Here is a 144,179-nt window from a genome sequence, read left to right as displayed (position 1 = left end):
TCTCAATATGTGCTCCTTTTGTTGCTTGACAACAGTAACAGAGAAGTTCTTTGACAGCAGCGTGTACAGTAGCATCCCTGCTTGATCACAGCTTCCACATTAAATATTGATGCTTTACATTTTATTAGCTGTCAATACAAATTTCTAATTAGTCTACAAGGGTGATAATTAGCAGAATACAATGTGGAATGGCTGGGTATGCTTATTACTGCATAAACAAGGCTCCCACTATAGAATTTCCTCAGCTCGTATTCAGAGGAAGCAAGAAGAATAAAGTGAGACCTGAATAATTATAGCTTTCAAAACCCAAGTCAGCAGTTACCTTTGAAACCAGGCTCTTGTTCTCATTCACCTCAGCAGCACTGAACACTCCCTCAGTTTGGCATACAAAGGCATCACCGGGGAAACTGGTAGAGAATCACTGAAAGGGAAATGATATAATTAAATAGAGAAATGGGAGAGATGCGTCAGTTAGGGAGCAACTACACAGATGAGAGAAAAAAAATAAAGGGAAATGGAAGGAGAGGTGGGAAAAAATGTGTGGGTTAATGACAAAACTCCGAATCTAATCTGTTTAAGAGGAGTGGTCAATCCTGTATCGAAGGACTCGGTGTGGCCTCTTGTGCATTTATCGCTTCTGGATGGGTCTTTTAAGTCACAGCCCATTTTGCTGCGATGTTCCTTTGAAAAGAGACTTTGGAAAAGCAGGTCCTGATGAGTTAAAGAAAACTGGGTCAAACATGTAGTTTCAGCTCTCTGTGGGAGAAGATGTTGTGCTCCGGCTTCGGCTTCTTTGATGTCGGCTCAGTGATTTTGGAGGCTGCCAGGATCCAGTGTTGTAATAGAAAGAATTAATAATCAAGCCTAATTCTATAGCAGGGTACATCAAAACACTCCAGTATTCACTATGCACAATTTGAATACTAAAGGCTGTCTGTTTGAATTCCGACTGCTCGTCACTCATCACCGTTCCGCACACAGAAATTGTGTTGGGACCGACTGGTCCTCGCGTAACAGTTTGGATGCCACTAATCAGCCTCTGACACGCTCTGGGGAATAGTATGCAAAAATATTCTAGATGCTGTTGATTAGACAGCAGAAGCATTTCATCTTGTTTCATCAATTTATTCCTATTCGTGCCTGAGTGTTTGTCTTATTGTCTATAGCTTACATAATGCATAACTTACTGCTGACTCTGTTTTTGCAAAGAAACAAAGCTGTGCTTGTATTTCACTGCTGCACATCAGTTTACAAGGGCAGGCACGGCTGCATACTGGTGGTGGTCAGAGGGCCTGGTGGCGCCAGTGTCCGGCAGCCTCGCCTCTGTCAGTGCGCCCCAGGGCAGCTGTGGCTACAACGTAGCTTGCCATTCCCAGTGTGTGAATGTGTGTGTGAATGGGTGAATGACTGAATGTAGTGTAAAGCGCTATACAAATGCAGGCCATTTACCGTTTACCATTTACCATTTTAAATTAACAGTTGTGATGAAATCAGGTGGTGGTCTTGGTCAAAGCTGGTTGTTTTGGTTTTTTTGTTTGTCTGTTTGGTCTATTTGTCAGGCAATACTTTGACTTCCTGTGACAGCCCTGTCAACCTTTGTTTAGTGGCTTAATTATGCCAAACTGTCATGAAACTGTTTTAACTACTACTTTTTAGATACATAATGTCTGTGAGACTCTGCAGAAAAATCTGGAGAAACCTAATGATTTGGGTTGTGAATAGTTTAGGTTTCTGCTGATCTGGTAGCAATCAGCTACTGACAGCAGAATTGCAGGCGTTATTCTGCCACGGCTTTAACGCATCTTCTAGAAACCACTGAGTTTTTCACAACAGCAACTGAGATCTCATAGAAAGTTACCACTTGACTTACTGTTCAGTTTATTGGATGTCACAGATGTAAGCGTGCACATCTTGCACCTCTCAAGGCAGCATTATTACCTTTTAAAAATGTAATAATGTTTCCATTTAGTTTTAGAGACGTTGATTCAATTTATGTGGTCAGTGTGGAAGCTGCAGCTTGTGTTGTAATACACTGAGACAAGTTTATAATGTTAGTCTACCCTTATTCATATAAACAAAGATCCAGTGCAATTCTGCATTATTTGTTTGTGTGCAGGGAATATGCACGCTGTGTAATGGCTCTTCACTGCATCTGCCTCGCAGCTGTGCGTACAGAAAATGTGTTGGCCAGTCTCCATAAAACAAACCCCACCACCAACAACCCATGGGGATTTGTTGGTATAAAGGACCAACCTTAAGGCTGACATCCGCTCCGCCTACTGGAGGAAAAATGACCTGGCAGGTTACTTTTGCATCACTTAACTGCGCTGCATTCTCATTGCATGTACGCTTGCATGTCTCGCTGCAGCATTCTTCCTGTTCACCGCCTCTCAATCAGATCTTTGACTGATATGTGGAGAGGCTGATATGTAATGGAGAGTTATGCACGCAGGTCATCTGAAGCTTTTTGAAATAACCAGAACATGAAGTAAACACTGTGGGAAAGACATGGTTTTCTTAACTTAACTGCCTCAAGCTGTGAAAAATCTCCATGAATAACAATCATTCCTCAGCAGAATTTGTAGGCACTTCAAAAACCAATATTCTCTTCGCCTCTCAATTAGAATATGACAACCCTGGGAATGAAAATAACACTATCTGTAATAGATGAGTCAGACAGAAGGATGAGTGAGATTTGTGCAAATTGTTTTACTCAAAGACACTGTCACTTCTTCACAGAACAGCAATGCTACTTGTAGTCCTTAAAAAAGAAACTGAAAATTAATTTCAAAGGGTCCTCTGCCTCTTGTCACTTCAAGTTCCTTTCAAGCCATCCAAGGTCTGAGAGGAAGGGTGATATTTTATTAATAAGATGAATCCTCGCACTCCATGGCCGCTTGCTTTTTCAAGAGCTCTATTGCACGTGAAGAAAGTGTGTGTGTGTGTGTGTGTGTGTGTGTGTGTGTGTGTGTGTGTGTGTGTGTGTGTGTGTGTGTGTGTGTGTGTGTGTGTGTGTGTTTACACAAATAGAGGGCTATTGGTGCTGCAGGAAATAATTACAGCAATGTGGAATGCATTATTCTTCCTTGTATGCTAGAAACCACCAGGCAATAAAAAGAGATTCCCTACCGAGGAGAGGATGAAATTCCAGTGAAATGTGCGAATGCATTATTAACATGAGAAGAAAAATGATTAGGGACCATTTTAATCTGTCATTTGAATCATCATGATTAAATTATCAAGGTATTCATCAATGCAGTGCACTCTTACCTACACGTTCAAACTGTAAATTGCTCATTTGAAGTTTCATTAAGTTGCTGTACTTTTAAATTGCTGAGGGAACTAATATTGTGTCCTTTATTATTTACACTTACACTAATGCTGCAGTCAATGCTGATTGTATTGTATTTATCCATCAGTTCACCAGTCCACCCTCCATCTCTGCTTTCATCCATCACAGATCCATCCATCTAGCCATCCTGTCCATCATCCCAACAGTCTATCACTCTGCATTCATATACCAACCTTCAGTCACACCTCCATGCATCCAAATACACATGTGACTCCAGGTTCAGGTTTTTTTCTTTCAGTGTTGCAGTGACTGCACGTGGCAGTCTTGATTAAGTGCTTCATTTTGGAGTAAAATGCATTTCTTATTCAACGTTATATGCACCCTCCATCATCCAGCACCCTCCATGTTGGTTCCTATGGCAACAAATTTCAGTGTGGGAACTAATGCCTTTTAGAGTTTTTCACTCAAGGGAACATTTGTTTGGATATAAAGTCACTCACGTAGACTTAGAGACACATGACGCACTTATTTACCGCAGTGAGGCCAAGCATGAAGTTTTAGCTGTCAGTAGAATGGAGAACTGGAGGTAAACAGATGAGACTGCTTTTGAAAAATCACCCAGTGAGCATTTTCTGCTCATTTTCCCTAAATCCTTTTAACCCGAGGCTTTGAAAAGCAAACAACTCAAATGTTTTACGCATGGCTCAGTCTACGTAATTCTGAAGACACTAATACTTGTGACAATAAGGTGAGGGTCCTCAGGGATCGAGGCCTCCTTTTTAAGAGTGTTGGACTGGGGTAACCTGATAGCTGAGTGGTTAGAGTACACAACCCATGCGTGCATGCCCTTCGCAGGGAGTCCCCCAGTGCAGCTGGCTCTTATGCTTGTAAGACTGCTTCCTGCATCTATTTACTACGACTGTCAAATAAAGGCTTACCCACACTGTGGGTGAATGGAAAAGATACCGGGACAACAGGGTCATATAAGGACTGTTGGCTTTGGGATTTTAAAAACCTGCAGAATGAAGTGGCGTGAAAATGTTTTTTTTCCTCTAACATCTCAGGATTTACTTGGATACAACTGTCTTTGAGAAGAATTACCCTGGAAGTTTCTTAACTTGACAGATGCCTTTTCTGGTGGCTATTGCAGTTTCCTGCGTTTTATCACACAGAAATGGAGAAAGTAAATTTTAAGAGTCACAACAAAGATCTGCCGAAATGCATTAAGGACACTCGTGGCCTCAAACGAATAACTGTCAATGCTGGCAGGGCACAAACTGCTGACAGACTCAGTGCTAGTAAAGCTGAGGTGTTACAAGACTGTGAAACAGCCAGTGGCACCTTCTCCTCTATTAGCATATTCATGCACAAGAACGGATTCTGAATGACACAACCCAACACACACGAACTGCAGCTGCAACCCCAGGCTTGGTGCTAACTTTAATGATATATGAAATCATTAAACATCCAGAAATGTTAGATCAGCTGGCCACAGTGCTGAGAGGCACCTTTTTTTAAAAGAAAAAAAAATCTCTGCTTGTTAAATAAAATGCTGAGATCACAACTGGGAAAAACTAAAAACCTTTGCAGCCAATTTAAGATATCATTTATTTATTAGTTCACATATGTATTACCACGTTGGGCAATCAAATACCAGCTGCAAGAGCCGTTGCATCACACTAAAGACTGATTTGAATCACTGAGTATTTAGGTTGCTGCACATTAATCACACCTGGTGTTAGTGTGATGCATTGCCTTAAAAAGGTGATTTTTCAATTCAGGTTAAACACAAAATCATTTGTTAATAAATGTTCAGCCCAAAACTCTGACACTGAATCCATTTAATCTTTAATCTAGAACAGTCACAAACAAACATTGATAAGTGATCTGAAATCATATACAATCTGGAGTACTGTAGATTTTGTTATGCAGTATTGTTATTGTTATAACTCTGAAGGTAAATTTCACTGTAATCCACTGTAAAAAAAAAAAAAGAGGAAAAAAACTGCAGGTACTGTAAAGTTGTGCAAAAAATTTGCAATATATAGAAATGAAACAGTCAAACATATGAAATTTTTTTTCATGCATAGTAAGTTTTTTGGTAAGTTCCTGAGCTTTAATGGCTGCTTTTAAAATCAGTCCATTCAGTCGCAGCAACATATAGAAAAGCAGTTACAGATGATATAATTTTTGCATCACAGCAGCTCAAAAGTCCATAAATAGTGGTCCAGGATTTGAACTACCAATAAACAGCTAAAGTTCGATTTCTACACTGTTCTGGTTCATCTTAACATGCTGCTTCTCTTAACAGCTTGTGAGAAATGTACAGTAGAATTGAACAAATGGAACATTTTTGGAAATCTTTACTTCATATAAAAAACGTTCACATGCATGGTTTCCCACTGATTCAGAAACGGAAATTGGATTGGACAGCATTTATATGGTCAGAAGCCATTCATGGTCTCCTTTTCCTACAGCGGTAAACTGGTTAAAGATCCATTTAGGTGACATTAAACAGATGATAATAAAAGGCTGGCATTCACCAGGACCATTATGATGTCTCACCAGAGAATAAACAAAAGAGATTAACGATGAAAGAGTCACCGCCCTGGCTCTGGGTTTCAGCTCTGAGACTCCACAAACCTCCTTCTGGCAGGTGAGCTGTTTCTACCTTAAAAAGCACTTTTCGCCATACATTGTAACTACTAGCAATACTCACTACTTCATGGAGCTACTTCATCAGCTGGATGAAGCAGACTTGGCTATATATCTTATCTCCTGCTTTCAAATCCTATTCAGGACAAGCTTACCTTTAGTAACTGCAACACATAAGTGGATTTTTATTTAACTGAACACTAAAGCTCTTAACTTAAGCACAACTGTTGAAACTTCTGAATCCCAGATGACACCATGTCACCAATTAGATGACTGACCTGAACTAACTGCTGCCATGCTTCTCCATCCCCTCACTTTGCTGACTCAGGTGTAGCTATTTCCTGACAACATGCAACGCCACACATTTCACCTAAATTCACCTGGGCAGCCACTCGCTTCCTTGTTAAACTGATCACTGCTGTCACCTGCCAATCCCACACTTCAGTACTAGTTCATCCACCTGCTGCAGGGTTTTAGTGCTACAGTCCAAGAGTCCCTCATTATCTCACACGTCTTGTGACTGTTGTGCCATCCTTTGCCACTAAGAGTTAATGAATGTCTTATATTTAAAGCTTGATTACTCGACTTTGCTCTCATTCACTGAACCTATCTGATGTTATCCTCCACCTGAGTTCGAGCTGATTGCCTTCAGTGTTGGCGTGTGAGATATAGAAACCTGTCTGATCGCCGTGAGAAATGATTTAATTGTTCAAACAGATTGTTACAATGGTTACAGTTGTTTCTGCTGCCCCGCTCATGCTGTGTATCCAAGTAACACGTTCATTTGATCAGCTCTGTGTGTGTGAGTGTGTGTGTGTGTTATAGTTAATGATCCCCCTCAGTTCATTAACTATGTACAAAACATTTGTACTGTAGAGTCTAATCGATATCACAGCCTTTTAAAGCTCCCTGCAGGGACTTATTTTTCTGGCCTTGTTCATATAATGTGTTTTTGCTCATTTCTGCTTTGAGATCATGTTACAGATGGTCACCCCTATTCCTTTGTGTTTCTCTTGGCACATAAGTATTCTGGAGTCATATTTCTGCCAAACTGAAATCATAAAGTTGATCTCTGTTTTTTAAATGCCCCATCCATCTCAAGGGAGCCACATGTACTAGCACACACCGTGGTTTACTCTGTATTGCCTTCATATATTTTGTTATTCATAAAATTCTCTGTGGCATAGTATACTGAACAGAGAGTCCTGTGAAGAGGAAGGAGATTTTCTCAGCCGGATTTATGTTGTATGGTTTACGGATAAATGAGGGCACAGATTAAAAAATACACTTACGGCTCACATACACAGATGCCGTGATGCTGGAATCCAGATAATCCCTGTGTTGTTAAGGTATCTGCTGAGATTCGTTGATCTGGTCAAGTCTACACAAGCTGCGTCAACGTTAACATCAGTCACTGATACCCAGTTAAAGAAATGCCACAGAGGAATCGTCAAAATCTCTGCTGCATTGAGTGATGTGTTTTCTGACCTAATTTGCTGTTGTTTTTTAGTTTTTAAGACGGCATTAAGTTTTTGAAGTGCCCTTTGATATCTCATACTAAATGCACATGAATAATACATCCCAAGGTCAAGGTCTACCATCAGTTCTTTAAAGGATCTACTGAGGATCTGTGTCCTTACCCAAGGGCAGGGCATCTGGAGCTCGCTTTCTGTGCATGCTGATTACTTACAGTCCATAACCTTTCACAAAATGAGACTATGAACTCAGGTTTAAGCCTGTTTGGCAAGTCATATTAGATTGGTTACTGCTTACACATCATTGCTAAATGACCTCTAATATGGTTATTATCTTTTGGATGCAAAAATGTTCTTATGTGTCTAGCTATAGTAGATAGTCCGCCAACTACTCTCTGTGAGGGTGATTGTGTACAGAATACATATTTTATTGTATTTTTTAACCATGTCTTCTTTCTTCAGTTGTTACCCTGCTTTATTTTAAACAGGATCAAACAGCTGGAGACAGCAGGACTCGTGCTGTGTTGTGATTGGTGCTTAGGGTTAGGGTAGGTTGTCTCAGAAAGCATAACTGATCCAGTTAGAGAACCAACCACCAGGGCTGAACATGAAAAAGCAGTTCGCTGCAGTTCCTTCCCAACAGAGGCTCGTATTAAAATAACAAATTACACGGCATGTTTACAGCATGGTACAAATAAAGGTTTTGGTTTCTACAGCCAAGTTACTCCTTGGTGAAATTATTAAAAGAGGTGAATTTTTATAATTCACCTTTCTAAATTATGACGCTTAAAGTTATGTCTTACTGGAGACACGGACACTTAGTGCGACACGTGGTTATTGTCTCGTCTTGTTCAGCATTCAGAGATACATGCAAAAGATGGAGAAAAGAATCTTCAATCAGATTCATGCCTGTTTATGTTTCCTGGTTGCCAAGACTCTTTGGCAACACTTCAACAACCTTTTTTCCACCTTTACTAAGTTGTCACATTACAACATTATTTGTAAGTTGCAAAGATAGCCTCATGGCAACATGTGATGTTGTAGAAGCAACAGAAGAAGCCAAAGGTGAACTGCACCTTAATAACCAAGATCGCTAACTGGTGCTAATGTTAGCTGACAACTGTGAAACAAAGTTTTTCTTTTTTCTTAAATTCGTGTTCATTGTCAATAGAAAATAGGAGGGAACGTGGCAGAAAAGAAAATGTGGATATGATCAGTCATTCAGCTGAAACGAGCTCAAACAACCTCACAGCTTCTATATACACACACTGTGTTAATGCTTTCCAAAGCTGAGAGCATTTAACCTCTGAATGTTAGCTAAAAGTGACCATCAACATCATGTACAATGTGAATTTGATTTAATGTAGAACAAGAGCAATCTCATCCAGTTAAACATATACTTTATATCAATAAAGGAGCGATTTTGGTCAGTTGTGTATTTATTTTCTGTTTGAATCAAAAGATTAATTAAATCCTCCTCAATTTAAAACTTGACTGCAACACCCAAAGGTCAAATTGTTGTAATTAAACACACCACCACAGGGCAGTCAGGAGAACACTTGATCCAAAACCAAAGTAAACAGCACTCGGCAGGTCCAGTCTTTGTTGTACCAGAGACGAGACCGGAGGGGGCACACAAATCTTTTAAAGTAGCTTAACCAACTCCACAGGGCAAAACTGCTAAATTATAGATACCTGGAGAACTAAAAGTGCCAGTTCTTGTAATGGAAAACTTTAAGCAACATGGGAGAGGGAGGGAGAGAGAGAGATGCTGTTTTTGAAAATGAAGCACAGTATCACAGTGGAGAGAGGTGGGCTCGGCATTAATATTTGATCTTTCTTATCCTCTCTTTTCTCCCACTACTTTTCTCTCCCTGTTTCTGAAGAGACCAGTTCTGCTTCAGTGTCTGTCTTTGCTGAAGCGTTTCATGGCCTTGGCCACTGCTTCAATCTCAGCCCCTTGTTCCCATCGAGACCAATCCCAGGTCACGCCTGCCAGTGTTATGACAGTCCAACACTGACAGACACTTGTATAAAAAACAGATGTACCAAGGCGGATATTTCTCTTGCCATTTAGTCAAACATTATCATTTTAATCACACAATTACATTTTTTTTTCAACCGTTGATATCTTTCCTGCTGTTCAAACAGTGCATACTTTTTTATTATGTCCAGTTTTTCTCAAGTGTCTCTTCTTAAGGCATCCACCTCACCGGCCGCTACACTTCTCCATCTGCACTGATATTAAATTCAGCACTCCTACTACCGCCACCCACAGACACGTGTTCTTGCACTCCTGCAACCCCATGTTTCATATTACACCAGCTGCTGCACAGTATGAGCATTAAGCTCATGCTGACATGAGGGTATTGTCAATTAGGGGAAAGCTGTAATGTAAAACTCTGGGGTGCTCTCAATGTGAGGCTAAGCACCATTTTAATCAGAAAACAATCAAAGATGACGTTAAATTCAAACAGGAATCTGACAGCTAATCCCCAGCATGTCATCATAGAAACGCCAATTTAATGGTGATGGGGGAATTTGCGCCCCATATCTTTGGAAGTTTTCCATTTCAATTGCCAGATTATTTTGAGTGCTATAATACTGTGCATGTGTGTTTGTGTGTTTGTGTATGTGAGTTTGTGCCTTTTCACTCCTTTTCTGTCCAACAATTGCCCATCAGGTGAAATCACTTGCTAACAGCTGTTAAGTGACAAACACTAACATTTTCACCCCTGACATGGTGGCAGGTTTAACAAGCTGTGCAACAGTCCTCAGGAAGTGTTCCATGTCTCACCTTTCAGCACTAGCATTTCTAGAAATCCCTTCACTTCCTAAAAAGAAGCACTTCTCTCACTAACCTGGAGGAACCTTGTGCTAGTAGTCTCTCTCTCCCAAGAGAGCGAAACATGGCAGAGCTGGTGGCATGTCATCACCTCATCTCGCTGCTCTTCTCACCTGCACAGGTTATGTGGTGGATGATGTGCAGAGGTCATTTAAAGATTATGTGAATAGGATAAAAATAGATAGATCCATAATTCATTTTACAAAAGCGCAGTTTTGTCATTTTGTCTCTGTTTGATTTAATTGTTAGATTTTAAATCCATTTTTAGCTGTAAGCTGTTTCGAGGTTATGATGTGTGGTCTTTCTCTTTTTTTTGGGCAGGACTACATGACTGTGAGAAAGAAAAAAACTCCCTACAGCCGAACAGACAAAGATTCTGTCCGTGCACAAGACAGAATTGGTTTTGGGTTTTTTCTTTTTTTTTCTGTGTCAATAATGGTGCAAAGATTGTGCCTTACAAAGGTTTCTGCCAATAAATATTGGAAAATCAGTTTGGTTTCATTGCTCAGTTTATTTTTTCACAGCATTCCCCAATTTTCAGAGGCGCAAATGTAATTTGACAGTTGGCTGCGGTTGACAAGCAGTTTTACAAGCAGGTAAGGCCCATACGCTTGCTGTGACAAATGGAGCAGAAATGATATATGAAGCCGATTCAAAGTGTTCAATTTAGGTTTCCTTGTAAATTTAAATATAAGGTCCAGAAAGCTGTCATTGCAAGGCTGAAGAAAAAGACAGAAAAAGAAAAATCCTATCTGAGACATCAAAAGCACAAAAAAAGCTTGAAAAATTACAGTACTAAAGTCCAATGGACTTATCTCCACGATTAAAAAAAACAAACAAACATTCAAAACATATAACCGAGTCAAGTAGCCTTTTTGAGGAGGTTGGTGTATCATTGTCAAGGTCTGTAGTTAAGAGATGCTTTCATTAATGTTTACAACAAGGTGCAAATCACTGAACAGGAAGAGCGGATTAGACTGTGCCAGAAAACATCTAAAAGAGCCTGCACAGTGAAAAAAAATCTTTGAACAAATGAAACAAATGAACTTGTGCTACAATGATTAGAAGAGAAAAGTATGGAGAAGGAGAGAGACAACTCATGATCCAAAGCATACCACATCAAACTTGGTGGAGGCAGGGAAGCAGGTCACTTGTGTTTAATGATGATGTTGCTGCTGAAAGAAGTAGCAGGATGATTTGTGAAGTGTACAGGACTCTACTCTCTGCTCTGATTCAGCCAAGTGTAAATGCTGATAGTCACTCAAGGCAAAGAAATGGAAAATTCTTCTTCAGTCAGTCAAACAGAATGTAGACAGCCAGAAAAATGCAGCAACTGACGGTGGCTATATTAAAGCCTAACAGAGCAAATCAAGGGAAGAAACACAGCATTTAGTGATGTCTATGTGTTCTAGACTTCAGGCAGTCATTGAGCATAAATGATTTGCATCCTAGTATTAAAAACAATTCTTATATTTACGGTTATGTGTTTGTTTGTCTGGTTAATTTTGAACCACTGAAAATGGGCGCCCTTGTATAAAAACCTCTGTAATTCCTAATAAGTTAATACAATGTTTTTGTCAATCACATCTTGATTGTTTGATTTAAAATTCACTGTGTTGGTGTACAGAGGGAAAACTACAAAAAGTGTGTAGTTGTCCTACAAATTATGGACCTGACATGCATTGAGAGAATGTACACGATCTCATAAATAATGAAAGCCCACTCATGCTGCTCTCAAAATAGTCAACATGGCAGCCTGATATGACGGTAGGCGGATATCGAATATTGGATTGCATCTCTCATTCCTGCAATCAATAGCTGGCAGGTCAGCCTCTCTTCAGTCTGAGAATCTGACACATCAAAAACAAAAGAGATATTCAAGGTTAACGGGCCTGGAGTGTGCCTTCAAGCTCTGGCCCACACCTTAGTGAATGTGTCAGGGTGAAATCACGTTATAATAGACAAGAAGAAGAGACATTAGTAGTAAAGCTCTGACTCACGATGCAAATGCAGCTTATATGAAAAAAATCATGAAAATTACAGGAAATTATGTATGACTACAGTCCTCCCAGACCCTTATGAAGAAAACATCGAGGGAACAGTTTACCCTGCCCGGGATAGGGTTACCGGGGCCCCTCCCTGGAGCCAGGCCCGGGGAGGGTGCCCGAGGGCGAGCGTCTGGTGGCTGGGCCTTAGTCCATGGGGCCCGGCCGGGCACAGCCCAAAAAGAGGGACATGGGCCCATCCTCCCGCAGGCCCACCACCCGCAGGAGGCGCCATAGGGGTCAGGTGCATTGTGTGCCGGGCGGCGGCCAGGAGCGGAGGCCCTGGCGGACCGATCCCCGGCTGCCAAGACTGGCAATCGGGACATGGAATGTCACCTCTCTGGTGGGGAAGGAGCCTGGGTTAGTGCGTGAGGTTGAGAGGTACCAGCTAGATATAGTCGGGCTCGCCTCTACGCATGGCTTGGGCTCTGGAACCAGTCTCCTGGACAGGGGCTGGACTCTGTCTCAGTCTGGAGTTGCCCCTGGTGAGAGGCGGCGGGCTGGGTACCGGTACGTTGGGGTTTTTTACCAGTGGATGAGAGGGTTTATTCCCTGCGCCTTAGGGTCGGGGAACCGGCCCTGACTGTCATCCGCGCTTATGCGCCGAGTGGCAGTTCAGAGTACCCAGCCTTCTTAGAGTTCCTGGGTGGGGTGCTGGAAGGTGCTCCACCTGGAGACTCTGTTGTCCTGCTGGGAGACTTCAGTGCTCACGTGGGTAATGACAGCGAGACCTGGAGGGGCGTGATTGGGAGGAACGGCCTCTCTGATCTGAACCCGAGTGGTGTTTTGTTATTGGACTACTGTGCAAATCACAGTTTGTCCATAACGAACACCTTGTTTGTACATAAGAGTGTCCATAAGTGCACGTGTAATCGTATCACCAGACCTGCGACCATATGTTCTGGACACTCGGGTAAACAGAGGGGCTGAGCTGTCAACTGAACACCACCTGGTGGTGAGTTGGATCAGGTGGTGGGGGAGGACGCTGGACAGACCTGGTGCACCTAAACGCGTAGTGAGGGTGTGCTGGGAACGTCTAGCAGAGGCCCCAGTCCGCGAGATCTTCAACGCACACCTCCGGCAGAGCTTCAACAGCGTTCCGAGGGAGACTGGGGACATTGAGTCTGAATGGACCATGTTCAGCGTCTCCATTGCCGAAGCTGCTGCATTGAGCTGTGGCCGCAAGGTGGTTGGTGCCTGCCGTGGTGGTAATCCCCGAACCAAATGGTGGACACCGGAGGTGAAGGGAGCCTGTGGGACTCCGGAGGCAGCCGACAGGTATCGACAGGCCAAGCGGAATGCGGCTCGGGCAGTGGCTGAAGCAAAAACTCGGATGTGGGAGGAGTTCGGAGAGGCCATGGAAAAAGACTTTCGGACTGCCTCGAAGAGATTCTGGCAAACCATCAGGCGTCTCAGGAGGGGAAAGCGGTGCTCTACCTGCACTGTGTATAGTGCTGGCGGAGCGCTGCTGACGTCGACTGAGAAAATTGTCAGGCGGTGGAAGGAATACTTCAAGGACCTCCTTAATCCCACTGACACGTCTTCCGAGGAGGAAGCAGAGTTCGGGGATGAGGGGAATGACCTGCCGATTTCCGGAGGCGAGGTCACTGAGGCAGTTAAACAACTCCTTAGTGGCAGAGCCCCTGGTGTTGATGAGGTCCGCCCCGAGTTCCTGAAGGCTCTGGACGTTGTAGGGCTGTCCTGGTTGACACGCCTCTGCTTAGGCTGCTGCCCCCGCGACCCGGCCACGGATAAAGCGGATGAAGATGGATGGATGGATACAGTCCTCCCTCATGAGTGCTCTTTTTGTGACATTAATTGCACAAGTCCTCTATAATGAGTCAAATGTTGGGAGGGCTGATATGGCAGTTGGGGAGCTTCGTATCGTATCCTCTTGGATCTGCGTGCTGCTCTCCCGTTCCTAATGCCTTTCAGTTAACCATTAGAGATACAATGAGGATCAATTTGACTGAAACAGGTTAAGAGGGTGAAGACCTGTGGGATTTCAGCTCTACATCTGCACACTTGACAAAAAGGTTATCAGGGCACATTTGAAAAGGTTTCCTTCAGTCTGAATGATCTCTTCCTGAAAAGCTTATGACTCGTGTTTTCACACAGCTGTCAGATTCTGTTTGTCCGCACGATAAGTGACTCAGAGAAATTTCAAACAATGCACCAACAGTCAATAACATGGAGATAAAGCTAACAGCTTTTTAAAAGTGCTGAGTTTTCACGCTGTAATTTTTTCCCCTTGGCTTTTCCCTCCCTGTTTAGTCGGCTTATCGTTTCCAGCAGATGACCGAGCACATCTCTCAGTGTACTAAAAGCTGCTGCTGATTTGTAAAGAATATCACTGGCATGAGTTGTTTCGGTGATGTAATTCATCCTGGTTACAACAGATAATAAAGACTCCCAGCTATACTGAACAGGATAATTAAAGGCTACAGCTTGGGAGGAAAATTGTTCAGGTAGTTTAGTTTTAATGGGGAAGAAATACTCTGCTGCTGCTGCCTTTAAAATTAGCTTCACAATCACACTGAATTTAAATATCCAGACGAACTGAGTGTAAATTTAGGAGCTTTTGGTTCTTCTAAAATCAATCTAATGGACAGGAGAAGTGTGTTAAAATAAGAGGAAAGTAATCCAACTTCTTGATCCTGAGCTGTTATCAGGTCCCTGCACAGATTTTGCCTTTTCCTGTCGAAGCTCTGGACATCAGGTCCCCAGAGCCCAAGCCTGAGAAGATACTAAATATATCTTGTGCCAGTGTCTGAATCCCATTTTAAATTAATTCACTTCAACAGAGTTCTTAGTCGTGCAGCACTCTGCCAAACTCACTCTGCCAACTGGGCTTCATAAAATGGTAATGAGAACGGTGCTGTCTGCTGACAATGAAATAGATGCAGCAACACAGATGCACTGGCTGTGGCTCCAGATTGGCTGTTTATTCCACAGCATTGAAAATATATTTATTATAGCCCGACTTTGTCTCACTGCATCAGTGTCTACAATACAAAAAAAACCCATTGACTCTGAAATGAGCATCTTCTTAGACTGACACCAGCACAATGGTCTGGCAAATAATAGAGCTTTATGTCTTACTTCTCCTGTGATTACTTCTGAAAATGGTTCATATTTGACAGGAGCGAAATCGCAGCTGCAAATCAATCTGTCATAACTTCTCTGGTGGGGGTAATAGTGCTTTAAAAACTCAAGAGCAAATGCTCTGTTAACTCTGAGCTCAGAGTGCACTGCCTGCTATTTCTGTAGTCTAGCTGCTCTTTGCTGAAGTCCCAAGCGAACAGCAAACATCTTTTGTTAACAGTTGGAGCCCTGTGCAAGACTTAAACTCAAAAGCAACTACTGAAGATATTAATATAGCACCATCTATACACAGGATAAAACTCAGGGGACCATAAAACTGATACAGTGTGTTTATCTAGAACATCAGCTGACAAGGCAAATGGAGAGGGCGAATGCAGATCCAAGCCTTTTCCACCTCTGTATGGAAACCTGACATTCTGTCTTTGGAGAAAGATGCTAAAAATTACATTCAGTGACAGCCAGGAGGTTAGCACTTGAGCTGAGCTTATAAAGGACACGAGCAGTATTTCGTAACAACCACATCTGACCAGATTCCAGGAAACATAAACAGCTGTAATCGCTGATTTCAAAACTCATATTCATAATCGAGCCTGTGATTTCTTGGCTTTAAATTAGTCACTTGTGATGACAAACCCACAAAGAATTATTGTTCTGCTATGAAGGCGTTGCTGTTCGCTCATGCCTCTTTTCCACCAATGGGAGTGTAGTGCAGAACCATTCTGACTTTGGTGCCTGCAGAGAACCAGACCCTGTTAGGTATGTGTCAAGATTGGTGGCTTCAGAGGCATCATCTGTGGCAGCCCCTCTGATGGTCACTGATGTCAGTGGTTGGTCCTTTGTGCTGCTCTGTTGATTCCAGCTTTTTGGCACCACTGCCAGTTTGTGTGTGTGTGTGTGTGTGTGTGTGTGTGTGTGTGTGTGTGTGTGTGTGTGTGTGTGTGTGTGTGTGTGTGTGTGTGTGTGTATCAGAACAATAAACACACCATTTCAGCTCTACAATGTTGATCAAAAATCTGCATGTGATGTGTTTATGAAAAAAACATTTAAAAGCTATTTATTAATTAATTTGACAATTTAATGACTGTTTAAAAATATGTTGAAAAGTATGTCGTCTTTTAATTGTTTGCTTTGATGATTTTGGTGACTTTATAACTTGCAGCTTTCTGTTTTCCAGTTCCTCCTTCTTTTCTACATTTTAAATTTTCTGCTTTTGTGATGTTATCTCTGTGTTTCTTTCATCTTTATAATCATCCTATTCTTACAGTTTGTGTCTTTTATGTAACTCTAGATTGAATAGGGTTGTAACCCTCACATATATGCCTTTTGTCAGTTCTAAACTCTGACGTAGTCTTGCAAAACACCGGTTTCTTATCTTGATGATTAAATGCTCTGAAGATGCAATGTGAGTGTGTGTGATTTCAGCTTCTTTTTAACCCATGCTCTCTGCTGTCATGCTATCAAACCGCTCATTGTTGCAATGCCTCTGTGGCTTTAACATTACTTTCAACCTCTGAAGTCTGTTAAAGCAGACAAGTGTTGAAGACAATGAAGACAAATGAAGACTTGCTGTTAAGCCTCATTATTGTAAACCACTCTGCTGCGTAGATTTGCAGCCGTGGGCATTCAGACTTCAGAGGGAATGTCTGCAGTTGTCTTAATCATGTTGGGAACAGCAATTTATCTCATGTTTGACTCATATTGGTAGTTTTAGTTCATGTGAATGGCAAGCTGTCTCACCAGCTCATTTGATTCACAGCCTACTGCAATCCAATGCAACAGACCTGTAATACTTTTACGGCTCATAATCAAGTTTTGCTGTCTGAAAGTAGTAAATACAGCTCCTCAGTTATTTGGATCTGTGGTGTCGTGTTGAACTGCATTTAAAGACATTTTTATTGTTTCGTCCAGCCCTGTTTATGGATGAGGAGGACAGAACAGTAGACGGGCGTTGCACACCAGCTGAGAATTAAATGCGGTGGTATGTGGCATTGGTCAGTGCCAGTAAACGTTTATTAAAATTGGAAACACTTTTCAATGCAGTGCGGTCCAAGAGACAGCACCATTAAGAAGAGCTTTAAAATGCCCATAGAGTTGAATTACCACATCTCTCCAGAGTCATAGGAGACTGAACATAAAATTTCCACTCCATACAGAGCATGTTTTTTACCAGTATACAAAATAAATTATGTAATTCTGTAGGTTGAGGTTAACAGGATGAATCCTGTTACGATTAAGTGGGTACATGGGAATCTGCAGTCTACTCTAATTTATTTTCCCTGCCCTGAATATGCCGAGGTCACACGAAGACTTCCTTGTATGATCTTTGAAACTGTTGTATCAGCTCTCTCAGTGCTCTACCGCCGTAGCACTTAGAGTGATTCACCTTACTTTGCAGTGACTATAACTGATGCTGAGTGGGCCATCCTTAAGAATTACATATTAGCATCTGGTTGGTTCATGGGCAGAAGATAAGAGAGCGTTTGTAATTTTGTCGCCTCTCTAAGGTGGAAGCATTCTAGGATGTTTACCTGGGCTTTTATTCCCCCATGTGCTCACATCTGCCTGTTTTAAAATCGCTGGCAAATAAATTCGATGTTAAAACATGTTCTCACTCCCCTTCAGTTTTTGTAGGATTTTTATATATTTGGCTCGACTTTTTTTTTTTTTATCCTGAAAATCCATACTAAGGATTTTATTATGAAAATTCACTATTAAGTGCTCGAAAAAAAATACAAACGTTTTCTGACCCTTAAAACACTTCATAGAAGTCCACAGCTGGATTGTCTAAGAGATCATGCTATGACTTTGAAAAGTGAATGCAAAGGGGCTGTTAACATCCTACTTTAGGTTTCTCAGATGTTCTTTGGCGTTTAAATATGGGCACTGCCTGGGTTACTCAAGAACGTGTCCTGTAGCCCGTCCTGTTTTTGGCACCTGGTTGACTGTTGGGCTGTAGTCTCATATTGCATGAAGTGTGAGCAGTTTTTCTTGACGAATCATCTATATTTACCCATCTCTCAGTTTTGATCTGTGTTTCTGTCTCTGGCAATGAAAAGAACTTTGATAACCTCGTGCTGTTATTATTATCAGAAGGGTTGTCTGTTTTTTGCCAGACATCATGGTAGGAGCATTGCCCCAAATAGCTTACATGTTGCTGGTCTATAAAAGGACTGATTGATGGTCATCCTTCTAGCAGGGTCCCCCATCTCTCAGGGAATCTTCTGGACTCGGTCACCTCCCAGAGTCATAATTGGTCGGCTTTTCAGTTTGGCTGCATTGCTAACCTTAGAAAGAACTGCACAAATTGAAAACTAAAACCGCACAAGAAGCACACATAGATGAGTATTTTTTCATTGCATTTATGAAGCTGTGCATGATCAAGCAATCAAAGTGATTGACTGACTGATTCTATCCACAAGCAATATCTGAATATAATCCAATGTCTTGCACACAAAAAAAAAGGTGCGCGTCACATGATTATGCATCATAAAACTGTGTCAATCTGTTTTTGTATATATTTGACGCACAAAATGCACAGCTTTCATCTTATCAAGTAAAGTTACCACCATCATGATGAAGTATAGTGTGCTACATATTGGGATGTCAGAATATCAAGTGAACTGCCATCTAAAAACATTGAGAAGAAAATTGAAGCCTGATAACAGAAACAAAGGGTTGCTGTTGAAAACACAACAAAGGCATGTGGGAGAGAAGAAAAAGGCACAAACAGAAGCATCCTGGGATAAAACCACCGGGAGATATGCCACAAAAGTTTCTTTTATGTCAGCCCAACTGGAGCCTCATAAGTAATATCAACCATTTTCTGTTGCTCTGTGCAAATCCACAATTTTCTAAATGATAACAAGAGCATAACAGAAGTGGGTTAGCAAGAAAGCCAGCTAAGGTAAACTAAAGGAAGGATTCTGTCTTTTTTCTGTTTGTGCTGAAAAATCTGCCATCGTTTTAGTTTTTCCTCATTCATTTCATATCACTGAAAAAACATCCTTTTATCCACTAAGCCAAAATAAACTGTGGCATTAATGTGGTGACAACTGATAAAACATTTACAGCTTGAGTTTGCAATTTGATTTCGATTTTCAAATCTAACGCCTCGCTGAGACACAGCACACCAAGCCCCATGTAATCCATAACTGCCTTGCTTGCTTGTTCTCTTTTTCTGTCTTCCTGTGCAAACTCCCTCGGCTGCCTAATCCACTGGGGGACAAAAGACTTAAACTGCTATCAAAATAAGTGGTTCTGATCTCATATTTGAAATTTACTGACTCTGCATTTAAGCGATTGCAGACAAAGGTCAAGCTCATCGTTTTTGTGGCAGGATGGATACGGGGCTATGAGTCTCTAGAGCCTGATAGGCCTTGTGAAAAATGAAGCTTCACATGACTTTACAGTTGATTCTTTCCCTAAAATGCATTTTTATGGATTTTATAAGCAATGAAAATGATGGTGTCCCTGCTTTTATACAGCAAATTGATATTGCAGACTCAGTGTATTGATTGTCTTCTGATTGTCTCATGAGAGTACTGCAACTATTTAATTTACTGCAAATCAATCTGTAGTTGCAAAGTGCATGGGGCTATCTACTAAACTGGTTGTTTCGTCAATTAGTGGATATAATGTGACAGGTAATGAGGAGTAGTTACTCACAGCCTTACAGACTGAAACACTGGCTCCTGGATTTTTACCAGCCTGGTGTTTTTCCTCTCTCAGTAAACTGTATACTAAGCTCCTGTCACAGGGATACTCACATCAACTTAACACACTTGACTGAGCTTCAGGCCCACTGTGATTGTGTGTGTGTGTGTGTGTGTGTGTGTGTGTGTGTGTGTGTGTGTGTGTGTGTGTGTGTGTGTGTGTGTGTGTGTGTGTGTGTGTGTGTGTGTGTGTGTGCGCGCGCGCGCTCTGGTGCCTCATTACCAGCAGGGTAAAGTATTGTTCTGACGTTTGCATGCTTTACCAGCCTGACTGTAGTAATAGGTATAAACAAGGTTAACCCCATTTTCTGCAGCTGCTCAGTGCCAGTTCCTCTGAAGTTTCTCTAAGCAAATAACCAACAAAACACCCCAGTTCTGCAGGCACAAACACAACAATCACAACAGAGTACTTCTGTCTATTCCCATTGGACAGAATTACTGCAAACATTGCTCAGTGCTGGATGAGAAGTAAATTCAGCCCTTTCTGTGCTATACTGTGCCATACATGCATTATGCACATGGGAAGCACTTTGCTAAATCACGAGCAAACGCACCATTTGTCTTGATTGATTGATTGATTGATTGATTCACTAAAGTATATGGCAGCCCTGTGATTGAAGTTTCTTTGGGGCCTTTTTGATCAATTATTTATCATGTCTTTTATTATGGTTTGGTGTGCAGGGCACCACTGGCAAAGCTGAGACATCTGTGAAGAGTAAAAGTAAAGTTACATTCATGTCCATTAAACTAATTCAGAATGATGGTCTCTGAACTCACCTTTCTCTGAAGCTGCTCACTTTAATCCGGTTTCTTGTGCTTGTGTACGATTGTTTTTTTCCCTTGCGAGTAAATTATGCTTTTACTGCAAATTAGCTTCACACCCATCATTTGATGCATAAGCCATTTCAGTAAATTACCTACAATAATAGTTCTCCAAAAAAAAGAGCTTCCAAAAAGAAAATCCCTTTTTTTCTTGATATCCACAGGACAATTTAACCTAAACAGGAAATCTATGAAATCTTGTCCCAATTTACATGAGAAGCATAATAGTAGAGAGTCAACGGCGCTGACTTGGAAGCAATTGAAAATCTGTCATCTCAGCAGCAAGCCAGCCATGCGGAACATGTTGCATGCTATGTATATAAATCAGATTCCTGAATGATCACACTCGTCTTCATCCTATGGAGAAAAATTATGTGTCTGTTGGCAGTGTATTTTTGAGGAGCTGACAGTCAGTTGTCAGTGTTAGTCTTCCTGTGGGACAACAAGAGGATCTCTCTGTCAAACAAACCTGTCTGCTTCTGCAGAAATTGTGCCAAATCTTTAAACTCTCATTTTATCATTAAATCTTTTGCTTATTGCTCAGTGCATGAACACTTGATGTGCTGATAGTAAGGAGAAATAGCCTATTACACGCAACATTACACAAATTCAGTACAGCACAAAGAAGGAACTGCAGCGTCAGTGTAGTAAACAATGCTTGACTCATCTCACCACCATCTTAAACCGCTCTCAAGTATTTAGTCGGGTGCATGTGGGGGCTGTGCACAATAAAATGTGTCTAAAAGCACGTTGGCGTTACAGCATGTTTCTTGTGCATTTTTCAAACCGCTCGTATTCTTATTCTTTCTTTAGCCCCCGTATCTGTTTGTTCCCTTTTCAGGGGAAAAAAATGCTGTTTTGATTAAATGCTAGTATGGCTGACATATTGACCATGTCCCAGCTTCTCCTGATAGACAATTAATGAGGGTTTTCAGCCCTGCAGCTTGCATGTTACCTATATTAATCCTCACTGCTGAGGATTTTTTCATATCCCTGCATCATATAAAAAGAAATTTTAAAACACTTGGAGCTCTCTGGGATGAAAATTAGAGTCATTTTTCTCTCTGTATGCAGCATTGCAATGACAGTAAGCTACAAATCATGGCTGTGCATTATGTGACCCTAAAACTGCACCCTTAGCTGGTCCGTGGGTGATTTCCACCATGCTGACTACATGCCACACCTCTCAGCTCACTCCTGTCCAATAAACTGAACTTATCAATTCACATGAGGGGAGAAACAATAGTGCTTTTGTGGTGCAGCTTCTCCACCTCTATAGGTGTTATACAGCAGTGTGGATAAGAAGGTAGTGCTCAACACACAGGGTAAAGAGGACTAGACAGCAATCATGCTACTGTACTGTGGTATCATGACACTGTTTTTATGTCACACAATGAGAGCATAAAAGGTGTGACCCTTGAAACCCCATTGAGGATGATGGAATGGCAGAGGCTGAAGCAGAGAAAATGAAACAAAGAGCGCAGAGACTGGAGGAGGGAGAAGGTGAGAGATAAACAGAGAAAGACAGATGGAATAAGTGAGAGAGGCTGCCAAAATGAGGATATGTGTCCTCACCAGCTTCTTCTAGCCTGCAACTTGTTCTTAGCCCCCGAGGGACATTTTTAGCTCATCACACATGTCTGTAAATATCTCTGCAGCAGGGAGAGTGTGTGTGCAGCACCACTGCATCATCCCAGAAGGGAAAGAGACATAAGCCGCCATCGCCACTGAGTCTGACTGTACAAATTTGTTGACTCAGATGAATGGGGGTAATAAAAACAGATCACACTGGTCTTTATTCCCGTGGGGATGGTTATATATTTAGGAAAAAAAACTAGATAATTAAGAGAAAAACTTTTATGGGACCACCGAATCTCATTTAATCATCGTTGTCATTGCCAAAAAACATCAAGTTGGTTTACATCTTTTTATCTGTATTAACTTAAGTAACATTTTGTAGTAGCATTTGCTAGAGAGGAATAAAGGATATGGGGACATTTGCACACTGAAATTAGCACAAGAGAATGTGTTAGATATAAAGCATTCCTTTTAAAAACAGCAGTGGCAGATCACAGACTGTGCAGCCATCTGCTTATGAAGCATCACTGGTACTGTCTGACAGCACTTTTGTTTTTTTTTTTGTTTGCTTGTTTTTTTCTTCTTCTTGCAGAACACCATGACAGGAAAGACAGCTCCTGCTGACCTCAGCAACCTTTGGCTTGATACATGTAAACAGCTGCTGATTTTAATCTTCTCCCTGCACTGACATTCCTATAATATTTGAAGAATCACAACAAGGCACGGTGGTTTTGTGCATGGTTCTAGCGTTATTTAAGGGATTTAATTATGTTCGTTGCTGATTGAGAAAGAATATACTAAATAATAATGAAGTGCGTTACTGTTTATTTATGCACAGTTGCATAATTATACTTAGAATATCTATGAGAAATATTTGCCCTGTTATCAATATTTTACTTGTCTCTAGACACTGTTTTAACACTGCAGCTGGAGGTGTGAACGTAGAGCAGCATTACCCCCAAAATAAACACATCTATTGCACATCAGGGACAAAATCTTTATTAGTTACAGTTTCCCGCTGTGGAACCATCACAAAGATGTGAAGTGAATAGTAACAGGGGTTCCACTGAATCCTTGCAGATTGGGCGCATGCGTGCGCCGGTATGCATTTGGGGGTGATATAATTAACTGTAAAGCAGCGTGTGATTAATGCGCTCCTGTATGGAAAGAGAACTCATGCCGCGTGATAAGAGAGGAATGCGCAGCAGTCCCAGGTATTATCCTGAAAAGTGAACAGCGTGCAAAGGGAAAGGGTGGAGAGGTGCGGGGGGTGGGGCGCTACAGTGAATTCCTATCATCACCATAGCAATGACCCCATTTAGCAGTACCCCCTTCTCAATGTATATAACAAATAATGCATATTGGGATGATGATTTTTATGAGTGTTACATATATATAGTCATATATTAGATACAGTAAGTAAGTCTCGAAGGTTTCAGAGGGGAATCAATCCATCATCCAAACACCAAAGTCTTCAGTATATCTCTCTCTCTTTTTTTTCTTTTTTTTCGCTAGAATTGTTTAAAGCTTTCATATATTTAAGAAATAATCAAGCGCTCTTCTCTATCAATTTATAATCTCGTAAAATATGAGAAACACAATAAATGCCCTGCAAAGTTGCCATGAAGCGACTGTTTCCGCTCTATTGGCGCCATCTTGTGGATACTACAACAGTTTACTTACTTTGTGTATTTCTGGTAGCCTCCTGTATTGAATATATATTTTTAGAGATTTACAAATACAGTTTTAAAAATGGATATTGTTGAAATTCATTTGCTACATCCTTGGTTTCTTCCTATAAAAAGGAATTTCATTATTTTTCCTTTCCACTGTCGCCAAGTGCTGCTCTGAGGGACCATTCGATGAGGTTTTCTCTTTAACATTGTACGTTTTTAGTGTTTGCCTTACATCATAAAGCATATTGAGGTGACTGCTATTGCTGGGGGGGGGTTTCTAGTTTTTTTATATGGATCCAGCCGAGTGCCGCCTTTTGGTGGCAGTATTGTAGATAAGCAGCATGACCGCTACAATAAAGAAAACAAAGAAGAAGAAGGAAAAGGAGGCGTTGAGCGTTAAATTGAAAACAGAAATGGCGGGGCTTAACAGCTGCTGTTAGCGCCACAACTGTGAAAATGTAACGACCGGCCAGCTGTTTAAGGTGCTCAAGGTTGGGCTGAAGATTTTCTGAACCTAAAATCAGAGGTCAATACGAAAAAAAAAAGTATGTAGCCTTTAGTAACGAGTGTTAAATTTGTATTTAGCGATTCCGTTAGCCAGAAGCCAGTGAAGGGTTTTGTTTTTTTGTTTATGTCAACACGCTGTTGTGTTTCTGCTGACATTTTAATACGCAGTTTGCTCTGTGACAACCTTAACTGCCCGTCAAACTCCCAACTATTACTTTAATTAGTCTCTAACAGCTGGCCACAGGCGAAAACCCCGTGACATCTATCGACTGACCACACAGCTGGATGACCTCAAGCGGTGGCAATAACAATGCCCGCAAACGGGAAAGTCATTCCCCACACGCCGCTGGCCGTGGACTTCTGGCATGTGCGGAAGTGTCCGGGTACCCGGCTGTTTTTCCTGTCCCACATGCACAGCGACCACACGACAGGTTTGACGTCCACGTGGAGCAATCGCCCCATCTACTGCTCACCTACAACCGCCACTTTGTTGAAACTCAAGCTGCAGGTAAGGGAGGGTGTAGTCATTAAAAATAAAGAAACAAATGCATGTTTGAGTGTAGAAGCAGTGCTGCACGGGATCTAAAACCTTTAATTATTGAATTAGAGCTCGTTAGAGCTATTGGCTACACCTGGGCTCGGCCAAACACACCGGAGGCACAGCACAGGTATAATTAATGATTATCCAGCTACGGTACATGATTTTCCATGGCCAAGAAGCTGGAGTTTTGGAACAGAAGGAACAGTAACAAATGTGTTTGGCTACTGTAGAGCCCGACACAGAAACAGAAGCAGCAGGTAAAATGGCAGATGTTCTGTACCAAGGACACTTTGACAGATGAAGTGTCAAACCCTCAACCCTGCAGTGGACAGCTATAGTATGCACGCTTATTGAAAACATTAAGTGAGCGGCAGTTCTCTGGGCAAAAATGCCTTGCTGATGTCAGAGGAGACTGGCCAGGCTGTTTCACACTCATAGGAGGCAACAGTAACTCGCATAAACATTCAATACTGCCAGGTTATAAACACAAGCATCTGTGATCTGAGTGCACAACATGTCAACCCTATACAAAATATACAATAACAGTGGTGTTATTTCTATAGTTTCCAAACTTTGATCTTTTATCAACCTTAAACGTGTTTCAGACTAAACCTGACCGTGATCTGGAGTAGTAGATATTCTGTTGCACCAAAGTCTTTTGTAAGGTTTTGATGTTTTTTGGTTTTCCTCTGAATGTTTCCATGTCTGCTTAGGTGAAAGAACAGTGGATCCATCCTTTAGAAGTGGGTGAGCCATACCTACTCCCACTGGATGATATTGGCAAGGAGAGGCTCACGGTCACACTGATAGATGCCAACCACTGTCCAGGGGCTGTCATGTTTCTATTCGAAGGCTACTTTGGCTCCATTCTATACACTGGTCTGTTTCTCTGAAGCTTCTCAGACATAGAAAAATGCAATTTCTCAAGTTGTGTCCTGTTGGATTTAATTTCTCAAGTTTTTGGTATCACGTAAATTAACATTCCGCGCCGATTTATTTCAGGCGACTTTAGATACACTCCTTCAATGCTGCGTGAGCCATGCTTACGGACCTACGCCACCATAGATGTGCTGTACCTGGACAACACTAACTGTGACCCCAACCGTACCCTGCCATCAAGACAGCGAGCCACTCAACAGATTAAGGAGATTATTCGCAGCCACCCCAGCCACAATGTTATCATAGGTCAGTTTAAACAGCTTGCTGCAGCCCTGTCAGTTACTGTATTGTGACCGTGCATAAATGGCTTTTTTTGTATTTTTTTTATTGGGTGTATATGCTGCCAAAGATTAATAGGAGTTAGTGCTGTCAGCGTTAATCTTGTTAATACGACGTTAACACCACAACCGCATTAACGCGGCAAATCCCCGTTAGAGAGTTAACGAGGGCTGCACGTGTGTTGATGCCGTGCAGCCCTCGCTTGGCCGATCCATGTTAACTCTCTAACGGGGATTTGCCGCGTTAATGCGGTTGTGGTGTTAACGTCGTATTAACGCTGACAGCACTAATAGGAACCTTAGCCTCACCACCACCATTAGGGGACAAAAGCTGATGTTACATACACAGGAGTCGCATTGCACTCTTTGCCAAAGGGTGTGTCTGACAACAGTACATGTAAAATTAACAAAAACAGCAATATCAGTATCAATGTTGGGATTGAAAAGAAGGATTTTTTTTTCATTTATTTTTTTTGTAGCTGTGCGATATTTTGAACACAAAGCTCTTCCTCAGATTTCTGATAAACACATTGTCTCACTTTCAAAGCTATTAATTCACATCCTCAGCTTAGAAGGTGATGATTTGTCATTCTTGTGTTCACAGCTTGTTCCTGCTGATTCTCAGTAGCTAAAAAAAGGTCAGTTATTGCAGGTCTAAAGTTTTCTTGTTGCTTTATCCCATCTTGCAGGCCTTTATTCCTTGGGTAAAGAGTCCCTGCTATTGGAGCTGGCGATGGAATTTAAAACCTGGATTGAGGTGAGCTTTGAGAGAATGGAGACCCTTAAAGCTCTGGAGCTGCCTGATGTCTTCACTACTGAGCCAGGGGGCGGCCGTATCAGAGCTGTGGACCAGTCAGAGATTTGTGCCTCTGCTTTGCACCAGTGGAACAAAGAACAACCAACTTTGGCCATCTTGCCCACCAGCAGGCCGCTGATCTCTTTCCACCCTTATGTCCATGTAGTACCCTATTCAGATCACTCCTCCTACCAAGAGCTGGAGGATTTTGTCTCAGCACTTAAACCTACCTGCCTTATACCCATTGTAGGAAAATGTGTACCTGGAAGTCTTTCTGCCTTACTCCCTCACAAAAAACGCCATGAAATCCTGGTACCAGAGTCAGTCCGACACTACATGTCGAGAGAGCCAGAGAGGCAACTCTGCTCATCAGCATACACTAGCCTTCGCCGCAAACACTTCCATCCTCTTGTTCCTAAAGGAGTGGTATTTGAGTCTCCTGTAAGGGGATCTGGGAAGTCATGTGAAGAAGCCTGGGAGGCAGAGTGTGTGGAGCAGGATGGATCTGGGGAAGAGACAGAAACAGAAAGTAGTGAAAAGGACTCTGACTGTATTCTCCTGGACCTGAGCAAAGAGCTCACCCCCAGCAGACATGGAAGAGGGGCTGGAGATGTGTGGAACCTCAACATCGTCCAGACAGTCACAGAAGAAAGAGCGAGGGAAGGGTCAACGCCACTGAGCGAAATCGCACCGAGCCGCTTCTCTCCAGTGGAGATTCTGGCAAACACCAATGCCTGCTTGAAGCCCAGTGTGACCACAACGTTGTCTTTAGAAACAAGTGCCAAAATAATCAATAACCAGCACAGTGAGTGTGAGAACAGCCACACATTGCCAATTGAGAATACCATGAGTCAGCACTGCGGGATTGATCAGAACGACAGCGTGACATTATTTCAGAACAGCCCTGATAATGATTCCTGTGCTTCATCCAGCCCACTGGCTTTGCTGAACTATGCGTATATAGAGGAGCTTGAAAACAGACTTTTAAAGAACCTCCCCTTCTCAGAGGAGGACTTTAAGAGCTGCGGCCTCCTGCAGAAAGGTTTTGTGCAGCAGTTTACCCCTTCACCTTTACAGTATTCAAAAGACAATGACCTCTCAGACTGATTTTTGTTTGTGGTGATTTTGAGGTTGAAGTTTTTGCCTTCTTTTAGAGGCCTTTTTGTGTTTTTGTGTCGTCATAAGCACTTTAAAGCAGTTATCCTACTTGTTCCTGCGCTTTAATTCCTTGTGCTATTTCTATTTTTTCTTTTTTTGTTGTTGTTGGTGTGGCCTGGACGTTATTGGTTATTGAGCAGGAACAGTTAAGTGATGGTTTTTGTTTTTTGTTTCTTTAAGCTTTTCCCTCACGTTTGCATTTTTTCTGTGTAAGATCGACAGAAAATAATTATTTCTCATTTGGAAGACGTTTTATCCGTTTGTTGGTCGGGGAAAACTAATCAGTGACTTTTTGTATGGACAAAGCTGAGGCACATTCTCAGTATTATGTGTTGGTCGTTTTCACACTTTGGGTGTACGTGCTTCAGCTATACCAAACTATGGGGATACGTGTTAAGAAACCGCACTGCACCATGGGCCATTTTTGAGAATAGTGATGATTCTCAGTTTCCCTGTAAACACCACTGTTTATAGTTTAGTTTCACTCCTGTGTCCTTGTTTGTATATTAAGATATCAGCCACATGTTATTGCTTACTGAGCACTTTTTGTTCCTTTTTAGTTTAAACAATAATTAAACTAAACAATTTAGTTTACCGTAATTATTGCTCGTGGATACCACTGATGCTGCGTGATGCAACTTAACATCCATGTGAATAAACATTTTTTCTAAATGTGAACATGTGTTAGTTACTGTTTTGTTTTTTAATGTTTTTGGTAGCACAACCAAATCTTTATTCAATCTGTACAGTTTGTGGATTTTGCTGGGAAAATTAGTTTTAAGTCTCAGGATTAGAATTACATGTGAGAGAATTTGGTACCAGATTCGTTTTTTTTATTTAAGCTTCTGTTTTATGTTTAATTTAATGTCCTATCAGGTGACATAAGGAGTCCATTTTCACCCCAACACTTTAGAAAATGATCAACTCAATTAACAAAGCAAGTTAGCAGCACTATTTGCAACAATAAACAAGCTGTGTACGTTACAGTCACCTCCTGTGACCGTTTAACAGCCCACTCTGACAGAGAAGCAACCTTTAAGAGAACAGAAATGATGAATCTCTTGAGCTTAAATAGTAAATATAATATGGTTTGTGTTTTAGGCAGAAACTTTGAACCATAAAGGCTTAAAAGGCTTTCTCTGGTTCAAAATTTGGCTGTACCGTGCACCATGTGTTTTCTGAACATAAGTTGCAATGTTAAAGGTCAAATCTGATTCTGATCAATCAGCCTGCCTGAGTGATAAGCGAACAGTAACATTTTAGCAATACAAAAGCTGTGAAAAAGCAACACAAGGTTCAATAAAATGTCATCTTTGTGGACCAAAATGTCCTGCCAGAATAATCAGTTCAATAAATTCTAAATCCCTGGATCTCTCCAGCTGATCCAGGAGGGAAGGACAACCGCTGCCTAAGCAAAAACCCTTAGTGATCCCTCATGTGACAGGAGTATCGGGACAGTTGAGGCGCATTTTTTCTAAACACAGCGTCTCCATAGTTTTTAAACCCTAAAACACTCTGCGCCAAAAACTGGTCCACCCCAAAGATCTGGTCCGACGCAAACAGAGTAATGTAGCGTACGCTGGTGCTGAAAATGTCCCACTGAAAACACTACATCCACATGAACAGAATCAACCTTTGGGGCTCATGCAAAAAAAAAAAAACGTATTAAAACCACATGTTTGATAAAGGAAAGCATTTATCTTTAGAGAGATTGTTTTCTTGTGAAACAAAGTCAAAGGAACTCCAGTTATGGATGTAACTACATCGGGAGAAAAACAAATTTATTTGATTTTTTTGTGAATGTCATAATTTCCTCCTCACTTAATTTTTGCTAATAAAGCCATAAATAATAAAAATAAAATATTTACACAAGATTCCATTTCTGTTGATTCAACATAATTTTTGTCATCTGTTGTCTAACATAAATCTATTTGTTAATATCAAAATTATTTAAAGTTGTTATTCACTGAGCACGTGTTAATTTGCACTTTTTAAGATAACTCACTACACAAACTGTAGCACAAAGATTTTCAGCATTATGTGTAAATGTAGGCTAAATATTCCCCAGCTGTTTCTTGCTGCAGTGCTCTTATTCTTCCCTAAGATGGCAGTAGTTTGTTAAAAAAAAAAAAAAACAGCTGTTTTTACTTTATGTCTTGCCTGTCATTTAAATGTGGTATGAAGGTTTTTTTAATTTATATATTAAAATGAATAGAATTGTGTTTTTGAACAAAATCCCAATTTTCACTCTCTGTTTTATATTAATGAGCATTAAGTTTGATAGTCACAAAAAATATTTGACTGCAGTTGGCATTCAGACCATTTCTCTAAAAAATACCAGATTCCTGCAGCGCTCTTATTGTGAAAGCCAAATCTTGACTAGTTTCAGTCCTTTCCATGTTCATACAGAAAAGCTTGCACACTGCACTGACTGCAGAGAAGGACTAGATGTCCTTCCTTTTAAGTACCAAACACAATGGTGTCTTGGAGGCCTATCTGTTTTTTTGTTGTTGTTGTTTTTTTTCTCTATAACACAGGGAGGGCATCGACTAAAGAAACTTCAGCTGAACCAAAATCCACTCTCCAAGAGGCTGGTTTGTGTTAAACTGAAACCACAGTAATATTTACATGACTGCATATAAAACTGCCAAAGAACACAGAAAAGGAGCGAAAACTCAAAATAAAAAGTGGGATGCAGTGTTCTTGAAACTCTGCAGCACAGCACAATGAGCAGTGCAATAGCTCCAAAAAAAAGTGCATCCTATCCAGCTATATCAACATTTCTTTTTTCTTGTTGTTGGCTGTGACACTAACACGTCCCATTAGGCTGGACTTTGAAAAAAAAGTGCCTTATGAAATGTCGTCTCTGTGTGAAGTTCAGAAATCTCTGAGGTGTCACACTGCGACATCGTAAAGTCACCATCAGCGGGTTGTCAGGCTGACATGAGCAGCCAACAGGAGTCTCCTCATGTGCTCAAAAAGGATGAATGACCAGCTCCTGCATGGTGTTTAGCAGCATGTGTGGAGGAGGGAGGGCCGCTCCGGCCTTACTGTGTGCAGATAGATGTTTATTACGACCACTAGCTGATTGTGCACATCCTGTATTTAAGTAAAAGTATTAATACAGCAGTATAAAAATTCTTTCCAATTGGATTACTATCATATTTAAAGGTCCTGTACTCTGTGACTTTAAAGGGACAGTTCACCCCATAAAGCTAAATTTGCATGTCTTTCCTCTAAATGTTTACATAGTTTTGCAGTAAGTTTCCCTGTTTTGGCGACATCAGCTGCAGAAATGTTTGTAACCTAGTCACAGGGGTCACACAGCAGTGCACTCCCAGTGCCCTTTCTTATTCAAGATAAATGAGGAAGGCTATTTCAGGAGGGGCATCTGGCATAAAAACTGATGATCTACTGTGATGATCTACCCTTAAAAGGAGGAGCCAAAAGCAGAATGCGTGCCCTCTCTTCAATGCAATGAACTAGATGCCATTTGCTCAAAGAACCAAAAAGTTACAATTTTTAACAATAATTTAAAAGAAAAAAAGTCATCTTGTGAATCTTTTCAGGTATGAAAATGCATCACATGCAGTTAACTAACATTACAGCTCAGCCAAGTGGGATGCCATTGACATTTGCCTCCTGTCAATCTGTCAAAGTTTTGTTTCCTCCTAAAGTGATAAGGGCGGACAGCGTACTTTCCTGCATGAAGCTGCTCACAACCATGTTGGTGGATGTATTTGTTTTAATAACCAAATGGATTTTTGGAAACTCACATCAAAATAATCTAGATGGGAAAACAGCACTGCGGGGCAGAGGAAAACATATAAATTTAACTTGGTGTTGCGCTGCCAATTTAATACTATTTTTTAAAGCCCAGACTCTACATATTTCCCACAGAATTTTGCATTTAATCATTTTCTTTGACAAAAAATATTTCTCCAGTTACTACCGCACCTCTAACCAGTGGCTTGCTGTGTTAAAAGGCACCGTGTGTTCCTCCTATACTGGTGTAAAATCTGTTTATGTAAAACCTGACATTTTTCACTTTAGTGTAGTGTCTTTTGTTTGGTTTCAAATTCAGTGTGGCAACGTGTTAAGAAATAAGAACAAAGATTGCAGCTATTCAAATGCTAACACTCTGGGCTGTTCTGCATCATTAGGTTATCATAATTGTTTTCAACACGGCAACTAATCTGGTTATTTTTTTTACATACGATAATCTCCTGGTTGATTTCAAAATAAACTGATTTGTTAGTTTAAAAAATCAGAATTATATGTCAAAATCAAAATAATCATTTAAATTTTTAATGTCTTCATGTCACAGTACTCACATCAGTTTAATTTAATAAAGTGGTATAATAATTATTTTCTGTCAAGGTATATGATCAACCTTAAATTCATAGTGTGGGACAGTAGTTAAGTAAATGTACACAGAGGTTACAGCTCACCATCAGTGCTGGCTACACCGCTGACAGAGGAGGAACACAGCACCAGTGAATGAGTTGCTCCATTTTCTGTGGATAACCAGGATGCAACCTGCCCCGTGGGGACTCCCAGAAATTCAGAGAGAAACACATTGTTTTGTCGAGCTCTTATAGTGCCTTGGCTTGTAGCCATTTCCAGTCTTTCATGGCAGTAAGGGGGGCAGAGTTGTGTCCTCCTAAGATTGGTTGAAATGCAATCAGGACAAGACAACACAAGATGCTCAATTTGCATTAAGATTTCTGCATATTTAACATGAACCTGTTTTTCTCTCACTTGCAGCACCAATGCTATTTTAAGACTGTGCGCTGGTATTATCAAAATAGAAAAAAAAAAACATGTTCGTGACTAAAATCCTGACAATAATTTGGGCCAGGGAGAAGAAGGGAGCAGGGTTTTTTGTCTTTATTTTTAACTTTTTTTTACACTGTGAATCTGAACCTCTGGCAGTGAGGCCAGGAAATGAAAGGAAATGGAGTGTCACGTACCCCCACAAACATCGCAGCAGGGCATTAGAGCTAAAGTAATGGATTCCTCACACACACCATTACTTCAAAGTGGAAAGCATGAAGACACTGCCACCTGCAAGGCCAAGCTCTCTTACCACAAGTAAAATAGAATGACATGGCCTCTACAATTCACTCAGCCCCTTCAAATCAATGATTTTACTAAGAGTAATAATCTGATTAGCACCGTCTCTGGGTAGTTCATAGTCTCTATAGTCTCTTTTACATACAGAAATAATTGCTGATCCAGGTCATTCACCCAGAATCACAATGTGGCTTTGAGTATTTAACATTTCTCCGTGTGCTGAAAAGAAGAATGATCCAGCTGTGTAATTTATAGCTCAGCTCAAGCAAGCGCTCTTTGTACATTCTTCAACTCTTACCAGGCACTAAAATCCACTTACCCTCAGGACCCACAAATAAAAAAAGTTAATGTACATGACGGCTAGTACACCCAACTTTGGTTTTTAAGTATCAAAGCACTAAATCACAGGAATCACAGACTGCTGCCTGCAGACTCTCTGCTGCAGTTGTAGAGGGAAATCTTTGAACAAGGCAGGAGTGTTAACATTGTTTTGTTGTGTGTGTGTGTGTGTGTGTGTGTGTGTGTGTGTGTGTGTGTGTGTGTGTGTGTGTGTGTGTGTGTGTGTGTGTGTGTGTGTGGGCTTCCAGGTTCACCAAAGTTTCTGAGCTTTACTGGGATCTTTGCCAACAGGTAATCCAGCTGTTTTTAATGCTTCTGAAGTGGTGCAGGAGAGATCCAGTTTTGACTGCCGGCCCTAGATTGCAGCTGTCGTTTCAAAGATTTGCCTGATGTTCTCCTTTAGACCTCTCAGTTGACATCCAGCACCTCTTCTTCCACCTGTTGTGGATCTTATTTATTGCTTGTTATTAAATATGTGTGGATCTTGTGAAATTTTCCATTTAGCCTAACTAGCTGAACTGCATATTCAATCATTTCTCAATTTTAGGCAGGTTATTCATTACTTTCAGCTGATTTTTGTTGTTGTTTTGTTTTTTATGTCTGCTCACTAAATAGTACTCACACACTGTGGATATATTTTTGGCATCTGCAGAAATAACTCTGGTTGCAAATCACAGTCTTAGACAACCTCATTATGTATGTGGCTGCTTTTCAGCACCACGGACAGCACCCAGTGGAATCCAGCCCTCTCAGTCTTCCCCGAATAGAAAATGAACCTTAAATTTTTATAATCGGAGGCAGTTTTTTTCCTTATCTTGTTTTTATGGAAGTAGAAAATATTGCTAACATGAAAATGAATGCGTTTTCCACAAAACTGGGTTTTGGTGGGTTTAAAGAAGCGTTCATCCATGATGCAGAGAGAGCCCTCTTCCCCACTCAAGCATTACAACTTGACTGCTCATGTCTGAAGCAGAGGAGAGAAAAGTAAAACCAAACCTATCAGCTTGACAGACCGCTTGACTTGACACAGGACTTTCCTCCAGGCAAAACCACTGAGCAACAGGATGGCCTTTTAACTGACTCCTCAGGAAAAAAAATTTAGCCCTTATTTCATTTCCACTTTAATGTCTCAAATGCTGAATCTGTCAGTTTTCCGGAGCTCTTCAAAGACTCGGAGCTCAGCATAGGTGACATCAGAAGAGTACTGCAAGTCTTTCAGCAGAGCAAGACAGTAAATAAGAAAGCCACTGGTTTCTGCACTTTATAGTGATTTCTCTCAGTCCCTTTTCCCCTGACTGTCGCAGAGAGTTGGAATGATGAAGCAGAGCTGTGTCACACCCACACAGCAGCAGAGGCTGTTATCTTTTCGCTCACAGTCTACTGCTATTTCTGTTGCCCGTGCCAGTGTTTCTGCATGCAGTGGTATGGTATGGCAGTGCATGTGTCTGAGCGTGTTCGGAGGGGGTGAACACACAAGGATGAGCGGGAGTAAGAGGGATGAGATTGAGCCCTGTGGTTGCAAAACATCTTTGTTGACTGGAGAGAATGGCAGAAAAGAAGGATTTGGGGAGGAGAGGTAAAAAGCTTCCAAACTCAAACAGAAATAAAGGCAATTATTTTGAGAACTGTAGTCTTACGATTCTCTTTTCCAGTCAAATGTTCATTAAAATTATGAGTTTTTCAACATTTTAAAAAGACGCCATGCTGTGTCACTTGTGCAAAACAAAATCATTAAATATTGTTCAGGGTTATCAGCATGCGAGCTTCTGAGCGTCATCAAAAACCGCTGCACTGCAGTGCATGGACTGATTCGCTCATTGCAATATTTCACTTTAAAAGAGCCTCAATGAGACAGCCTTGGCTTTACTAAGAGAGACTTTATTCTCTTTATTTCTTTTTTTTTCTTCCAGAGAGAAGTCAGTGATCAATCTCTCTTTGTTAAAATCCCCCAGACCATAGTAGGGAGTCTCAGGCTTGCACAGGCTCTGATCCAGCTATTTGTGAATGACTCATAGGATAGTGCTTCCCTGTGGCGGGCTCTGTCTTCCTCTCCTCACTCCTACTGTACTCCCATGCTCTCTCCTGCTGTTCTGTTCTCCCTCCCCTGTGCTGTCTCTAATCTCCTTTGCTCAATATTGCAGCCCCCCCACCCTCCCTCTGTCCTTTCTTCACCTGACAGCTTTTCTATCCTTCCAGTGCTCCTCTTTAAACTCACCGCTCACCTTCCTCCCCTTGATCATCTCCTCCCCTCTATATTTTCTCTCTTCTCAGTCCCAGAGATTAGACCAGCCCCAGATCACTGTAGAGGTAACCTAAGGTGTATAGTAAATACATTTAGAGTGCACTGCAGAGAAAGCAGCAGACAAAGCAGCTGTCAGTGTGGGAATGATTATCCAAGCACTACGTGAAAACTACCACCTACTTTGATTTATTTGAAATCTCCAAAGCCTTTTACTGCATGACAGGCTGGTCAAGTCGACAACTGTGGACTTTTCAGTTCGATGCTAAACGGCACACGCAAACCAGACACTGATTCTCACCACTGAAATAATTTATGGCTGCTGAAAGCACTCAGAAATGCAGCAGCCTTTTTATTTGGATCAGAGTGTCTTTAAATCAGCCTTCTCTTGTGAGATTTATTGTATACATCAAGAGATCAGAATAGTTACACCAAAATGGGTGTCACATGTGCCATGATATGGCTGAAAGAGAGAGTTATAAATATGAGCAGTTTTAGAGATGCATTTTTCAACCCTGGTCAATTTGCCCACAGGGCCATAAATATAATGTTGTTTGTCCGCGTCCTCGAGAACAACATATAAAACTGTGGCTGGAAATTACTTTGTCTGAGCCTCGCTTATAGATTTATAAATGAATAATATATAAATGAATCAGATTTATTTATATATTATTCATAAGACTGTTAAGGTTTATTGTTATTATTGTGCTACAGGTTTAGTTATTAATGGCTCATCACAGTTGCTGCTGGCTGATTTATCAATTAATGAGCCAGTTTAGCCTCTAATTATGGTGTGAAGTGCAGTAATGTGCAAAAGTCTTGAGTCACTCCTCATTTCTTTATATTTTGCTGGGAAACATGCACATATATGGATGGAAATACAGTATAAAAGTATTATAATGAGCTTGAAAGTCAGTGTTTGATATGACCACCTGTATTCTTCAACACAGCCAAAGTTTTCTTTTAATTTCTTTAAGCAGTCTTCAAGTTCTCCAGGCTTCTTTAAGGACAATCAGAGCTCTTCTTTGGATTTTGGCTGCCTTTTGTTCCATCAAGATGATGTTTTTCTATGTTTGTATTGCATTGACAGTGCATTTTGGATCTTTGTCATGCTGACAAATACAGCCATTGCCAAACCAGATTCTTTCCAGATGGTTTCTGCGTTCCTAATTCCCCCAGTTCCATCAATTCTGACAACATCCCCAACGTCACTGGGTAAAACGCAGCCTCAAACAGACCCAAATATCCATACATATATAATGATTTCAATTTTAAAAATTTACATTTTGTATTCTTCTCTCCATCAAACCTGTTGCTGTTGATTTTCACTCTAGTTCTTGTGTAATTTGGCTCACACCAGGCTTTTCTCACTTCCTTAAAAAGGTCTGCTTGAACCCTTTTAAGGCTTCTTATTTTAAAATGTTTTTTGTGAACAGCACGTAAGTGAACAGTAGATGCATCAATTAAGGAACGGGATAAGGCTGCTTATCTGTTATGTGTATGTGTGTTTTTTTAATGAATAGTAGGTGAATGTTAAGTGGAATATTAAACATTCATATGAAAATGGTCAGGTTCAAGAAATGCAATGAAAATGAGTAAAATGACTGAGAGCGCAGTCCTACGACAAAATGACATTATTATGTCAAACTCCTTGGAAATAAAATATAAAGGAATGTCGGGTTGCCCGAGCCTTTTTCTCTAGGTTAGGCAGTTGTCACTTTAGTGTCCAGGCAGTTAAACTGCACAGGCGCTAGTTTTATTAGTTGTAGACTGGGTTATTTATCTTCTCAGTCTTTGTATTTTGTGCTGCCATATAGAATCAAATAAAATCAGCAAAATACCCCTGACAGTTTCAATTTCGAGTTGTTTTTGTCTGTAATGGAAATGCATTTTTATGAGGAACAGGCTGTTCCAGCATGAAGCAAACAGTAAATAAGGCTCCCTCTGCAAGGGTATAATGATATTCAGTACACCGGACTCCCCCCTGAGAAGGCAGTACTATCATTCTGTGGGCACTCAGCTCATCTCCATTTTGTATTTGTTGATGTTTTTAATGCTCATGGTGTTTTTTCACATTTTCACAATGCCTCAAGGTTAAATCGCCACTGTGTTCGTTAGTTTAACTCTAAAACAAACAGGTAATGCAAATATGAATTTGTTCTCTTTCTTTACAGTAAATTTGATGCAATAATTAAGATTATCAATCACATTTATTTTGTGAGTCGACGGCTATCTCAGCTGACAAGTCTCCAATACATTATCTCATATAGGTGGTAATGGGAAACCACCCACTGCTCCACTCTCGCTTCATTACAGTGCTCTGAAAATGCACTTTCTTTTATAATATCATTCCTTATCGGAAGCCTAATGATGATTTATAGCCGATAGGAGAACGTCTAGAGAATTGTGGCGGTGAGTGGGTTTGTGCTGTTGAGCGAGACCTGAGTTGTCGCCCCGAGGTGAGAGGAGTTCGTTTTGAATAGCAGAGCAGAAAGCTTACAAAGAGGTGTGCAGTTAGTGGGAGAAATGATTCGGAGTCCGAATCTGAAAAGAAATGTGTTTGCAGCTGACCTGAGCTCTACGCATTGATGAATGTCGTTCCACCCACCACTGCCAGACATGAAGGCAGCTCACCTTGCTACCAGAGAGAGGCTGTTTTAATTGGGAAAAGCTGGCAGTTCTGTGATGACATAGTATGAAGACATCTGGTTCTGGTTGGTTTCCAGGTCAATGCTGAAGCTACAGTCCACCCTGATCTCTTATTAGAGTGGGTAAAGCATCTGCACACCTCTCTCCTCACCCTGATGAGCAAATTAAAAACAGTCTGAGCAGTATTACCTCTTGACCACACTGAGCTCTGACCTCATTATGCACCCAGAGTTAATTTGTTTATGTCGGAAATGAAAAGCTGTCATTTCTTAATATAAAAGGGGAAACTTTTAGTATTTATTTTGGCTCAGTTTTATATTTTCAGCAGTGAATATGTTGACTTTTTTTTTTACTGTGCCAACTTCATCATTTGACAATGTACTACAGATCTGTCCAAGACTGATGAACACATATTAACAAACTAAAGAGCCAACAAACTAAATAGATGTTACCAATATTTAATTTAGCCGTGTTAAAGAAATAGTTCCACTCCGTATCAAGTACAGCTGGCAGTAACAGTAGGAAGGGTCTCTCATTCCCAGTTCATAATATATGGATCCTTGTCAACGACCCCTTGACCTTACATGCCAACACATTGGCATCTAAGCCAAACGATCTCTTTCTAAACCTAAGCATTGGCTTTCACTGGCACTAAAAGAAAACCAGTAATCACAGGAGCATTTGTGGGGGGCAGCACTAGTTCTGAGGACAAGTGTACAGAAGATCCATAGTTTCTTAGCTTGTTCTGAATTTCTTCACTTTTTTTTTTCCCTATTTCACTTCTGTCACCCCTGATTGTCCTGATCACGTTCACTTGATCACTTCTCATTTAAGGACAGAAAGCCTTTTGACCACATAGTTTTAGATTGTTGTCCTCCACTTATTCATATAGATTATATGTTTATACAGCTATGGCTGGAATTTAGAGAAAATTCACTGTTCATTGTTCTTTCCCCACATTTTGACTGGATGTCTGTTATGATGGTCAATCTTTGGTTCTGAATATAAATTTAATTTTGAATGAACAAAATGAGTTAATACGTGTTTGCATTAGAGTAAATATGTGCTGATCTTGTTGTGGTCAAGCAAATGGTTTTGAGCAAACTGTCTGCTGGTAGAAAAGTAAAGAAGTAAAGTGTTCCTCTAAGTGTATTTAGTTGATGTTTAAATATCTTTTTTTCTTTGTGTGTGTGTGGGGGGGGGAGGGGGGGGGGGGTTTATCTGCCAGAAATCCCGAATAGCTAATTGGCGTAAAATCTTCTGAGCAGAGCTCTCATATGAGTGCTTTTTTTCATATTATACATGTAAAATGTTACATGCACTGTGAGTACGGTGTAATTCTATGTCATTAGCTGTTGATTTCCCTCTTTGCTGCTGCTGCTTGGTGGTTATTGTTCAAGCAGTAAGTGGGTGGGCAAGGGAGGTGTTGCCTCTATCTTAGGCTGGTAATTTATGACTCCAGCTGCTGTCTCCCTCTCCCCAGGTGGACAGCTTGATTCCTCAGCAGTGCATCTAATTAGGAAGAGAAAAACACATTTCTGAGGGAGGCACAGTCTATGAAAGGATGGCACTCATCCCTGATTGGACAACAGTTTCTCAAAGGAATAGATGCGTAGATACAAATTAGGGAGCCTGATAAAAATAAATAAATAAATAAGTAAATAAAATGGAGGAAAAAAAACATAAATGTGAGGAAAGTGTTTTTTTTGTTTCTAATCTATGATACACACTGAAATTTCTATTTGTCTTAAAATAGCAGCAACTCGGTGCATTTAAGTACGGTCAAGACAGCCTTGTGAAATTCAAACCAAGCATCAGAATGAGGAAGAAAGGTGATCTAAGTGACTTTGAAAGTGGCATGGTTGTTGATGCCTGATGGAGTAGTCTGTGTTCAAAAAACTGTGGTTTTCTGACATAAACATCTCTAGGGTCTACAGAGAACGATCTGAAAACAAAAAATATCCAGTGAGCAGCAGCTCTGTGGACGAAAAGGCTACAGCAGCAGAAGACCACACCAGGTGCCGCTCCTGTGACTACGAACAGGAAACTGCAGCTACAATTCGCATGAGATCAAATTACACAACAGAAGATTGGAAAAACATCAGCTGGTTTGATGAGGATTGATTTCTATTATAACATTTGGATGGCAGGGTCAGAATTTGGCTTTATTAACATGAGAGCATGGACCCATCCTGCCTGCTATTAATGATTCAGGCTGCTGGTGGTGTAACGGTGTGGGGGATGAGTATTGTTGCTGACCAGGTCCCTCTTTTCATGATCATAGTGTCTCAATACAGTAGAGCACCTCAGGATGTCGTGAAACCTGAGATCGCCCCAATTAAAGTGGCTCTGAAAGCAAAAATTGGGTCCAAACCAGTACCCGTGCATTGTAGTGACCAGTGAGTGTATTTTGAAAATAAATGAGTCTTTTATAGTTGTGGATGGAGTTTATATGTAATCTGCTAAGTTGTTTCTGATGTAAGAGCTATAAGTTAAAACAGGTATAATTGCATAATATATATTTAAAAAGGGGCCTAATGTGAACCAACAGAGAAATATAGCCAGAATCTGCAGCTCCTATTGCCTTTTTGCAGCTTTATTGTGAGTTTCATCTCATTTTCAGTAGCCAAGGCCACAATATTTTGGTTCGCTGTCCCTGCTCTCATTGCTTTGTTTTCTCCCACAGCAGGCAGCTGTTTTCAGCAGAGCTCTAAAAAGCCACTATAATCCAGAAGCATAGCCAGATATCACATTAAGAGTGGATATAACAACATCAGATGGGCCTGACTGCAAGGCCCTAAGGCACAGTACTCTTGGCATGTAAAGTAACTTGTTCAATCACTAGGCACCCAAGTGAACAAACAGAAAATAAAGTAATTCCTGATGGAAATATTAGCCTGGCCAGATAGCCGCACACCTGCAGAGGCACTGCACTTCCAGGGTTCATATGCAAACATGAAAATAACTTACCCAGAATGACTAAAGTGAAACTATTTCAGGTCAGTTTGAACAGCAGAAAATATTAAGAAATTTCACTTTGTGGGCCAATCTAAGTGAAATTAACATTTTTGCCTAAATATTCTCTAATAAATACCAATAGACTAATTACATTTTAATCTGTACTGCAATGCATTATAAAAATGCAGCAAATCAGGACCAAACATAAGAACATGTATTTTAAGTTTATACATATACAGTTTACAGTGGTTAACTGTTCATGGCAGGGCACTGTCACCCTCAGACCACCAGGAAATGTCCCAGCGCTCCCGGCAGGGTGCCCGCATGTATCAGTGTAACTCTTTTCCTGTCATGTCCATGTCACAGCAGTTTCTCTTCTCCTCCGTGTATGTGTGTGTAAACCCATCTCCTCACACTCATAGTGGAGCCTAGGGCAATCTTTTAGCTGAAATATGAGAACTCCTCTTCCAAACACTTTCTTGTGTATTCGCAGGAACACACCTGCCAAGTGTGAAGCAGCACAAATAAACGATTGCTTAGAAAAGCAAAGAACACTGAGACAGGCAGACACTGAGAGATAATAATAACTTATTAGTTTGATGCTTATTATTATGAAATTCAGTATAATAAGCTCTGGGCTGCATGACAAATACACACTTGGTTTTAGTTTTTGCATAGATCTCTTAGCCTTGTCAAATCACCCCTTCCTATTATATATTAGTATAAAGTCATACTGAAATTTACTAACATCATCTACTCATTATTTTTACATGATGTTATTTAATAAAGTTGCCACAAGCAAAATACACTTGAAATATATTCATTATCTATTATGAATATTTTTTCACTAAAGATGCAGCTAGTATTAGTAACCTAATGTTTAACCTACCTAAACTAGTGCCTTCCAACTCAGTGTCTGTGTTTATGTCTGTTCATAATTTCCTATAAAAACAAAATGCTCATGGGATCACAGCACAGTTTTGAATGATAAGTGAGTCTAAACTTCACTTTTCTGTTTCTCACATCATTAGTGTGAGAGAACATGAGGCAACATGCGCTGTTTTACCAATTTTCAGGCCTGAACCCCCCCCCCCCTTCTCTGCTGTGAGCTGAGCAGTATACTGGAAATAGACCATTCCTGAGAGACTGTAATATTTTGCTGATGCTATTTGGGATTATAGCACTTTTAACTTCTTTAACTTTAAGTCAGTGAAAATGTTACAATCGCACGTGATCCATTTTCATGAAACCGTGGTGACTAGCTAGTTATAGTACCTACCTGCTCAGCAGAAAGAGCAGATATTTCCCCATTAGAGATGGTGCCAACAAGAACTTTTTCTTTCTTAGCAGCTGCATGCATCACATCTGCCAGCCAGCCAAGTTCAAGCTGACATCCACGTCTGTGCAGACTTGAACTTTGGATATGAAATGTCATAACATCTACATATTAGTCTCTCAAACCCACAACTCCAGTTGCTACTTGGAGCTCTTTAGCTCATCTATAGTGGCTTCCCTTTGCAAAAAGCTACATTAATATAAAATAATTAATAATAGAAACTTAACCTTAATTGTTAAATCTATACACATAAATGGTTAGTCATGAGTCCCCTTAGCTATGGATTCAAAATCCCTTAAAAACAAGCCATGGAGAAAATTGAAGAATTTAACTGTGCATAGACAGATGTGTTTTCTGCACATTAGCCAAAATAAAACCTTTATTTCTTTTCATTACCCTTGTTATATTTGAAGCTTTTTATTTGTTTGATTTCTAAGAATGCATGTAGGACTCAAAGTAGCTATAAAGCTGCATGCCACTTCACGATTGCTCAATTTTGTTTAGTAATAAGAAGAAGAAAACCGTTTTAACTATCGACACTCTCTGATTCTATATATTTAGCAACAGCATGGTGTTAATGGCATTGTAATAAAACTGCAAAGCTGAAGTGCTAAATAATCATTAATACTCCACTGTAGAGTAATGTTACATCTATTAGCAAAGTTGATAGGCTCAGTTATACTTAATATACCTTGTAACCGTAATTAAAATGAAAGAGGATCAAATATACTTTCTCTCAAAGTTGGTAAATTCTTTTGTTACATTTTTTTGACAAAACAAACATTTCACCAACAGCTTAAATAAAAAGTCATACATGTCTCTACTGATAGTAAAGTTTACTAATCCCTGTGTTAGACATTAGTGTTAAAATATCTGTATATTTAACATTTATTTAAGAGTTGCTACCAAAAGCATATTTGTGAGATCACAGTGACCTTCTACTGCTTTCCTTATCAAATTCTAATCAGTTCATCCTTGAGTCCAAATAAGCGTGTGCACCAGATGGGATCAAATTCTCTCCATAGACTGTCTTCAAATAAATGTTACTTTCACAGCCAAAATCTAATCAGTTCATCCTTGAGGCCAAGTGAATGTTTGTATCAAATTTGAAGAACTTTTGTCACAGTTACATGCTGACATCCAGGAAAACATTAGGCCTCCAGGCATGTCTGCCAATGGTTTTGAGGTATACGAAAACATAACTTTGAAAGATTGAATACTGGACTTAGCTGTCATGAACAAACTGTTTATAAAGTCCACACTCAAAACATTAGACTGCATATCAATTTATGTTCACAACTTACTGGGAATAGTTATTGCACTGTGCAAGTTATTCGAGTGAGGCATGAGAACTGTGCTGTCTTCCTTCCAAATCGGTGTTACGATCAGGGGCGGAGCGTGGGGGTGGCTTACTGGGCTTAAGCCCGGGTTGTTTTGTCAGAAGCCCGGGGTCTTTTGGAGTGTAATTTTTTCATAATTAGATGCCTGGCTGACAACTGTATAAAACAAAAAGTAAACACAATATTCGAAGCACATAGTGCACACTGTGGGAATTTACGACTGTGCGTGAATCCCCCCTGATATTGGTATGATCCGAGCTCAGGCACTAAGCGACTGAGCGAGGGGGCGGGGCAGCTGCTGCCTGTGAGTGCGCTGTTGGAGAGACGGAGCCAGCCATACTAAGGAGAGCTTAAGTTTGACCAGGTACCAAAGCAAATCATTCGTACCGTACAAATAATGTAAATATGACGGTGAATCACGAAAGATTGATATCAAACTGATCACTTGACCAATATTACGTTACTTGCTCTTCAAGTGAATCAACAAATGGCGAAATGAAAAGCCGAACAAATGCTATTTTTTTAGAGAGTCTTAGCTTACGTGTGTTTATTTCATATTTTCAGTTCTTACCCTCCCCGACTAAATCGGTTTCAGTTATGTACTGAAATATAAGAATGGACATTAGAGGCTTCTTTCAAAGAAAAAACTCAGGTAAATGTTATTTTATATATTATGCTTTGTATGTTGTTCAGTATATTTCTATGCAAAACAAGAGGGATTTCAGTACACAGCAGGATATTCACATTTGTAACCAGATATTTACACTTTAGGGAGAAAACATAAAACATTTTTACTGCACAACATCAATTTAGAGTAAACTTTTGTTTTAGATAAATATTGAAATATCTTTTGAATTAGTTAAATGTCAGAATAAAGAGAGACAGAGCTGTCTATTTTTTATCACTTTGATCAAATTTAGGAGTACATGTACACTAAGTTTGTTAATTAATAAGAAAACTCCAGACGATTCCATTCTGAGCTGAAGAAGCTTCTGATAGGTTAGTAGAGTCCATGTGAGTAAATTGGTGGCACAGCTGTGGATGCATATAAGGCAAAACACAGAGCCTGATTCTTTGACATGGGAAAATCAAGAGATGTCAACCAAAACACCAGGAAAAGAATTGTGGAGCTCCATAAGTGTGGCTCAATTTTGAATAAAATTTGGTGCCATTTGCAATTAAGAAATGCAGATAGAAATACAGATAGTTTCTCTCTTTACTCTTTTCCCTATATGAAGTCATTCTTTTTTGAACAAAACTCAAAACAGAGCCTATTAATCTTTCAGTCATTTCTAACCCCCCCCCAAAAAAAATAAATAAATAAATAAATAAATCCCACATGCATACTACCCTTTAGGGCTAAGCCCCGGGTGTTTCAAATGTCTGGCTCCGCCTCTGGTTACGATACCTACAGAAATACTCTGACGTCTCTGTAGCGGTTGGCTGTATTAGTGATGAGCGGGGTCAGAAGCATAAAGCACTGGTGGATGATTTTGTGGGTTGTGGTCTAGGAGAAATCATCTGCTTCTGAATGTGAATAAGACCGGAGGGATTGTAATTGACTTCAGAAGAAAGAAGACAGCTGTGTGACTTGTGTCTGTCTTTGAAATGGTTGATCTGGGCATCAACACTGACAACAGGCCGAACCAGAAGACTAACACAGAGGCTGTAAAGAAAAAGGAGATGAACAGGCGCTACTTTTTCTGTGTGCAGCAAAATAATGGAGATTTTCTATCACTCATTTGTGGCAAGCACAGTGAACTTTGATGGGGGAGCAGCATCGGCGCTGGAGACACCAACAGAATGAATAAACTGATCAGGAAGGCTGGGTCTGTGACTGGCTGCAAACTGCACACTTTTGAAGTTGTGGTAGAGAGGAGGTCACTGAACAAACTGTTATCAATCATGTATAATCCTGACCACCTCTCTGCACCGCTTAGACAGGCAGCAGAGCAGTTACTCAAATAATCTCTCATTTGAAATCTCTTATTTGGATCCACTGCCACAAGGAGAGATACAAGGCATCTTTCACACCGCATGCGCATCACCATCTTTAATCTGTCTGGAAGAAAGTCATCTGCCAGATGTTATTATTGTTATTATTTCATCTAGAAAAAAAATCACAAATATAAATTAAATAATAAAGAATTTCTCATTCATTCATTAAAAATCCAACTGGTATTCTGCCAAAGTTGTCAATATTTTATTAATCTTAAGGCAATCCATTACAAAGCATTTCACAAACCACAGTATGACGACAATATCATGTCCAACACCTGGTTTGGAAATATTCAGCATGCAAGTCAAAGACCAAGAGAGGTATGTAAACAACCTGGGATAAAACAGGAGTAGTGGCAAGAAGAACCCATACAGTATGTGTCTCATAGGAACAGAATGAAAGAAACAATAGATGCAACATGCTGGATGGGGCTGTTTATCTCCAAATACATCCTAAGTAACGATAATGACGCACTGGCAGATGCACTAATCAGGTGAAATGATGGCAAACTACCAAACTTCCTGCCACTTTGGCACAAACATGCACATTTTCTAAAGAGGCCAAGTTCAACTACTGAACACACGTTGGCACTGAATGTTCTTTACGCGGGGCCTATGTACATAATTAGAGTTCAGCCTCAAACAGAATTTGAAAGGAAGTGGAAAAAAGAAACAAAGCCATTTCCACCAAGAGAAACGGAATAATTCTGTTGCTGCAACAGACATCATTTATACTGAGCAACAAAATTCAGAGGTGTCAGAGGTGTTATTGATTATTTATTTAGCTTTTTTTCCTATATTACTAAGGATTGAAGTTTTCTGATTTCACTGGGGGAATTTGTTATTATCATCTCAGAAAAACAGCAGTGCTACTTTTTTTAAATTATTATTTAAAACTCCAGAGACAAAGTTTGGAAATTTGCATGCGTTTCAGGTTCAACGAGCACAGTATATGTATGTATTATGTTTGCATGTATCCTATTCCCTCCTTAATGAGTGGGACAATCTGAAAGAAACTTTGGAAGAACATCGTCATACATAAAACATTTCTAATGTTTTTAAAGATTTATTACAAATCCCAATTCTTTGGATTTTCACATTATGCTTTTTTCATTGTCCCCCTGCAAATGCGATGGTTGTTCTCGTTTAGCGTTTGTTTTGTGTGTCACGTACAATGTTTTTGAGTCATCATTAAATACTGAATGAAGCATTTCAAAAAGCAGTGCAGGCCTGCATATATTTATATTACTTATATTTATAAGTTATTGAGTTCATACTTCATCTTATGATAAATGTGTTCAGTACAAATTGTTTCCCTTAGATTGACTGAAAAATACAGTACAGTATGTAGCATTTTAAAACAAAGAATATCCGTATTCATTTTGGGGGGTTGTTTTCCCATATTTTCAACCATACACTGAATTTTATCATTTGACATTTATAGAAATGCCCATAAACTTCTGTAAAAGAAAAAAAAAAAAAAGACTTATCAGGACATTTTCTGTTTTTTATAAAAAAAAAAAATATCATCGTGTTAAATAGCTTTCTGTAGAGGCATACTGGTATTTTTGACCATTATGTAACTCAGCCTAATTTGAAATGTGATGAACCAAGAAATCGGTCAGCAGATTAAACCCTGCTTTGTCTTCTGAGAGGGAAATGTCGTCACTAATGAAAAAATTTAAAGGAAAGAAACCCAAATATGGGGCTGGACTCATGACAGAAGGAGTTCAGCACCTCAGGACTGACTTTCTGCAGTATCATCAGACTCTTTCTGCTCTCTGAGAGCAACACAGCCATGGGAGTCAAAGAACAACAAACAAAAACTCTAAAGCAACATGAATTATGCAAACACATTTAACTCCAAACACAAAAGAAAACACAACCGAGATTCACATTCACAGAGAACAACACAAAAAAAAAATCTTTGTAAACGTTAGTTCTCCAGTTTCATTGAGTGAAATCATTTTGAAACACTGAATAATGCGCTAACAAAACAGAAAGGAATTTCTTAATAAAACCCATGAATGTTTACTTTTTCCTTGAGGCCATGTAAATGCCACAGCTGAATTGTAAACAAGTCTTGACTTTGAATATTGTACAACAAGGCTCGATGACACTGGTAGCATTTATTACTTCAAAGATTCTTAGTGAAGAGCTGTAAGTATAAAAAAGTGCAGAGCAGTGGCGGAGACAGTGTGTACCAGCTCCTTTGGCTGAAATAGTCCTAATCTCACAAGTGTTTTATCATCTCCAACATTTTATGTGTGTACATCTTAAAACATGCTGGCAGAATCACACCTGGGTAACTAAATTTGGATATGTTTCCATATAAATAGGCACATCTGGATCAAGATATTGAGTGACTATGTGAAAATGGCCATTATATATGGATAACTAGATGTACACAACTGGGCCACAACTGTCTTTTTTTTTTTTTTTTTACACAATTTATACACAGTCGCCATAAAGATCGCCATATATATATCTATATCTATAGATATAGATATGTATAGATATATTAACAAGCTTAAACTAAATCTTAAAACAGAATTGTGCAATTGTGTTTTTAAGCATTTAAATAGCATCCCGATGAGTTATAAAAATGGGCCATTGTGCATTAGTATAAAACAAAATGATCTGAGAACAGTCGAGAGACAGAAGACAGCAGACAGGATGGAATAAAAAAAAAAAAAAGGTCTGTTTTTGTTTTGTGCAGTCAATTAAAAAAAAACACTCAGTGCCTAAATATATTTTTTACTCTGTTGCAAGATTTATGATTGTTCAATCTTCATTCTGGGGAAAATCAAACAAATCAAATTTAATGAGGAGAAAAATGGCTGTTAGTTGACATCAGTCTTTCAAAAGTATATCGTATTTGAAGTCTCCTTTAAAAATACTGAACTAAATCTCAGATATTAAACTGTCACCACAACAAACATAATGGAAAGAAGCAGCAAGATGGAAAATGATGGCAGCATGAGAATAGTTTTATCTACGTTTCCTTGCATACTACATGGAAAAGTGAGTATGTGCTTGTTTTTATGATAGATACAAGTTAATTTAAATATCAGTATAATAGTAGTGATAATCCTTTTTAAAATAAAAAAGACAGTGTCAAAAACATAATTCAGGGCCCTTTCCATTATTGTCATTGTGGCTAGTCCTTTCAAAATAAGAGTTTTTTTTTTAGCTTATCACCACTATTGCCTTTGTGCTTTTTATTTGGACAATATTTAGTGCATTCTGTAAATATAAATATAAGAAAGATGTATAAGACATGGTGCTAAAATATCTATATAGCAACAGCTCGCAGGAGGTGCTCTACTTTATAGCTTGCAATTAAAGATTATTCATAGGTGAACATGATTAATAAACTGCTGAATGGGTTTTGTCACATGCTCTTATATTACAGTCCTTATCAAAGTAGAAATGGGGGTCGTTTTTATTATACTGGTCACAAAATATAAGGTGGAAAACTTCTGGGGAAATATGACTTTAATACCCCACCCTTTAAAACCCCCTAAAATGAACAGATCATTCCTGCAATAAATAAATAAATTATTATACACATGATTTCCTAGTTTACACACATTGATTCCAAAAGGTATCACAAGCATGATACACACTGGCACATCCTAATATATTTATGCCTTCAAACAGGCCCTCTTTATGGGCTCACTTGCTATCCATTACATCACCATTTTGTCAGGTTAGACAGTGAACAACTGAAAGCTCCTTTCATACCGGTCTCTCAGCGCTCCGGTCCTCAAGCACTCAGAGAGTAAGCTCCCTCATCATAGCAGGTTCCCCTCTGCAGTCTCACTGCTCCAAGCCACAATGGAGTCTCATCATCTTTGTGTTACGCTGGATTAATATTTACGGAAGGGCCTCAAAAGCATTTTTGCTTCAAAGAAGTGTTGGTGGAGACGGGTTCCCATCAATCTCAACCTTGCTCTGCCCGACGCAGAGCTTTGTGTGTGTGGGCGGGGAGGGGCTCACACGGGGTTGGTCGGCGGCTCATCACTGGGCGAATACACTGGCACAGGGTTGGGTTTAATGGCTCTGCTCTTCATGTAGGAGATCAGCTGGTCAGGGATCTCAGCCAGTACGTCTTTAGCCAGTCGAGCCATGCTCAGCACATGGTTACCTGTGCGGTCCATGTAGTCTCTGAATGGTACAAACTGTTGTGACATGAGAAAGAAACACATTACTTTTAAAAATCCCCGAATCAAACTGGCAATGTTTTCCTGGTTTCCTGGCTGGTTCACTGAAATGATGAATCAAAGGAACACCAAGGTTTAAAAATTCTTTGTAATGTCCAGAAGGGGGCGACTCCTCTGATTACAGAGAGAATTTTATAAGCCATGTAAGTCTATAAGAAAATTAATTTAGTTTTCGGTTAATTTATAAATTCTGCAAACAATTTTGTGCTAAGTTTATGGTCCTGTTATTGCAAGACTCCACAGTGGTAGATTGATGTGCATACAGTCATGTGGGAAAAAATCAAGTTTTCTCACAACTATAAGATGTGCTGTGAAAGACACCCTTACTGCTTCCATGGGAGTTAAGACTAAGCTTAAGGAGCACCGAGGTGCTGCTAATCAAATGCACCTAAAATGATCCTCAGCCAGTGTGAGCACCTCTATTAAAGAAGACGTTTTGGCAAGTTGCTGGTTTAAAGCATTCACATGTGTTTTAACACATTTCCAGCAAATTCACCTCAAGCTCAGACTGTGCAATACTCGGACAAATTGCAAACCCCCCCCAAGAACTATGATTCAGACTCTACAGACTTCAGTTAGCATATTAAACATTAATGTTCATGACAGTACAATATGAAAAGACTGAATAAGTATGGCTTGTTTGGAAGGGTTTCCAGGAGAAAGTGTTGCATCTGAAAAAATCACAAAAGTGCTGTAACAATGAGAGATGAGACCATAATGCACAACACGACATCTGGACAAAATCAATCACAGCATTTCAGCACAAAACCTCATACCAGCTGTCGAGCACTGTGGTGATTTAGGCTTGTTTTGCAGCCACAGGACCTGGGCACCTTTTGGTCAATGAGTGAACCGTGAACTCCTACCAAAATATTCAAATGTAGGGTATCTGTCCAAAGTATGAAACCTGGCTAAAACTAGGTGATGCAACAGGACAACGATCCCAATCACAGTAGCAAATATAAGCAGAATAGCTAAAAAAGAAAAGAATCCAGATGTAGCAATGACCCAGTCAAAGTCCAGAACTCATCCTGACTGGAATGCTGCAGCAGTACCTGCATCTGTGCATAAACAAATGTTGACTGTATGTATGAATAAAGCAGCTGGAAGATAAAGAGATCACCGATATGATTGAAATTGAAAAATGTATGCCATACTTTAAGAGATATTTTGCACTGGAATAAAAAACAAAAAACAAAAAATAAGGTCGCCGTTGCCTAATGTTTTTATGCCTATAGAAAATGAGCTGTTCCTTCCCGTGACGAGCCGAGACGTCTCACCTGTACAATGTCTCTCTCTGCCACCTTCCCCCGTGAGGAGATTCTGACATCATCACCATCCAGCTCAACCATTGCTACAGAGAACAAAAATGGATTTTTAAACAAATCTCTAGTATACCTCAGCATCAAAATTATGTATACACTCTTTTTTAGTTCATCATGAAACTTTCCAGAGCAAATATGTCTTCATACTGTGAAGTCATTTACAATATTTATTATTCTTTGCAGAAAGTCTGAGCTGGTTTAATAAAACAAACCATCCCTAATCCGAAGAGGCAACAAAGTGCTTTCCACATATTCTGTGTGTAGTTAGTATTCTCACCATCAAACTCAGCCTGGCCAACTCCAACAATGATGATAGACATGGGGAGTTTGGCTGCCTGTCATAAACAAGAAGAAGAGACAGTCAGTTGTCAGTCACATGCCAGGAATACAATATTTTCTTTCAAAAAAACAAAAAAGAACCAAAGCCATCAAAGTTTTTCGCAGAGCATGAAAGGGTTACATTTCCAATTACGTTTATTTATCCACCAACACACATCTCATTAAAACAGTCAGTATGAACAGACATGCACAATTCCCCAGAGAAGACATAAATGATAATGGGTAAGATAAAATAAGACAAATATAAATTAGAAATAGCATAAGAACGTTGTCTTGACTATGTTACACATCACATTGTGTTGTATAGTTTTGTTCCCAAAGGAGCCAAGGGAAAACGCAAAATGCATTATTCAAACCAGGGCCTTCAAGGTGGATACAACTGTCAGCACGCACAGAATTTGTTAGCTAACCAATATACACACATTCACAATCTCATAGTAGTTAAAGAACATAAGGTTATGCAATGCTCTTGCAGTTTGCAGAAATCCTGCAAACACCACTCAGTATAAAACCCTTTATTCAAGTTTGCTTATAGAAATGCTTCAAATGCTTTTAACATCAGAACAGAAAAGGGTCGCATGTTGTGTCTATTTAAACGACAGTCAAAACAAATCATAAATCTACAAGATAAAAGGGGGCATCTTCTCAACGGTTTGTGGCGTAGAGGTTACTGCACTGCATAAATTCAGACCATGGCATTGGTGTGCAGAACGTGAAAGCCCTGGCACGAATGAATGAATGATATACGCTTGTGGTAGAAATGCATTCACAGGGGCAAAAGTAGGTCAGCTTTCCTGGAAAAACCTCTCAAGGGGAGAGGCCTGTCACAGATAGGAGTAAATAGACTGAGGAGGACCTCCCCTTTCATGGTCTCTATCGTTTTTCTCCCTCAGTCTCTATTCCCGATTTATTTCTTTTCTCCACTAGTGTTATTCCTCATGACCTCTTGCTCTCGCACAAAATAGCCTATATATTCTATTTTCCCAGTTTCCAGCAGACCAAAACCCTCAGGTATATTACTTGCCAGAGCTGATACTGTTGCTTGAGCTGCATTATTCAGTTTACACCATTTGTTACTTTGCGTGTACTGTAAAGTGTCACTCCTCCAGTTTTTCTGATGCTTCACTTTCACTGCAGAGAACCACAATAAATCTAAAGGGACTCAGCAGATATTCGCTCTGATATCAGCAGTTTCATTTAATATTAAAGGACTACAGAAATATTTTGGGACAGGAAGAATGACACCACCATGTTTCAATCATGCCCATGAATTTAATTCTTCACAAAACTTTTACCACAAAATCTAAATATGTACAATGCCTCTGCAGTAGCTTTCATTTGATTCTGTACCAACACTGTTACGTATTCTGTATCAGGTTGCTCCATCTCACCGAAGCTCGAAGATGAAGACCCAAATTAAGCTGCCTAACAGGAAAATATCCACAGTTTTATGAGGTTCCTGAGTCAGTCCCACCCAAACAGCAAAGTGACAACTGCAGATATAATCTAAATTTCGCATACAAATTAATTTATGTCTGTTCCTCTCGGGCTAAAAGCAGGCTCTGCTTTACAATTTTATTAAAATGAAATTTTAAGTTTCAAGGAAAAACATCAAAGGAAAAGATTTGCAGACTGTATTTACCTCTGAGGCTGTTCTGTCAGATAAGTGGATATCAATCCCTGAAGGCTAAGCTGTTTAAAATACAGTACCATACAGTGTGGCCATTAGCAGTAAAATTACCAGTCAATATTTGCTCTGTACAGTATTTTAAATTAGCTCTCATGACACAGCACAGCCTGGAAGAAAGAAAAAAAAAATGCAGAGATGAGTGTTGGACACAGCTACTTGTTTATGATTCATCGTTCCAGGGCAAAGGCTGAATACCTAATGAAGCTCTTCCATCCAAAGAGAGTGAAGTCAGGTCCAGTGGCTGCAGGATGTGGCAGGTTTAGGTTGAGCAGAGCGCAGAGCAGCAGACAAGATCTTAAAAGGAAGGTGTGGCTGTTCGAATGGATTGATTAACAGTCGCAAATTCCCTTTAAACCCAGTCTGCTGGGGGTCTGAACACTGTGTTCCTGTAAGGCTCTACCCGCTCGACGATGACTGATCGTCAGCTTTACCTCTGCGGGCAGATTCCAGCCAAAGGTGAGCTGCAGTGTTGTCAAGACACATGAAATATGCAGCAGGCAGTATGGGACAAAACAAACACCATGAAACTTTTAAAAAAATTGGCAACACTGTTGCCTCAGATCTCAGATCAGACAATGCATCTGTAGCACAGAGGTTGAATCTCAGCTGAGCCTCTAAGCCTCTTGAGGGTCTCAGAAAGAAATAAAAATATTGGACAAACTGAGCCTCTAAGAAGTGGGGTAGAAAACATCCCATAAATCCTCAAATCCAGTGCTACTGGCTTATAAACCCTCAAAGTAACAGAAAGCCTGAGAACAGTGCCACAGTAAGCTTAAAGCACCTGCAAAACCAATGTCCCGCAGAGTGGAGGAGAATGGAGAGAGAGAGGTTAATATCCTCAGGCTAGTGTTAAATCAGCACTTACATTCACTATGGCCTCCTTGGTCTGAGCCATGTCCGAAATCACTCCATCAGTGATGATGAGCAGGACAAAGTACTGAGATCCGTCCTGCACTGCTGCTGCATACCTGGGTGCAAGAAATGGTAAGTGGTAAATGGCCTGTATTTGTATAGCGCTTTAGTAGCCCCTAAGGACCCCAAAGCGCTTTACACAACCAGTCATCCACCCATTCACACACTGGTGATGACAAGTGTGTGAATGTGTTGTAGCCACAGCCACCCTGGGGCACCAGTAGGCAACGGGTGAAGTGTCTTGTCCCAAGGACACAACGACCGAGACTGTCCAAGCCGGGGCTCGAACCGGCAACCTTCCGATCACAAGGCGAACTCCCAACTCTTGAGCCACGATCGTGAAACTGACTGTGACAGAATGATTTAAGCACAACAGCTCATGTTAGAAAAAAAAAAAAAAAGTTATGAAAAGCGCGCATGCAGGAGCAACCAGAGAGAAACTCTTAGAGGAGCAGAAAACAACTGTGTGAGAGATAAAAAATACATTAAAAAATATATTCCTCAGAAACAAACTCTCTCCGCACAGTGTGTGACACAAGAGCTTAATATAGACACGTAAAGAAGAAAAATATGTTGTATAGCTCTTCACGTCTCAGAGGTCTATCTAGACACTATTACGAAACCCATCAGAGACACCACAGTGAGTGTGGCCTAGATTCAATCGCCCATCGCTGGCTGCTCTATGAATAATTTATTAAACTGTTTATGCAAGTGCAGCAGTCTTTTTCTTCTGGAACATTATTGATTGCCTTGCATTCATCTTACTAGACTTGATGAGCAAAAAAAGAGGGAGAAATTTGGCAGATCATTGCAAGAGCCAAGGACAGGTCAGAGGTGAAGCTTCACTCTTTGCATCCTGCTTGGTCAAATTGACTGTGAGGCACCGACAGTTTAATCAAAGAGCGTGCCCTGTCTGTGACAACAGCAAAAGCGATGGCTGCTGTTTAGGGGATTAAAGTGGCATTTGTCTTCCTTAGCTGACTTACAACAATGTAGACCACACTCACTGGAGACTGTTGAGCGTATTAGCAGAGTACTAACAGCAGAGTCAAACTCAATTTGTAGATTCCTACACAGATGAGATCCTTAAACTGGCTAAAACATTAACAACTCAACATCGTACATTTACTATACATTATGCATCATGCATGAACATCTTTCCCCCTTTTATCAACATTTCCTGACTTCAATAATTTATCAGCTTTCTGCTTGTGGTGGATGGAAAAGTTGAACATGCACATTAAACACAACTACTCAAATGAACTGCATTGTTAAGATCATTTCCTGGTTATGCAAATAGTTATCTTTTCATCAGTTTTAAATTGGACATCCTTCTGAGACTTTTATTTATTCTTTTTTTTATTCATTGACATTATGCATAAAGGTCTGCAGGGGAATGTTTTCTTTGGTGCGTTTTAAATTAAATCAATTTAAGCTGCAGTTTGTGCTTTCAGTTATCTCAACACCCTAATCTTTAGCTTCTGCCAGTTGTTAGTGAGGCATATAACAGGATTTTAAGCTCTAAGACTGGATGATTCCAGGCTTGAAATAGCTCCTCCCACTCTACAACATCACTGGGGAAAAGGATTCTTCACAGTTTATAACTGTTATTATACAAATCAGTAAGAGATAGAGAAAAGCAAATATTATCTACATGAAACCTGCAAAACTAATACTGAAACAAAAAGTGACATAAAAGCCCTTCAGATGAAAACAAGTTACACATTTTCACTACTCAGACTACATTTCTCTGTTAATATATTGATCACATTTGTATTTTGATTTATCTTTTTGATTAAATACAGATGATCTACTTACTAGCAGATAGGAAAAAGCTCTATTTTAGCACTATAATAGTTTGTAATTACGTAAGGATGGATATGACGTCCTTTAACCTTCTGTCAGCTGTAGGGGGTGGGCAGGGCATATATATCTATATATATCTATATATATAGATATATATGTTACATTTTGTTAGTTTAAATTTTGCGCGTCGTTTTATTGAATAAATCTTTTTGCATAAGCTCTATTATTCTACTACAAGATTAATCTTTATGGGGAAAATATTAACAAACACACTTGAAACACAGGTCACAGGGACACGTTATATACATGGGACTTAATATAGTAATATCACAACTGTTTTTAGCCGCAAACAGCACATTATGTCTTCTGTGTGTTTAATGTACTGCTGTCGGTTTGTAGGCACAGCTTTTTAATTCACTTTGTGCACTTACTCTATTTGCAGTGACAAGGAGTTTGTAATGGTGAATTAATGCCGTGCCTCATTTACAGTAAAACTCATTAAGTGACTAGCGTGGCTCATCGATACATGTCACGAAAGGCTGCATGACCATTTACAAGTTCCCTCCCAGAGACGCCGCCTTACCTCCCCACGTTCATCACGTTATATGTCTGCAAAATAAACGTCTGGCACCACAAATCCCTGATTACCATTTCTATTTGTCTTAGCCTGGCAGCTGATTGTTTATTTTCCCTTCATTATTCCTACTCAATTCACAGAGAAACCATCACTCACTGTCCTAATGCCTCTGATGGCATGGCTGCCTGCTGAAGATTATTTACAGACTGACTTTCAAAGAAAGGGCGACTGCACTCTGTCATATATCCACTGGGACAGATGTTTGCGTTGGTACCTTGCCACATGATTAACAACAGGAGCAAAGTTGGTGGGTCCATACAGCTGAACTGTCTTAAGGCTTTGATGGTACGCTTCAAGAATCCCCTCCATACCATTACAGTACGGGTTGTCGACGTTGCCATTCTGAGGAAAAACAACAAGACATAAATGGTACAAAAACTACAACAATGGCAGAGTCAAACAATCAACAAAAATGTATTTAACCTGTTAAAATTAATCTCATGTTAAAGTGTTAAACTGTTAAAGTGATTTATTAGATTTTCAGATGAATACAAGTGGATGTGCTAAATACTCCAGTATGTTTGCTAGCTGGAAGGTCACTATGCTTATAAGCAGCAGCATGTTGGACCAAACCAGACTGGAAAGCTTAGTGATAACCTGTTTTAAAGCTCTGTATTTGTATTAAGTTTAGCAGCAACCACATAGCGACACCACTTTCTACCCTCCCTGCTACAGAGATTTACTAACATAAAGGTAACACCACAGAAAATGACATAAAATTATTTATATAATATAAATTTATTTTTTTATTTTATTTTTTTGTTTCACACATGGTACAGCAGTAATGCATTCCCATACACAACCTTCCTTTCAATTAAAGTAACACTTTTTCCATGCATGAAAAGGAGCAGGAAGAAGAATAAATTCATAAATATATCAAGACAGACTATAAATAATTTTTTTTAAAAACACGACTTGCTTAAAAAAAAAACCTCTAGGAAACATCCAGCAAGAGCTGCTAGTGTTTTAATAAGCTGAGTGTGTGATGATGGTGAAACCGAAGAAGAGGGCTTAAGCCACCAATCATCAGAGTGATGCTACTTAAATTACTTTGATTTAGACACCAGGGTTACTCGAGTAGAACAATTCACTAGACCATTACCTGCACATCTGTGAAATCAAACATTGTGCAATCTTTATGCTGTACAGTAAAGTTCATGTGAAGGGGACTAGCAGGTTAAGGATCATTTCAGGTCCCATCGGTCAGCGGTGCATGTATGAAAACCATTCATGACTAAAACAATACAACATAACTTTTAACTGTGAATGGTAGTGGTTAAAATGTCTTTTTCTGTGTGGGCAGGATGGCCAGATTTCCTCAATCAAACAAAAGTACTTTAAAAAATTAGTTAACACATTAAAGAATCAAATATTCATACAGAGCTTCATTTAAAGTAGTGTTTTGTGCCAATCATAGCCACACACTGAACCATATCCACCGCGTGCCCAGCTAAGAGACAAAATTATTTATTTAGGACTACATTTATTTAATTTTTTAAAAGCAATGCTCTCAGTCAATTTTACTCAACTACAAATCAAAATATTTAGCAAAGAAAAAGCTTAAGGAAGTTTGTGTGTTACAAATTTAACAAATGCAACAGAAAATTTAATTAAACAACATTTAGGCTTTTTAAAAATATTAAAATATAACCAGCGGTCTAACAGCTATTCCACTTTTTGCAATCAATTTTTAATGAAGAAGAAAACAGACTCCCCTGCACTGTCTGTAAAGCTCACCACTGAGACAGGTTCACAAATTATCAGCGGGATTTAAGCCATGTGAGGAAGAAAAGGTTAGGTCATTATTCAGTCATTCTTGAGCTCTTAAGCTGCTCTGATGCTTGAGTATTGTCCTACATAAAATTCATCGCCCTCTTGAATGCTGCAGTGTTGTGTGGTATCTTCCAATAGCTGGCAGAAGGTCTGGGAGTTGCATAAAAGCTCCAACTTGCTCATCCTTAATGAGCACAGTCCATACCAGAACCTTCACCACTGTGCTGGCGCCAGTGGTGAAGTGGTGTCTGATGTCTATAAGTGATCCAGCCGCGCACATCCATCTAGAGGCACTCTCATTTCACCAGTTCTAAAACCTTTAAAAAACTCTGTCTTCATACATTTCCTGGCCTAATCTCAAATATGAAATTTGTGAATGTTATTTTAGTGGTGGGCATGTTTCCTGTCTGTGCACTTGGTAGTTTGTACCTCAGGACAACATGTTGACACTGAAGCATCACAGGTTTCTGCTAGTTTCATGTCTTTTACGATCAGTCTTGCAACCCTCTTTACTGTAAGCCAATAGCTCTTTAGATTTGCATGTTCTGGAGTTTGGAAATGTAGAAATAACAACAAGATCAAAAGACTCACTTGCTTTATAACTGTGCATGGAGAGTCGAGGAACTTCAGGTTGTAATTTGGTCAAAGCTAATCAGTATTGTAAATAATATTATAACAATAATGATGCAGTAACTGTATGTGCCACGGGTACTTCTGAAATACTGGTGTGGAGTTGAGGGCTCAATGGCGTTTTGAAAACACTGTTTTAGCCGACAGAGATGTTCTTGTCAAACTTAGCTTCAAAGGTTAGCGTCCTTGCCCATTAAGGCACAGTCCAAAGCAAACATACACAGTATAAGAAACATTTCACTCAAGACTTAACTTTACTTTTAAACCCACTTACATGAGTATGGCAAGAAAAAAAGAGAGACTTCAATTATATGCTGAGATGAATCTTAATTCACAAGTTTTAATGGAAACATGGAGTGATGCAGACATTACCCTGTAGACACAGTCCTCATTAGGCTGTACTATGCAGCAGCCAGAGCACATTACTGAGTGAAGCTAAATTGATTTAAGAAGCCGTCAGCCTTACAGAACCTAATTTGCACTATAAAAGGTAAATGGAATTCAGCCTGAGCTCCGCATGTCAGAGATGTAGCTGCTTTTATCTCAAAATGCACACATCTACACTGCACATTCAACATGCTTACCCACACATAGAAAATAAACACACAAATGAGCACTCCCTGGGATCACCTCCAGTGGGAGGGCCAAAATCATCTTCCCACTGATTCAGATTAAGTCAATGAACCAGATGCCGAAATAAAACGTCGTGTCTAAAATAATCCCGTAGTTTACTCACCAGTGGAAACTCGTGGGAAACCCTCCAATCAGGGGGCAGCTTAGCACCGAATCCTAGGGCAGGGAACATCTTATCACTGTCATAGTCCTGGATGATCTCTCCAACTGCCTTCAGGGCCATGGCATAGGCATTCATCTGGTATGGGTTCATGTAGTGTAGTGAAGTGGACTGTGATGGATTTCCTTTTAAGAAGAGAGAAGTCAGAGTCACTGATGCAGACCATCAGACTGAGAGGAAACTGACAGCCGAGGCAGGGGAAACAAGAGCAAACTAAAGCTAAACTGAAGATTTGGGTTTGAGGAAATGACTGCCTTATTGAAAATAACTGTAAAACTTGATGTCTATTTATTTTGCACTATAAGGCTTCCCTCCAGATAATAAGACTCCTTATTATCTCACAGAATTAATATGTTTGCTGATTTAATAGTTGGATAATATTATTAAACAGATTAATGATACCACTGAATATATTTATCTCTTATTTTTATTACAGCTTATCCCAGATGGATCTAATGAGTGTTCGTCAGAAACACAATAAATACTTGTGTTTGATTACACTAAAAAAGACGCTTCAGCTGAGAGGATTTGGCATCTGTGCTTGACTGGTCATCTACTTTTATATTTTAAAGCTTCAATGCCATTAAACATTATGCAGAGACAGATAACTAATTAAAATAAACACTGGTATAAAGTGTCTTCTGTGTGCCTTGGTGTTAGTTCTACTGGAGGGATGAAAAATTGCTCTTCCAAAAGATATTCCCTTGGTGTTTTGTCAGTGATGGTGGAGCAGATGGTGCCGTGAAGCACGTTGGTTTAAAATCTACCCTAGGTATTTAGTTATGCTGACATCTGGTGACAGTGAAGGCCATAAGAAGTGTGAGGCACTATGGGAAAAGCCAGCCCAAGAAACTAAGAATCCCAGCTGTGCACGCAAGCGGCCAAGCAATCAGGAACAGACAGACTTTCCAAAATTTCAACTGTTTGTTATTTTAACTTCACTCTCTGCAAATATCTCTCAAAACTATGTGTGGAAAATGTTGTTTATTGAGCAGTTACTTTCGCATAAACTGCTATTTAACCAACACGCTGTGTTGCCTCAAATCCACATCCTGGAAACCTCTTGCTTGGGAGGGGAAAACCCTGACTCAACACACCTGGGAGTGCAACCTGGCCAGTCAGCCAGTGAAATTTACCCTCTTAGTGATGTTGGCAATTGCCCCCTAAGCCTGTGGCAATAATGCTCTGAGGATTGTGAGTGATCTAAGGTTTCTTGCAAACCTAGTGGCGTTTTTAACAGAAGTTTAATCACTTATGAACGTGGTACAACTTATTGTTGGGATTTTCTCTCTATTATTGCAGGGTCTTTGACCTAGAATATAAAAGGACTTCGAGGCAATTGTTGATGTGAATTGGTGGTATATAAATAACATTCAAGTGAATTGAGTTGAACTAATTTATAACACAGACAGATTGCTCTCAAAATGCAGTCAGTCTGCAACACAAGACATCTATGACACATCAGGAACTCAACTGAGCTGGTTGTATTCTGGTTGTATTCCTAAATAAGAGCAAATTGCAGAGCGTCTATGTCATTTTGCAGTTAAATCAACATCCTGAAGTAATTTTGTCACTATTTGTGGTGAAATTTCTGAATTTCTGTATCAAATCTGTGGCGTTCGGAGATTCTGACTGAATGTTAGCAGTAAATGTGAATTTCTGGGTATTTAAACGGCAACAGATGATGACACATTTGCAACCTTTCTGGATTCATTACAGTTAATCACATTAATATCATAAACACTGCATGTAATTACAACTTGAACCCCTTCAGTTTCATACTGATATCGACTGAATCCAGCTTATTGCCACTTTATCGCTGTCTTGATGCACCAGTCACTTTAAAAAGGGCAACTGACTGCAAGCAGCTACAAACCCAGTCGCTGCATTTGAAGTAATCGTCACACAGGCAACAAGATCACAAGTTCATTGTACACGAGCGCACAAATTTTATTCATAGCACAGTCTCCGGCCACTGAAGATTTTCGATTTTGTGCATTTTTATATTTGTACATGTTTGGGTATATATACTATAGCTACCATCTTTTTTAATTATCACTAATATGATTTAAAGTTTTCGTTTTATATATTGCAGGCTGGCAGGAGCGCTTAATAGTGTCTGACATGTGAACACCTTGAAAAAAAAGGGAGATCACAGGCAGAGAGGAAACTCCAGCCCCTCTTTGAATAATAGCAAATCTTCTAGTTATACATGAGATGACAAATGGAGGCAGAGCAGGGCGATGGTTGTTGTTGAAACACTCACCATTTGATGCTGTGAAATCAATGGCCACTGTGAAGTGAATCTGAGTCCTGAAACAGATGAATAGGGGAAAGGATGCTATTAACAAAAGCGAGGCAGGAAAACTCGGTGCTGCAGTTTAATGAAGCTCTGCCAGGTTTCAGCATCCTCTGTGGTCTTATTTGAGAAGAGGTGCGACAAAACTGAACCACAAACATTGTTGACAATATATCTTCTGGAGTCAGGCTTTAAAAGTTTAATTTTTAAAACAGCGAAGGAGATACATACATAAATTATTTATTGTTATACTGCATCCAGAGGACTGTTCTAGCCTTTTAATGATTACATTACTTAAAGATTTAACAGCACAACTACAAGACCATAGAAAGCAGAAAACCTGATAAGAGCACAGCCATTTCCCCAGTGATTTGTACAAACACATAATGAGTCGCTGCAGCTGGCTTAATGAAACATCAGGAAAGATATGGGGATGAACAAAGCATCTGAATAAAGTAACTCAGTTTCATTCACTGCGCCCAGGCTGAAAAAGCAACCTACAGCCAAAAAAAAAGAAGTCAAAAACTACTGGATATTTTTTATTCATGAGCCCATAATGATAGCCAAAACCTTGAAAAGAAACTAAACATGGCCTAACTAGTCTCTGCTGGATCTGTTTATTTCCCGAGGGAGAGAGAAGAAGGGAGCGAAAGGAAGAAGGGCGTAGATCAAAGTGCGTGCTCTTTCATTGCGATTAACACTGATTGCCTTTTCCTAGCTTCACCTCCATTCAGAAATTCCCACAAGCACAGTATTGTAGATAATGGCACCGTCCTCCTGGGGAGGCTCTGACCTCAGCTCATTAATCAGCATTGAGCCGAGCATTCAGCTGACAAAGGGGAATTGTTGCGGTGGCATGTTGCCTCGATTTGAAAGTCTGATTTCTGTGGTTAGTTTGAATGTTTGGCTAGAAAAGCTAGATGGTGGGTTAGCATCAATACTACAGGGCAGTAGACTCTGGGCATGTTATTCAAATTGTCCGTTGGATCATTATGAACAGTTTCATACTTAAACATTAATTGCTGAACTCTGACCTAAAATAACCCACAACATGGTTCAAATTCTGAAGTGTTTTTTTGCATCACATAGCATTACCTTGCATCATATTTGTAAATGAATAGTTCAGTTTTGTGCTCTCTAAATGTCCCCAAATTGATACTGCGTATAGGAAGGAAGAAAACACCTTAAAGTACCTAAAACCTCTGGACTGCACTGCAGGCCTATGTTCTTGGGACAAAAAAATCAATATGTATTCATGTTGACTGATGCTGTAATATTGCCAGTTTTGGCAAACAACCAATGGCTGATCTGGAGATGTTATTTTTATCCTTGTCCTTGACAGCTGGTAATTTCTCTGTCATTTTTTTAACTTTTATGCTCCTCTTCGAGCAATGTATCACTCAGTGGACAAATTAATGTACCATCACCATTTCCTATATTTCACCAGGCGTTTTTAAATCTGACATCAGCCTTTAAATGGCCTCATACAATCTAATTCAACACAAATCTTTCAGCACAGGTAGTCCGACAATTCCCTCTTGGCACCGGTTTGTCCTTTCACTCTGCCACTCAGTGTCTCCTCTCCTTTCAGTTTTGTTCCAAGCTAAAATGACGGTTCCCCAAACAGTTTGTGGATCACCTTGAATTACTGCAACAGTATAAAACAGGCAGAAACGTATCAGTGTCATATTGACTTTACCCTTCCAGTTAGACAAACACCATATGGCAAGGGCCTGTAATGTGAAATGCCTGCAGACTAAGCAATCTGAGCAGGGTGGGTTATTGTATGCAATGCAAAACCGGGAACAAACAATGTACCTACAGTTAATTTACAGTCTCATCAGTATGCTCTGGAAACATAAACTACACCAGTGAACAGACTGCCACAACAGTAAAGATAATTAACAATCCACTGCCACCTCATTAGTGCACCTACACTACCTCTCGTTATTTTAATATTTTGCTGCCAATGAGCCAGACTCTCTCATAATGTTTTTTTAAATGGTCATGAGCAAAAATTCTCAAAGGTTTTTGACAGGATATTGGAATTTTTTCACAAATTTTCAATCCAGTTCTCATACCTGACCATTTTCAGAGGAATGATTTTTTGTCTGTTAAGCCTCTTGACACTGACCTTTGCATATTTCAAGCATTAAAAGGCACCTATCTCAGGTTTGTTATGCGCAGTCTGCCCATTTTATTAGTTCAATCTGTAAAATATACTAACACAGTTAGACATTCATAGCATTGTATTTTTGTACCAACGAGGGGATTTCCAAAGAACTATCTCAGCATTGTGCGCAATGCTTCCTTAACAAATATGAGGAAACTGGAAGAGTGGAGGGCAAAAGAAAAAGTTCACGACTAAATAAAGCCTATCAACTGCAGATGAACAGTATCTGAAAGTCATGTCCTTAACAACTTTTTAAAAAGCCAGCAAAGACCTGTCATGGATTAACTGGCCTTTCAGTTAATCCACCTACTATTCACTGAATCCACATCAGAAATTAATTCACAGGATATCAAGAAGCCATTATTAAGGAAGGAAATGGCGAGGAAACAACTGCAGTATGCCAAATTACACAAGAACTGGAAATCAATGAATCCAAATTTGAAATACTTGGCTCAAACTGTTCTAAGTCTTTCCCAAGGGGGTCAGGAGAGAGGTAGAACTTTTGGGAAACATTTAAGCCAATGGTGTTGGGGAACATTTCAAAACTGATGGATGTTGAAGGTAAAAAAGCACCATCAGCGCCACTATGTTTTGCTTCACCCAGCCATGGTATTAATCCAACACCATCTGGAAAGCATCTGACTGGCAAGAGATTAATTTTTCAGCATCACAATGATCCCAAACACCATGCCAGTAACAGCATACCTGGATAGAAAAACACACAGTGGAACACTAAGTCATGGATTGGCCTCCCCAGAGCCTGGACCTCAACAATACTGAAGCAGTGTACGTTCATCTTCACAGAGAATGGAACAAAAGGCAGCCAACATCCAAATAAGAGCTCTGAATATGCGGACGTGATACCAAATATTTACTTTCAAGCTCTTAGAATTACTGTTTTTTGCCTTATATGCTGCATTTCCATTCTATTGCATATGTTTCAATAAATCGCTGCCCTTTTTTCCAATTTTACTAGCAAAGTATAAATACATAATGCAGTCTAACTGTTATACTGACAGGGGTTTCTTTATTACTTTGTCCATTTATAGCAGTGCTAAGCTAGATTTTAAAAAGCACCTCAGACATTTGTAAATGAATGAGTCATTCTATAGATTTCACTGAATTCGAGCGTAGTACTGTAACAGGATGTCACCACTACAACAAGTCAGTTTATAAAATTTCTTCCTCCTAGATCTTTAACTGAAAGTGGCATTAATGCAAAGTGGAAGCATTTAGGAACCACAGCAACTTAGCTACGAAGTTAGAGAGCATGATCGCCACTGTCAATGTGCATAGTGTGTAAAAGTTGCCAACACTTTGCTGACTCAATAGCTGCAGAGTTCCAAACCTCCTGTGGCGTTAACATCAGCAGAAAAACTGTGCTGGGAGCTTTGTGGTATGGGTTTCCAAAGCCGAACAGCTCCAGAAGGTGCAATGTTAGGTAGTCCACTACTTCTCTATATGCTGCATATTTAGAAACTTAAAAAACTGCATGGGACATGATTGTAAAGTATTGGGGTTATCAAGCAATAGCTGTACACTGTGAGAACGACATTCAGCCAGACTTTCAAAAGAGCAACAAGCTAAAAACAAATTAAAAAGCTAAGTGGGTGAATGTAAAACTGGAAAACAGCAAAGGGGACAAAGACCCCATGAATATCCATGAATATACAGCATGTGGCAGTAGAAGAGGCTATCAAAAAGAGTAGCAGCACTAACACTGCTGGAAACTGTCATTGCTGTTTCTAGCTGTGCCGATTCCCTGGACAAAACGTATATCTTTGTCATACATAAATTTAAAGAATTCAAAGTGAACTGTTTTGCCTCTGGTGACTGTAAACTCAAACTTCTGTATGATCACAACAAATCACCAGACTGCACAGCCTAGCAGACCAGAAATATCTGTAAGGGTTTAGCATCAGTACATCTTGTTTAGTTATCATGTGAAAGTGCTTTGATGAAGTTTATAGTCCATGACCACATTTTGCCATGACAGACAAACACATGCAGATACACATAAAGGGAACACGATGCTGTTGCAGCTGCTGACAGATAACAAACAACACTGCATCACAAAAATAACCTTGCAGAAGACTGAGTGTCACAGCTGAGAAACACCTCTCTTTCAAAAGTCAGCAAATAGCAAAAAGAAGCAGACGAAAAGAAATTGCATGTTTCTGTGCAGTGCGATTTTGCAGTCTGACCACAAAGCTAACCTAAATCCAATAAAAAAAAACCCCAGTATCAATTTCTCAGGATATTTTGGGATGAAACTATTAAACCTTAATAAGATCTCAACACAATAGAAGCTCCCCACCAGCCTTTATATGACCAATCTCACTAGAGATTTAATTTAAAAAGAAACATTTCAATATGTGATGAAAAGAATATAAATCTTTCATTAGCCTCTCAAAGCAGCATGTGGCTTTTGGACTTTAATTACCTCTATTTGACTATATCTCTGCCACAACTGGAGGTTAATGAAAATTAATGAAAAACCAATTCACTGTGAAACCAGTCAGAGTGCATTGGTGGGTCTTGAAAAGAAATTGCTTTTTCCCCCCTCTGCTTCACATATCATCCAAAATGCACCGTGCTAGTTATCACCTGTTAGAAACGGAACAGCAAAGCAAACACACATGAAAGGAGAGAAATCAATAGCAGCGATCTAAAATATCAAATCTGATATCAGATCTTTTGTATACAGCCTGCTGCTCAGGCTCCTACTCACATTTCTCATCATCTGTCTGAATGACGGTGTTGGCACGCGTTCAAGTAGAATCTTTTGCATCAGTTGAAGAAAACTAATCTCTTTCACTAGGCAAGTACAGATGCCAAATCAAAACTAAGTGATCCACGGGACAAACACAGTGTTCTGTGCCTGAATCCACGGACTGCATTTTTTTGTTCTTGCGAACGAGAATACATCAAAACAAAAATGAAGCCAAAGCTAAATCTTGCAAGTTTTTTCTAGTGATTAGAAGAAACTTGCAAAATGCGCAGTAACTTTCCAATGTAATCTTATTCAACTTTTACATATTTGTATTTTTCCATAATATCACAAAACTGTGGTATTTGTTCACAGTAAAAATGTTTTTGTACTAAATGTATGTAGGAAATATACCTTGTTTCTGACTTAGTTCTCACACAGCTAACCTCTTGTTTCTCTAAGCATCTTCATTTTTCACATGCTACATAATTAAATAAAACAGCATAAAAGTGCACATAATGTAGCTGTCAAACTGTACTTCTCATTTCAAATGCTCCCAAACCCCCATTAGCAGTTTGCCAGTGTTTCTCAACACCCATTTAAAGGTTGAGGCTAAATAGGTGAAGTTAATTTTCATAATATGGCTAATGCAAAACATTTTGAGACACACATTTGACAAAATTATATAACTAAATATCATCTAACTCAGTGATGACAAGTATTTGCAGTTGTCTTAAGTTGTTTCCAGTCCTCCAAATTGGCAGTCTCTTCATGTGTATCATTTTTCAACGATACAGTTAATCTTTCCCATCATGGATAAGCAACATGGTCGTTGTTTTTCTTTCAGCACTAGTAAGCCTATTCTGATTTATTTTCTTCATCAGTCTGTTATGCAATCTGCTTCAAATCGACAATCTGCTCAAAGCACCAGTTTTTATGCACCTTTTCTTATTTGATAAATTTTTCACGATTATGGTAATTTGACAGTCGGGTGGAAAAGTAAATAGATCCTATGGAGATTTGTTTTATGATGGGATATTTTAACATGCAAACCTCTCTTATACTATGTCTATACATAAAGGATATCCAGGACTGTTTCTGTTGTGTCTGAAAGCAGCACAGCATGGGCAGCAGCGTGTGTCGCATGATTGACAACAGGACCAGAGCGTTTTGCAGAAACCCCAAAGAGCAGACATCAAAGTCTGTGTCAACATTGGGAAATCTGCAATGGGAAACTTTAAAGAGCAGATGGGAGAGCAGAAAAGAAATTAGCCAGGGAAGATGATTTTACAGAAAGACTGCTACTGGAGAACTTCCACGGGGACTTTCCTTGAAGACGTGCAAAAAATTAAACCAACTGTATATGAAGATGAATGGTTAGCTATCAGGGAAATCGCTGGCATCTTTAAATTCTTATTTGTCACGTTTCAGACAAACTTCACCCCCAACCATAGCATGCAAGGCGCTTCTGAGAAGGAGCAGCACAGTATTAAAGCGTGAAAGGATCTCCATCAGCAGGCAAGAGATTACCCAACCTTCATGATTAATCAGTGTGATAAGAATAGGATGCACTGCCACTGCCCAGAGAACAAACAGCAGCCTTCTGTCAGAAGCATGACCTAGAGCATGCTCATCATTTTCTCTCACTCAGGGGTGCTGTGCACTGAAAATCTGTCCCCAGGGTCAGACTGTCAACACCATGTTTTACTTCAGTGCTCACAACTTCTCACCAGATATTCTTCCTCTTCCCCAAAATGTAACTAAAGTGGAAGGATTAGGATTTTAACACACTGGAGGTGATCCAGTATCCATCAAAGATGCTGCCTGATGCACTGACAGGACTTCCAATGAGTGTTCCAAATATGGCAGCAGGAACAGTGTATCACTGCACGAGGAGACAGTTTTAAAGGGCAGAACAAGCCAAATTTAGATCAGGTGCAGTTTTTCATTGCATCTTGCACTGAACACAGCACAGCAAAGAAAAATACCTCCTCAATCATTCATTCAACAACAATATTAATAGATTTATTGTAATACTAGTCTCTGCCCTCAAAAGCTACGACTTCATCCTTTAACAGAAGTAACTTGCAGTTGAAGTTACTTCTGTTAAAGGAGATCTTCTGTAGTATCCATGCAAAAAATCTTCCACAGCAAGATGTTTATGGGATTTCTTGCAGAAACTCCCAGTTTCAATTATTTATTTCAGTGGGTTTCAAATATTGCCTTTCTACATCTTAACCAGGTCTTTCAGTGACACTCAGTTTTTACTTACAATGTCTTTAGGATTCAGCACACTTCACCTTTCAAACGTATGCCTTCACAGTAACTTGGAGCTTTCTTTGCTATAATGCTGAGCACATAGTTTAATCAAGCTGCAAGCTGCCCAGTCCCAAAGCAGCAATCCCAACTTATAACATTTTCATCACCATGCTCCACACTGGTTAAGAGATTCTGCTACTTGGTCTGTGCCAAACATGTTTACTGTCACTGTGACTGAACAGCTCAATCTTTGATTTGCCTGTCCAAAACAAATTATTCAAAGCAAGCTTGGGCTTTCCTTATGTGTCGCCAATTTTCTTTTTGAACAGCAAAGGCTTGTTCCTCACACTTTTCCCATATGTATCAAAATATCTCTGATTATAGTAGTAGTCTAAAAACTACCAGTTCTTGGAAACTGATGTTGTATCAAACTGTACTAAGGCTGTTTTATGGCCCAGTCACATAGGAAGTGACATGCACTGCGCTGTGCACTGAAACTCATTGTTTCTCTGTCACTTGCACAGAGCAATAATGGTTTCCCGCTGCTCTGAGCAAAGTGCAGCATAGGCATAAGGCCGGGGAGCATTCACATGCACCACAATGACATACATCTGTGCAACCTATAGAAATGCAGACAAGAAGCTGGCATATATATTGTAGTAGGTGTGAAGGCCATGGGCAGCAGCAAAAAGTGACATACTATGAACTCAACACAAATTTTGAGTTATTGGATCAAACTAGTGGTTGGCGCAGAATTTGCTGCTTCCTATGTGAAAGGGCCTTAAAAATAGAATAGCGGCCTTCTTGCAACTAGGAAAAAAATGATGGTTAACCAGGGATTGCAATGACTTTTTTTTGCATTTGGTGACTGTTTGCAAGTAAGTACAGCAACCAACCAGTTGCCCAGAGGTTAAACATCCAATGTCATCATGCTCTGAGCAACGACTTTCAACTGCAAGGTGAGTGCACAGGTCGCCCATTTCCAATCGCGCTCTAACTGCAATCACTCTCAAAAATTTTGACAAAGGTTTGCAAATAATTGCCATCTGTGTCAATCAATCTGTGTCAGTCTGCAGCAGTGAGTGGAAATTGACACGAGCAGTGCACTCAGCCGGTTATGCAACTTGTTGTATTAAAAGGTTTCCAGGTTGTATAGGTTGTATAGCAAGGTTCCCAGGCACTAATGTGATTTTGCTTGGGTTACCACAACCTGATTTCATGTAATTGACAACTTTTTTTGCCATTTTATCGCTGTCTTGAGAGAAGCATCAGAATCGGTTTAAAGGTAGCAACTGCAGGCAAGTGGTTGCAGAACATTTCAAAAGCAACAAGACTGCAAGTTCACTGCACACAGTTGCAACAATTTTAGTCGTGCATCAGTCTCTAACCACCAAATGTATTTACCTTTCAATAGGTCTTAAAATCTGCACAATTCAGATGTAATACTAAAACAAAGTGCTTTATAATTTGTTGTTTATCAACTCTTTTTTTTTTTTTTTTTTGCTGATGATAAATTCAATAAGTGAAATAATTAATAAACTTAAAAACAAAAATTTGCAATACCATAAATGTTTTAGTGATGGAAACTGTTAAGGAATACACGAGTTCATTTCTGGATCCACGCCATCCTACGCATTAAAAAGTAGTTTGGGTACAACATTATTCATTAACATGCTAAGTAAGAATTAATGTTGTGTTACACGTGGGATATTGACTTCAATTTATCATTCTCAAATTATTTTTGACAGCTGAGTCTAATGATATCCAGAATACATCTACATACTTTACATCTGCTCTCTACCTCTCAGATGATTTGGCACATAAACAACTTGCTGACAACTTGCAGAGCTTTATTCCAAACAGAAACAAAAAGGGGACAAAAGCCTTGACTTAACATTAGCTCTGACTTAGAGAAGAAGATATGAAACCGAAATACTGAAACTTTCTGCAGCCTGTATTTAAGTGTCGTATTTTAAGTAGTTTGTTCTAGACAAATCTTCCAGGAGAATTTAAACACACAAGCACCGCCATTGTTAACAGTATTTCTCAAAGAAATCACTGGGGAGACAACAGAAGGGACAGAGGCAAGTCTTTCATGATGATGTAAAAAACCTCAGGAGAAAAAATAAGTGCACAGATGCTGCAGAGATTTTCCTGCAGAGATCCCATATTTTTTTCAAAGCTGCCACATCTTTTTAAAGCAGAAGCCTTTGTCATCAGCCTTTTTCACAGGCACGATGGGCTTCTAACGTCTCTAAATGGGTTGTAACAAAAAGATGAAGTACCACTCCACATATTGCCTGGGTCACATTAATTAATGGGATCATCTCTTTAACTTCTGTCTGAAAGAGTTTTATGTGAAAATTACCACAGGATGACTCAAAAGCTGTTTCAAGCTTCGAAATAAAACTCAATGTTTTAAAAACGTAATGAAAGCAGCTTGGGTAAAAAGAGATTTAGGTGGATGCAATGCATAGTAGCACCAGTAAGATTTGCACAGATTTCAAATCATTCAATAAATCCTCTGTAACAGAAACAAACATGTTCGTGTTCTTGGGTCCAAACACCAGATTTCTTACACAGAGTAAATCAGAGTAAGGTTCCAACTAAAATAAATGCACCAATGGGATTTAAAAGGTCTGTGGGTCATCTACTAGCATTGTGCTAATTTATAAACAAAGATGCAGCCAGTTCTTGCTAATGACAGGCATTCTACCAAGAGCAGCACAAATTAGCAGGTCACAAAACATCAGACCTGATGACAGAGCAAGCAATGTGCCAAGCAAAATAAGTCAGTGTACGCACAAGTGTTGTGGAAACATTGTGGCAGTTCAGATCAATTACCTGCAGCTGGGAAACGCTGAGTTTTGATATATGGGCAGGTTCTGTACGAAATTGCTGTAGAGTGTGGATAAATGTGTGTGGTGTCTGGATAATTCTGAGTGCAAGATTCAGAATGATCGGCTCCATCACCTAGCGGGGGTGGGGGGGTCGTGATTTGGTCCCGCCTTCGCCATTGTGGTTGATGTGGAGGTTGGGACGGGCTTAGGGCGTCTGGAGAATCCCTAGGGACATTATCCCTGGAGGGCTTAACCCAGGGGTTGTGGTCATGACCTGGTTAGTGGCTCTGGTTGCTCTTAGAGGGTGTTCTCCTTGTGGCTGCGTGCAGCAGGCCTGGGGGAGGGTCTGTGCTGGCGGACGTAGGTTACTGGCCTGGTAGCCTGGCTGCCCCTGAGTGGATCCGGGGCAGGCGTGGGGGCTTGGGGTTTGGGAGTGCTTCGCCTCCGTGCTAGGGCTCTGGCTGGGCCTTGGGGGCTTCGGTCCTTGTTGGTGTGTCGCCGAGGTTGTGGGCGGGTGGGTGCATGGGGGCTCAGCCCTGGCGCAGGGAGCCTCTGGCGCATCAGCCTAACTAGGGGGCTCTTCAGCTGACAGGGAGTTTGTTCCATCCTTGCAGGAGTCCACTCTGCAGGTGGGGGAGAGTCACAGGAGAGGTGGAGAATAAACTTAACCTGGGTGTCTACTGTCTTGTGCAGTCTGAGAGATGATTGAATGTTAGGGTGGGTACAGTTTCCTCTGCGGTGGGGTCGAGTGGGCTGCCCCGGGTCCTGTGGGGCTGGGCGGTCCTGCTGCCGTAGGCCCCGGTCTGGATGGGCCTGGGCCCCCTTGCCTTGGTGGGTGCCGAAGGACGAGGGTGCCTACTGGGGTCAGCAGGGGAGCTGGCCCCAGGGAGGGGCATCTTGCTCCTCCCTTCTTTTCCTCCCCATCCCCGGCTGCCTCCCTCCAACACACCCACCCACACAAGTAGGGCCTTGGGGTGCGGGTGTGTCACCAGGGTGCAGGGGAGGCATCGCCCCCCCCCCCCCCCCCCTCTGTCCCCTTCTGGCCACCCGTGCCTCAATTTTATTCCACAACTTAGACATCCACATTACTCACACTCGGTCTGTGTATTCAACCCCACCTCTGGCGCCGGTGCCCACCTCTCAATTTTAAATCCATGCAGACCATTGAGGGTTCTCGGGAGGGGCCATGCTAGCACCTGCTGCTCTCTGGCAGCAGCACCATGCTCTCCCGTGTTTTAAATGCACCTTAGAACAACACGCAGCAACACTACACATGAGCGAGAGGAGGGAGGTATGGAGTCTTCACACACCCCTGTTCTCTGCTGGCCATCGGGGCGGGGGGGCTGGGAGGAGGTGTTGGCCGTTGGAGGCTGGAAGCAGGTGTTGGAGGTGTAACGTGGAAGCACAAAGGGAAATCACAAGGAACTACCTAAAAATAGACATTTTAAACCCTTATATGGAAGGTCTTTGGAGTGGTGTCTTTTCTCTATATTTAGGAACCGTAGCAGTCTGACAGAAAGCGTCTCTTTAGTTTGAAAATGGCTTGGGGTTGATAAAGCAGTTTCTAGTATTCCTAACCACTCAAAGTGCTTTTTACACAAGCCACATTCTCCCATTTACAAACACACACACTCTTAAAGCACTTTTATTCTACTGTATTCAAGTAAAGCACTTTATCTAGCACACACACACACACACACACACACACACACACACTGATAGATGCATCAGAGCAATTAAGATTCAGCTTCTTGCTCAAGGGCATTTCCACATGCAGACCAGAGACACTGAGGATCAAACTGCTGTCCATATTCACAAGTTCCTGTATATGAAGACAAAATCCAAGGAAAATGGTACACTAAATTCTTTACAGACCATTTTTTAATCTTACTTCAAGACATAAGCATGTTTACTACTAATTATTCAACGCACACTTATAAATAAATGCACACAATTTTAAACAGGTCAGTGCAGTCTCTCTCACAGCTTGGTTTGAGGCCCCTTTTTTTTCTAAATGTCAGTTTAGAAAAAAGGCAGTAGGACAGTGCATGTTCCCCAAGTATCAGCTCTCATATGTAGGTTGCTGTGAACTTGGATAATTGCTTATCTGGTTTGGTGAATCCAAAATGATGATAGGTTGCCCCATCATAAAAATGAGAGAAAAAAAACCCCAGAAGAACTAAAATCTGAGAGCAAATACAGCACAACATAGTTTGATCTATCGTATCAGTACTTCTAACCTCATTGTTTTCCCATTTCCCCTCTTCCTCCATTTTTCTTCGGTTTCTCAAGGACAAATTAGATCAGAGTCGAACAAGTAGAAAAAGGTGAAAACACTGCTGTTTTGACAGTGAGTGAATGTGTGCTGTGTGTGAGGGTACAGTATGTGTGTCCGTTTGTGGGAGCTGGAGAGAGACCAACGGGACAGATCTGGGACACTCAGCCACCAGCAGCAAAGCAGCAGAAAACTAAAACCAGGGCAGCCACTGATCCACTGAGAAACATTTCCATATGTGACAGGATGTTCGCCCTTAATTAAGCCCTCAGATCTTCTCCATATTCTATCATAATCATTCATATTCATTTACTCCGGAGTTGTGGCTGTGGACACAATCGTTTCCTTCGGGGCCACACTTTGAGCTGTTATGTGAAAAATCAGAAGCACCTCAGTAACCACACTCAGTAACACTGAGGAAAACATGGATGAGTGCTTGTTATGCCATGGGCAGCAACAACAGGAAACAAAGTAAAAAGGGGGAGCCAGTGTAATGCATTTTAAAACTACCGTGTTAAATCTCACAGCCCTGACTCATTTCCGTGTATTAGTCACAGCGATGGCTGTCACTGTATAAAGTTTTAACACTCACTATTGACTGTTGTTCTACCAGATTTATGCATGGTGAAAATAAATTTGAATTTAAATTATTTTATGACCTCTTTTCTTTTATTCTTCCTCCATTTGACAGCAAATATCTGAGAGCAAACATCAGAAAAGTCCAAGCAAACCCAGGTGCTCTGCACACACTACATCACTCTAGACCACTATCCCACTGTCATACCCCTGATTCAGTGGTTACACAATACAAGCAAACAGAGCCTCACTCAGCATATCACTATTTACAGTCAGCAGCACCACTATCTATGACCATGAACACAGAACAGCTGTTTTTCTTGAGCAGATGACTCACTCAAACAGCCAGAGTGCTGGGTCTCCTATAGTTATTGCACAGATGCTAAAGGGTAGCATTAAGCGTTCGTGCTGTGTTTGGCAGGCTGGAGGACATGTTGGTATGTTAACAGTGAGAAATGTGATGGATGGATGGGAAAGACTGGGATGGATGTTAAGTGTTCACATTGAGTGGTAAATGATCATATGATAATAATGATTACGTACTGTGTTATACTGACAATATAGCATCAGTGCTAGCATAAAAATCCTGAAACTGAGCCTACAAATGTCAATACAAGCATCTGCAATATCGTATTGGTGTTTTATTCCCATGAAATGACACCCAAACACAGCCATTAATGCATAGTTAAAGCGCGTTAGTGTGGTGAAATCTGTAATTCCATGGCTTTCTAGGTCAGTGGTTGCCTGAATGATATTTAAACACTGCAGATTTCACCACCATGCAAGAACAGCTGTGCATGGATGTCACAGTGATATGATACTATGATTATGATTATTATTAGCGCAGTCAGCATTAATCTCATTAAAATGAGGTTAATACGGTGGCCCTGAGAGGCCAAACGGACTGCAACTTCAGAAAACACTTGCAAAATGAAAAATGCTGCAAAAAGAAGCATTTTTCTTTTTGCAGCATATTTCTTTTTGCAAGTGTTTTCTGAAGTTGCAGTCCGTTTGGCCTCTCAGGGCCACCGTAGGTTAATGCCATAACTGCATTAACGCGGCAAATCTCTGCCCGTTAACGAGCTAACCGTGCTAACGTGTTGATGCCGTGCAGCCCCACGCACGGGGCGATCACGGGTAACTCGCTAACGGAGATTTGCCACGTTAATGCAATTATGGCGTTAACCTCATTTTAATGAGATTTACGTTGACAGCGCTAATTATTATATTAACTGCTATATACCTTAGCTAATATTATTTTATCAGTGTGCTTAACACTTAAATGTGTAATAAACTGCAAAACAAGATTTGTTTTTAAACTTGAAATCTCCATCAAATTAAATTTTGGACACATAAAATATTCTGACAGGAATCATTAGAGTCTTATGTGCTAAAAGTTCAATTGCCTGTCTAGGAATAAAAAAATAATCCAAATGATGAATACATTTTCCAAAGCCCCTCTTCACAGCAGTCATTTTGACATGACAAAGTGGGACAGCACAGGTGTCTCTAATGATGTTAATGAAGGTTTTGTTCTAGCTGCATGCAAGCCGTAATCAATGTAATTACTCACACCTGTGTTTAAGAACTAAAAGGTCCAGTCGACAGATGAACTACTGGAAATAATATGTTACTTGTACATGTGTTAAACTCATACTAATAGGGAGTCTGCACAGACATCATTGTGCACAATTAAATTCAAACAGTGAACTTCCAGTATGCAAATCAAATTTTTGAGTGCAGTAAATGAAACTATGTGGTCATAGTTTCTGTGAGCCACTCGTAGAGGTGAAACACAAACAGCGTGAGTACATAAACAAAGTAATGTAACTTGCACACAAATGCATGACTCACCCTCCTCTGATGTAATCCAGGAAGGTGTGCTCTGACTCTACACTGAATGACAACAAGGATACCTGAGAGGGAAAAAAAGGCCCCAAAAGATTAACTCGTCCTTTTTAATTAAACAAAATTTACCAATCTACACATTAACACTGACCTCTCAAAATGACCTATCCATGCAAAATGATTGCGTTGCCGAAGCAGCGCCTTAGAATTACAATCACTGAGCGTCAGTGTGCCTGTGGACTGATGGATGATCAGCTTGATGGATAGCTAGGCACAAATTTTAATTACAGAGTCACAGTATACGCTAAGAGCTGTAGCAAAGCCGCGGCTCATTTATGAACTTCTGTCACTATTCTTCAGGGAAAGGACACAGACACAAGTCTCTTTTATTTAGCTTTACAGACTTGAATAATCATCCCGTTTGAGGTCATGGGAATGTTTTCCCGTCTACTTAAATTCACTGTCTGGATCATAAGCTCAGGGAATGGGAATAGAAGAAAAACATTTAACAGAGTTCATGCAATCCACTTAGTGAAAACTTCCTGCTGAATACAAAAGAGAAGGCAGGCAGGGGTGTGCGTGCACAAGGAGATTTGCTCTTACAGTATCTCAGACTCACCGTCCCAGAGTTGATGTATCTCTTCTTCTTTATTTTCTTCTTGGCATTCACCACCTGGTATGAAGGCAGAATGGGAACGAAGGATAATGATAATGTAAACTTGCAGCACAATTCTTTTTATCCACCCTTGGGCAAGTAATAAAAACATCTTTGTCCTCCTACTCTATGTCTGTAAGGGTAATGGAGCATAGGGAGTGAATCCAATAACTGTAGCAGGTGAGAATGAGATACCATTGATCATGCCTTCCAGCAAAGTGCAGATAATTCAGAGGGATTTTTATAAGCATAAGCAGTCTACTGTAAATTTCACATGCATGCTGGCAGCTGTGGTGCTTATAACCACATACAGAGTGAGTGCAAGTGCACAGTTATGTGCAGTGGCGGCAGATGCATACAGCCAGGTCCAAGCTTTTGGATAGTGACACGATTTTTGTGCTTTTGCTTCTATGTACCACCACAGTGGAAGAAAGGAAATGAAGCTCAAAATATTGCTTCAAATTCAAATTTTCTGCGCAGTCCCTCCATTCCCATGCCATCAAAAGTAATTGTACAATTAACTGGTAAATTAAACTGATAAAAGGTATGCAGTTGATTCCAAAATTTGCATTTGGTAATTAGCCTGAGAAAACAAAGGCGAGCCATCAGAGAGAGCAGAAAATATAGGAGTGGCCAAGACAACAATCTGGCTAATTCTTAAAAGGAAGGAAAGCGCTGGTGAGTTCAAGCCTGGACGGCCATGAAAAATAACTTAAGCTGAATGATCTCAGAATTCCTTTCACAACCTCTAGCCAAATCAAGAGCACCTCAACAGGGGTAGGCGTGTCAGAGCCTGCAATCACGACAAGTCTTCATTCATGTAACTACAAAGGGTTTAGCTCAAGCTGCAAACCACATGTGGCACTCAAGAACAGAAAGAGCAGATTACACTTTGCTAGGAAATGTCTTAGAAAATCTTGCCCAGCTCTGGAACAAGAAGTCTCTGGAGACAGATGAAACCAAAATTAACTAAGAGCGCCGAAAAGGAAAGAAGCAGCTTGTGATCTAAAGGAAAACACATCATCTGTCAAACATGGTGGAGGCGGTGTTTTAGCACGGGGATGCATGGCTGCCAGTGGAAGTGGGTCACTAGTGTTTATTGATGATGTGACTGCTGATAAAAGCAGCAGAGACGACAGAGCTGCACTTTCTGCTCAGTTTCAGCCAAATGAAGAAAAACTGACAAGACAGCGCTTCACAGTGCACATGGACAATGACCCGAAACATGCAGTGAAAACAGCTTAAGAGCTTTTTGGCAAAGACATTAAATATTTTTAGATGACCTAGTCTTTCACCTGATTCCATCCCAAGTGAGCATGTTTTTCACTTACTGAACACAAAACTAGCCAAAAAGAAAAAAGGCAGAGCTCCCTTAATAAGCAGCGACTGAGCGAGGCTGACAGAGCATTTCAAGCGAGAAAACCTTGCACTTTTTGATATGCATAGGCTGTAGCCTTCGGTATGTTTATATAGCTGACATTTTGTATTAAATTACTTTGTCCAGCTACATATGTTGTGAAAATAGAGGGACTAATAAAAAAGTCTGTAATTCCTAAACAGTTGGCTTGCTTTTCTGGTTACCCGGTGTATGGTTAGAGGTTATACGCTGCACTTCAATTAGATATTGGCTGCTTCATTTCAAATCCTGTGTGGTGGTTTACAAGGGCATGAGTGCAACACTGTGCAAACACCTATAGACTTCACTAAAAACAAAAAATTGGGAAATACTTGAGTGATATCCAAGGCGAGCAGAGTGATTACAGCCTTCAGTGCATTAAATTAAAGTTACATTTAAGCTTGCAGCCAAAAACTTGTATGCAACAGTGAGCAAAGTCAAATATCTGCACTGCTCATTCTAAAGGTCTGCACACAAACACAAAGCATGAGCCTGGAGGAAGCTGTGCAGGATAATAAAGTAAAAGGTCCCATTCTACCCTCCTTTCGTCTCTCTTCTCTACTCTTCCTTTCTGGTTCTGTACTTTCTAAAAGCGCCCCCTGAACTCGTCTTCCAAAAATTATGCCTCACAGCGTTGTGACCATCACTCAGCCGCCAAAACTTCACATGACATCACAAAGGAATCACATTCAGCTACAGCGTCCTGTACTGACATTAGCCTGCTGTCGTCTAATGTTTACAAGCTTTCTGCACGTCACGTTGAATATACAAAAATATGCAAAGAGCTGAAAAATGTGGCATGTGACATACTGAATTTCTTTATTTCTCCATAATGAGAAGGTGGTGTTATGTCATTTTTGTCCACATCACAAAAGTTTTTTAAGGTCTCTGACCTTACCTGCGTTTTATATATAGAAAGGTTTGGTGAAGGGTAATGGATGCACATCCTTATGCCGTGTCAGCAGTGTAAAAGGGCACCGTCTTTCCTAACCTAACTCATCAGCTTTTCCCTTACTCTCTACCTTTACTGGCCTTATTCTTTTCTTAGAGTGCTTCTATGACTGATTCAGAGGCTAATGTAATATGGCAACTGTTTTAATGAGCAGGGACCTATTCAGACTTTCTGAGTGCGATCCAAAGGAAGGAATAAGTAACATAGTTCTGTCGCATTTCCATTTGTATTCCCACCGCAGAAGCACTCTTCCCCAGTCGATCTATGGCACCACTTAACCTCTGAGAGGCTTAATAGCGGGTAGGGTGAGGACAAACAGGGGAGGCTAGTTGTTAATCTTGAACAGCCACAACTTTGCTCAAACAAGTGAGACCTGTAGAACTTCCTGTCATGAAACAAGACCTTGCTGAGTATAAAGGGCACGCTGATTTGTTCTCAGACCGAGGCAGGTTTCTCACACTAGCATGCACAAACGAAGCTGAGGTTTCTTTTTGTGCCATCAGAATCGTTTTTTGGCACAGGTGCTTCCAAGGTTCATTCATTAATAATTCGCGCATAGCTTTGGCCGGTCACATTCAGCTCGATGTGCTGAATTTCACTTGAAACTGCGTCTGCCATAGTGGCTTCAGAAAGTGATTTGCATTCTACTTGGAAGCAGCTTAAAGCAAACGAGCTCCCTACAGCAGTCAACATTTGCAGCTTTTACATAAAGGTCCGCTGCTCTGAAGGTGATGATGGTATTGGTCGATTTTATCTCCGCTCACCTCATACACATTCAGCTGGTTCTGACCCCGACACAGCTCTTTGAAACTTGTGGTGAATTCACCGATGAAATCATGGCTGGTGGAAAGGAGACAAAAAGCGTCATCACAGCCTTGACTGGTGGAAGATAAAAGCACATAACCATTAATGCGTACTGAAAAAAAAGTAACTATAATTTAGTAGTCAGTAAAGACAGTAAAATAGCGTTGTCTATTAGGGATGAAAAATATTTTTTTGATATATTTCTCTTGTGCATGTGTGTGCACACGCTCCTCTGTGCATCAGTTACCTCCCATCTCTGTCCCAGTCATACACCTCCACCTTGATTGTCCTAGGAAGCACATCAAAGAGCAGAAAATGTGTTTGTTTCCTTGTGTGAACATATTAATGCCTTGCGTGAGCTACAAACTTAATATTCTTGAGGAGAAATGTTACAAAGAGCATTTTGAAAGTGACAAACCAAGTTACTTAAGCTCATTAATTGTTAGTGAAAGCTGAATTAAAGCCATCAAAGAGAGCATGCTCTGTGTTTTGCATGCAAAAGACACAAACATCTTTCTAGAGATCTAATGGTGACAACATTTGTTTTCTCTTTGAAGCTATACTGCGTGGCAGCCTGAGTCATGTTAGGTTTTCAAAATTTATTAGCTGATTATTAAGCGCCAGTCTCAGTAATTGCCAACATTTAAGCAAGACTGACAATAATACAAATTCACAGAGCTTATTGGGTTTCTGTCTGCTTAATTTATGTATAAAAAAAATATGGTGCGGATTAATAAACTAGCATTAAATATTTAAATGAATTGTTTTTGTGTATCTCACAGAGTAAAGAGCTGGGCGACAACACCAACAGTTTAGGTAAAGCATTTTCTCCCCACATGCCTAAGACAGAAAAGTAACCTCTTGGGATATTAGCATATTTTGCAAGTTCCCAAAATAAGTCGGTAGGAGAAAAAAACAAATGAGCAAGCCTGAGAGAATATAGGCAGAATGAGGAAGATGCCTCCTCTTTTCTTCTCACACTGATGGAAACTAGACTAGTGGCTTGCCACCCCCATCTTCCCATCAGCTGCTGCTGTCAGTCACTTGTCAGCGGATCCAAGAGGCAGATAAGTATCGGAGGGCTACTCTGTTATCCTGACCTGAACTAATTGTGTCTGCACTATTTTTCCCAGCTAACAAATGTCCAAATTGTGTAACGCACAAAGAAAGGAGACTTCCTCTAATGGTCTGTGATGAACTCATCACTTGTCTCCCTCTAAACCAACCAGACATTCAGAGTCAGAGTTAGAAAACTTTGCAATCTTGACTAGTATGAAAAAAACAAATGATTCTTGACACTCAGGGCCACTTGTGACAGATGATTTGCCTGTGATGAGTCAGCATCATTATAATCAGCAAAGTTGGGGGCAGCTCGATCCTCGAATCAATTTCATTTTAGTTTCTGCAACCAGCGTTGTGTTGGAGTGAAAATGGGAGAGATTTCACTTTCTGATCGCTATCGAAGACAAATGATTGCAAGAGATTTATCAGATTCTCATGAGGGTGAAAAATGTGACTGCAGAGAGACAGTCAATACATCATTATTAATATATTGTAAATTTTGCTGTATATTTGCAGGAGAAAAGGGAACAAGAATGAAAGACGGTAGTGCAGAAAATACAGCACAGACCAGCCTGTCTGTGCATTTTACTGGAGTCCAAAAGAAAAGCCTGTGGGGGAGAAACCAGGCCATTTCTACTTATACAATTTAAAGAGAAATAAAAATGTCATGATTTGAAAAGTATTGGATGAAAAGACTGATAAATTGCAACAGCCGTGCAGCAGGTCTCCTGTATAGATCTCAGAAACTGTAGATATTTTAAAAGAAAAGCCGAGAGACCCTAAATGGCTGCAGATTTCTCTTGTCATCAAAATCCTCAAAGGGAATCAGGATACTTTCATGCTTCTGCTCCATCTGTCTGACCCAATTAGCTTCTCCGGGCAGGTGAACAGAGACAGGATTGAAAGCAGCGAACCTTCGCTGACACCCAGTGTAGCGGAGGCCATGGTTTGACATGTTCTTCTACACACTCGCGCGGCTGTCTGGGTCTAAACATTTTCCTGCTTCTGCACACAAACACACATAGAAGGGCTCCTGTGTTGTTCCAGCCACCTGTCAACATCTTTAGACCGACTCTCCCTCTCCTCTCGCTCTCTTTTTTCGCTCGTGTTATTTTATCTTCCTGCCAAAACTCTTCCTGCTCCTCGGGTATTCTGCAATGCCCTTCACTCTGAAAAGATTCAGATAAGCTAGAAGTTGCCACCAGAGAAACCAATCAGAAACCCTGCAATGCTCTGAAAGGCTCTCTGTGATTGTGGAGAAATCAATAAAGAGCCAGGCAAGGTGGCATGTAGTGCTAGTCAGCCTGTAATAATTGTCTATTTCAGCAGCGGATAGAATAACATTAGAAAATCAATTTGCTCTAAATCTGATAGCCCTGCTCCACTTTGTAAGAGCTACACCACATATTAAAACTCTGCACCGCTTTAATTTCTCCTTGAAAAACAAACTCTGAGTGTGTGGGAATATTTGTTTGTCTTCATGAGACTCACCTGTACATCATCAGTCAACCTACCTGTCATAGTCTCCATTGCAGAGCGCTCTGACAGGGATGGAGAAGGGCTCCCACACAGGGTTCAGTGTGTTCTTCACCACCTCGGTCTTGTGGCAGATAGTGAACCTGGAGATGCAGTTAAAACAAACATCTCTAAAATATAAACGAACACTTAAAAAAAATCAGTGATAAAATCTTCTCACATCTGAAGCAGAAAACTGCTTTGCCTTGAAACCATGTCTGCATGAATTCATCGGTATGCAGCTGAGTTCAAGGGGTCTCGATCTTATTTCTAATTTTCTCAACCCTGCTTCCCTTCCTCTTGGAGCTTCATGCCCTCCAGCCCGGCTTTGATACGCCAAAACAGAAGACTTACAGCATAGGTGTCAAACTCTGGCCCGCGGGCCAAATTTAGCCCGCAGCCTAATTACATTTGGCCCGCGAAGCCATACCAAATTACTATTAGAGCTGGCCTACTGGTATTATACAGCTAATATATATATTGTTTAGTATTAAGCTTTGCTTGTTCCATATTCAGTTTTTCAGCAAAACGTGTTTGAGTCCATAAGAAAAGATTCATTCTTATATCTGGAGGAATAAATATATTTCAATAAATATTAACGTTAGCCCGCGACTTTGTTCCAGTTTTGAATTTCGGCCCACTGTGTATTTGAGTTTGACACCCCTGACTTACAGAGACGCAAATGCGAAAGACAAACTCACGTGCCATCCTCATTACTTCTGTAGAAGACCATGAAGGGGTCTGACTTTCCAAAGAAGTCCTTTTTATCCAGTTTGTTGGCACAAAATTGCATGGTGGCGTAATCCTACAGACAAAGGAGGAAGGCAGTCAGAGAAATGGAACGACGGAAAAGTACAGGACACTTTAAATCCATGCTACTGGCTGTGTTTGCCTCCCGATGTTTGTGTACACATGCTGTGTGCCAAGATATAAAAGCACTGAAGCACCAACTAAAAGCAAAGTGCTGACTGAATCTTAATAAGAGGACAGCAAATCCAAACAGTGGGCTCTAGTTTCAAAAACCTGCAAATGCATTCATTACCATTTCTTTATTATGCAACACCTGCATAACAACGTAGATGGAACACGGCAAATGAAAATACCTTGTGCTGTATAAAATAACAATAAGAGTAACCATACAGAGGCACATAAATGGATCCTAACACCCTGCACACAGAGAGGGGAGGGGCCTGTGTACAAAAGCATGTGGGGGGTGTGAGTGCAGCTAATGATACATTAGAAAGGCTGGTATTATCATAATTATACTCATTTAGGCAGCATTTCAATGTGTACTGCCACATCAAAGACAAAGAGCATGCTCCATAATGTTCTTGATTCCAGTTTGGCTCCCTGTGGTCACTCTAGAGTACAATAATGAAGCTGCTTAATGGGCACACTGGACAGGTAAATGTCCACATCAGAAGAAAAGCTCTGCAAAGTGTTCTCCATCAGCACCCCAATCATCACCTTCACCTGAATGATGTTCAAACCTTCTTAACAGCTTTGTACCCCCCCCAAACGTACCACATATGTAAATTGGGGTCTTATTCTCACATCTTAGAGTCTGTTAAAGTTTTATGCCAGAAGACATTGAAGCTTTCAAGGAGCAAAAGGAGGAGCTGTCTTTACCCAGCTGGTCTTCAGGGCTTTTAGGTTTTGAAGTGCCGCTGTTAGATCTAAACCAGCATGGTGCAGGGCAGGGCCTCTATTGATTGCTTTGACCCACATCAGTCGGACACGGTCTGCCACTGACCTGCCTCTCGCTAACCCCCAAAAACATCACTTTTTGCCTGGGACACAGCACTACCATGGAGCTACTACATAATTCAAAGTACAATAACTCCTGCAGTTTTCTCCTTAAGAGGGGGATATTATGCTTGTCCTCATTTTCTGCCAGTACAAAAGATGGCATAAAAGAAGAGGATGAAAGGTGGGCGTAGCTACGCGCGGGTTTCATGCGGCAGATAATCTAGCATTTTAAAACCTGGTATGACCAAGATTTTCATAATAGACTTAATTTTCTATTCAGTATGATCTAAAATGATTGAGTGAGTCCATAAACTTAGCAGGAAAGTATTTACAGAGGCTACATCAGAGAGCTGTATGTTCATAGACTTCTATAGGACCAGAAGACTCTTTGCAGCCACAGCTATTTCTATTTAGTGGCCTTCAGATAGAATGACACTTCACTGGCGTCATATTTCCACACTGGAAGCTATGTATTTTTTTTATAACTGTATATGCAGGACTCCAACCTGCCTATTGTTCAAGGGGCTCGCTAAAAAGAAGAGTGGACTAAATAAGAGTATTCAACAAGGTCCAATGTTAAATAAACAACACTTATTTTGAACTATTTGAAATAATACAGTTACTGCTTTAGAGTCCAAAAGAATGAAATTGTTGCGCTGGAACAATTTAAAGAATGAGCTAATCTGATTAAACCACAGTTTGAATCCTTTCACTGTGGTGGAAATGTTGAAGCAGGTGAGGAGTAAAGCTATGATTAAAACAGTCAGCGCTGGCAGCTGAATGGGTTGCTATATATCCATTTTCATTTCCTACTGTCATTTTCAGTTATTATCTACCTTTCTATCCAGCCTGCAATATCTTTGCATTTTCTACCTGCAGTGTGTCAAGCTCTCCCTCTGTGGTTTTCTCACAAGAACGTTTAATTTTCCAAGGTGCTGTTTGGTGCATTAAAACTAACACATCATGTTGGGAAAGTTTGCTTAGGTCAGATATGAAAGCCCTTAAAAAATAGATCCGTAGTATAACTGTCCTGTTTAACCCTGACACAGCTTCTACAATTACACTATCATGGCAGCACAGTGCCCTAAGCCTTCATTAGGCATGGATAACACATACCCACATCGGAGCCTAGCAGTGTTCTCTCATTAAGCGAGGAAAAGGCAGAACATTCATTTCAGCCACTGAGGTTTAGGAGCAGCAGGGGAATAGTGACTTCAGTCTACATCCTCCTACCCGTTTCTCTGCTCTACTAAGATATCACCGCATGGGGTAAGTGGCAGAGCAATGCACACTGCCACTTACAGAGAGTGGGGTGGGTCTATTCAAAGAGATACAAAGCAATGCACACAGTGCCTGAATTCATGTTACACAAGCTTATGACATCCTTGGGATTGCAGACTGTAGTGAATCACAAAATGAATCATAAGCTTCGCGCATCACTCCATTCATCCGAGCATTCGTCTATTATGACTGTAAGCCTCAGGTGAAGGATTTTTTGTCAATGTAAGGATGAGCATTATGTAAGCTCAAAAAGTGAAGAACGTTTGCTTGATAAATGAAAAATGTTAGTGTAATCAGGGTTTTAATGTTACCAGAGCTAGTTTAAATTCATTCAAGAGGTTTTGTGTTATTTTATTTCATTTAATTTACTTGATTACTTTTTCCATATTCATAGGACGTGAGGCTGTTCTGTACAGACTAAAAAGCCTCTCTGTAGAAAACTTGTGGTGTCAAGTTTTATAAACAAAATCGCCACTTTGTGAATAATTGTGAGTCGAACTGATAACCAGGACTGAGGTTTACAGCTTCCATATGTTAAATGTTGTGTGGTTTACTTTTATTTAAATCAGACAGAGCTGGACCGTGTGGAAGATGTGAAGCGAGCCAGCCACTGCTCTGCACTCCTATGTGCCAGAGGCAACGACAGCCAAGAGGAAGCCTTTGATCCATGCGGAGGCTGTTGCTCTGTCTAATGATACCTGGCAAATCCACCACGAAGGTGAGAGCCAGCCCAGTTCTCGATTCACAGTCCCTGCAGAACTTCCCCAGTCGATTCTCCCTCTGCTCGTCTCACTTTCCCCAAACAAGAGTTGCAGTGTTTACCTCGGGCGATGCTGCAACTCAGCTGCCTCCATTTATTGGTCACAGGTGGATTATAGAATAAACAACAACCAGATGGATGGTGGCAATCCAGACTGTAAGAATTCACAGGTGCGGTGTTGTGCTGACAGCGCTGTCTTCGGAGTCACGCTTTTAGTACGTCGTTGCTTTCATTTGCCTGTTCTTTCTCTTTTCTGTTCAGGGTTAAATTCTGTGTATACAGGGCAGGTCTGCGGTGACATGTCTAGTCGGTGTCTCTCTAACGGAGTCTGGGAGAAGGGAAATCATCATTTGTACCAGTAACGATCATTTGCATTTATATTACTGAATCGCCTCTTGAAGAGGTGCTTTGCATTGATGATGCTAACTCCTATCATTCGCAGATCCAATGCACCTGATGACTCACAGCAGCCCTCCAATGACTGTGAGCACTGACACTTCAATCCAGCAGTGCAGAATCAGTAATGCTTATCATGGTGGTTTCATTATCAGCAGGTCTTATCAGTCTCACTCTAACAGGAGACTCTTTATTTGTCAGGGAATAAACAATAAGAAAAAAAAAACACCTAGTCAGGTACAATGATTGCTAAACAAGGTGCTTTTTTAAGCTAAACAAGTATGTCAGGAAGTTAGAAACCACTGAATCATTGCTTACATGTATTAGGGAATCATAAAACATTTACAGAGAAGCTCAAGGGCTTTTTGTTCAGCCTCTGAGGGAGGCCGGTTGTTCCGGTCAATAAGTCCTGCTCCACTGGCAGCAGTATAATGTGATTATTTACTATCTTCATTTAGCAGTGTGGAGAGAAAGTCAATGGGCATTAGTGGACACAGGTTATTAACGCAGACTCATGGATTAACGCACACTACATAGGAGCAAGTGCCTGTTTTAGTGATTGAAATGAAGGCGGTCTCATTAAATAGCTATTCAAACTCATAGCATATCCACTATGTACACAAGTTCCAAATGGCAAACGCAATTGCAAAGTAACACGGCATATCCTGCTCGTTTAATGGGGACAGTTATGGCACAATATATCTCGCTGGAGTAAAGGATATTAAATATCCCACTTCACTTCAGCGGACTCGTGAACATTGCTAAACACGGATAATGGAGCAATTCCATGCAACGCAGGCGATCTCACAGTGACGTGTCACAATTTAACAATTCGCTCATTTAAAGTCAGATGTAATGATGCTTAAGGGTCGAGTTCACATGAGACAAGTGAACACTGCAAAACATTTACTCTGACACTTAAAGTGTAAACAGTTACAAAAACAAAAAAAGTATGATGGTTAAAACTTTTTGGACTTACTCGGCAGTTTCCAAGCTCCTCCGCAGACAAGATAACAGTTCCACATTTCTTCCCGGGTATACCACTGTGAAAACAAACACATATCCTTCTCTCATCCAAGTAAAACTTTCACAGCGATCCATTTTGACCATTTTTTAGATGTTAGCAGGTTAACAATTAGAGGCATTGTGTTGCATTTTGCTATACTAATCCATGATGCCAGTAAACAGCAAGAATTGTCAGTAGTTCTAGCATCCGCTTTTGTAAATTCCACTGAATCCGGTCATCTTTGGGAAAGGGGCTGAAACATCTAAGTGGAGCTGAAACGCTTTCTTGTGTCTTTCTATTCTACAAGTTTGATTTCACACCTTCTGAGCGATAGAAGAGGAAAGACCACAGATAAGATTCATGGATGTAGCGAAGGAGGACACGCACAGGGCTGGAGTGGCAGAACAGGACACTAGGGATAAGGTGAGATACAGGCAGATGATTTCCTGTGGCAACCCCTAAAGGAACCAGCCATATAAAGAAGAATAACCTTTTTGAGAGACGGAAGTATCAATAATTAGAAATATTTATGTTTCTAAGATTCTTCTTTGTTTGAATTGTACAATAAGGCTTCATTTCTGGCTTATTTTCACATCCAATTGTATTTTAAATTCAGTAGTATATAGAATTGCAATGTTAATTTAGTATGACAGTGTGACAGCTCTAATGAGCACATTATTCCTTTTTCTCCACCTTAAGAGAATGAAAAACAAGTTATAAATATAGGCTCCCAAGTTTTCAGAGCAGTGTGATATCAGACTGCTGAGAAGCAGAGCTCTTCCGATTCCCGATTGCCTGCACCATATTGAGACTTTAAAGCTGTAGTTGTTTACCACTGATTCACGCTCCAGCAGATGATCAAGACATATCGCAGCACAAGAGGCGCTCTCTGCATGTCTGTGTTTCCATACATCACCTCTTCACTAAGCTGCCAATCCAGTGGCTGATTCTAACAAAAATAGAGACAGCGCTGCATCACAGTTTGTCCTAAATGTTATTTGGCTGTATTTTTTGAAGCGGAACAAAATGACTTTTTTTCCCCTGATATCCAATCTAACCAGCTCTCAGCATCCACTGAAGCTGTGAGAAGAAGGCAGAATCCATTCGACCCAACACGGAGCAATACACCATATCTGTTTTCCAATCATACAATAGCATTCCAGCTGCTACAGCTCCCATCATCCTTCTGGATAAAAAAGGAAATTACACGAGTGTCCTGCTGTGGCCTTAGCTGGAGACCAGTCATTAGAAGGTCAGACTTGCTGTGACAGACTTGTTCATCAAGCTGTGATAGCTGATCTGAATATCAGTACTACTACATACACACTGCTAAGCAAGAGGCAGCCTTTGACTATAATGGCAAAAGTTCCTTTATTCATAACATCAATCTCAAGCACGAACCTAAGTGAACTTTCAGAACTGGATTATATCAGAGAACCCGAGCCTGCCTGCACATGAGATTTCTGTAATGTTTTTAGGACGTATGGTACGAGGTGTTTTCCATTCATCTCAATCAGGTTTGCCAGGACTGCATCACAAGAAGTAAAGCTCTATAAAACCAGTTGTCATGCTGTGGAGGAATAGTTCTCCAGGCTTCTCTTGTGCTTGAAGGACATCTAGCCACTCTTCCATTAAGAATATTTCAGACTAGAAATGTTCCTCTCAGGTCTTTGCCAGATTTTTCTTATTTCCTAAGAATATGATTTGCTGTTTATCTGAGGTACAGATAAGGACACTGCAAAGTAGAGATATGCAAAGTTTTCAGCTAATGGTTCTTTGGGAATCATCTTTCAGCTAAAGAAAGGAACAACGTCTGTGTTGTTGCAAACGCCTGTTAGTAACAAAGTGTCTAAAGATGAGATTTTAAATTGTCTGTTTGCCAATTTGTCTAAGATGTAAAGACAACACTGGTTCATCCCTTGAGTTAGGCGCCTTTGTCATGCTTGAAATATTCATAGGTCAAAAAAGTGCTCAGATACAAGCAATAGACTGAAAATGAGTGAAAAAGCAGCCAATGCTGAAAGAACAACTTTGAAAGACCTTGAGCAAGCCTGGACAACTATTGCTCATGACCGCTTTACAAATTCTTTACATTTAAAAAAGTCCAGCTCCTGGGTACTAAAATATAAAGAAATGAGGGTCTGAGAGAGTTTTATACAGTACTGTACCTCAACACAAATCCACTTAGCACTGAACTGTGGCTGCTGCATCTGCTTTCATGAGGCAAAAGGAAAAACTGAACTCTCACGGAGCAGGTCTGCTTAGTTTTCGGGCTTTATCTTGGAGGTCCACAGAGACCCGTCTCAGGGTGAATTAACTGTCCTTGAATTATTGATGCTTTACTCCAAGTCACCACCGTGCAGTTTGATGGCGCCTTGAAAAGCGAGTAAAGCTCTAACCAATGATGCCAGTAAACCCTGCACGCTCCACAGGTCATATTATCTCCCTGAGGTCACAATAATGTTAGATATTCCTATTAAACCAGGAAATGAGATCCAGCAATTGGTAAAGTATCAGCTCCAGGCACGTTTAGATGCACCACCCTGCTCTAATCTCTGCGGCAGAGAAGAGAGCAGGTACCAAAAGGGCAATGGTCTTTTAAATCAGGTATGCATTATTGAGTTTGCAATTTCCCCTGACAATGACTAGTTAACATGAAGAGCAAGCAAGCAAGCAAGCACTGAATGGATAAATACAGTTCCTACTAATTATCGATCAAACGTGACTTTGGGGTTTTTTTTCTCTAAATTTTTCTGCTCCGTGCTGCAATGTGACTGCAGGTGATACAAAGTGTGCTGCATCAGGAGGCTTCATTCTCACAGCACTCATATACTTGATGGTTTTTCAGTGGGGAAAATGCTTTGATGATGAAATTATGTGAAATTTTTGGCTGTGGTCCTTCTTTCCTGTAAATCTGCAATGAACACAGTCTACATTCTGTCAGCTGTGGGGAACCAACAGGATTTAATCAAGGTGGTCGTGTAAGTGCAAAACACATTTGTAACATTTTTAAACGAGTCCAGTACAACAAGATGAAGCTATTTTGTGATGCTTTCACAGCCTGGCAATCCCCCAGCTTAGCACAGCAACAATTTGAGACCTTCACTGTTTCAAGTTACACCATCATGAATGTGCATGGCAATACACAGTATTGCCCTGAATATGTTTTTTTCTAGCACACAGATGGCTCTGTTTTACAGTAATTCCTGGAGATGAGATTGTTCTAGATACATGGCAAAAGTCAAATAGTTGGCTTAGTAACCAAAACTGTAACAATGGGGAATGACGCAGAGAGAGAACTCTTTTAAAGAAGGAATAACAGCATTTACATTCTGAGTTACAGAAAGTCTTAATGTGGACAACTTGTTCAGAGAAGGCTGGCAGCCTGTTAATATAAAAGGCTGATTAATGCAATATGGTAATATTCCTGCAGCATAGCAATACAGGTGAGTAGTGACTGCAATAACCGCATGCTAAGTATGTATGATGATCCTTTCCACCATTCTTAGTCCTCCATAATTCATCCAGTCACTTACAGGCTTCCCTTGGCACTCAGCAGACACAGTACCATAAGGGCCTGACCAACTAAATTCTAGTCCAGTGCAGAAACCTCAGCAGGACTAATTTTTAAAGTCAGATTAGCATCATGTCTGCTGTTCCTCCTTTTCAACAGAATCCCCCAGGATCAAACAAAACTTCATGAAGAAGAGAAACAAATAGAGAGAGAAATGAAATAGCGCCTTGTAGCACAGCAGCTTCCTTTACCCAGAAAGAAACAGAGGCAAGAAGTGCTGTCATGCTCTTAGCTCTGAAACAGAGGGTTAGCTACAGCTGCCTTGACAGAACCCCTGTTTGATCAACTGAATGGAGAGAGATCAAGCAGCATATTTCAACATTACTACAATTACTTGGCCAAAGTTTTTGATACTGCTGTTCTGCAGAATACCGATGAGAGTACTGGGTGTCTCTATTTGCCAGGGAACCGTGTATGCGAACCATTTATTCCTCCAAAACGCAAGCATCAGAGATTATTAGGCATGACATATTATAATATGGATATTCAGGCTCAATGTATGGCCTCTATAATTTCCCATCTAGAGGCAGTTGCTGTCATGAAATAGTGATTCACAATCCCTGTATTCTCCATTACCTATCTGTGCGGAGGTCGGGTGGATGGAGGATGGTGAGATTAAAGTCCGAAGAGGGAGAAGGAAGCAATTGTTGATGCCGTTCACATTAGGTCATTAGGATGAGGGATGGTCTTGATATTTAACGACAGCGCAACGTGTCACGCATAAGAGAGTGAGAGAGGGTTATCTGCTCAACAACATGAGTGAGAGTCCTAGAAGAAGAAAGCGATTTTTTTTCACACTGCAGTTTCTGCAGGGTGGGTCTGCATATATTTTTTTTCCTGTGACGCATTGTGGCTGCACTGCTATCGTGCAAAGAAGTGTTATATTGCAATTTCACACCTAAATGGCAATTAATCACTTAAAACAAATTATTCAGTAAGGTTAGGTGCGAGCACAGCAAGAAAAAAAAGGATCGGTTTAACTGCATTTCACTGCGACTGTCCAGGTCAGTGAATTTAGTAAATCTGCCTGGATGACAAGGGGACTGATATAAATGAACAAATCTAACGAGTTCCAGTCGAGTCAAAGGCTAGCAGAGATGGGTGGAAGGCAGATAATCGGGCTTTGTGCCACTGTAACCATATGGGGCAGTGGGCATATCATAGCTGAACAGAATTAGCCAAGGTTGCCAAAACTCTTTGTGGGTTTAAATGGGATTATACCACTAATCCCTCTGATCTTCATATACCGATAAGAATCCATAATCCTTCACCTTCCCAAGATTTTTTTAAGAGGATGAAAAGTGCAACGGCTTATTCAAAAGGGCACCAGAATACCCGCTGTATTTCTCAGACAGGAGCTCCTTCCTACAGGTAATGCAGGAGGAGATGCTGTTTGTGTTCAAGGCTGGTAGCCACAGGCTACCTGTGCTTAGCTTTTTGAGGCTCTGTCAGAATGAGCACAAAGCTGGTAAACAGGGCAAAAACTGTGGCACAGAAAAATGTCTAATAGATATTATTAAACCATCACAAGGAAAGAATGTGTTTACATTTTTACCGATGGAAACGAGGCGCATGGTGCCATGAACCTGCCATCCTTCGTTCCATTACTACTCCAGTCACGTGTTATTCACCGGGTACCACTGACGGGTAAAGACCATCACCACAATCTCCCTCAATGGAGCTAATCGTGTAATTAATATAGTGACTAATTAAACAAAAAATTTGATTAAATTAAGACTGTATTCCATTCTATGAGTATAGTGATGTAATGAGATTGGTGTTGACGTTTTGATTGCATAAATACCAGCGCAGGCTTTAATCACTATAACAATCTTTGCTTTATTGAGATTTTGAATAAATGAGGCTGTCATCAACCACCTGCAAGCTAAAAATCGCTTGTTTTGACAGCAAAAGAGAAGAAGCAGCTGTCAGTCAGAAGGAAACTTTCTCTCTCAGTCTAAAGGCAAAACCTGTTCATGACAGCGAGCTCACTCTAATCCCCATGCTCTGCCAGTAACAGAAACTCTTCAAGAGAGCATAACGAGTCAGTTTCAATTTCCCCCTAGCAAGCAAAGAACATCTCTATAGGAAACGCCAAGAAAGATGCCCAATTTCCATTGCTTTTATACTTGGAATGCATTTTATTGCACTTTTAAACTACTGTCATGGCAGAAAAAAAAGAAAGTACACCCTCTGTCAGTTCTAAGGTTTTACATATCAGGATATAATGAAAAATTATTTGATCCTAACCAGGTCTGAAAATTTGATAAATGCAACTTCAGATGAACAACAAAACATGACGGTTTCCACCCGGTCATTAGTTATTTAACAAAAATTAAGCCAAAATGCAGAAGCCGCAAATAAAAAACTAAGCAAACCTCATGGTCAAATAGTGCATTGAATCATTTTTTCAGGGATAATTAAGTAACTTGAAGTAATCACTTTCTGTATGACTTTATCAGTCTTTCACATTGTTGTGCAGAAATTCTGGCCCACTCTGTGCGCATTAGAGGATGCACAGCTCTCTTAAGGTCAGGTTACGGTCTGGACATTGCAACACCTTGATTCTTTTCTTTTTCGCCTTTTCTGTTATAGATTTGCTGCTGTGTTTGGGACCATTGCCATGTTGTATGACCCAATTTATGGCAAGCTCCAGCTGTCAGACTGCCTCACATCTGACTCTAGAATACTTTGGTAAACAAGCTCAAATCATCACCACTCCACCAACACGCTTACAGTCGGTATGAGGTGTTAATGCTGTGCTTGGTTTTCTCCATACATGTCACTGTGTATTGTGGCCAGACATCTCCACTTCGGTCTCATCTGTCTATAGGACTTTGTACCAGAAGCCTTGTGGTTTGTTCAGATGATATTTTGCAAACCTAAGCTCTGCTGCCATGTTCTTTTTATAGAGAAGAGGTTTTCTCCTGCAACCCTCCCAAACCAGACTTGTTGTTAATTGTAAAGTCATTAACTTATACTTAAACTCAATTAGAGAACATATAACATGCTAACTGAGGCCTGTAGGGCCTGATGTAGCTACTGAACTCGATGCAATTTCTCTGAGCACTGCATGAGGTAAATTTCTGGGATGTCCACTCATGGAAGGGATAATAATTGACTTGAATGTTTTCCACTAGTGAATAATCTTTATCTCTTTGTAAATGGCCTTATAAACCTTCCAAGGCTGATGGACAGCAACAATTGCTTCTTTAAAACAAACAACAGAATTAGAATGAAAACAACGGAATTTGAATGAAAACAACGGAATTAGAATGTATAGAACAGAGTTTGAATGAAAGCAACAGAATTCTAAAACAAACAATAGAATTTGAATAAAAAGAGTGGAATTAGAATGAAAACAACAGCAATTGAATAAAAACAACAGAATCTCAATGAAATGAACGGAATTCGAATGAAATGACTAGAATTTGAATGAAAACAACGGAATTGGAATGAAAAGAACAGAATTTGAATCAAAACAATGGAAATAGAATGAAAACAACAGAATTTGAATGAAAACAACAGAATTTGAATGAAAACAACAGAATTAGAAAGCAAACAACGGAATTTGAATGAAAACAACGGAATTAGAATGTACAGAACAGAGTTTGAATGAAAACAACAGAATTCTAAAACAAACAATAGAATTTGAATAAAAAAAGAGTAGAATTAGAATGAAAACAACAGAATTTCAATGAAAAAACGGAATTAGAATAAACAGAACAGAATTTGAATCAAAACAACGGAAGTTTAAAACAAACAAGAGAATTTGAATGAAAAGAACGGAATTAGAATGAACAGTACAGAATTTGAATGAAAACAATGGAATTTCATGAAAAACAGAGAGAATTAGAATGAAAACAAGGAATGTGACAAATTCTAACAACATAATTTGAATAAAACAAGAGTGAATTTGAATTGAAAAAAACAACAGAATTAGAAAAAACAAACAACGGAATTGAATGGAACAGAACAAAACATGAATTGATGAAAGAAACAACAGAATTGTGAAACACAGAATTAGAAAACAAACAATAGGAATTTGAATAAACAAGGAATAGAATTAGAACGAGTTTGAATGAAAGCAACAGAATTCTAAAACAACAATAGATTTGAATAAAAAGAGTAGAATTGAATGAAACAACAGAATTGGAATGACCAGACCAGAATTTGAATCAAAACAATGGAAATAGAATGAAAAGAACAGAATTTGAATGAAAACAACGGAATTAGAAAACAAAACAACAGAATTTGAATGAAAACAACGGAATTTGAATGAAAACAACGGAATTCTAAAACAAACAATAGAATTTGAATAAAAAAGAGTAGAATTAGAATGAAAACAACAGAATTTCAATGAAAAAACGGAATTAGAATGAACAGAACAGAATTTGAAATCAAAACAATGGAATTTGAATGAAAAGAACAGAATTTGAATGAAAACAACAGAATTAGAATGAACAGAACAGAATTTGAATGAAAACAATGGAATTTAAAAACAAACAATAGAATTAGAATGAAAACAAAGGAATTTGAATGAAAACAACGGAATTTGAATGAAAACAACGGAATTTGAATGAAAACAACAGAATTTGAATGAAAACAACAGAATTTGAATGAAAACAACAGAATTTGAATGAAAACAGAATTTGAACAAAAACAATGGAATTAGAATGAAAACAACGGAATTAGAACGTACAGAACAGAGTTTGAATGAAAGCAACAGAATTCTAAAACAAACAATAATAAAACAATAGAATTTGAATAAAAAGAGTAGAATTAGAATGAAAACAAAAGCATTTGAATGAAAACAACGGAATCTCAATGAAAAGAACGGAATTAGAATGAAAAAATGAATAGAATTTGAATGAAAAGAACGGAATTAGAATGAACAGAACAGAATTTGAATCAAAACAATGGAATTTGAATGAAAACAACAGAATTAGAATGAAAACAACAGAATTAGAATGAAAACAATGGAATTTTAAAACAAACAACAGAATTAGAATGAAAACAACGGAATTAGAATGTACAGAACAGAGTTTGAATGAAAGCAACACAATTCTAAAACAAACAATAGAATTTGAAGAAAAAGAGTAGAATTAGAATGAAAACAACAGCATTTGAATGAAAACAACCGAATTTCAATGAAAAGAACGGAATTAGAATGAAAAGAACGGAATTAGAATGAACAGAAAATTTGAATCAAAACAATGAAATTTGAATGAAAACAACAGAATTTGAATGAAAACAATGGAAGTTTAAGACCTTTACTGACGTCTTTTCCTGTTGGAATCATGTTAACACACACCTGAATGCTTCAGACTTTCAATTAAACAAGTGAATTTGATTAGCAGCACCTGCTTCTGACTTAGTTTGTTACATAAATAATCATAAAATGAATATGTCGATTACTCTTATTATTCCACAATAACTAAAACCATACTATTAAGGGTGTATTTTCTATTTACCATGACTGTAGGTAATATCAACTCACAGCTCATTCTGCCCTCTGTTTTCCCTGCAGTGTTACTGTTGAGCCACCTTTCGCCCCCTCACCTAGCGCTGAGCACATGTAATGAAATTCATATGATGTTGCAGTGGGTTGCCCTGACCTCCTCTGATTGTAATCTGCGCACCGACAGATTGTTTTCAGCGTCTGAATAGATAGATCAGCAACACAGAGTGCCTTTCAGTTTGCTCTCTCACCTTTGCAGCAGACACAGCTTGTGGTCATAACAGAAATTAACACTGTCTGCTCTGACTGCAAAAGAAATGAGCGAAGCTTATCGGAAGAGTAAAAACCTCCACTGCCCTTGCCTGCGCTTGCACTTGAGGCCTCGATTACAGGGAGTGCAGAATTATTAGGCAAGTTGTATTTTTGAGGAATAATTTTATTATTGAACAACAACCATGTTCTCAATGAACCCAAAAAACTCATTAACATCAAAGCTGAATGTTTTTGGAAGTAGTTTTTAGTTTGTTTTTAGTTTTAGCTATTTTAGGGGGATATCTGTGTGTGCAGGTGACTATTACTGTGCATAATTATTAGGCAACTTAACAAAAAACAAATATATACCCATTTCAATTATTTATTTTCACCAGTGAAACCAATATAACATCTCCACATTCACAAATATACATTTCTGACATTCAAAAACAAATCAGCGACCAATATAGCCACCTTTCTTTGCAAGGACACTCAAAAGCCTGCCATCCATGGATTCTGTCAGTGTTTTGATCTGTTCACCATCAACATTGCGTGCAGCAGCAACCACAGCCTCCCAGACACTGTTCAGAGAGGTGTACTGTTTTCCCTCCTTGTAAATCTCACATTTGATGATGGACCACAGGTTCTCAATGGGGTTCAGATCAGGTGAACAAGGAGGCCATGTCATTAGATTTTTCTTCTTTTATACCCTTTCTTGCCAGCCACGCTGTGGAGTACTTGGACGTGTGTGATGGAGCATTGTCCTGCATGAAAATCATGTTTTTCTTGAAGGATGCAGACTTCTTCCTGTACCACTGCTTGAAGAAGGTGTCTTCCAGAAACTGGCAGTAGGACTGGGAGTTGAGCTTGACTCCATCCTCAACCCGAAAAGGCCCCACAAGCTCATCTTTGATGATACCAGCCCAAACCAGTACTCCACCTCCACCTTGCTGGCGTCTGAGTCGGACTGGAGCTCTCTGCCCTTTACCAATCCAGCCACGGGCCCATCCATCTGGCCCATCAAGACTCACTCTCATTTCATCAGTCCATAAAACCTTAGAAAAATCAGTCTTGAGATATTTCTTGGCCCTAGTCTTGACGTTTCAGCTTGTGTGTCTTGTTCAGTGGTGGTCGTCTTTCAGCCTTTCTTACCTTGGCCATGTCTCTGAGTATTGCACACCTTGTGCTTTTGGGCACTCCAGTGATGTTGCAGCTCTGAAATATGGCCAAACTGGTGGCAAGTGACATCTTGGCAGCTGCACGCTTGACTTTTCTCAGTTCATGGGCAGTTATTTTGCGCCTTGGTTTTTCCACACGCTTCTTGGGACCCTGTTGACTATTTTGAATGAAACGCTTGATTGTTCGATGATCACGCTTCAGAAGCTTTGCAATTTTGAGACTGCTGCATCCCTCTGCAAGATATCTCACTATTTTTGACTTTTCTGAGCCTGTCAAGTCCTTCTTTTGACCCATTTTGCCAAAGGAAAGGACGTTGCCTAATAATTATGCACGCCTGATATAGGGTGTTGATGTCATTAGACCACACCCCTTCTCATTACAGAGATGCACATCACCTAATATGCTTAATTGGTAGTAGGCTTTCGAGCCTATACAGCTTGGAGTAAGACAACATGCATGAAGAGGATGATGTGGACAAAATACTCATTTGCCTAATAATTCTGCACTCCCTGTAGTAGCGTTAAGACAAAAATCTATTGCCTTATTACCCGCAGAGCTTTAAGAGACAATACTTATAACAAGCACAGTATATATATATATATATATATATATATATATATATATAAATGAACCGTTTCCTTTCATCGGAGGCATAAAGCAGAAATTTTCCAAAGTCCTTGAAGAGTCATAAACAGAGCAATGTAGCTGACAATTTATCTGAATGAGTGGGAAGGCAAGGCAAACAAACAGTTTGTTGTGAGAGCTGCGCTGCAGAGAGGGGAGGCTTTTTACTTCTTATGGAAGCAAAATGGTACCTAATAAATCCCTGTTTCATCGGACAAAAAGGGTTCTTGTACACTCAGCACAGTTGGGGTTTTTATACATCTAAGCAGGAATACACATTATTAGAGAGGGACTCTTGTTAGTGCTCAGCCTTAGAGCCCAAATTGGCATTTAGCAAGGCAGCAGAATGGTCTAATTGTGTGTGATGCTCCGAGGCAGAGAATGCTGATTAGTATAAGCCGTCTAGAACAGTTCACCTCCCAATTAAGTAAAACAGACAAACACGGGGGGCTAAAAGTTAAAGAAACACTGTACCTGGCTGCATGTACCCATCTACAGTATCAAGAATAATTGGATTAGGGATTTTCAGTTTCACTAACAAATAAACTTCTCTCACTCCCACTCATTATTTAAATCTGTGATTTTATTTCATCTCAGAGGAAGCGCCGCCGTCAGCCATCTACATTAACCAACAACTTTCAAAGAACTGTGAGTCTCTGAAGTCAAGATGAGACAAGTAATTCCCTTTGTTTCAGTGTTCCCTGAGTAAATTTATGGTAAGTTATAGCACTCTGCGAGTTTACACAGCAGTTTGAAATAATATTGCAGGCATGACATTACGTATTTGATCTTTTAGTATACATTTCAACTGTTAACTTTGAATACAATATAATGCTGCATTTCATAATTAGCTTATGTAAAAGAACCCTATTAGAAACCATTTCATCTGCGGCTCTAACTGACCCGTCACCCAATCCATCCCTCGAGCAGAGATCGTATTGTCATAACGACATTAGAATGCAGAGACAACCTGAATAGGAAGCTATTTATTGGCTCCTCCAACAAAGAGAGCACTAAACCAGATGAGCCAAGCAGAGGTTCACAGACATATCTGCTGGCTATTGGAGCGTTGGAGCCATTTCAAGTTCAAGTATGAAAATCGCCTCATATTTTCTATTGAAAAACAAACACACACTATATGGACAAAAGTACTGGGACACCTACAGCACTTGCTCAGGCATGGAAACCTGTACTATGAAGCTCCTGGCACACAGTCATTGCGCCGATGTTAATGTGAGAGGAGATTTGGAACTTGGCAATTATTGATTTAGCAGAGTTAAGTTACAGACCCTCTCTGTAACTTGATGTGGGCTGACACTTCATGGCAGGGTTAACATGGTTCCAACGCTTCCACTTTATAAATCTTTATAAAGGAAGACTGAATGGACGGTGATTTTATAGTCGTTGGGCAATGGGACAGAAAACATGTGAATCCAAAGATTAAGAGGTGAGCAGAAAACTGGTTTTAGATACCAGCTTTTAGATGTTTTTGAAGTTTATTTATCTCTTTGTTTATTTTTGTTATTTTATTTTATTGTATGTTCTTTTACCAGTCTTATTTTTCACGTTGTCTGCCTCAGTGTTTGGTCCTCTTTTCAGCATTATTGCTGATGAGAGCATCCCACAGAGAGAGTAATGCAGCCTGAGGCCATCTCTGTGTGAATCAAGGACCCATTGTTTAGTAAATTACTATCAATTTCAACACACGATCTGCCTTTTTTATAATTGCAAACAGCCTGTGTGCATATAAGACTGCAAAGCAATTAAGAGAAGGGGCTCGGCAACTACTGCTTACAAACATATTTGTTTCAGTGAAATAATAATCAGCTACAACTTCATCAAACTTCAAGATGACACAGTTCTGCTCAAAGATGAAATTTTTAGCACACTGAAATAAGTTGGACTGCAGTTACAGTGTTTTTTCACCCCAACGTGCACTGATGCCCAGTGACCAGAAGGATGGAATATAAGTCTAATAAAAACCTTGGTTTTTAAGATGTGACCAGAGATACGGATGAAAATTAGCATTTTGAAAATGAACAAAAAATATTAAATATTATTAAACATTAAATGTGACAACATAAACCGGATCGCAACAGATATGAAAAGTTTAGAGTTTCAAAGATTTTTATCCTATTGCTGTTGTGCTAGATTGCATCAGTGTATTGCTGTTGTTGTCTTGAATATCTGTTCAGTCCTAAACTCAATTAGAGAACTGACACAATGTTTTTTTGATATGTTGAATTTTGACTTGTTTTGACAGAGAGATAACTCAGTAAATTAAAGGATTGCTGATTTGATGAAAGCAGAACTAAGCTTTATTTAAAAAAGCATATTCTCCGTTCACTGCTTATCTTTCAACATCTGCGTTGCGCTGTTGTGATCAGATATCACTTAACATGTGACAAACGCAATTTGATAAGTCTGTACTGATTGACAGATTAACATTTGTTGTGAAGTTTTTTTGCATTTGCAATAACATGACCTAGAATATCTTCAGTGATGTGATTCAACATCATAAACACTCAAACCAGTCTGGGTTGATGAGGCCCTGGCTTGTGTCCCAGCAGCACTAACGCATGGAACATTCCTCCTAATCCAAAGCCAACAGGAGGCTCTTTCTTTCACGTTTTCTCAGCCCCTGTGATGTTGAGTAGCATGTAGATCTTCCACAGTGACCAACCTGTGAATTCTCTGCCCCCCACTTCAATAAGCTTGCGGCATGCCTTCCAGTCTCCCCTCCTGCAGAGCCCCACCAGCTCCTGATATGTGGATTTCTTTTTTTCATTTGCCTCCTCCATGTGCCCCTCCCAGGGAACTGTGAGCTCTAATAGGAGCAACTGCATGGAGGAGACTGATAGAGGTGCCCTGTCTGGCCTCTTTGAAGTTTCTATACCTCTCCAGATCCAGTTCCAAGTCTGACGCTGAGGTGAGCAGCCACATTGCAGGTTTAGGCTGAGATTGTAGCAGTTTCCCAGTCTCTGCTGGCAGATATGTTTGCTCTTGGCCTTGGTTTTGGAGATGGTAACAGTGATGGTCTTTAGCATGTGGTCTTGCTTTCATAGCAAAGAGGATATGCATGTGAGTCGATCTTTTTTTGGTTTTTGTCAGTCAACAAGCTCTCATTCTGCACTGTATGCTCCCACCATATCCATGTAACCTGGTGCTGCAAGTCCACCATCACGCTGTTCCGCTCTTGTCCTTTGCCTGACCAGATGTTACCGCGAACACAAAAAGCTTATGTTTCAGCTGGGACTCTGATGCCTCCAGGCATTCCTGGGCTCTCCATTTCCTGCCTGTCTGTACCATGATGCCTGCTGATACCACCCAGGAATCTTTGGAGTCCAGATATAGTAGAGCCTCTCAAATACCAGCAACCCTGAACTCGTCCCCAAGGCTGCTGAACAGGAGTTGCATTTGCATTTGCTTTAACATCAGTGATTAAAACTCTGGGGGCAGAAACACTGAGCTGTCCTGATTGAGATGCTTTCCTGTTTCCAAAATCAAACGGACACATAGACGCCTGTCAAAGTATGTAAAACTGTCATTGTGGTGTTTTCTAACGAACTAGGTATCTCCAGTTACCACACCGTCACAATGACGCACACACTCTGACTCACGAGGGGAAAACAATAACAGCTTTGACATTGCACCTCCCATATGAGAATGATTGGTGATTATTTGAAATAATTGTAATTATTATCATCACAAATCAGGTTAGACATGAATGTGTTGTGTGGCACATTAGCCACCGCACTAATTAAGCCACATATTCTCACAGCAGAGAAAACAAATTAATTATCAGCAAATCTGAGATCAAACTTCTTGAGATTTTGATCAAGTACTACACTTTCTTTTCTCAAAGGACGCTCAAAACAAATTATATCTTCATCAAAACAAGTAAAAATTCAAGAGAACATTTATCAGTTTAACTACACTTTCATCTTTTCTCTTTTAATTATATATTTTTAGCCCTACCCATGGGATTACTTAATGCAATTTCTGCCTGTCCTTTGACTTTGATGTTTTTATGCACGGTCTGTTTAGCCAAAAAAAGTCATTAAAAGGTATGCAGCATGGCTATAAGTACATTTATGATAAATCAGGAACATCGTCAGAGTTCGACAGTCATAATTGAGCCAAGTTCAAGCTAAACTTGTAATGGTAAGTACATGTAAACAGTGAGTTACAGCATTGAATTGACGAACTTAGTACCTCTGTCTTTACTTAAATAGTTATAATGAATAGAGAGCTTATTCATTTCCTTATAACTGCAGCTAGAAAGAGGAGCTAAAACAGAACAGATTCATGTGTGAAATGCATGAGAAGTGCAACATACTGTACCTATCAGAAGGTGTAAAGATTTTTTTTCTTTGTCAGTTATCCTTCTGTATTCAGTGCTGGAAAAACATCATTATTCCTTTGAAGCGTTGGTTTTCCCACAGGAAAACAGGTCAGGTGAGCTTTTATGTGAGCTCTCAATTTATTCAGTTCCACATGCATGCCTTTGATATGTTATTTTTGTATATTTCCAGCTTTCCTCCCTCCCTGTGTGGGTTGATCGGCACACCCGCGGCAGTCGTACTCTTCCTTATGGTTCATTTCCAGCTTTAAGCATGCAGCAGAAGGGCACAGTAAGGGTAGGCTAATGGGTTTAGCATGCTAATCTTGTGCTGCATTTATATGCTGTACAAACATATTGTGTGTGGTATATTTCACCATACTGACAGGAAAGGTTACAGCTATTTTTTTTAAATTAACACTATTATTATGGTACCTACACAACTATATTGTGATTTGTTCCTGCAGGCAAAACAACAACAACACAAAAACAATCAAAGCTAAGAAAGCAGTGTCACAGCACCCATGTGGGTTTTTTTTTTTTTCAAAGAAGCCATTCACCCCATCAGTCACTCAGCTTGACATTTCTTCCTGCACCAATAATTTTGATGCATGCCTCTCATTAAAAACAGATTATAAACGGAAGTATTTACACCACTATGTCTGTAATGAACCACTGGTCTGTTCCATAAAACTGCCTTTACAGGAGTTGTTGGACCTCTGTGTGCAGTAGTATGAATGACGGACACGACACATAAGGTATATTACTGTGTTTGCATTTTGATTTTCTGTAAACTCTCTTTCTACACTTAAGCAGCATGCATTAATGTGCTAATCTTAACTCAGATATGTGTGTCTCTCAAGCTAGCAGCACTCCCTGAGAAAGGAACCAAAAGTGTTCAAGGGTGTTTTGCACCCTTGGCAAGTGGAGGGAAGGATGTGATGTTATATTTTATTTAACTGAACTGTGAAGCACCTATATGCAGTTTTTTCAGTTATAGATAAAATCTCATATTTCTCATTTTAAGGAGGTCACTCTGTATATTAGCCTGCTATCTTTGTCAGAATACTGACTGACTGACTATAGTTTTTCAGCTATGCAAACACTGGGAAAGCGAGGCTAAATGTCAACGGCTGGCAAACCAGCTTTACTCCTCATCTCCAGTGTCAATGTTCTCTCTCTATCCATATTTTCCATCTGTCTCTACTATCTGTCAGCATGGGTGAAAATGCCAAAATTCCTTGCCTCTATCCTCTTGCCAGCCAGTAAAATACTACTGGTATATTGTATAGCTGTAGAGGAAAGAGTTGAAGCCACATGTCCTCCAAGCTGATTGCATATGAATCTGTAAACACGCAGTTAGGTCCTAAAAAAGTTTAAAAAAGGGAGGCGGAGGAGTTAGAATTGCCTTTAGATTTAAAATCAAAATTATGACTGGATTAAACTTTGGGTAAGTTTTAGGCTTTGATATGTGCTTGCGTGCTGGTTGGAGCAGAAAGAAAAAGAGGGAGAGGTCTGGAAGAACAAAAGGAATAAAGAACACGATGAAGAAAAAAGGGGTCAAGCCAGAAGAAAAGAATCTGGTAGATGGAAGGAAGACGAATAAATGAAAGATGAAGTCTGGAAAATAGGGAAAGGGGTGCTGATGTGCTTCTTAAGCAGGTCATTGAATGCAGCGTGCCTTGGGAGGGCTCCTTTAAGCATGACTAACAGATTTCCTCAGTCCCTGCAGGAGCTGTTCTCAAAGCTATGGCGCAGAGAGACAGTGTCACTTTAGGATGTATGACAAGGAAATGGAGCACAAAAGCCATAAAACAACTTCTGGGATTTCGTCTATCACAGGAGGGGAGAACAACTACGTTTCTCATGCACGTTATTTAACTATTCAAATAAAAAAAAGAGGGCAGATGAAAACTGCACCCTTAACTGAGTGTCATGGAGTTGAAAAGAATCAAAAGAAACCTTCACGGTTCTTGCGCTTCGTGAATTGTTACTTCCAAACTTGAAAGGAACAGCTAATAGCAACCCAAGTGAAAGTTTTCACAGGGGCTCATTTCTTGACTTTATAATAAATTGTGGACTGTAACATCAAACTTATGATCATCATCACCCTCTCAGCAATGATCAAGGTACCCTGCTGAGGTTGTGGAATCAATACTTTTCTCCATCATGTGTGCCTGGGGCTCCTGATCCTCCTCCCTGTCTCTGATGTGAGGTGTGAAGCCTAGTTTACAGCACACTGGTGAACACTGTCTCTTGATCCTGCTCATCCTCTTATTCAACACCGAAGGGCACCGAGCTCTGTAATCCACAACCCCCGGTCCCTGGCTGAGTTCATGGTCGACACCAAAGCCCTGCTGTTCTCACAAACCCCCCCGCTGCCGGGGCCAGCACCGCCTCATATTTCACATAGAGGCATATATTTTGCACTCATGGTCTCACACACCAACACAGGCTTCACAGTGTGTCAAACCCTCCTTCGCACTCTCAAAAAGACACATAACTCAAAGAGCTGCACACAGGTCTGTGGGTGCCAAGTGCTTCAGGCTTTCTTATTTCCCAGTTTACACTAAGGAGCTGATAGTGTCGTGTGTCTCCTGCTGACTTCAATCCACTCTTAGAGCTAGATCACCTCCCTAATGACAGTAATTGTATTGTGGAAGCCCCTGGTCATGTTCAATTACCCATTCCCATCCAAGCACATTGGTCTAATCTCGCACTGTAATGTACAATAAAGATGGCTCTAGAAGGGAGATGTCAGCTTCGCTGGCATGGATGAAATCCAGCAGAAGAGCCATGCTGTGATTGAATAGGCTGAGAGGTGGCACTGAGTTTTCATTATCTCATATCTGAAAACTTCCAAATTAAAACTGCTCTTTGTCTACTTCCATTTAAAAAACACTGAGAGCCTACCATTCTTGTCACACAACTCTGCAAATTGAACACTGTGAAATCTCCACTCACCCGAGCGGTTTCTCCAAGCGACTGGCAGGTGAGCCCACGATCTCTCCCAGCGTACAGAAGACCTGTCCCAGGAAGTCCTGCCATGGGGAGGAGGGCATAAAGTGGGATCGAGAGAGAGACGTAGGATGGGAACATTCAAATGGATCACGGGGGGTAACAAGGAGAGGCCGTGAGGAGTTAAGCATAATTGTAAGCATTGTACAGTTATTAATTAGGACGTCTGAGGCAGACACGTACGTTAAATTCGGTTGGCTTCCGGGGTGAAGAAGGAGGAGGAGGAAGAAGAGAGAGAGACCAGGCAGCAGCAGTGACACAACAGAGCATATCATGGAACAGAAGACACATGACTCAAATACCAGACTGTCATCAACCAAGTGCGAGAAAGAAGAGCAAAAGTGAAAATGTGAGAGAGCAGAGAGGCAGAATGAGAACAGCAGAGGGTAAAGAGTCACAGAGCCTCACAGGAAGCGAACAGGAGAGCGAAAGAGCGCAAAAGAAGGAAGGTGACAGAGACACACATCACACAGGTTGTTTCCAGAGTATGGAGCACAATGCAAAAGCGCAACAACAAAGCGTCACGTGACATATTTGATGATGAGCATTTTGGCAGTATGCAAACCAAGTGCTGCAAATATATTGTTTTGTGTCTGCATTGTATGAGTTTATCTATCAAAGCTTTCAGCATAAAAGACGACACTAACATACATTCACCTTAATGAGCTGTTCTCTTGAATGTATGCTGCACAACAAAGGACCTCGCCTTTCAGACAGTCCTGCCATTTTAAAATAAATAGATACTGTTTAGAAAAATTGTCGGCTGTCTTGGAAATCAAAATTCGCAGCTGCAAAGAGCACCACGGCGCACACAGGGAAATGTGTTGAATAGCTTTGATAATGATGTGCAATGCTTCATTTCTCATTTAAAAGAAAAAAAAAAGTAATGAGTCTATGCCAGACGCAAATGAAAGTTTGATTATTATCGCTCCAGAGGAATAATATAGCTCATTTTAGCTGATGAAAGACTAAAAAAAAAGTCATAATAATAACAAACAACATTTTGGCAGATGAAGCACAATTCACTCATTATTTCTGAATATATTTGAGCATTTAGATGCTACAAACTTTGGTTTGCATAGAACCTAAATATCATATGCACTGACGACTGAAGGGTTGTGTATGAAGTAAAGCTGAGCTCCCGACTCTTAGAAAAGTTTTTCACTTACGTGCTTTGCCAGATCTGGACTTTTAGAATCAATATCATACCTGAAATCACAAAGAGACCACAAATGGCAGAGGTTAGTGCGTGGGCACGACAACAGAAGATTTTTTTTGTGCTGGTGCTAATTAAAGGAAAGTGACTGCGGCGTGGACACTTTTTGTCTGTCAATCACACACCGGGGGAGAGCCGCCTAGCCCAAAAAAAAGAAAAAATGGGGAGGGGGGAAGAAACACGTAAGCAGTAATGTGACAGTTAATTAAGGAAGTCATTCTATAGTTTATGAATGTAATTTCCACTCTCTGCCAGGGGGCACATACTGAAACAATCCACCAAAGGAGAGTGGGTTCGGAGCATCTGCCAGTCAAACTTAATGGAAAAGTAATTAAATCTGAGCACGCCCTGCCTCCCACCTCTGTGATAAAAGAGAGATGTAAATGAGTAACACAGATTGTGAGGGAGTGCACTCCCTCCTTTACTGTCCCAGTCTTGCACCAAATTAATTCATTAAGTGTCTAAAACTCCTCAGAGACCTTCGGTGCAGTCCTGGAAACATCCTAGTCCACCAGGGAATTCATGCTTTGGCGGATATGGATTTTTGTAAGAACATCTCCAATCCTGCAGAAAGAAGGGGGGTGGAGAAATTATCCTGATTCTGTTCTGGGAGACCTCAAAATGAAGCTGCACCTTCCTGACCCTTTCACTAGTCAGACCTTTTCAACAGAGGAACGCCAGGACAGCGGTCTTTGTGAGTTTTATGGGACTTGCTTTCAGACATTTGCTTTTCTTAGCAGCAGGAAGATTAAGGATAAAACTTTATATGAAATATTTATCACCTTATACCAATCTCCACTCAACGAATGTCTACTGAGACACTGCACCAATGAATAATTCCTTGGGAGAGACTCAAGCTGATGACGAGCAAGAGAAGATAGAAAAAGAGTGACTTTGAGAGAAAATGACAGGCAGGAAAAAGGGGAGAAGGGATGATGAGATAGATGGGGGACAAGGAAGCACGGTAAGGGAGAGGATGTTAAGAAGATGCTGCGTTGGAAATAAATGAAGAACTGGAGAAGAGGGCGGCATAACTAACAAAAAAAACCTCAGTGTGTGTCCTCAGAGAAATGGATCAAATAGAATAACTCACACGTCAAAGCGCAGATTCTGCTTCTCCTCGAAGAAGTAGTCCAGGATGTACTTCCTGACAAAGTCTGGGTTTAGCGTGTTGTCTATCACCTCTGTTCTCCCAAACTAGAGACAAGACAAGGTAGACGTGAACAAGAAGCTTTGAGAATCTGTATTTACTGCTCTATTACCTCACACCATCCCATCTATCATGCTACCAAACAGCCATCTGAATTAGTAGCTTTCATTGAGATCAGAACAGGAATAAAAAAATCAGAAGGTTCTATCTTCTTCTTCTTCTTTACCTTTTCACATTGTGCTGGGCATGCATAAGCTTGCAGAAGGCATTTTACTGAGTCCAATTACACTAATTTTCTTTAATACCACATTCACGCCTCCATTATTCTCTAAAGCCACTTCTAGGGCAAGTGGTGTTTTTACATTTGCTTTTACAAAGGGGAACTAACAACACTCCTGCAAAAGGAAGAAAAAGTAAAGCTGCCAGGGCAGACACCAAAAACCATTACATCAGTGTTACACAGCAAGACTTTGTGATGAGGTGATGTGCTGACAAACAAATCAACAAAAATGGAAAGAGTTGCACCCTCTTCCTCGTGAGCACACACGCATTAATTGTTATCCGACATGAATAATTCAGTCAGAAAGTCAGAGAAGTGATGTCAAGCTGCATAAATAAAACATCGCCGGTAAAAAAGAGTAACCATAAACTGACACGGTGAATTAATAATAGCAGTGTTAGGGCTTAATAAGGAGATGAAACAGCGGGATTACAGACTCACACTTTTGTGATTACATCCAATGGGGTTAAGACTCAAAGTGAGTCCTAACATGAAAGCAGACAAGCCACGCTACGCGAGCAGAATACGTTGAACGGATGGACGCCGATGCTAATGCAAAGACAGTCAGGGTGGATTGTGTGCAAGTTATGACAGCCTAAGAGTGTGGGTTTGTTCAAGTGTAGCCTGCCATCAGGTATAAAAGTGTGTCTAGGTCTATAAAAGTTTAACTACTTTGTGTGCATGTGTGTGTGTGTGTCACTATCTCCTCTCCTGCTTTCCCTGTCAAAAAATGTGAGAGCTCTGCTCCAGCAAACGCAAAGAAGGTGAAATCTGTCCCGAGCGAACAGCAGCCTATTTTTAATGACAGAAGGTGTATGTGGCAGCGGGAGGGCTATAGCATATTCACTTTGGTGCCACGCCAAACATAACAAAGGAAGAAGAATCAGCACCAGAGCAGCTAAAAAAGCCACCCGAGGAAATAACAGAACTCCCACTCCACACATTATCTCCACCTTGGCAAGTACACGGCCAACATGTAAAGCCAACGTTGCAAAGCTCTACAATTAACTGTCAAGAGAGAAAAAAAAGACCCTTCCTGCAGGGATATCCGGGTGCTGGCAGTGTGACTTCTTTCCCTTAAGTAACCCTGTACTGAAATAAATTGTGAGCCCTAACGTTAGAAGATTTATCTTGGTAAAAAGATTAACGTCAAGGAGTTTGAAAGGAATTTATGCAGGTTGTACTATGTCAGCTGCTCAGGTAAGTGAAAGTGCGAGACAGGGGAAAATCTGTCATGCACCTGGAGTAATAACTGATGAGGGAGTTGGATATTAAGACTTTAAGTCATGCTGCAGGAAAATGATGGATTGTCAGATTCATGTTGTGACCAAAAGTGAGTTAAGAGCTCACTGGTTTCTTAGGAAGCAAAACACAATGCATGTGTAACATCTGCTTTCATGTTCTTCTGTTGATGAGGTGTGTGAATGACCAGCAGCTGATGGGGAAGCTTGTCCCGTAGAAGGGTAATTGGATTACAGATGGCTGGTGGCACACTGGCTACCAACCACACTTACTCCCAGGAGAACAAAAACACATTACCTGACAGAGGGGCAAAAGAGGCACTCCGCTTTATCAATTCTGCACAGCTTGACTCGGCTGCTCGCAAAGCCAGCTGTCATCTGCAGCTGAAGACACAGGCCTATCTCCTTCAGGGAGAGGCATTCAGCCTGCACCCGCAGTTTGTACGCTCGAGGTGGGGCACTGTAACCCGAGGTGACAACTGTAGGAGACTTATCACGAATGAGCGCAACACTTGATGCTCATCCATATTTGCATGATAAAATGTTAAAAGTACTTTCTGGCTTAGGAACAGAATATTACTGCGTTGCTACCAGTACAAAGACTTGCTTTTCTGTGAGTCAAGGCCGGCAGACATTCGTTCAGAAACATAAGAGCAAAAACTGTCAAGCATCAACCTCAAGTGTTGTTAAGGCTGCAGAAAACTTTCTTAGACTTCTTCGTCTTCTCTTTGAGATGCACTTGGCAATGCAAATCTGCAATGCATGTCTGTTGACAGTAAATAGTCTCCAGTCTGCTTCTCCTCCCAAACTGCTCAGTCTCAGTAGAGTAAAAACAGGAAGTCGATCTCCTTGCCATTAGGAAACACACTGCCAACACATTGCAATCAGTCTGAGTCAGTCCATGCCAATGAGGGCTACCTTTAAGTTTTTTTACAATAAGAGACTCAATTCAACTGTATTCTGGTTATATTTGTATATAAAAGCAAGGCTGCTGAGTGCTTGTGTCACTATTAGTGGAGGAATTTCTAAACCTCCGTTTCAAATCTGTGAGGTTTTGTTTAATGTCAATTTCTTTGTATATAAAGGGCAAAATATATTAAACAGACAGCAATAAGTAGCTTTTTTTCTGATTTACCAGAGTAACCTTGGTATTATCACAAAAAGATTGCATGCGATTGCCAACTTGATCACAAAATCATAGCAGACCAACTCCGTATTTATCGCCTTCTGGATGCACCAAAGCTACCTTAAAGACAGCAGTAGTCGCAGACCAGGTCTCCATGTTCGAAGCAACCGTATCAAAGGCAATAAGATTGCAAGTGCCTGTAGCATAATATGAAAACTGTGTGATGTTCAACAGCATCAACCTGAGCAGGTAGCTGTCCAGTGAATTCACAGCAAACAAGTGTATGCACGGTGCAGACAGCACCATTGCCTAAATCGAAGAGTATTTCAAGTAGCGAGAAATCACTTAGGTGTTATAAAGGCAACTTTGGACTGTGTCCTGACCTGATTCTTCCAACATTGCTGGCTTTGAATGAAAGTCAACCTTTTTTCCCAGAGTCAAAGGGTTGGCCGGCAATCGATCACAACCATAAGAAACATTAAGACTCCGGCATAGAAGTACCAAAAAAAGGAAGGGAGAAGGGAGAGAGCTGAAGATGACGGGCATCTCCAAAAGTTGATTCTGTTCATCTGGACGTAGCGTTTTGTGGGAGAAACGTTTCGTCACTCATCCAAGTGACTTCTTCAGTCTCAGCTGACTGCAGGTTTCAATCTTATAAACAGGAAATTTGCATAATGACTGAAACCAGCCCACTGAAGGAACAATGGGCTTAATCATAATTATGCAGATTCTCATGACTATTGATCAACAACCACTGACCAAAACCCACTGATCAAAGACCACTGATCAATGGCCATGAGTACCATTCACAGAGAGTTGGGGAATGGCTGCAATCACAGCATTGTAAGATGGCGAAAGATGTACCCTTAGGCCCCCTCCTCGATTCAGAGATTGTCTTTCCCTTTTCACGTAAATGGCCTCCTTGACTCCGCCCTCAAACCAGCATTCCTCCCTGTCCAGGATGTGCACATCCTCATCATTGAAAGGGTGTCCACTGGCCTGTAGGTGTAAATAGACTGCAGAGTCCTGGCCTGATGAGGTAGCTCTTCTGCGTTGTGTCATCTGCGTCGCCAGAGGTTGTTTGGTTTCCCCGATGTATAAATCCTGGCAATCCTCCTGGCACTTAACAGCGTACACTATGTTACTCTGTTTGTGTCGGGGGACCCGATCCTTGGGGTGGACCAGTTTTTGGTGCAGCGTGTTTTGGGGTTTAAAAGCCACAGAGACCTGGTGTTTAGAAAAAATGCGTCTCAACTGCTCCGATACTCCGGACACATACGGGATCACTACAGGTTTTTGCTTGGGCAGCGGTTGTCCTTCTCTCCTGGATCGGCTGGAGCTTTCTTTAGGTGCCTTTCCTGCTTTGACAGAAGTCCAGCTGGGATAACCACATTTACTCAGGGCCTTCTTGTTGTGCTGTTCTTCTGCCTCCCTGGCCGCTGTGTCTGTGGAGATGGTGTTCGCTCTGTGTTGTAGCGTCCTGATGACACTCAGTTTATGCTTCAGTGGATGATGAGAGTCAAACCTTAGATACTGATCCGTATGTGTAGGTTTACGGTACACGTCAGCTTTTAGATGTCCCCCATTACTGATGGAAATCTCACAGTCTAAGAAGGCTAACCTGCCACCTTTCATATCCTCCCTGGTGAATTTGATGTGTCGGTCCACCGAGTTAATGTGATCCGTGAAATGTAGTACGTCCTGAGATTTGATATTCACCCAGGTGTCATCCACATATCTGAACCAATGGCTTGGTGGTGTTCCAGGGCAGGATAGCAAAGTCCTCTTTTCCACTTCTTCCATGTACAAATTGGCCACGATGGGTGAAACTGGGGAGCCCACGGCACACCCATGTTTCTGCCTGTAGAACTGACCCTTGTATGTGAAGTACAGTAGGTGGAATGAAGACACAGTTCCAAAAGCAAACACACTTGGTGGATGCTGAGAGTGGTCCTGTTGCTGAGGTTGGTGTCATCCTGTAATCTCTTACGGACTACCTCCAACGCTTCCGTGACTGGGATGCAAGTGAAGAGAGATGTAACGTCGTACGAGACCATGGTTTCATCTGCCTCCATGATGACATCTCTCACCTTCTCAACAAAATCCAAGGTTGTGGTGTTCAGAGCTGCCCACCAGCGGGTTGAGGATCGAAGCCAGAAATTTGGAGATGTTATAGGTTACCGAGTTGATCATGCAGACGATCGGTCTTAAAGGTGCACCCTGTTTATGTATTTTCGGTAAACCATACAGACTTGGTGTAGACTCCCCTGGGTACAGCCTGTGGTATGAGGTCCGGTCAATAGTCTTGTCTTGTTCTAACTGCTTCAGACAGTCTATCAGCCTCTTCCTGTAGCCACTTCCTGGGTCTCGTTTTAGGGGCTCGTAAGTATTTTCATCACTGAGTAGTGACAAAATCTTCTCATGATAGTCTTTCTGGTTTAGCAATACTGTGCACCTACCCTTGTCATCACTAAGTGATGTGAGTGCCTTCCTCTCCTCCATGGTGATGTTGGATACTGGGGGGCTTTGCATTGCTGAGACAGGCCGAAACTTTCGTCCGTAGTTGCTCTGCTTCCACTTCTGCAATATTGTTGATGACGGGCAATTAAGAGCAGTATTGACCTTCTAATGCTCTACTTTAAGAAGACTGAAATGTCAATGTGTTTCTTTAAAACTTGGTAGGTCTGGAATTCAGACATATAAACCAAATGTGTGTGTTTGTGTTGTCATGCAAAGGTAAGATTTATTTTCTTTCATCTACGGGGGCCACTGCAGGATTTATGATCTGTCCAAACTGCATGTCAGATGGTCTGCTACCATCAGAAGCCCCCTAAGCCAGCACCACTCTGAAGTCAGATAAGGGGTGTCTGTGTCACACATTATCTGTCACTTTTGGAGATCAACAATCTGACATTCACATCCACTTCAAACTGTGATCAGCCACTGCGTAGAGCCCAGGTTTGTACTTCTTTTACGACCTTGTATATCGACTTCCCCTCCTTCAAAATGCAACACCAACGTCAATGTCTCTGTGGAGGAAATGTCTGGAGCAATGCGCCATCTCATCAGCATTTTTCTAGCGATCCACCAGTAATTTCTTAGAATTCTTTGAGTTCATATCCTGAATGTAAAAAAAAAACGAGTGAACAGGACTACTTGGGCATAGAATCGACAATTTTCTGTTTCGAATGTAGTGAAAATTTTCTCCATCTTTCACCCTGCAAATGGCTAATTCTTACTAATGCTACATTTATTTTGTCCGTGGCACCTGTGGAGGTGCTTTATGGTTATGATCCTGGACGAGCCATTCATACAGTGAAAAATATTATTAAAAAAAGGCAGATGGTATGCTTTGGAGCAGTGGAAGAGCTTTGGGTGGTTTATCACCCTGTCTCCTTGCCCACAGTGCTTTTTCAAATGGCCTGTTTGCCACACTGTTTCTGGTAATTCTTGTTGATCCCTGAGGCGGTTTCTCGTGTTATTTCTCACCTGTTCTTTGTGGTACTCATATTTTACTCATATTATCCAATCTGCTGGTAATCTTTCTGGGTCTGCTTGTGTTACCTCTGTTCTCAGTTCAGTTTTTGTTTTTACTTTTAGACAATATAATCAAACTATGGAGAGCTGATGGAGCATTTCCCAATCTATTTGTGAAAAGATGTAATTTGTGATTCAAATAAACATTTGACCTTTTCTCTGAACTCATTTCACATCTCTTCTTTGTAGTTTCTCTAAGCTAAAAAAGAGCAAGGTAAAAATAGTGGAGTGTAAAGCCATTTATATTGAGGTTCACACAGCAGCTAAGCAGAGTGGCTACAGGTATAGATTATTCTTTAGGTTTGACAGTCAAACTGAGATCATTGCTGCTTATACCGTTATATTCTATGAAATAAAGAGTAAAATTTGGTGTTACTTTAACTGTTTAGCTACTAATTTGTCCAGTGAATCCTGAAATCCAAGTTATCAATCTGTGAGGTACAACTGAAACACATTTTTGCTTTTTTGGAAGCAAAAACTCAATAAAACTATATGTTTTATTTTTATTGGGGTATCAGATCTTTCCCATTTTACATCTGAAGTCACACCACTCACCGTTCAATCCCAATCGATTTCAATGTGTAAGCAAAGAGACTAGTTCGACTGCCTTAGATCAAAATAATAAGAATTGATTTAATTTAAGTTGCAGTTTCAGTGTATGCCTTTAATTTGTGATTACAGTGTCACATAACAATTCCAGACGGGCCTAATGTCTTACTGCAACCTCTGTCTGCTTTGATCAGAGGGGAAGCCAGAGGGGACAGCGACACAGAGGAAAATCTTTAATGATACATGTAGCTGCCACCTTAATCAGTCACAGCTAACACAGTGCTGACCAGAGCACCAGCATTTACAAGGTCAGTCAATTGCAAGTGATTGGCACTCACAGCATTTACCTTAAGACAGAGGAGGGTGGGGAGGGGGTAAGCGGGATAAACAGAGTAAGATGTCACGGAAAAGAGACGGACTGATTGAGCTGTGTTGACAGGGAAACGGCGTGATCGCTTACCTCTCTCCACTGTTTGGTCTCTACGCCCTGGGTGTACAACACAACCACTGAGAAGTGATGAAGAAGGATGAGATAGCAGCGAAGAGAGAGGAAAAATGCAAAACAGAAGAATACGTCACCAAACAATCTCAATCAAGAATCCTGCCTCTTCAAATTATGTTTGTTTTGTTCCTTCTTTGCTGACATTCATGATTAATTATCTTGCCACGCCCTGACAACATAATGAACTGCCAAGCTTGATGATTCTAGGTATGCTGTCCACAATCAAAAAAGAAAATCAAGATAGAGAGCCCCTGAACACAGCGACACCCATGCAATCAAAACACAATTTCTTCATTGTGGGATTCTCCTGATTCCCATTAGATCTGGCGACTTTAAATGAAGCTGGGGCGGGTGAATACCACATGACCTGTCATATATACCGAGGTTCAGCTTCAGGCGAATACAAAACAGGGTGTCAGCGCTATTTTCCCAGTAGCTTGTTTACACAAAGGGCTTTTACCTCCTCCCTATTATGTTAAATGTCTCCCCCTCCATTCTCTATCCTGCAGGGAGTATCAAAGAAAATGCCTTTATGGCGTTTCCCCATGTGTCTCACCAAAAGATAGCCATTTGTATTCAAAGGCTGGCGTTTACACCCTGCATGCATTAAGGTACTTTAGCTCTCAGCAAGGAAAGGTTGTCACATTATTGTGCAAATGATATGCAGTTATTGAAGGAACACTTTGAAACAGCGCAGTAAACTGAATCAAAGTTAAGCTCAGCAAAAATAAAAAGTGAAGCTTTGTAAATGGAGACGAGGTGTCAGCGAACCATATTCTGAGCAAAATCTCCCGCAGGAAAATCTGAGCTGCAATTATCATCGTAAAAGCTGAGAACTTACAAGGGTCAGATTTGGAGAAAGTGTCTCGGTCCAACAGATTCCTGTAAGAGAAGAAAAGAGTTGCACATCAAAACGTGAAAACAGAGTCCTGCATGTGTGTGTGTATATGCAATTTCCGTTTAAGACTGCAGGGCAACAGCTGTACACAATACACAAATGCTTCTTCTTTCATGCTGTGAAATCACTGAATGCCATATGCAAAGAGCTACAACATAATTGCACGGTAATTCAACAACCATACTCAACTTCACACAAACCACACCGCCCCGTGGGATATCATTTCCATGTGAGCACAATAAAGTGCAGTGGAAAGAGACAGTGGTAACAGGCAGAGGTGCCTTTCAAAGTATGGACACTACCTATAAAAGCAGCCTGCCTCTACAGTGCGCTCAGAAACTGCAAATCCTTTTAAGAATACGTAATTCTTAAATAAAAAAAATGCAGAAATGTGAGTATTAAACAAAAACATTTTTTAAAACATTTTTTGAAGATAGAATAGCATACATTGAATGTCAGATTTCTTTTATTCGTGTAAGTTTAGTAGATAACTGTAAATCTAAAAATGATGCAAAAAAAAAAAACAAGTGGCATAAAAAAAACGCTCAAGAAACAGATAAACAGTTCAAACTAGGCATATTTATGGCTGGGTAATATATTTAATTGTACACTCAATCACAGTTTTAACTTTCAAAGATTATTAAAATAAGATAATCAAGTTTCACAATAATTTGCTTCTTTTTGTCTCGTTTTAGAAATCCTGTGCATCTTCCCCTTCACAATTGTGCCTGCACCCATTCCTATAAAAAAAAAAAGCCCTGGAGAGCAGGCATTTTTAGCTCAGCTCAAACCCGAAGGACAAAAAGACAGTCTTTGAGCAATGGGAGAGGATAAAACAGCTGCTCGGAAACATTTTGGCTCCAAGTAATCTGAAAAGTAGATGCGGACACAAAAAATTGTCAGGGCTCTGTGTGCGGGCAGGCGGAGAGGAGGATCCAAATGCAGGACTCGAACACTGAATAGTAACTCAAAAAAAACCCTCAGCTTTATTTACTGGCAGAAAACAAAGCAAACTGAACACGAAAGTACTGAACACGAAAGTACTGAACACGAAAGTACTGAACACGAAAGTACTGAACACGAAAGTACTGAACACGAAAGTACTGAACACGAAAACACACAGGTATAAGCCAACAGTACAACGCGACACCAAGCACAGGGAAAACACAGGGCTTATATACACAGGGTGGTAATGAGGGAATGGGCAACAGGAGGGAGACACAGCTGGGAGAGAGCAGGGCTGACGAGACAGGGGGAGCAAAGCTGCACACACTAACATAAGACAAGGACTTTCACAATAAAACAGGAAACATGAATCACTACTCAAAGACACGGACTCAACACAGAGAGGCAGACAGAAAATAATACATGAAACTCAAACAATACATGAGACAACAAATCCTGACCACGAATAAACAGAAAGATAGAATTCTAATAATAATGGACAAAGCACAAGAGGAACAAAACGATCATTCAAAAAATAAACCAAAACATAATAAACTCAAAATGCTGGGTCGAACCGACCCAGAACCGTGACAAGAATAATACAATTTGTGCTCAAAGTTCAAATAATGCCTGATGTTTTAAAAGTTAATAGATAATCATGTTAAATAATCCAGATCTCAGCACTGACCAAAGTAATCATGATCACAGCTTCTCTTTAGCACCCATGTACAAACCAATGAGCAGCCTTTATTGACACTGAGCACAGCACCCAGCTTTCCTCATATGTACATGACAACGCAGAGGAGAGAGTGTGGCAATTAACAAGTTAGCAGCTCTGTCGCAGCAACAGAGTGAATGTAAGGTGTCCAAGTGACTCGGGCCAGGAACCAACAAGCTACAAAACAGACTACATATGAGAATTTATTTAACCATTCAAACCAATATCATTAGACTGAATGAGTCCATCACTATCTGGTGGCCTGTAGCATTTTGCACAGGCTAAACTCTCTAAATAAAGCATTCACGCTTTCGTGAAAGATCTATCCAGTTTGCTAACACCGATCATCATCATCTGGCACCTTTTCAAGCAGCCACGCACCCTGATTGGCTTATTGACTCAATCCACATAAGAGGCGCAATCAGCAATAATATTATTCATGTCATCCTTATTTTAAGCTAAAACCCTGAACATTTTCCCTTAATGTGTTCCCTCTGTGCAAATTCTAATAAGGTAGGCATCACCTTTACAACATAAAGCAATGCTATCATCATTTACCATTTTAGATGGAAGACATGTTCCCAATGTTTTCAGGGATCTCATTAGCATATCTGTAAAGTGCAAAAGCTTGTGCCGCTAAATAACTTGATCGCAATTCAGAAAAGTCCTCTTCCCTTCAGGGGACAGCAGAATTTCAATGAATATAGATGAGGGTTCAGGACTGAATCCAAGCAGCAGGGCATCGTTCGTGTACATGTAATTCCCCATTCCTGGACACAAAATCTTCTGTGACAGGGAAACGTGGGGAAATGACAGATGCGGTATTATTGGGTATTAGCCTTGGGCTGACCTGACTACAGTTGGACGATTGTCAGTGCAATTATCATTGGAAGTAACAAAGCCATCCATGACTAACCGCCTCTTTGTATCCACCTGTTACTGTCTGGCATCCATTACCCTCAAACAATTAGCTTGTCCATCACCTTATCCCTGCTCTCAGAGCAGACAAGAGTGGAAAACATGACATCCTCTTTTAGTTTTGCTCCATGTTCCTGTAGAGCACAAGCCTTCGTTTACCTGGCTAAACCTTAATTTGTTTTTGCCGAACATTTTTATTCCAGAAAGAAATGATTAGTATACAGATTTACACGCCTGTACAAATTAATCCAGGAGCTTAATGTGCGCATGGCCAGAGTGTGCGCATCAGTGCCGTAGGACGGGTATTAACATCTCAGATAATCCGTCTGCTTTCACTGAAGTAACGCTGCCTATTTCAAAAGTTAACTCCTTCTCTTTGCAAATCTCAGTGGGATAAGAGAAGATCATTATCCCGAAAGCCGATGTAGGAAAAGTTTGTTGATGAAGATGAAGTTCATTGAAAGTAGGACAAAAGTAATTAGATACAGCTATTTTTCATTCACACCATTTCATGTATCCGCCTGCTTTCAGATCCCAGCGCTTTTGTGATCACTATGGCCATCTCATTTAAAAAACATGTAACGAAAACAGCAAACTCTCCTTTTTTCTCTATTGCTCTTGATCCCGTCACCTTCATTAAAACTTTGATTGCAATAATCTCTTCTTTCTTACTTAAGCTTTTCATATTTTAGTGCGCCTGGAGTAAGAGTCAGCAGTGCATTATTAGATGTTTAACAAGAATAAATTCAATTTCGCTGAAGAAAAAAAAGCAGAATATAATCTTAATAGCTTTCTTTTCTCTGCCTAATCATCCCTCACAAAGTGATGTTTGTTTATTCGGCAGTGAATTAAGCTCATAGTTATTGGTTATGCACACTTCAGTTGATAAATACAATAAGCCACAACCAGGAATTTCTGTAAACGCTGAATTAGCATCGGCCCAGAAATGCACGAGTTCTTAAATCAAATCTGCAAACTCTCTCTGCTGGTATAAATGTGTCAAAAGGCGCTGTAGTTGATAAATGGTTTCACTGAATGCCCAGTGTGAAGGAGATTTGACCTCTAAAGCATGGCTGGCTGCTGAACTCTAATTAAAAAAGAATATATTAGGAAAACGCTCCCTCTCAGTCAGATCCCTGGAGATATTTTAGCAACTCCATGGTCCAAGGGGCTGATTATTAAACTAAGAAATGTGGAATTTAATTCCCGTGCCCACAGTGCCTTATTGTCACCAGTCCCTTAAGTCTCCTCTGCTTCCTTAAAGTTGTCAAAGTCCTAATTGGCAAGTTGGAGAAATGGTATCTAATTCAGTGGAAAGTGGTTTAAAATTGTCCTGAATCTAACTGGCCAATGAGCTGCTGCCTCATTGGTTTTTACGAGGACATGACAAATGAGAGCCTGAGAAAGTCAAGTAAGACTGATTTACAGGAAGAAAACTCTCCATAATACATTAGAGACGGCGGAGAAAGCCGGGAGGTCAAACAGAAGGATGGTTTGCATTTCAAGTCTTCTCTGTCACTTCACTTTCTATTCTGCCTCATGGCTCTCTCTCTCTTTTGACAGACCACAGACCTCGCCTTTTCCATTACGGATCATGGGGTCCGTGGGACTATTTCCTGTCTAACATGCCCTTGAGCAGATGTAAAGGGTCAAAAGGTCGGAGAACAAAAAGGGGAATGTAAATAGTGCTACAAAGAAGAGGAATCCCATTATGTACAGTGAAATATTCAGCTTTTCCTTAAGGGTAATTAATTTTTTATAGCGCAAAAATTATGTATAGCATACCATATAGCAAAGCTCATCAGATAGCATGCATACAAAGGAGAACCTTCTCTGAGATTTAAGCAGAAACAAAAATGAAAACACAGCAGATGAAAATGTATGTGTGGCTTTGTTTTGCTGCATTTTGTCTGTATTTGGAGTCACGATCAGCGATACAGGTTAATGTTGCTTTTGTCGAGAGCTCTAAAACCTCCCCTCTGTTACATTAGACACACAATCTGGTCTCCTTATTAGTGAAACGCACATCTGCTGTCTTTCACTGTGATGGCACCAGGTGTCTTCTTTTCCTCCATCTGTTTAATTATTCAGTTTCTGCCTCGAATCTCTCCAGGTCGACAGTACCTGCAGCAGAGCACTCCCTGGGCAGCCATCTCACAGGCAGTGACAGGATCTCAGTCATAAACCTGCTCTTCTGCTCGTGTAATAAATGAGAAAGCACATACGCTGCAAATCCCTGTATCGGGTTGGCTTTTGCCATGTTGCTAATGTCCGATCTGGGAATAATAATGTTGCTAATTGCATACTGTGACAGCCCAGGGTTTGTGCAGAGAAAGATTCCTTTTACAAGAAGGGGAGGGAAATACAGACTGATATTATAGGGCTTATAACTCTTGGCAAAGCTCTTTGCACTGAGTCTAGTGTGAACTTGCGGCAATCCAAAAAAAGCACCAAGCTGCAGGCATACACTATCCAAATCACCTACAAAATGGCAATATAAAGCACTCTGAATTGTACTCTAGGCACCACACTGGGCACAGTAAAGAATCAGCTCATGCATATTTTGGCAACTGATCATTTAAACAGAGAGAAGACACTCTGCATGCATTCTGCCAAGTGTGGAGTGAAAAGAAAAGTGATGATGATCATTTACAAAGAAATGATATCACTAATTGAGGTTAGTGAAGCATCAGAGAGCTGCGAGCGCACCTTATAGTGTGGAAATAGAGAACTGTGGCTGCGTAATTGGTGGTGGACACATGTTGAGCATCAATAGGTGAAAGCAACACACAGCAGGTGGGTGGTGGTAAACCGTAATGAGCATGAAATAAGAAACACTAACTAATGCCGGGAGAAAAAAAGACGTAAGACCAACTTGTGACACACGCCTATGCACTCAAACACACACACACACTAATTGACTGGGTTGGAAATAAGTGTTCCATGTTTCTCAACAAATATCTTCCTCTATTTAATTTTATGAGATAAACGCTGTAATAAGCATGTCCATATTAGAGCCCGAACAGCATAGGGTTTAAAGACCAGTACCCACCAATATAGCACACAATATATTTTTACTTTCAGACACAAAAAACGTTTATTGCAAGTAGTTATTTGCCTGTTTATGCTCTGCCTAACTGCGCTCGGATCAGCTAATGGTTGAGTTGCCGACTGCCCTCTGGTGGACATACTGTGCGATGACAACAGTCGGAACATGGTTGAAGGGTGTTTCTCCCAACTGTTCCTTACTTTTATTTTTCATTTATCAGCTGTTGTAAATGTTTATGCTGATAGTTCAGCAAACTGCCAATACTGTATATGGCCCTAACAAAAAGACAAAAGGTCGCACTACAGACTTCAAGATTTATTTACTGGGAGTGGCCAGAATGGACAGGAATAGAAGTGAGTACATCAGAGGGACAGCTCAGGTTGAGCAGCTTGAAGACAAAGCTGAAGAGACGAAGCTGAGATGGGTACTTTGGACATCAGCACAAGAGGGATAGCGGATATACTGAGCAAAGGGTGTTGAATATGAAGCTGCTGGGCAGGAGGAAAAGAGGAAAACCTCTGAAGAGATTCATGTGTGTAGTGAAGGAGGACACAGATGGTTGGTGTGACAAGAGGATACTGGTGAAATGGGTGAGATGGAGGGAGATGATCAATCAACGCTGTGTTGACTGCTAAAAAGAGCAACGAAAGAAGACAAAGAAATAGAAGAAAAGCCCTGATGGGCTCGACCCTGTATAGCAAACCTTTCATTATTTTAACAGTCTCATCTCTGTAAGTCGACTTTTTCATCCAATCCACACTTATTACTGTTTTTATGACATCACTGTTCATAAATGTGGCCGGTTGCTTGAAGGAAGCCAGGATCCCCATTCTTATTCCCAACGAAATCTTTCTTTCTACCTAAACTCTGATTCATTAGTTGCCTCTCCACCTGGGGAAGAAAAGCAGTCAATAGCACAGCGGCAGATCTATTTAAACAAATCAGAGATGTGTGCACTGGCCCATATCCAAGGTTTCAAGGCATTCAAGACTTTATAAATTGAAATTTTAAACATCTTTTAACAATTGATTTTTTTGTTACTTTGTTGTAGAACTTTTTACTTCCTATGGCTTTAACCTGGGTTCAGCCTACTCAATCTGCTTAAAAACTACAACCTTACATGCTCCATTTGAAAGCTTCTAACACAGAAAAACCCATTTCAGTGAAAATTTGACTGAATTCCTCCACAAGCTTATAATCATTTGCTTGGTAGCGTGTAAAAATTTGACTGATAATCCATTTCCCAATAGAGAATACTAAATATATTTGTAATTAAAAAAAAAAAAAAGAAACACGCACAGAATTATGCATAGCTACCAAAAGCACACATTCTCACACATGTTGGCTGAAATGTCCCTTATGGCTACTGGATAACATGTCCACTCTAATGCAGAAACAGAAAAAATCCTCAGAGACGACAATAAGCTGACACTGAGTAGCTCGTTTAGCCCTTCAGCTAAGACTGCCAACGAGTGAAAGACCTTCAACATATGCAACGCAGTGTGGAGAAATCTTCACCGAGTAACCTGTCACACTTTGTGCAAATCTGCCACCAGCTCTCATTTTCCAGACACGATGTGATATTAGGTCAAATACGCCCTCACGACAAATCCTCCAACATACTCTGCTGACCCTTAAGTTTTTCGGAAAATAGTGACAAAAGCAGCTTGATGTTTCTGAGCCACTGGGGACTGCTTTGATCTCTTATTGCTACAACACACTCTTGACTTCCCCTGTCATTCCAATCAACACTTTCACATGAGGCAGGCAACATGCAGAGTGTTATAAACCTCTGGCATGGCACTGCAGTTGTGCTTCCATGGGATCCCCCTCTGCTGTCATACATCCCAAATGAGAATATATTAATAACACCGACACCACCACAAGCCAAGTGTCTGGGATCCAAATTCATTTTCACTATGTCAGGGGTTCATGCATAATTATCCGCTTCATCGGCCTGTGAGACTCGTCTGCTGCAATGTAACATCCACAAAAATGGGGAGTAAAAAAAAAAAATTTAAATCTGCCTCCTCTTGGCACCCTGGTGTCGTTTAGCCTTGATCACCAAAACAGATGTGACACATCATCCACAAACACAAGCCATCCAGTGAGATAAAAGCTGCAAGCTCGCCTCAGGTCAGTCTTAACCCAGATCACAATATGAAAAGCACAAGGAAAACGCTGCAAATTGAAATTTCTCTCTTACTCAGAGAGATCTTTTATTAATATTTTATGTTCTTACACAATGCAGACTGGTTCAGTTCAAACTTGCTGCCTGCCAGAGCAAAACAAAAGCATGTTTCAACCAGAAAAACCAGGTCACAGCTTTTACTAAATGGGTATCCAAGACTGAGTGAGAGTAGCAGCTATAAGAGCTATTAACATAACAACAGCAGCGAAGTTACACACCACGCCAACACATTCAAATAAACAAACGGTTGGTTACACAGCTCGAGTCCAAATTGCTCTGCTCGAGCAGTAGCTCTTGCTGCATCGAGCAGTGACACCAAACATCCTAATCGTCCTGATGATTTCATTACGCCTTCCCCTCTGCCGCAATGATTGTCTCGGGAAGAGACCAGATCCAGAGACAAGCCTCAAGTCTTCAGACTGACCTCGCGGGGACAGCAATCAGTGGCCCTGTGCGCCAGGGGAACCCCTCCTGCACAGGTTTGCCGCAAGACTGCTGGAAGTCATGTGGTCCCTGTGTGTTTCAACAGGTAATGAATCCCTCGGGTGATGAGTGGCACGGATGAGTTACCCCCCCTCCCTCCAGCTATGGAATGCATCGATTGAAGGCATTGCTACTCTAACGAATCTATGACAGCAAATGAATGGTTACAGGGAGGCACTAAAGCAACAGCAGGGAACAGAAGGGGATGGACGAGCTTGCAGTGTCTTTGTCTTTGTGAAATAGGTGAAGGGGGCTGATAAAGTTTGTGTTCAAGCTGTCAGGTGGGAGGTGGAGCACAGTGGAAAGGGAAGGCAGCTCTGTCACCCAGTTTTACTTGTAATCACCTACCTGGGTGTGCTTTGACGAGCCGAAGAGGAGCAGTAAATTTCTAGAATTGGCCCATGTTGGCAAATGGCAAGGAAATAAATAATAAACATTTGTCCTTCTGCTTGCTGGTGTCATTGGTCTATTGTGCTAAAACAATCAGAAAAAGGAGTTTACACCTCTGAAACAGCCACATGAAAGCCCTCATTCGTGCAACTTTGTTACACAACTTGCTTTCATATAAGCATAACAGACGAAGCCAAATGTTCAGTTTATAGCAAGAAACTTTTGATTAAGTATTTTAAAAAATGACCTTGATACCACTCTAGCATCCTTGCTGTTTCCATATCCCGCCTTGAAAGCACATGAACAGTGCGCAGTAAAATCGTCTACTCACAAGTGCATATTTTTTTTGTTTTAACGAAATAGTTTTATTATTCAGTCATTTCTAACTATATAAAAAAATGCGATGCCAAAAAAGTAATCATTCAGAAGCAGGATCCCCACCACCACCCCTCCGCCGCTGTGTTCTGATAAGGGTTGTAAACCTTTGTCAGGCTTGTCGAGCTTATCAGAATGATTCCCCTCCCTTGTTACGGTCACATAAGCGTAAAGGGTAAACACAACATTTACAAATCATTACTGGATTTATATGCACATTCTGATGAGCAAACGAGAAACTGGGGGTAAAAAATCTTCCTTAAATAAAGTTCAGCGTGTCAAGCCTTTAGCGGCTCTTCGGAAGGGGGGGGAGATTTTATTTGCTTTTTTTGTCTGTGTGCAAATTTCTTCCAGCATTCATTCCTAAAAGTGGAACCACAAAGTTAAAGCCCCAGTTTCCCTAAAGTCATTGTACATGGAAACTCTGAGACAGCCTGCTAAGCTGAGATATAGAGAGGGCACATTCTGCAGTCCACGAGGATTCACATTTACTCCTTTGCTCATAATTAAAGCAAACCACACGAACAACTTACAAAACATTCACCAGAGCTGCTTTAATATTAGCTAATCAACACATTTATTACTGCCACATAAGACTTGGAGGGGTCAACTTGTAAAAAACACCAGGGGACAACTGGTCCTAATCCAGTAAAATGTATTCACTTGACTGTGTTTGATAAAAGGCAGATGTAGGAAAAGAGGCTACTTGAGTTTGAAGAGCCATCTTATCACTGAGTTAGAGTGCAGTCCTCGCAGCTAAGAAGCAGATGCTCGGGGTATGGCTCACTGGTTGACCTGTGAGCAAAGCCAATCAGAGCCATAGACAGGGAACAATGTGCTATCACGGTGATATGCACTTGTTTTGATAAGCGGTTGTCTGCCTGAGTCCCTCTAGTTTGTCAGACGGGCTTGCTGCAATATTGGCAGAGGGTTATGAGAATGCCTGTAGGGCTGCACGGCACAGTTCAATTCCATGTGCGCTGCAATCTCAGAGCTCTCAGGCTTGCTAAATCAATTACACAGAGTTGTGGAGCCCGGGCTTCTCCCCTCATATAACACCAATTGTTTCTGTTTGCTTGCACTGGATAGATAAAATATACACTTCCTGATAAGTGGATAGAATAGCTGCGTGCATTGGTGTGTATTCTGCATGAGTTCAACTTTTGAGATGTCCACTGAAGCAGCTGTCAGAGGTCAGACTGCAGCAATCCCCGCAAGTCACAAAGAAGAACAGACAGCAACTGAAGCCTTTGCATCTAAAGCAGACGATGCTTCAAGGCCCCAGTGAAAGCAGGAATAAATTTTCCTTCTCCATCAAACTGAGTCCAAGAGCTAGTGTTTGGAGAGAAATTAATGACAAGGGCGCTGCAGATCAGAGCCTGGGGGCATCAACAGAGCCCTGGCTTAAAGCTCGGATGTCTGCAGGGAAAAAACAACAGCGTGCTCCAAGAGGGAAGCAACACAAGTCCAGCTGCTACTCGTACCAAACGCCCCACACTGGATAAAACCCACCCTAAGCTCCATGTCTGCCTCAAACGCAATCTTCCCACACACTCGAATTTACCACAGTTTTACACAGTTGACTATTTTTGTTGCATAAACAAGGGCTACAGCAGAATGCTCCCACGGGGCTTCATGCGGCTCAGCATCCTCAAACAAAAATCAATCATCATCTCGTCACCTGTCCGCCCAATAAAGGTCACCTGACACGTTTTTGAAATCTGGCTAATTAATATCCAGAATGTCACAAAAGGTCAGCTACATGCTAACGGCTTTGTTGGTTTTGTTAAGCTGTTTGTTGAACTCGCAAAGGTAAGATTACAAAGCTTATTTCAAATTAAAAATCACAGTTTTAAACAAGATCGACAGTTAATTCTCCTTCCGGGCAACTCACTGAGTAAATATTGCAGACGAGGGAAGAAAACAATGGCAGCGGGGTGTTTGGCTGATAAATCTCTCCCTTGTGGTTTTATTTACTTCATTTACATGCACATAACGATGTATGTAGCCGGGAGGTGAAAAGAGCTAAATACTGTGAAACAGGGCAACATGAGAGCTGGAGGGAGGCCATTGAAACACAGATTCACATCACATTTTATGAGCAGCTCTCATTGAAATTGCACCTCCTGCACGCTTAGGCTCTCATACGTCTCAGCATCATACTGTACATACTGTGCGTATACCTGCAACCAGCGCTGCCCCACCCTACCCAGTCGAGCAGGCTCCTGTCACATCCGTGGTATTTTTCCCGATGCATCTACTTTGGGATTCAGCTGAAGGCTGCTGGGAGGAAAAAACTGTTTAGTGTTCATCTTTACGTCTCGGTGACAAACTACAGTCGTTTCGGGGGAGCCTGACAAGCAGTTGCAGAAGCTGACACATGACACGCTGCCTCGGGGGAAACCTCTCGGGCACGCCAATAATAACTCCACGTCGCTCGGCATCTCCCGAGGCACGCGACTGGGCGCGTGCACAGCACACAGCGTCGTACCCGACCTGATTTATGGAAATAAGACACCAAAGTGCAAATCTTAGGGCGGAATATGCGTAAAGTTTGCATCGCTCTGGTTTCTATCACAGCATCTTTTGCTCACTGTAACCGGGGGAGGACATCACTGCAGTTCTAATTAGTCGCTGGGTGAATTTCTAATGATATATTTTTTTAACTGCTTAAAAATAATTTTTGCTTGTGGGTTTATTGGTGGGCTGGAAAGTTTTTTGTTGTTTAGCATGTTTATACTTCTTTTTAATGGGGAAATATTAAGCAGGGTTATTAAAAAAAACAATAAATAACAAAGTAAAAACATCAAAAAGGTAAATGACGCCTTAAAAATGAAAATAAAATGAAAAAATTACCAATTTAAGTGCTTCTCACAAAAAAATGTAGCCAAAAGACGCGCTAAGCTTCCCAAACCTGACGCAGACGGGGCAGCATCAGCACCCCGATGGACTCACCTGCAGGACACGGTTATCTCCACTTTGGTGGCCGGAATGCTTCCGCTGATGGGGTCGAAGTCGCGGACCGTTGCCGTGGCCTCCACTTTGTCCATAACGTCTCCCTCCATGCGTGCTGGAGACCCGGGCCAGCTCCACTGGCCGCGTGAGCCCCTTTGAACCTGGAGAGCCGAGGGTGGAGAGCCGGAGCGCGGCGGACGGGCGAGCGAGCGGGAGCGAACACGGTCCACACAAACCTCCAAAGTGCTGTCCGTCGGACGGGCAACAGCATGGAAAGTTTAATCGGGGGCTGCAGCGGTGAAGCGATTAATCTGGCTGAAGGAGGGGTGGGGGGGGTCACGTGCCCGGGACGCCTCAGCGCCAAACTCCGCGGTTTTCCAGGCAAAGACTGAGCTCTTCTGCCAGAGGAGCTTTGAAAAGTAAAAGACGTGAACTCCTCCCCTCCCGTCTGCATTCTCCTACACGCGGGGCTGCGACTACACTCTCACTCGTTGCAGATTCGAGCTGTAGATATGTGGCGGACGCCTTTTATGCTGGTCCAGATTGCTTTTTAAATCGAGTTACAGAAAATAAATAAGCACCGGAGGGCGCAAATAGCCTCGAATTCTATAGTGTATATAAATATATATATATATACATACATATATATATATATATTGTGAAATTTCCCTTTTGTTTCGGTTGTTTGGCTGTTCTGAAAATTAAACCCAAAGTAAAATGTTCAAAGACAAGTGTTAAAAGGACACGGGTTCCTTCAGAGATACCAGCTTTTACTTCTCACTGGAAGGCTGTTTGTTGCTCCTTCAGCATCTGGACAGCTCCTCAAACTCCTGCGGCTTCAATCACAGCCTCTTTCCTCATTTATCTTCATAAAAACAATTACAGTTTCGTTTTTTTTCCCTCCACACCTACAGAATATTCTTCTTCAGGAGTCTGCATGGGAGGCTGTGCTCTCAGGGGAGCTCCATTTGCATTTCATCATTATTCCTGATTGAACAACAAGAGGAAACCAGGAGAAATGCAACCTGTCAAAAGCTCAGTTCAAAGGTAGACTTCTGTGTATGTGTGCATGGTTGTGCAGATCTATGGGGGAGTTATGTCACAGTTATCAGTGATAAAAAGATTCCCTGCTCTCATACAAAAACTGCAAATTAAACTGCACATTTGCTACACAATGAAATGCCCACACGTGTACAAACTATAGCTATTTCAGCCATAGAGTCTGTATGTGGTCCATGCTATAGGCCATCCGTCATTGTGAGAGATCTACAAACAGTGGTAAGGCACCACTATTGCTACAGACTTGAGCTGATTGGGCGATGAGTGCTGCATATTTCGGACAAAGCACCACCAGAGCACAGATTCATCATTATTCATGTTCATTGTGTAATTAGGCTCCACAGTGGCCTTTGGTTGGCTGATTTCAAGCTCCCTTCTGAGCTCAGCTCCCTGCCACCTGCTGCGAGGCTCTCCTCTGATTCTGCCCACAGCCACCCCATTTCCTATAGCTCTGGCAGGAGTGCAATTACAACTGTGTGAACCCTCTCAGCAGGGAGTGGGGAGTGTGTGTGTGTGTGTTAGAGACAGCAGTGGCACCACCCACACCTGCTCTGCATCTGAGCATCAGCAGGCCAGCTCCAGCAGCACTGGTGAAACCGACACCAACAAGAACAAAAGGCTACAAGTTACTGTAACTATGTTTTGCATTTTTGCATTTTTATTTTGTGCAGCATAAAATAACTCGAGATAATGGCGACAGTACAGCGATCATTTTGCTTCACGTCATTTCCCTGATATCGCTACTTTTCAGACACTAACAGTATTTCAAATATTTACTCAAATATAGTCATACTAGTCAACATGCACATCTATGTAGATCTATTGCGACCAAGTGGAACATTAAACAACAGTTTTAATGTTAACTGCTGATTCTACCATCTACTGTACTGCACAATAGTTTTGGTTTAGTCATAGTGACTGTATAGTCATTGGTTTTGCCTGACATGTGCTAATCAACACAGATACCTAATCAGCCAATCACATGGCAGCAACTCAGTGCAATTAAGTATCTAGACACGATCAAGAAGACATGGCACATCAGCTTGGCATGGTTGTCTACTTTGCCGCTCCTGTCAGCTAAGAACAGGAAACTGAGGCTCACCAAAATTAAAGAATACTGGAGAAATGTTGACTGGTCTGATAAGTCTTCATTGTGCTGCAACATTCCGATGGTAGTGTCAGAAACTGCCATTAAAGTGTTCATCCTGCCCGTCCAGAGGTTTAGGCTGGCAGTGGTGGTGTAATAGTGTGGGGATATGTTTTTGCCACACTCTGGGCCGCTTAATACCAACTAAGAACTTAAAACAAACAACAGAATTAGAATGAAAAGAACAGAATTAGAATGAAAACAACGGAATTAGAATGTATAGAACAGAGTTTGAATGAAAGCAACATAATTCTAAAACAAACAATAGAATTTGAATAAAAACAACAGAATCTCAATGAAATGAACGGAATTAGAATGAAAACAACGGAATTAAAATTAAAACAACGGAATTTGAATGAAAACAACAGAATTTGAGAACACACAATGGAATTAAAATGAAAACAATGGAATTAGAATGAAAACAATGGAAATAGAATGAAAAGAACAGAATTTGAATGAAAACAGCGGAATTTGAATGAAAACAACGGAATTATAATGTATAGAACAGAGTTTGAATGAAAGCAACAGAATTCTAAAACAAACAATAGAATTTGAAGAAAAAGAGTAGAATTAGAATGAAATGACTAGAATTAGATTGAAAACAACGGAATTAAAATGAAAACGACAGAATTTGAATGAAAACAACAGAAGTTGAGAACACACAATGGAATTAAAATGAAAACAATGGAATTTGAATGAAAACTGCGGAAATAGAATGAAAAGAACAGAATTTGAATGAAAACAATGGAATTTAAAAACAAACAACAGAATTTGAATGAAAACAACGGAATTAGAATGTACAGAACAGAGTTTGAATGAAAACAACAGAATTCTAAAACAAACAATAGAATTTGAATAAAAAGAGTGGAATTTGAATGAAATGAAAAGCATTTGAATGAAAACAACGGAATTACAATGAACAGAACAAAATTTGAATCAAAACAACGAAATTTGAATGAAAACAACAGAATTTGAATGAAAACAATGGAAGTTTAAATGTCATAATCTACCTGAGTATTGTTGCTGACCATGTCCAATCCTTTATGGCCACAGTGAACACATCTTCTGATGGCTGCTTCAAACATGTCACGAAGTTCAAATCATCTCAAACTTGTTTCTTGAACACAACAGTGAGTTCACTCTACTCAAATAGCCATCACAGTCACCAGATCTCAATCCAGTAGAGCATCTTTGGGGATCTGTTGGAACGGGAGATTCACCTTATGGATGTGCACTCAATAAATATGCAGCAACTCTGTAACGCTATCATGTAAATCTCTTACCGAAATCTCTGAGGAATGATTCCAACACCTTTTTGAATCTATGCCATCTAGTATTGGTTAGAAAGCTTTCCAGCGTTTGAATTGTTTGTGCATCCTTATCGTTATTAAGTTATTGTTCCACTATTCAGTTTAATAATAGTTTTTGCCTGTAATGGAGATAAAAATCAACATTTAAATCCACTATTCTTACAAATGTCCTTCTCTGCTCCTCTTTTTCAATCAAGCGGCCAAAAACAACAGTTCATGCAGTGGTCATATGACACTGTAGCTGCTCTCTCGTGTGACTGTTCTCCTCTACGCCTACTTACATAGTGAAAGTAAGTATGGGGGACAGCAGTCACTGAACTGGACCTCCTGATCATGTTGGTGTCTTTTGGAGCATTTTTAATGTAACAGTATAACCATAAATAATGGCTTGCTGTGTGGTAAAGTCCACCCAAAAAGTTTGTGCTTCAGTTTGTCAAGTGAAAGTCTGGGATCTTATTAGTCAGCTACATTGCACCATTATAGTGTTTGAATGTGTCCATATTGGTTCATTCTTGTCTAAATGTGGTGACATCTGACTCAAAAAAAGATCAACAATGAGCTTTCAAAACGCTACAAGCACATCAGTGATCTCACAGTGACTGCGTCCAACTTTAATACACAGTCTGTGGTATAGAGTTAAAAATATGATGAACATGAACACCTGAAAAAGAAAGTGTTTGTTTGGAGTCGAAGACGAAGGCGAAACTTCGCCATTACATAACTGGACGAATGTTTTGTTTTTGTTTTTATGTTTTAATGGTCGTTATTTAGTTAAATCTGAATGTAGACATGATACAGATCATTTTAGATACTGACTGACTGACACTTTTTCAAGTATATAATTATCAGTGCTAAATAAATGTCTAAAAAACTCTTAAACCCCACTCACAGCACTTAGCTGAGTCACCATGTTTTAAGTCTTCTTCAGTGTCAAAGTAACTCATAAATAGTTGTTATTCCATGCAGTGGCACATAGCAGGAATGAATTAGGTATGATCAATTCAGCATACTTAATTCTCAAAACAAGGATTAAATATAATGGGCACCAAAATGAGGCCAACAACTCACTGAATCCAGCGCACTTCATTAGCTCCAATTTCCAGTTATGGAAAGAAAAGAGGAAGGAAAACATCTATCCATGGTGACAACTCTTATTGATCAATGCAATGTAATCTATACATACAGTGAAAGAGACAGTCAAAGAGACAGAAAGTCAAATCCCATTTTTCAAACCTGTTATCCTGCCCGAGTGTGTCTGCAGAGATACAGCCTTCTCCTGTGTTTGAAAAATCTGTAGTCACCATTTAGCATTCAAATAAATATTCTTATCTAAGAGACATACACATTTCATTTTGTGTTTTTAAAGGAGTAAAACCGGCTCGTCTATTCTGTTATCAGCTGCTCCAGCAGGATGCAGGATACTTAAGACTGGGTGGAAAAAACAGAAAGTTAAAGCTAGTAGTTTCTGCTCCATGAAGTATATTTTAAATTAGCAAATCCCCAACAAAGCCGCATGCTTCATGACGACTGGGGGCCGCCAAAGATTGCATGTATTTAACTATGTTTATTGACTCAAATTTTACTTTTCTGTGTGTGTTTTTATGATAACAGTGAAAAAAATAGATTTTTATTATTTAAATGACAAAAGTGAGTAATCTGTGCTGTTGAGAGTTTTGTAAAATTCCACTATTCATCCTGCTTTTTACCCCTCTGGTGTCAAATACCTTCAGAAACAGGTGATTGTACATAGAGTACCTGCTAAACAGTACAAAACAAATCATTGACACACAAACACCTGAAGAATAAACCAAAACAATGAGAAATTAAAATGCTTCATACAGCTACAGCTATGGATTTATCATAAAGGCGCCCATTTCACAAAACGCAGGCTTGTTTGATTAATTAAATTTATATTAAACAGAGCTCTGAGCACAATTTTCAGTGTGGATCTTCTGCTTGGTATTAATTTTTCTACTGTGATAGCGCTGCATTTCCTAAAGGAGGAATTTGTATATTTGTTATACCACTAAATGTTATGACATCAGTGCATCTGCGCTGCTGGCATTTCCTGTTTTTGTGAAATGACTTACAATAAAGACAGAGCACTCTCGAGAGTCTGTAATACCAACTTTTATTGTGCAGTCTGAAAACATTCCATGCATTTGCTTTGAAATGAACATCTCTGAAGCAACCCACTGTAAATTTACAGCAGATGAACTACTGGAAACAATTCCCAAGTTCCTGGTTGCTAACGGCGGCATTTTGCCTGTTTGAGTTTTAGGTCTTGATTCCATTTTTTTGCCTCTCTGTCGATTAGCAAACACTTTTCAAGGACAACCGTGCCATCTGTGCAAAAAGTTTGTCGTGTTTTAGAAAGAAAAAAAGAAACACTGAATGAATTCACTTAATTTCAGTTCATCTTTCCTTTCTTGTGGAAAATAAATGTCTAATGCACTGAGGCACAAATTTGCAGCCTTCTGGCATCAGGCGAGAGCAGCGCGAGATGGAGAAGAAATACTGACAGCAGAGCTTCTTGCAATCACCAAAATCTGTTTGTGTGAGGCTGTTTGCACTAAAAAAAAAATGTGTTGATGCATCTGTTTTTGTATTTTTACCTTGCTTAGTGCTGTTGTTTTCTAACTATGTTTACACAGTCGCCTCAGTTGCTTTGCACAGTGCCTTCCCTTTGACTACAGCGCTTGTTTTTTAACCTCGTCTGATGACAAGTGTTAGACGTGGCTTTTAGTGCTTTGTGCACAGGGATGTTGCTTTGTATTCTTTTTGGCTAATTATGTGTCTTTTAGCTAAAATAAAACGTCCATGCTCACTTAGTAGTCTGAGTAATCTAGGAACTGACAACTACTGATTGGTCAATCTATGTCCCTGCAGCTACAACATGCCTGTCACTTCATTTAGAATTCACGGGGAAAACCTGAACTAACAATTTGTGCTGGCAGCTCTAGAAAAGCACAGGAAGCATCTCCTATTTGTGTAGCATCTTTTAACATGAACCCTGAATCTCCTAAAAGACTAAAAGGAAAGCTTCTCCCTTTCATCACATAAATCATCGCCTCTGTGCTGAGCTGGAAACACATTTGTCATTCGCCGTTTCAGACCATCCGATCACTTTGTCAGTGCTGTTTCCTTCCTCTAAAGAGAAGGAAACAGGGGAGTATTAGATCCCTCTGGTGCAATGATGTTCAGGTTACACTTAGAGGAGGTGTGTGTGTGTGTGTGTGTGCGTGTGTGTGGATATCAACTCATACATAACAGTACAAATGAACAATTGAAGCCAACTGAAAAATTGTGTTTAGTCCATTTCTACTCTGCTGCTCCGTCCAATTGAGCTGCACTGATGTGAGGTGGTTTCACTTAGCATGCCGATGGGAACAATGAGGGATTTTGGCTCATTCATCTTCTGTGTGTCGAAGAAAACCACAGAGGGCATCACGGGACTGGTGCGCTCTGTGCATATATATGCATGACATAGATGTGTATGTGTGTGTGTGCCACCATCATTGTAGCAGGGATTCATCCGTTACACCGATTGAGCCAAGAAATGTGATGTCTCCAGCCGCTCTTCCACCATCGCTGAAAATCAGGGGACAGAAAACAGGCTTGTTTTACTGTATTGAAGCCCTGCCAGTCCCCTGTCAGGGGGTTCATTACACTGAGACAGAGATGCAAGGTCCTATAAAGTGAAGGCATTCCTTATTATAGAGCACAGTTAGGAGGTTTCAGAGTCTTGTAAGTCAAGGCTGGAACCAGCTGCAGAATTCACAGATAATGTCAGGCCAGTCTCCGGTGATAACAGGTTGAGAATTACAGCCACGGATACCTTTGTAGTTACGTAAGCGTGTTTTGAAAAGCTCAGGGTTCGCAGGTTTGTGTCTCTGTGGTTTCTGCTTTGAAATGTTGCGCACGTACAGTAACACGGGGTAATTTATTCCAATCATTTTCTGTCCAAAAGAAAAATGAACAGAAAGAAATAACTGGATTTATTGAGAGCTGTCATGCATACAGGGATCATATAACCTTTCATAATTCCCAAGTGTGATTGCAAGTGGTAGAAAAAAAATGCTTGCACATTTTAATAAAAGAAAATAATGCTGGGGTCATTCCTCATATCCTCTGACAGATCTGTTCCTTAGGCAGCTGAGACAGCTGGGAGGACTCGGATGTGCGGCAGACATTTTTTCTCTCTTTCACTTCATACCCAAAGGAAATTTTAACTTTGAACTCAGCTTGTGGATTGTATTATTAATGCAGATCATGTACACAGCCACGGCAGTTTGTAGCACAGGCTATGAAATTTGTCAGCTGTTGTAATTTCTTTTGTAATGATCCTGGAGAGAGAGGAGAGCAGAAAACAGCAGCAGCAGCCCTGCACTGCACACCCACCTTACCTCAGACACCACTGAAGGGTCACTGGGATACGTGAACCACAGCGGGCCACGGTCGAATCTTTGCCTTTTTATTTTTATCTCTCGCTTATTTGTCTCCAGGGACTCTGCGTGGTTTGCAGGTATGCTTTCCCCCCCCCACCAACAATAGAACGACTCTGGCGGCCTTCTCTCTGGCAGCGTACGACATCGCTCCACCATTTTTGTGAAAATATGTTTCACATTCTGTTTGCAGAGCGGTCAGATTGTCCAATCAATGAATCCAGTTGCTGTATTTAAATGCCAAGCTGTAAGAGACAGAAACGATCCCTAGAGAAGTCATTTAGGGCTCGTCGGCTTGATGAGCCGCCTCCCTCTGAATGCCAAGAATGCATAAACTTGTTGGAGACATAATCTGGAAAAGTTAGGGTTCCTCGCATCTGAGTACCTCTTGAGGGTTTCTCTGAATAGCGTGGTGTTGCCGCATGCCTCCTTGCTTCACTTCACAGGCAACTCATCATCCACCAGCAGCCTGACCTAGATCCTGCCATCCCTGTGCTCAGTTCGTATACATATTCATTGGGCTCTCTTAATCATAAGACAGCCCCTTGAGCGGAAGAGAAAACTCTAATTAGTTGCTATCATCCGATGGCAGCTCATTGGGCTCCGTTTGTCTTGCCTGTCACATGTTTTTGTCACTGTGTGTTGGTGCGGTTGTTTCGAGGCCGGTTGTCGTCTGCCATAACTGCGGTCACTTGCAAAATAAGGGTTATGATGCACCTGAAATCCAATTACAAGTATGTTGAGGCACGCTTGATACTGTCTCTTCAGTAGTAGTAGTAGTAGTAATAGTAGTAGTGCTTCAGAGACTCCACCACGTGACCGTCATAATGGAAAGGCTAGGGTTTGTAGCTGCCTACTCTCAGAGAAATCCATGAAGGGTGCTCAGCTTCTTCAGAGTGTGTTACTCTTCTCTCCTTGTCCAGAAACCTCCAGAGTTTTCTGTGTAAATAAGACCCTGGATTTAATTTAGCTTAATTGGTTTTAATATGCATCTTGGGCCCTCAGATCATGAGTGGACACATTCAGTGCAAGCGTTAATGACCATCAAGCTGCCTTGTGAATCAGTTACATAAGCCTCTTCAGTAATCCTCCTTGTCCTGACCCCACCCTAACAATGATACTGTAAAAATGTCCGTCTTGTCTTGTGCCCGCTAGCAAGTTGCAAATGACTTTGTCCAGCGAGCAGTAGCTGGAACGGGTCATGCTAAACAAACTACATGCTTGGTTCACAAGGAACAGTCGAAACAGTACTTTTGTGACAGTCTTTGTGTTGTGATTCCACGGGAGAAGACTGAGATACAGGGACACTGAGATAGGATTAATAAACAAAAAATGAGCTTTTAAGGACCAATGCAACAAAATCCAGAAACAAACTAAGTCCAAACACTGATCCAGGATTCGTAAGGAGCACAAAATGTAAGGGGAGAACAAACCAGACAGAAAACAGGCAAAGTGGCATCTAACAGGGGGAGAAACAAGACCCTGAAAGCCCAATGGACTCAGGTGACACTATTAAGAGAGGCAGACAAGTCAGACAGTCATTACCACAATAAAATAGGAAGTCACAGTGAGGAAAGACGAGAAAACTAACATACTGGTTAAACAGAAAAGGTCAAATACAAGGAAACCCTCAGAAAGCAACACACAATGTCCATTAAATTAGAAACAGGAGCCCAAACTCAAATACTAGACCTCGACTTTCTGGTGGAAGTGATACTGAAAGCAAAGAAATACGTATACAATCACATTTTAAAACCAAGTGAGGGGGGTTGTCTTGGAGGATGTTAACATCCTTCTTCCCTAAAGTCGTGGAATTTACGAAAGAAGCAACAACAGAAACAGCAGAGGCCGAGCTGAAAATGTACTCGAAGCATCTTCATAGCATTCTTTGTAACATCCTCTGTGTTTAAGTGTCGTTGTCCGTCAAGCTATATCTGCGTGAAATTTTTCAACCACAGATTATTACAAATCATACCAGACTGGTTTTAATTTGATGTGTAGCACTTCTCTGGTTAAGAAAATGAATTTGACATGTAAAACTGCTTGAGTGCATCTTTCAGTTGCATATCATGGAGGACAAGCCACCTTCCAGGAAGCTCAGGTGTGCAAAAGATGAGACACAGACGAAGAGGATGGAGACGAATACAATTCTCAACAAAAGTCAAAACACTCAGAAAGAACTACACTGAAATGAGGTGAATAAAAGAGAGCAGTTCTCCTATCAGCCTAAAGTTTGACAGAAACAGACGTGTTAGAGGGCTTAATGAAAAAAAAATCCTAATATCTTCAAAGGCTGCAAAAGTTAAAATGCCAGAAAGACAAACAAAGCTGACGGCTTCTTGTTATTTTCTGATGAAAGAATTCAAAAAGAAAAAAATAAACACACAAGTTTGTGTGCTTCTTATATATGTGAGGACATCAATCCCTGAAAGAAATGAATCCACTCTTCAGTTCCCTTCTTCTCCAAAGAGTTTTTTAGCATCTTTAATCTCTTTCCCAATTTTTATCATTTCGGTTCACTCTCGCCTCTCTTCTTTGCATCGTTTTTGCCATTTGCTATCCCATACTACACCTTCCTACTTCCAGATTGCAGAAACATTAGCCAATTGAACGTAGTGGATGTTTTGGCCTCTGGAGAGGAAGATCTGTCTTCCAGGAATTGGTGAAACCCTAAAACGTTGCTAAAAAGAGAGTTAATATTGTACTTTAAATACTAAATCTCATGTGGGCAAAAATTCAACCACAAATGATCATTTTACCCATCAAGTTTTGGGTTTTTTTAAGGCTCTCCGGTGGACTGTCTGTCATTGTCTTAAAATAAAAAGACCCTCAAACCTCAAACAGGCTGCTTACGATACAAAACACAACTAAACCTGCCCCAAAGAAATATTGAGCGGAGACGGCTTCTATCTCAGAATGAATCTTACAAAAACAGAAGTGCAATAAAACATGCGCATACACACTTGTCACTATTTGTCATCGTCCACAAAGCTGCTTTTTCTTGTCAGGGGCTGAATTGTTAGAAATTCCTGCCTGCCCGCATCCACGGCAGACGTTACTGTGTCCAGTGGAAATCAATGAAATAAAATGAATTGAATTACTTTGGAGGCTGGGAGCCTGGGAGAAATGTATCATCTGCTGAATTATAGTCCACAGCATCATCTACGTTTTGCATTGCAGCGTCGTCGTGCCACAGCAGCACACTTGTTATCAGCCTGCTTCAGGATGCAAAGTGAAGGAAGCGCGGCTGTTCATCTTTAACAAAATCTGAATAATTTAGATGTTTGATAAAAATAAAATTGCCTTCAGTGGCACCATCACAGACTGGGCTACAACTTAAAGTGAGAGAAACGAGGGGCCTCCCACCCAGAGCACTTTCCAAAAGCATTTTGACCTCATCTATTTGTTCAGTAAGCACTGAGTCTATTCTCAAATGCTGCACCCATGTAGCCTCGTGCCCCTGCAGCGCCAAGAGGCAGGGATACTATTCTCTAGCACCCTGATCAAAGTTTGCTTTCCACTGTGGGTGGGAGGGACTTTTATCACAGTATTTTCTCACAGCTATATTCATGCAAATTATTGCACTTGTTCCCTGTGCACTGTGTGCAGAACGGCCGGGAATGACTACACAGAAAGAGTTATATGTGAACATTTGCTGTGTAAGGCTCACAACAGGTAACCACCAATGGCTCACTGAGGGGAAATAGCTGGATTCCTCCCACACAGAGATCAGACGCAGGTGCAATGGAGCACTGCTGAGCCAGAGGAGGACTAACAGTGCTGCACACATCCCTGAACATTATCAAGAGTGATCTGCTTGCTAAGTAGAAAAAAATCTGAAGAGTCCTGTGGTACGAGACTAAACACCACTGTGGCTGGTTGTTGTCTTTTGCACTGCAGCAGCGTGCAGTGGTGTGAACTGTTTTTGGAGTGGAACCTGTATGTGTGTGACAGCATGATTAATGTGACTCCCCACCCTCGGTGTTATTCGACCCTCGTGGCTCTCACATATGGATAATGAGGAAAGCCTGCCTTGCCGGCTGAAGCAACCTCCTCCCCTGCTCTCCATGCATAGACCCTCTGGTGCAACCATCACAGCCAGAGGATGCTCCAAGCAGGATCTGCCATTATGGTTTTCCTCATTACAGGAGCAGCGTGATTTTTAAGAGTTGATGGGCATATGTGTGCACACAGGGGCCCAAGGAAGTCATTGCTGGCAGGCCAAAAAAATAAAGCACTCATCAGTGGAGAGTACTGGTAGCAGTACAGGCTTGCTGTGGACTCGTTAACGTCAACAGTCCCTTGAGCTATTCCTTACTACCAGCAGCTGCCACTTGACAACTTCCACTGAAATGACAGCTCGCTCGCCTCCGTCGTATTCCACAATCAAATGAGCGAAGAGGCGATGAAGTGAAAGGGACTCATTGCTTACTTACAGCGAAAGCTTTTCTTCATTCGCACAATGTTTACAGTTTGTCCTTCACACTTTCCAAAATTTGATTGTCGCCCCCTTAGGCTGGGATTACAGAGTCAACACATTTACATTGCCATTGTACCTTCTGAGATGTCACACACATATAGAGTTCAGTGTCACATGTGTTTAGCATCTGTACACTGTAACTGCCTGTGAGTTAAAAAAAACCAACAAGTGTCTGGTAGAGTGCTTTGAGCTCCATAAACAGATAGCCTGTATGGTAAAGCAGCGTTTCTGCACACCTTCAGCTCCTGCCACATTACTGCAATAAATCAGCTCACAACGCAAACTTCAAGTCAAGTTGGGGTTCTGGAGGGCACTCTGTCTGTGGGCTGGGGTTCTGGCTGGTGTGTTGCCAGGGTTGCAGGTTGGTGCATGCACTGGGGCCACGCCCAGAAGCCTTCAGTGCACTGGTTGAACAGGGAGGGCCCTTTAGCTGCCAGGGAGGTTTTTACCATCTTTTGCAGGTGCTCTCTACCCTTGAGGAGACCACTCTGCAGGCGGGAGGTCGATGGACGCAACCTGGGAGTCTATTGTCTTATTTAGTCCAGGAGTTGACAGAATGTTGGGTGGGTGTAGTTTTTCCATGATACCACCACACATGCAGGGTGTGCAGGTGCAGGTGCATCACTGAGGTGCGGGGGAGGGCCTCCTTCTCTGTGCCCTCATGGCCGTCTGTGTCTTAATTTTACTCCACAACTTAGACACTCTCATTACTTACATTCTCATGACAAGTACATATAGGGCACTGGGAATGGACACACTAAACAACGTTCGGAGGGCTTGTTCATTCATTCAGCCAACAATGTGGTGCCGGTGCCCCCATTGAGGGTTCTTGGGAGGGTCCATGCTGATGCCAGTTGCTGTCTGGCAGGAGCTGGCCGTCTGGTCAGGGTCTGGGCTGGTGGCTGCTCTGTTGCTGCAAGCACCGGGACTGTCTGCTTGTTTCCACCCCAGAGTGAATGGGACCATCTACTGGGTGTGGGGGCTGATTGCCCCTATGGGGGGTATTGGTGCCTGGACCTGGGAGTATAGAGTGTGTATGAGGAGTGTGAGTATGGAATCCATTTCTATGTGTCTCTCACTTGAGTGTTTGTGTGAGTGTTTGTGTGCATGAGGGTGGGAATGCATGTTTGTGTCTGTGTGTCAGCTCAGGTCTTAAACCCCCCCTCCCTGTTGTAGATTCTCTCCTTTTCTTTGTCTATCGCTCTTTTTCTCCTCTATTTTTCTCTCCCTGTCCTTTCCTTCCATTATTAACTTTTCCCTCCTTTTCCACCCCCAGTCTTGTCCGTTATGGTTGTAATAATCCAAAATAAAAAAATCCTAATAAAGTTTTAATCAAATATGACAATCAAGTGGACCATTATAGCGAAGGCAGTAATGCTCTACTTGTGAAAGTAACTCTGTCAGTTTTTAGCCTTCAGACAACAATTCTGATTACTACAATGCCAGACAGGACGAGGGGGGCAGGGGGGAGAGGGAGAAAGGAACTTCTAGCAGATGCACAAATATGCTGTGTGTGAAGCGAACACGTTGCGAGAATGAGAAATGTCTTTGCATATGCAGAAACTTCCTTTTGAAGCAACATCCTGTCATCGCCGTTTACATGAGCTGGCATCATCATCAGTCACTGTTTCATCAGCATTCGATGCAAATAATGTTTGTTTGGATAACATCCGTCTGAGGAACCGTATTGCAAATGTGTGAAGATGAGCTAGCAAGGCA

The 144,179-nt window shown here is 40.7% G+C and overlaps 2 protein-coding genes across 9 annotated transcripts; one reads left to right on the top strand and one right to left on the bottom strand.

Moving 5' to 3' along the window:
- Nucleotides 1-24,576: 24,576 nt before the first annotated feature.
- dclre1b (DNA cross-link repair 1B) lies at nucleotides 24,577-29,102 on the top strand. 3 transcript variants are annotated; one of them, XM_040047988.1, is made up of 5 exons: nucleotides 24,577-24,731; nucleotides 24,937-25,220; nucleotides 25,967-26,132; nucleotides 26,256-26,438; nucleotides 27,160-29,102. In XM_040047988.1, exons 2-5 carry the CDS (start codon nucleotides 25,023-25,025, stop codon nucleotides 28,371-28,373), a joined length of 1,761 nt encoding a protein of 586 aa, XP_039903922.1. In that variant the 5' UTR covers nucleotides 24,577-24,731; nucleotides 24,937-25,022; the 3' UTR covers nucleotides 28,374-29,102. The 3 variants fall into 3 exon arrangements, with proteins under 3 accessions (XP_039903922.1, XP_039903921.1, XP_039903920.1); XM_040047987.1 differs by having other exon boundaries at nucleotides 24,577-24,750; XM_040047986.1 differs by having other exon boundaries at nucleotides 24,577-25,220.
- A 16,963-nt stretch (nucleotides 29,103-46,065) lies between these two features.
- On the bottom strand, nucleotides 46,066-130,601 carry cpne5a (copine Va). 6 transcript variants are annotated; one of them, XM_040047709.1, is made up of 21 exons: nucleotides 130,020-130,567; nucleotides 117,939-117,979; nucleotides 117,056-117,102; nucleotides 109,806-109,909; nucleotides 108,666-108,705; nucleotides 107,680-107,694; nucleotides 107,443-107,519; nucleotides 89,020-89,083; nucleotides 84,556-84,659; nucleotides 83,854-83,958; nucleotides 81,525-81,566; nucleotides 81,238-81,313; nucleotides 78,090-78,143; nucleotides 77,477-77,538; nucleotides 62,757-62,803; nucleotides 60,434-60,615; nucleotides 57,509-57,636; nucleotides 54,805-54,907; nucleotides 52,188-52,245; nucleotides 51,866-51,939; nucleotides 46,066-50,543 (listed from the first exon to the last, which is right to left on the bottom strand). In XM_040047709.1, exons 1-21 carry the CDS (start codon nucleotides 130,127-130,129, stop codon nucleotides 50,358-50,360), a joined length of 1,719 nt encoding a protein of 572 aa, XP_039903643.1. In that variant the 5' UTR covers nucleotides 130,130-130,567; the 3' UTR covers nucleotides 46,066-50,357. The 6 variants fall into 6 exon arrangements, 5 of the variants coding, with proteins under 5 accessions (XP_039903643.1, XP_039903645.1, XP_039903644.1 ...); XM_040047711.1 differs by lacking the exon at nucleotides 130,020-130,567 and adding an exon at nucleotides 129,248-130,004; XM_040047710.1 differs by lacking the exon at nucleotides 107,680-107,694.
- Nucleotides 130,602-144,179: the final 13,578 nt, after the last annotated feature.

Source organism: Simochromis diagramma, unplaced genomic scaffold (assembly GCF_900408965.1).
Source record: "Simochromis diagramma unplaced genomic scaffold, fSimDia1.1 OVJJ01000387.1, whole genome shotgun sequence".
NCBI lineage: Eukaryota > Metazoa > Chordata > Actinopteri > Cichliformes > Cichlidae > Simochromis > Simochromis diagramma.
This window is presented reverse-complemented; position numbering and strand designations above follow the sequence as displayed.

What these genes read in the sequence shown, in the direction of transcription:
- cpne5a (XM_040047709.1), bottom strand. Translation starts at nt 130,129, where the DNA reads ATGGAGGGAGACGTTATGGACAAAGTGGAGGCCACGGCAACGGTCCGC. An exon ending in TGCAATGGAGACTATGACAG is followed by an intron (nt 81,567 to 83,853) that starts GTAGGTTGACTG and finishes TGTGCTTCCTAG; the next exon opens with GACAATCAAGGTGGAGGTGT. An exon ending in ACCAGCTGAATGTGTATGAG is followed by an intron (nt 78,144 to 81,237) that starts GTGAGCGGAGAT and finishes CCTTCATACCAG; the next exon opens with GTGGTGAATGCCAAGAAGAA.
- dclre1b (XM_040047988.1), top strand. Translation starts at nt 25,023, where the DNA reads ATGCCCGCAAACGGGAAAGTCATTCCCCACACGCCGCTGGCCGTGGAC. An exon ending in TGTTGAAACTCAAGCTGCAG is followed by an intron (nt 25,221 to 25,966) that starts GTAAGGGAGGGT and finishes ATGTCTGCTTAG; the next exon opens with GTGAAAGAACAGTGGATCCA. An exon ending in CAGCCACAATGTTATCATAG is followed by an intron (nt 26,439 to 27,159) that starts GTCAGTTTAAAC and finishes CCCATCTTGCAG; the next exon opens with GCCTTTATTCCTTGGGTAAA.